The 144,179-nt window shown below is 41.3% G+C and overlaps 3 protein-coding genes across 8 annotated transcripts; 2 read left to right on the forward strand and 1 right to left on the reverse strand.

The window, feature by feature from the left end:
- Positions 1–3,671: 3,671 nt before the first annotated feature.
- On the forward strand, positions 3,672–13,973 carry ENPP5 (ectonucleotide pyrophosphatase/phosphodiesterase family member 5). Of its 2 annotated transcripts, none has more exons than XM_049818515.1 (4): positions 3,672–3,717; positions 6,618–7,478; positions 11,362–11,538; positions 12,935–13,973. In XM_049818515.1, exons 2-4 carry the CDS (start codon positions 6,623–6,625, stop codon positions 13,303–13,305), a joined length of 1,404 nt encoding a protein of 467 aa, XP_049674472.1. In that variant the 5' UTR covers positions 3,672–3,717; positions 6,618–6,622; the 3' UTR covers positions 13,306–13,973. The 2 variants fall into 2 exon arrangements, with proteins under 2 accessions (XP_049674472.1, XP_049674473.1); XM_049818516.1 differs by having other exon boundaries at positions 3,698–3,756.
- Positions 13,974–19,371: 5,398 nt separating this feature from the next.
- ENPP4 (ectonucleotide pyrophosphatase/phosphodiesterase 4) lies at positions 19,372–27,436 on the reverse strand. Of its 4 annotated transcripts, none has more exons than XM_049819117.1 (4): positions 27,296–27,436; positions 24,733–25,597; positions 23,613–23,783; positions 19,372–21,277 (listed from the first exon to the last, which is right to left on the reverse strand). In XM_049819117.1, the coding sequence occupies exons 1-4, from the start codon at positions 27,404–27,406 to the stop codon at positions 20,913–20,915; spliced, it is 1,512 nt and encodes a 503-aa protein (XP_049675074.1). In that variant the 5' UTR covers positions 27,407–27,436; the 3' UTR covers positions 19,372–20,912. The 4 variants fall into 4 exon arrangements, with proteins under 4 accessions (XP_049675074.1, XP_049675075.1, XP_049675076.1 ...); XM_049819118.1 differs by having other exon boundaries at positions 27,178–27,398; XM_049819119.1 differs by having other exon boundaries at positions 27,017–27,398.
- An 11,187-nt stretch (positions 27,437–38,623) lies between these two features.
- Positions 38,624–116,417, forward strand: CLIC5 (chloride intracellular channel 5). Of its 2 annotated transcripts, none has more exons than XM_049819115.1 (6): positions 38,624–39,289; positions 86,162–86,271; positions 86,601–86,726; positions 88,077–88,183; positions 107,804–107,985; positions 110,271–116,417. In XM_049819115.1, exons 1-6 carry the CDS (start codon positions 38,807–38,809, stop codon positions 110,436–110,438), a joined length of 1,176 nt encoding a protein of 391 aa, XP_049675072.1. In that variant the 5' UTR covers positions 38,624–38,806; the 3' UTR covers positions 110,439–116,417. The 2 variants fall into 2 exon arrangements, with proteins under 2 accessions (XP_049675072.1, XP_049675073.1); XM_049819116.1 differs by lacking the exon at positions 38,624–39,289 and adding an exon at positions 59,758–60,078.
- The last annotated feature ends 27,762 nt before the right edge of the window (positions 116,418–144,179 follow it).

Below are 144,179 nucleotides of genomic sequence, written 5' to 3' on the forward strand. Positions count from 1 at the left end.
GACTGATAGTCTGGCTATTGCTGTTCCTTGTGCAGCCTCATTTTTTTCTCCTGAAGAGAGAGAAATGGTGATTTAAGAAGGACGAGTTGGAAAGTGCAGAGCAGACTCCCGTGCTGCAATTGGGTCTGTAGTTAGCAACTCTCTCCCCAGTGATCGGCCCAACTTTTTAAAATGGATTCAGCAGTTCACAGGGGTTGGGTCCTTCAGTATTTTACTGCCCAATGATGGAATGTAGTCAGTTTGGTGGTGTTAGAGATAGACTTATGGGAACACCTTGCTTGAAGACAGTTATCTGTCACGAATCTGGGGAGCTGGAACAAGCTTTCTATGGAAGAGGGGATTCAAGTAGGTTATTGTGGATATCCTGATTAAAGCTACAGTGCTTTCAGATCACATCCTCTAAAGAACCTTTACTAAATGTATTTTTGTTCCTTTTTTGGTGGTAAACATTTTACCACTAAACATTTAGCCACTTAAGACTTTCTCTCACATACTAGGATGAATTTAAGACCTTTGCATTTTCTTGATTCCCGTCTGCCTAAGAAATCTTATTTTATATCTGTTTTACCAAAAGGCAAAACCAGGTATGGATTAAAGTCCCAGACAGACCCTCATTTATACTCATCCTCATGCAATGCTCTTGAATAACTAGTTATGCTAACAAAAAACCAAAACCCAACACTGCTTTTCCTGCTTTAGTGCATCTTCTGGGGGGAATACAGCAGCTTTCAAATATCCTAGCCTCCTCTTAAAAGCAGTTGTTTTTTCTAACGTGAGCTGTGCTCTCTTTTAAAATACACGTAGACTGTGGCATTCAGAGGTAAAATTACAAGGGAAGAAGTGTTTTAAAAGCTCCTTCCCACATGTCGAAGGGTCGAGTGTATTTGCTTTGGCTTGGAGGGGAGGGAAGCTTGCACTGTTAGAGGTTAGAGCAGCAGCAGCACTCCCGACTGAAGGGCACGAACCCCGAATGCCTCCACGGCAGAGATGCTCAGAAAGCATTGAAAAATAGCCTTAATTCGTCTCTCCCCTTTTGTCAATTTGTTCAGTAGCTACACGGAGATTCTGGGGCTACAGCAAGAGTCATCCGTGGATCCTTTCAATATAGGATTGTGTGCCAACGCAGCAGCTACAAAGCCTAGAATTGGAGACATTTGTTAGTGAGGTTCTTGCTGGAGTAAGGCTGGGAAAGCTGTGAAGGGTGAGCAGCCTCAAAGTTAATGAAAAAATGAGGATACTCAGAACCTTAAGACAGACGTTGGGATTTAAACCCATGTAAATGAGAGCTGTATGAAGAAGGGCCCGTTTGCTGCTCCTGAGTCAGGGGCTTCTTCACCTGAGTTAAGAGTACCCAGCGAGAAGGATTAAAGTTCTCTATTATTATACACCAGAAAATCAGCCTTGTTTTAACAAATTCTTGTAATTGATCATTTATCTAGTATGAGAAAGTTGTGTCTACGTTAGTGCCACACAGATGTGTTCTCTTCACTATTTGGTTAATGAAGGTAAATGTTTTGAATCCATTTTAGAGCAGAGTTCTTGTTCAGAAACTTCTGAAAGAAACGCCATCTGTAATGACTGACAGATCCTTAAGTGTCAATTTGGCAAGTTGTCCTACTGTGGGTAGCTGCAGAAATATTTCGTGTATGTCGTTGTAGATTTAAAAACATTACTCATGTTTTCATTCAAGTGTCTGCATTTCTGACACAGATGTGACATATCTGTATATATTATAAATCAATACTATTTTTAACCACGTATTTTGTACAAATATTCACATTAGCTCTGTACTTCAGTGAAAATCTATTATGGTATTAAACATTTTGGTGGAATTAGCAGACTCCTTGTCCATGCTTTGTTTTCATTTTATAACAGTTTTAAGCAGCTGAGCCTTTTCTTACATCCAAGGTAAATACTATCATTTCCAGCTATTTAGAACAGTGCCTTGAATCCGTATACACCTATACCCTCTAGTGACTAATTCCAGCCACTGCAGAAGCATGCAGGTCACTACTGTGGTTTCTGAGACCTCTGGATCTCAGTGATGAGAGGCCAAGATTAAGTTGAACTAACAGTAAATGTACTATTTTTCCTAGCTAATGAGAGTAACTATTAGCGTGAGACAACACTTTGCTGTTGAAGGGCACCCAACTAGAGATTTCTGTGCACACAGGCGCAATTTTATAATGGCTTTTTTCTTTTTACCCCTTTCTCCAAAGCTGCTGTTGTGCGTCACTGTTGGGAAACAGATGACGAACTTAGTGCTACAGGTGTGGTCTAGTTCAGCTTCCTGTGTACCCAATCCACATCCACACAGCTTCTACCAATCACTGCAGCAGTATATATTTCCAGTTTTGTACTAGTCTCAGTCTCACCGCTCTAACAAAACAACAGTAATGGGGGTGGGGGTGATATTAAGAAAACGACTAAAAGAGCCTTGACCCCTACTACAATTCTTAGAGCTGGGGTGAGGAAGGTATCACCCTTGCTTAAAAAATTTAGATACGAGGACCAGACTTTGCTACTGCCCCAGGCTTGAGTGAGTCCCTTACTGCATGAGCCTAATCAGGTCAGTGATCTTGAGCTCATGAAGCCAAGCTGTAACTTCACAGAAAAAGGAGGGGAAGGAGCCAGAATCTTACCCAGATTACAGCCTGTACACAGGTTTTTACGTAACCCTTTTCTACTTACTTACCAATAAGGTACTATGTTGGAGATATGAAGCCTCCACTAGCTTGGCATCAACAAAAAAACAGGCTTATCCTGTATGGATTAGGGGAGAAAAAAAAAAAAAAAAAAAAGGAAAAAAACCACAAATTTTGTTTTCTTTGCATTGCAATGCTTGTTTGCACCAGAAGGATGTGTAAGTTAGCCAGTGCTGGCTATGAAGTGACTAATAAGTAGCATGTTCCTCTGCACCAGTAGAAGTGCAATGCTTTTTCTACACTGCCACAAAGTGGGGTACGGTTTGTGCATGTACACAAGGCATGGGCTTTGGACCTCTGCGTAGCACAGGTCCTTGCCTCGTAAAGGCAGGAACCCAGCTCGGCCTTTGTCCCGTTTCAGCAGTTCAGTTTCTAGCGAGATGAGGAGGGATAAACCAATTTTCCTCTTCATTCCAGGGTATACCTACAGCTCTTGAGCACCACAACACGGGAAAGCACACCTGCCAGGAACAACATGGAGAACGCAGAGCCGCAGAAGACAAGACGAGACAAAAGGAAAAACCGCCTGACTCAAAACCAGTTTAGTCTGGGGTTTGTTTTGAACTGAGGAAGCCCTTGCAGACGGATACCCAGGAAGCGAACTCTGCTCCTTGCCTTCACAGCCAGGTCACAGCACAGCCTGCCCGGCCTGGGCCCTCCTTCTTCTCCCTTTAAAGCAATCCCACGACACCCAGCGGCCCACCTTACAACCTCCCCGGCTCTAGACCCGCCAGGCCCCGCTCTCCCCGAGCCGGGGGCACCCGGGAGGCGTTAAAACCCCCGGGAAAGCGGTAAAAAAAACCCAACAAACAAACCCGACCGCAACGCCCGGCGCCTGAGGCGGCGGCTCCTCCCGGCTCCTCCCCTCCCCTCCCCTCCCCTCCCCTCCGCGCGCCCTGACCGTTATCCGGCGCTGACTGACAGCGCCGCTGGCCACTCCCAGAGAGGAGGGGCGGGGCGGGGCGGGGCGGGCGGCAGTTACGTGCGGGCTCCGCCGCCGCTGCCCGCTGAGGTGAGTGCCGCTCCGCCTGCGCTGCGGAGCCGCCGGCAGGTAACGGCTGGTCGCGGCTCCTCTGAGGGAACGTTCGCTCCCTTCCTCCCTGCGGACGAGCTGGGGGAGGACCCCGCGGCCTCGCTCCTGCGCTCCCCGGGCCGGCGGCGGCTGCCCGGCCTGGAGGGAGGGAGGGAGGGCTCCGGGGGCGAGCGGTTCGTTTAGGCCCGAGCGGGCCTCGGTGAGGGCCGCCGTGGGCGTCGCGGTGGTCTCTCGCCTGAGGGAGCGTGGGTTTCGTGTGTCCCGGTTTGGCTTCGGGTGGCTGGCTTGTCAGGGTGAAGTGAGCCTTCCACGGAGGTGTCCGGCCGCGGTCGGGGGCCGCTGTGTGGGGGAATGCCGGCCTGCCCTTGGCGTTCGTCTGTGTGCTGGGCTCCTCCGGCTGCTGAACAGGTCCCTGGGCACTTTGTCTGTCTGTCTGTGTGGCAGGTCCCTGCCCTGGGCAGCTAGATGCCTTCGTCCCACCAGAGTCCCTTCAGGGCCCCGGAGCCGTGCATTGTGGTGCTGGGTTTCTGGAGAGAGACGGATCAGCCGGGGTGCTCAGGTTGTCTACAGTGAAGACTGGTATAAGAAGGCCTTGAAAAAAAAAAATCCCACACCATTATTTATTAAAAATATGCGATTAAAGGATTGGGTGATGCTGACATCATTAACTGTGTAAAGTTGAGAAGTAAGGACCAAATTTCACTTGAGAGGACTTAAATTCATAATTGTCGCTCTCCAGAAGGGGGAATTTGTGACTCAGCCATGGGCTACACTTAGTTTGGCAGATGGGGTTCAGATGGACACAACAGCATGTTATCCCTTTCTCCCTTCAGATTCAGCTGAAAGAAATCCCACATTGGGTAAAACTGAGTGACTCTGTGGCCTTTGGGTCTGTGGTGTTGGCTGAAAGGGGAGTTATGCCTCCAAGTGTCAGTTTATTCTTAGCAGGACTTTAGGCAAGGATTTTAATTTTGGGAGACACACAAGTTTGGTGTAACATTTGACTACCTGCAAGTCAATGGTGCTTGTGCTGTTTTCCAGTATAAATGAGAGAATTAGCTGGGGAATTAGAATATGAAAATTTCCCGTAGAAGTTATCTTGGGTTCTACCAAAATGACAAATCCTGTTCCTTCATTGCAGTGGTATTCAGGTGCTTGTTATGCTATAACGTTTTATATTAACTAGGATATTTAAAGTATTCCAGATATTCATATGGATTTATTGGTTACATGATCACTGTTTTCCAGCTGAATTTCAGTAGTGACTTGTTCCAGAAGATTGCTGAGAAACGGGAACCTAAAGGGAACTGTGTGGGGTATCGTTTCAGTCCACATGCAGGTTTGGATTGAACAGTATCTGGTCTTGTGGTTAAATGATGCTGTTGAGCAAGAAGTGGGGAGTATTAGCATGAAATTTTAGGTCAGTTACAGATAGGGAAATCCTGTGTGAGGGTTCTTATAGGGATCTTACTTTGAGTTAGATAACTGAATTTTGAACAAGAAAGTGTTTGCGAAGGGCAGAGGTAAACTGAGGCAGGGGAGTACAACCCAATACTGTATGAAATTGTGTCCTTTATGTCATGCTATTAGATAAGGAGTGCCAGTCATAGCTAGGAATAGTCAACATCCTTGAGTCATATAATCAGAATTAGTGCTGAATGTTTATCTAGGGAGCAAATGCTTTAGGGTACGGTGTGTAGTGGTCACCGTCTCATGCAGTTCGTGGATGGGATTTGCATTATAGTTCTTGGGTCTTGCGGACTTCAAGCTGCTTGCACTCTGGTTGTAGCAGTATTTGACTGGAAAGGACAGATGATGCTTGCTTGAAAGATATAGTATTTCCAGTGGCTCGCAACTGTACCAGTGAATCTTTCAACCACCTCTTTCCAATCCATTCAGAGACATAAGTGTTCAGTTAGAACTTAAACTGCACACTGACTTGTATGACTTGTATACATTCTTGTCTGTAAAGCTGTCTGTATGCTAGAAGTGACCTTTGGTAGTGTGTGTCAGAATTAGCTGATCAAGAAGAGCTTAGTTATGTAAGGAAGCTATGATCAGGTTAGAGATGTGACAAAATGTTGGGAAACTGATGTTCCTGCTCTTTGTTTGTCTTAAGTCTTGATCTGACCCCTTTTAGGCAGCAAAACCTTTTCATGGATATACTGCTGTATCTGAAATTCAACTCTTATTTGCTAGTTTCTCCACTAGAAATTGTACTTGGCATGTTTAGTAACACTGTACTGAGTGTTGGGGCTGAGAAGCTGTAATGGTTTCTAGCTGCCCTCCCCCTCCCCAATGGGAGCTGTGCAGGCAGAGTCCTCCAGTTCCAGTGTGTACTTCCTGCTCCCATCTGCTGGTCTGCCATGTGATGCTAGTGTGTCTGTGCCACACTCGCACAGAAGAGAAGTAATGTTCCAGAGATTTTAATGAGGGTTATAAAGCTCTGGTAGAGATGGACCTTGTTATTCTGAAGGTGAGAGCTGCCCCTGTTTACATCTTAACAAGCACCAGCTTTCTCATAGGGCAGTTTCTTACAACACTGAGTACAGAAAATACTCGAAAACTTGTCAAATTGGAAGAGCAGGAGTTCCTGTGTATTGGGAGCTGGAAGAAAAAAAAGGAAGAGGTTGGGCAGTGGTGTCGGTTAAAGAAGTTGCCTTGTGAACTTCAACAAATCGTAGTGTCTCACTTCCCATCTCTGGGATATCAATATAACTGATAGGTAAAAGGTCCCGTTCCTATGTTTGGAGTGCTCAGTGTTAGTAAAGCAAGCTGTATAAATACATAGGGAATATTTTAGCTACTCATTCTTAAAACTGAGTTATGACTTTGACAAACAAGCTAATGCAAACAAATCTTCTGTCTCTGCTCAACAGATACCATGCTGCCTCAGAAGAGGGGACAAATACCTTTCAGAATAGCCATGAACTGTTATTGGAAGATCCTGGCAATTTTCTTACTGTTTCTTCCAAGTGCATTGTCTTTCCAGCCCAGAGCATTGCTAGTATCTTTTGATGGATTTCGATGGGATTACATCTATAAAGTCTCAACTCCCAATTTTCATTATGCCATGGAGAATGGTGTTCATGTCAAACAGGTCACTAATGTGTTTATAACGAAAACATATCCTAATCATTATACAATGGTGACTGGTCTCTATGCAGAAAGCCATGGTATAGTTGCTAATGAGATGTATGATCCTATTCTGAATGAAACTTTTTCTCTGAACAAAATGGATATCCATAACTCCAAGTTCTGGGAAGAAGCCAGCCCAATATGGGTGACGAACCAGAAGGAAGGACATAAAACCGGTGCAGCTATGTGGCCTGGAACAGATGTGAAAATACATGGAGTCTTTCCTACACATTATATGCCTTACAATGAATCTGTTTCCTTTGAAGATAGAGTTGCTAGGCTTATTGACTGGTTTACATCAGAAGAACCCATAAACTTTGGTCTCCTATATTGGGAACAGCCTGATGAGATGGGCCATATTCTGGGCCCAGAAAACCCACTTATGGGTCCGATAATTAGCGATATTGACAAAAAGCTGGGATATCTTATGTCTGAGCTGAAGAAAGCAAAGCTGTGGGATGTGATAAATGTCATAATCACAAGTGATCATGGAATGTCACAGTCCTCCTCGGAAAGGATCATTGAACTTGATCAGTATGTGAATAGAGAGCTCTACGAAGTCATTGACCATTCTCCTGCAGTAGCTATTTTGCCAAAAGAAGGTAGGAGCTATAGCAGTAAAATTCTCTGAAGAAAATACTTGAGTATCAAAACTTTATAGACTTGTTCCTTAACTGAAGTGGTGGTAGCAGCACTGATGCCAGTAGGACATCAGCCTTGAACAAGGACTACTTGCAGGATCACGTCTTTGTTCTTTTTGCTAGCTCTGTCAAAAGCCCGGATTAACTTTCTGAAATGAAAAGTGAGCAAATCTATTATTGCCAACTGTCCTTTAGTCCTTATGAGAAGTAAACTAATCTAATGGCATTATCAAGGATGAATGGCGTTCTAGATGGATAACAACTGAGTGTTAACATATCTTGCCTTCCATCAAGATGCTAAAGCCATAGTGGAAGAATTAGATTTCCAACTCAGTAAACTGAAACCAGATGCAGACCTTTGATAAAAAGAAAGCCTATGTTGGCTATTTGATTAGCTGCCAACTATTGTAGTTCGCTTCAGGTTTTTTTTCCCCCATCATGCTGAACAGCCAGCCAGTTACGTTCATACCATATGTTATGTTCATATCCTATGTGATAATGCTGGGCAAGAATGCTGTTGGAATTGGAATCTGAAGTCTGGTTGCAGTCATTGAAGGGTTGCTTGAGTGTCAGGTGTGTGTTTAGTGTCACTCGTGTACAGGTGCTGCTCTTTATTTTGATGATCAAAAGCTAGAAGTATTTGGTGCAAATGTGTTAACCTGGAAAACAGCAATTTTTTGTGTGGGCAGGGGTGCTATTTGGAAGTTGAGTTTTAAGGTGGCCTTCTGAAAAGGTGTGTTTTTAAGATTTCTGTAATATTTCTTTTGAATATTATCCAATATCACTAATGGATAGCACTCTGATGCCCCAGCAGGTAGGGTATTTTGCAGACGTAAGTGACCTTTAAATATGTAAACAAATGTCTCTTGTCATTTTTAGTTTGAAGAATATTCCAGACTAAAATGTTAGTATTTCCAAACTGAGATCATTTGCTGCCTGAGCACACTCAGGTGCTTGTGGCAGGGCACTGTTTCTCCCTGGTGGTAGAAGAGCTGAGTTCGGGAGCTCCATCCTAATGGAAACAAATACAGTTGTCCAGGATGCTCTCATTACCAAATAAAGGAGTTGTAAAAGTAAACGTTAGTGCTGAAACATCCCTAATAAAGTAAATGAGAACTTGGAGGTGTGTAACCTGATTCTCCTGTCTGCTAAATGCTGAAAAGAAATAGTATCTCTGCAGCAATTAGATAACAGAATAGTAAAAAAGTAATTTCAGTGGATTTCAGGAATAGCTTGGATTTGGTTTTGACAGAGGTTCAGATATTTATTACGCTACCAATAAACAAGAAGCAGTTTTGAGCACAGCTCAAATTCCTTCCTTCCCTGTTACCAGCTGTAATTTTTATTATAAACCAGTGAGCTTCAGTCTCAGTTTAGCTATGAAATAACATACACTTAAGTACATAAGACCGATTCTTCAACAGTTAGTCTATTCATCTTGCTTAAACCAAGGGAATGGTAAAACTTAGTGAGACATTGAGAAAAAATTTCATTGCTTAAATATGCAGCAACTTCTGCTACTTAAACTGTTTGGCTGCATGTTTCATCCCCAAGAGATGGATTAAAGCCATTATTTAACTATGCTTGTGTATTAGTATGTGTGGAACTGATTATATGTTCATGAAGATGGTACCTGTACCACAGCTGGTGATGCTGGCCTTTCTTCCATTCAGTATAAATGTGTTAATTCAAATAATTACTTTAGTGTAAAATCATAGTTTGCTGTATTTGGGGCTTCTCCTCCCTGTTACCCCATATAGAAAAGTGGCATAACAAAATTAATTTTGTTACTAATGTAGTCCTAGAAATGCTAGATTGGACTCCCTTTTCTTGTTTCTGCAACTGTCTCTATCCATATATGGACTTTTGCTGTCTCATTTTGACCTTTATTGTGTTTCTTAAGTTTAGTGAATCTTTTAAGTCTTTTTTTTTTTTCAATGCCAATTTGAGATAAGAAACATTATGCATCATTCTATTTCTATATCGGATCCTAGGAACTGAGGGAAACTGAAGATGGTTTCTTTAAAGACATTGGGCACCTCACAAACATTTTTTTTCCTGAGATGTATTCAAAACTTCACACATGCTCTAAATGGTAGACAGGAGTTTATCTTTCGTTTACTTCAGGCAGTGTCTCGGGTCAAACTAAGCACTTGTTCTTGTGGTCATCAAGGCAATGGTTTTTTAGGACAGAGAGTCAGAGAAGGGCTCACACGCAGGAACGCCTGCTGCAGGACGTACAGCTAGCTGTGAAGGCAGAGCTAGCAAGAAATAAGTCAAAATGACAGGATGTGCTTAAGTCCCACTCATCTACTAAAACCAGAAGTGTTGGCCACAAAGAAAATGTAAACATCTTCCAGCTGTGCTTCAGACCTTGTAGCGCTGAAAGTGGCCTGCAGAGACTAACTGTGAACTCGGCTGTCCAAGTGAATTGCACATGCGTGTAGCACAAAATACTTAAGTCATGGGGCTGAGTTATTTGGTATATAACAGAAGTCTCTTATATACACTGCATAGCCCTCAGTAGGAATCTGTGCTTAAATGGGGGCTGGGGAATGACACTGAAGAAACTTGCTCAGATGTAGGCTCCTGAACTTGCTTTTGTGTTCCTGTCTGGGTGTCCTGGTTCCTCATTTCTGTGTACTGGTGTTCCAGCCTGTCCAACTGCTTTCTGGCTGTTCAGTGATTTTTTTTTTTACTGGAAAGAAAAGCTCGGAAACTGAAAATAAGCAAATAAAGAATTGTGGGTGGAAAATGCCTATTTACTTGGTAGTGATAGTACAGCTCTTAAGGATTTATGCCTGTTATGCAGCAGATGACTAGGGAAGGGAAAGGAGTAGACAGAATACAAAGGAGTAGGTAGTGCTGTTAGCCGTTATTGAATATACAGAGTGGCTGACAGTTCCAAACCAAAAGTGCCATCTTTATATGCCGGTCCAACCTGTCCCTTTGTATGCTTGTCCTGTGTTCCCTACTTAGGACTCTGCAATCTTTGTACAGCTCCTAACGTGTTAGCGGCATCTGGACTGCAACTTGAGGGCTTCCGCTGAAAGATTAATGCAAGCTAGTTTTGCTTTTCCCTAGGTAATTAATTGCTAATACTATGATGTTATGTGGTGCATAGCAACAAACTAGCTACTCTTTCTAAATTGGCTAAACTTGCCATCAAAATGGTAGAAGATCAAAACTGGGAATCAAATGAGGTCACATATGTAGCTGTTTATTGGAGCATCTTGCAGAAGGAGAAATAAACAATTGGGTTCACTCAGAAGTAAGTTTTCAGAGATTCCAAGAAACAAAGTGGCTGCTCTCTTTGGCCTTTTAAGGAAAGCAACTAACAGTTAAACTGCTTAAAATAAATAAAAAGTGTCACTTGTCATCATAGCCAACTGGGAGAGAGACAGAATATGGCCTTAATACGCACATTAACTCATAAACAGGTTTAGGAGCCATCTTCTTGCTTTCAAGCTTTGCATGGAGCTAGGAGGAGCTGGTTTCTTTTCTGTGAGACTGAGCTGAATGCCTTCTAACTCATTCTTGTGAGAAGCTTACATTCTGATAACTATGAAGTGAGGGATTTTTCTAAAATTAGCAAGGCACTTACTGCTTAGGAACAGGCTGTGAAGTCTGATGCCAGGTGTGATCTTACTGTGAATGACACTCTGGATTTCTCACAGGAAATTCTGTGTGCATTGTAATCCACTGTTGTTTCTTACAGCTATAATTAGCTTTTGGGGAAGTGCATTTTGCCCTCTTCTTTCAGTTGTATTTAAACTACTGGTGAGTTCAGTAAACATATTGGTATGTTTAAGTTTTGTCTTTTGTTTCTTTTGTTTGTTTGAAGGCAAACTGGATGAAGTATATGAAGCTTTGGCCAGTGCTCATCCCAACATGACTGTTTATAAAAAGGAGCAGATTCCGGATAGATTACATTACAAACACAACAGTAAAATTCAGCCAATCTTAGCAGTGGCTGATAAAGGATGGGAAATTGTATATAAGAAGTCTGATGGTTTTCAATGTAAGTATTCTGTATTTACAGTGTTTTGCTATATCTTCCTAGTCGGAGATCTTACATGATACTTTCTCTTCCAATCTCAACCAATGTTAGGGTTGGGTTTTTTCCCCTTTTTTTAAGACTGGGAGGGAAAACTCTGAAGCTAAGTGTGTAGAACTTGTAATTTCTTTTTCCTGATGGGATGGGAAGCACCCTACTGTTAGGGGAGGGGGACTGGATTTACAGTTTCTAAAACTTAAACTTACCAAGCTAAGATCACTTACATGTGTTAGTGGTCACATACTTGAGGGAGCCTTGCAAGATCTACCAAACTGACAAGCACTTCCTGAGAGATTTAAAAAAAAAAAAAAAAAAAAAAAAAGTTGTAACTGGACTTGTTGCATACAGGATGAATAGCATTGCTTTATCATGTACTATTTATTTACTGGAGAAGGGTTGGGTTGGAAATAAAAGAATGCTTTCTGGAAAGTCCTCAACTTCTGTGGATGCCTTCACTTACAGTAACCTTGTTTTATTGCTAGAAAGAGTCTTTGAATATTGTGTTACTCTACACCAGTGATTTTTGTTTGTCTTATAGGATAATATGCACTCTAGGTGATTTGGAGGAAAAAAAACCCCACTTTTAAGTTCCTTACCTTGGGGTTTTGAGATTTATTATAGATAGAATGGAAACAGTAAACTGTAACTTTTGGTTAGCTAGGAGAAAAGATATAGGTGTCACATGGTCAGTTCTTAAGTTTCTTAACTGAAGACCTTTTCAACTTTGCTGCTGGTTATGAAGCTGAACAGCATTACCTGCAAGACTTAACAAGTTTCTCAGTTGTTGATAGATGATGGGAGCAGCTTTTTGTGCCTGCATGTTTATTTACTTGTTCAGAGTTTTTAGTGCCCCTGTAAGGAAGACCCACTAGTGAGATCTGTAAACTTCTTTGTCGATGAGTAAATAGTGCACCAAATTGGACAAAGTGTCAAAGCAGTCAGAGCTTAAGTTCTGTCTGGTACTAGGTGTCAAACAGTCTATCTCTACGTGGATTGTTTTTTGGTTTTTTTAAGAGATCTGGTCCAGTTGCAAAGTTGGAGTTTTGACTTGAGGAAAATCAAGGAAACTTCAGTGTAGCATAGCATGCCATTGACAGTGCTGTTACTACCATGTGAGCTTACTACTATTTTTTTTTTAAATAGTGCTCTCCATTCTTTTTTTAAGGCATCTTCTCTTTGTAGTTCTGAGACTTGGTATTTGCTAGGAAACATTTGTGCTGTTGATCAAAATGATTCTTCTAAACCTTTGCAAGAATAAGTGATGGCTGTTCCTTTTCTGTGTTATGCTAATTCTAGGAAAAGGTTCATTGCTTGTTTTGTAACTTCAGAATATTGACCTTTATCTATCTTTTATTTCTAGTTGGTAATCATGGATATGACAACATCTTACCAGAAATGCATCCAATTTTTTTGGCAGTTGGGCCTGCTTTCAGAAAGAATGCCACCAAAGAAGTCATGAATGCTACAGACTTGTACCCCTTGCTGTGCCATCTACTTGGTATTAACCCACTGCCAAACAATGGTTCGTTCAACGCTGTGAAAGATATACTTGCTGAAGAAGCTCCTGTAGCCTTTGGAGCAGACACCTATGCTACTGTTGTAGGAGTCTTTCTGGGCAGCTTTCTTGTTATGGTTTTTATTGCAGTTTTTGTTAAGCATTTTATTCTCACCCAAGCAAATACCATGCAAATGCAACGTACTGAAGCGGCCCAGCCACTGTTGCAAGATTAATAACATTTGGTACTATTTCCTGTTTGATGCTTAAAATAAGGTTATACAAAAAAAATTAATAGAGGTGGATCAGCATAAATATGTGGACTAAAAGGAAATGGATGCTGATCCATTGGTACCATGGTGTATGTACGTACTAGGTATGCGGAGAAAGAGCATGTTTCTGTTTCACCCTACCACTGCTAAATCCTTCAGAGGTTGAAAATATTCTAGGTAAACCCGGAAAGCTGTGTATGTATGTAGATGTGTAGTGACAATAGACCTTGAATACCTCATTCTGAGCTACTTTTAGGGAAATGACGTCAACTGAGGTGCACTTCACAGACTATTATGTGGTGATTTAATTTTCCATCCCCTCTTCTTTTTTTGAGAGGCTTTTTTAAAGTCTCTTACATTCTAACAAGTCACTGAATGTGAATAGACTTCCTTGGGCTTTTTTTTCTTCCTTGCCCAAGGAAACTTTTGCATGGATCACCATTACACATAGCTTGGTGGACTAAATCCTGCAGAAAACAACATTATTATTAAGCTAGGTCATGCAGTGCTAAATGTCTAAATTTAGAGTTAGACATATTTATTTAAAGTACTGTGTTAACTGTAGCCCCAAAATATGAATCTAGGTGGTATTGCCTTTAGCAATCAGCATTAAACTACTTGATTCTTTTTAAGGTGGGGTGGGTTTTTTTTAGGTAAATATAGGTCTTTACAATTTTAGGTATGATTTTTGGTAAATGTAGGTCTTTACTTTTTCTATTGTTTCCTGTACACTGGACTAAATTTTCTAGGAATTCCATGTAGCTGGCAGTTTAAAGACACATATAAGCACAACACCTGTATATGCTAATGGAGTCTTGTATTTCCGAGGTAAGAGGGCTCTTTCAGAATAAGGCAGATGAATCAGTTAAGGAACTTATATGTACAAGCTGGTTTCAAGAGTGCTTGTCACTGGGTGTAACATCTGACCCATTGCTGGAGACTCTTCTCTAGTGTGAGACTTCTCTAGTACGAGTTTGGCTTGCTATCTTATGTTTTATATGGTATGTCTGGGTGGACCTTAGAATTTGGTGAATAGGATTAGGCACACAATTTAAGAACAGCCGTATAAATCCTAAGCCATATATATTCTTAAATCTGAAAAAGCACACTTTAATATGAAAAAAGGTGTAAGAGGGAGTTTGTTCTTCCAGAGGAAAGTCTCTGTCAGGGAAAATTATTAATTCTGAGTCAACAAAACTATATATTACTCTGTTTCTTTTGTGTGGGGCAATCAATCTTCTTGCTATTTGTGGTTTTATTGATAAGCTCACTTAAATAGTAGTTGAGAAGCTCAGGTTTGTATGAAAAACATGGTATGAAGTGAGAAAAGTTGTCTAGTTGTCAGACTTGTTCGAAAGCTGAATTTTTTTTTTCCCCTCCCTGTGTCAGTTAGTATTTCTTTGCACTTTGCTTCTGAGTACAATGCCTGAAGGAGAAAGAACGTTTCAAGATTCACACAGTCAGGTACTTCTCTAAGTGCAATTTATTGCTTTATCCACAACACCCAGCAGAGGGCAAAGATGGGAACATCTTGGCCTTGGATGTGCTCTGTCAAACTAATGGTGTGACTAACAGTCTAATACTGCAATTGGGAGGGTTGCTAGCAGACCTAGCAAGGAGCTGCAACAAGCTGACTAACTGTGAGTACAAGACTCATTTTGCTGAACTTAATTCCAGACTTAATGAATGGTATCTAGGTGAGTTCAGAAGGGAGCTTGCTTCTTGCTGCCTCAGTGATGACTCTCCAGTGCCATGTTCTGAACTGTCTGGTGCTCACTGCGTCAGAAGTAATCTGTTGGATTCCTCTGTGATGGCACGGACACTTGCTTAACATTAAGCTGTTTTGCAGGCAGATGTGGGAGTTTCCAGAGACCACAACTAGGTGCAATGAGTGCTTGAGAGGGAAGGCAATGAAAGACTCCAACTTAAGGTATATGCTGAAAGTCTAGCTGTAGTAGTAGCTTTAGGGAGGCAGGAAACTAGCAGATCTGTTGGAGGACAGCCCCTTAATTTGGGGGATATGTATGAAGTCTTGTGTAACTTAATCTGACTCACCTCTGCAATTCTGCTGTTACTGTTCTGCATATAGCCTTGTTTTCCTACCTTGCCATTTTCTTAAGAAAACACTGAAGGAAAACATCTGGGTTAGGTGTGCCTGATACTGTAAAGCTCATTCTTAGTGGAACTGACGATTAGGTATGTCTTAAGTTTCATTTGCTGATGCCAGCTAAAACTGAATGCTGCAGGGGCTTTTCAAGTTGAAAGATGAAAGCAGTAATGATGTTCACAGTAGTTTCTAGAGAGGATGGGGAAGTCTGAGTAGAAAACCTAAACCTCTAAATTGTTACTAATCACTTCCCTAGCTGCCTTCCAAAAAGTGGATGGCAGATAGCAAATTGATTCATTGAGTCCACCTTTTGCTTATTTGAAACTTAGAAACAATTGTACTACAAGCTTTGTGTGTGTTTTAAAGAAAGATCTACAGGCTTAGTTAAGGGAGTAACACTGAAAATTGGAGATGCTGTAATCCTCTCCTGTAGCTACTTCAGTTGCACACTTTCTCACTTTGGAACCTGCTGCTTTAATAGAATTTTTTCTTATTGCAGTATTTTCATAGCAATGCTTATGGCAGATGTAAAAATAACTGGATTGTAACCTCAGAGGTGTTCATTAAACTCCCACTTTTTTAATTGTGACAGGTGTAGTTCTATCATCAGCCAAACTGACCCTTCATTTTAAGGAGGGGGCAAAGTTGGTCAGTGTTGTTCAGTCATCCTGGGCCTTAGGTTTGCCTGCCCAAACATGCAAGAAGGGAAGAGCAGTAGGCTTTCCCTCACAAAGGGTGTGGGAACAATAATATTCAAAATAGATTGGTAACAGAAACATGAGAATTCTTGATATCGTTGTTCTGTATTGCACTGTAAGGCCCTTCTTTGAGGAGGGTAAAATGAAACTTTATAGAAAACTGAAGGGAATCTTTCAGCATTTGGGTATTTCAGTTTAGGTGTAAACATGTTTCCTTTATTGCTTAGGTCTATTTGCAGGTACCTCTTGAGTAGTTACCTCGTTAGGGTATTTGCCTAGCCAGTGTTAAACACTGTTTTAAGTTGTTGGGTGTATGCTTAATCAAATTGAAAGCACATATAATGTCACTGGAGAAAAATACCAACTTTTTCTCTGATGTGATGTGAGATTTTTTTTAGACTATGTTTTGGTTGGGGAGGAGGTGTGATTCAGTTCCTGTGTATGTGATACTTTTTATGATGTGTATTAGAAAGTGGACTTGAGTACACTGTATACTACTTGTAAGTTAAGCTTGGAAGCTGAGAAGGTTGCATGATTTTGTCTTTCATTATTGACCTATGAAGCATAGTTTGAGATGTCAAACCTTTTCTTTGTTTCTTCCTGTTTGGAAATGCTGAAGTTGAAATACATCTTTGCTGTAGTGCTATCAAGCATTGAGTGCTTGCTTCATTTAAAAACACTTCTGGAAAAAAACTTGACTTGTGGGGGGATGGCTGGGGGAGAATGGCCTTAACTCGTATGTATCCCAACTATGTCTTTTACTCTGCATAGTGTATGCCTTTATTAAAAATAACTGGAAGTGTGATAGAACTTTCTTACATAAAAGGCCTCTTGTTTCCCACCTTGCTACTGTATGTGGAAATAACAGTTTCTTTAATAAAAAATGTCTTCCAGACTTTCTTGGTAAAGAGCTGCAGTAAAGCTGTTAACAATAAATGCGGTCTCAAAAAAAAAAAAAGGTGCAAAAATGCCTATTATCACATGAAGGGTTGTGCAGTGTGACTTTTCAGAAGCGTGGAACAACACGAGCTGTGTGTGGGCAGAATGACAAACGCGCAGTTGTTGAGTCCTGCTGCTTTGTAAAATGCAAATATAACAGGCTTACTTCCAAATCTTCTCTGCTTAAATAATGGCCATGGATGCTGTCTTGACCATGCCTCTGCTGCTGTACATATCTTTCAAGAAATGCCATGTTTGTACTACAGTAAAGGTAATGGAAGCATTTATTAGATGTTAGACTACAAAAACTGTTGGATGCACATGGAAGTGGCAAGTTCAATAGCAGTATCTGCAGCATTGCAAATGGACAGCCTTCCCATAATGAAATCCTAATCTGAATCATATTAACAAATCTCTATTACTGTTCTTTGCAATAAAAGGTGGTACCGTGCATATTTAAAGCAAACATCTGTCCCTGTGGTCTGATCCTTGGAGGTAGATGGTGTTGTTTGTTGGTTTATTTTCACAGGCAGTACATTCTTTTCAATTTATAGGAAGTTAAACTTCCCCCTGAAACATGTGTTTTGGACCTATAGTTAGTTGAAATTGCCTCAATTCTGGAACCATTTCCTGGTGCTAATGGACAAAAAGCATATAAACCCAGAGGGGTGGATGGTTTAAGGCTTCCTTACCCACTGTTGAGAGTTCCTTTTTGGAGGCAGTCAATATAGTGAAACATCAGTCTTTACTACTGGGAAGTAAGTGTTATGAACTTCCCCTATTCCCTTCTAAACTTCAGTGCTAGTTTAAGTGTTAAGAAGTTCTCCTAAACTAACATGCCCTGTATGAACATTGCAGAGTTGTGTATATTTAGCAAGTCATTACATGTTGCCACAAACTGTTGTGGGATGTCTCCTTTATCACAGCTTTGAGGAAGGCGGAAGCTACAGCTTCTTATGTTGTCTTGAATTTGCTATTCAAAAGGAAATCAGCTGCTGACTTTCACAAGCAATAATTCATACAAACTGTAACTAGGTAGTGGAAATATTTCATCATGTTTAAGGCACTGTTTTTTAAAAAAATAATCTTTAAATATATCAACTTTGTCTCTAAGGAGAAAGAGGTGTTTTTCTAGATTTTGTACATGATCTGTATGAAATCCTGGATGTACAAGAGCTACTTTGAAACCCTCCCTGCCAGCAGCATAGAATTGTGCCAGGAAGAATACTCAGCCTCCTATAGACCATACTGCATCTTTAGAATTGAAAATAAGTAGCAATGCAATTGGCACATAGTTTATCCTATTTCTTGATTAATACTTAAACTTTCTCTTTAAACCCTTCTCACAATAGCACTGTTTAGTCTCAATGCTAAAGGGAGGAGTAGAGGGTAATAAGGATCTCTGCTAGATACTACCACTCACTTTCTGGTTTGATAAGAGCTCAGTTGCCTATAGCAATTCTTACCAGGAGCTAACCAGAGCTAGGAGGAGAAATGCATTTAGACCTAGATTTCCCCATCTGTAACAATATTTGTATTTGAGATTAGAGTGCTGCCATTGCACTTCAGTCAACATTTACATTTCTGGTAATTAAAATTTTGGTGGTAACCTTGACACCTGGCCTGTGGTAGTGATGCAGAGAGGAACTGAAAGCACATCAGTCACACATTGTATGACAACTATTTGGGGGAAGGAGGAAGAAAGGAAGAGTAGAGTGGAGCATATACTGTGCTAATCAGCTTTAGCATCTAGGAGAAAAACCTTCACAGGTAGAGGACAGTACAGTTTGGTCTTACCACATCTGCCAGAAAGATAAAGATAACTTAGCTGAGTCAAGCCTTTCCATATATAGATGATGCAAAGCAGCTCCTGGCAAGTCTGCCACCCTCTGAGGATGGCAGCTGTTATAAGCAAAATCAAAAGAACCTAACAGCTCTCTCCAAGCATCCTCCCTTTTACAGCATCTCTAAGCCTGGGTTCTACCCTGCAAAACATTCACTTCATAGTTACTTATTAACCTGACCTCTTACTGTATCTAATTAATTACTTTAAATCTTCCAGCAGGATAAGAAAGTGACTTATGTGTTTGGTCTAGTTATTGCTCTATTATATCAACAGCCTAAAATCCAGTATACTGTCAGTAACGGTACAGATTTTTCAAGGGGCCTGAGCCTCTTTCAAGTTCAGATTAATCCAGAGTAAAGCATTAGTCAATAAGTAGTACTAGTAGTTTAAGGGGGGGGGGGGGAGGGAGGGAGAAAAAACAGAACAGGTTAGTTTTTGTATTGTGTTTTTAATCAGTAAAACAGAATCCTCAAAGAGAAAGATACAAATTAGTAAAGCTTCCACAAATCATTTTTAAAACTCAAATGTATTTTTTTCAGTGGGCAGTTAAAAGTAACCCTTCCCTCTGAAGTCCATACTTCCTTCCAGTTGGATCACTAAAAGGTAGTCCGTGGCTAATACCAAATTGCATGGAATTTGAGCTTGTGAACAAGAAACCATGTTGCATGCTACCAGGTACCTCAGCTCTCTCATTTCTTAAAACCATCAAACTTGTAGGAAATGGACTTGGTAACTATAGTTCTTTTTTTGGGTTAGCATTAACAATTTAACTCACATTCTTTCCTCACTAAAAGGTAAGGTACCACTAAGGCTTTCTAAATCAAATTATTTTTTTCTTATGGCAAGTTACTAGACTTGACCATTAACAAGGAATTGGGAGTTTCAATTAAGAGAACCATTAGCACTGGTCTTCACCAGAACTTTACATCTATAGAACTTAGTACAGGTGACAGATCTTATCTCAAAAAAGAAGTTACTTTTTTCCTCTTAAATTTCCAGGGTTTAAAATAAGAGTTTGGAATCCTTGCTTGATGATTGTATGTCAAACTTTCAGTTGTTGCTTTTTAGCACATGACAGCCTTCAAAAGATAACTATCAGCTGGTACACAGGTCAGAACCACCTACAGCAGAGTTTACACCTGAAAAACTTTTCACAGGGTTTAGAAGCAGTAATTTTACTACTACAGCCCATTAAACTGAGTAATCCAAGGATTCTCAGATTAAATCGGCATCCTTGAGATAAGCAAGTAGTACCATCCGAACTCTCCGAGTGCAGGAACTGTGGAACTAAGACATCCACAGACACACATCTAGAAATGTCAGAGCCATCTGCCCAGTGTTGTAACTGCTGAACCACATACTTATTGCTCAAAATAGAAGTGATATGCACCAATTCTTTCCTCACCAACTTCTGTTTTCCTTCTCACCAGTTTCTTGTCATATTGCTGGCTTAGGGTTGAAAAAGAAGTACTGGATCTTCTCTACACCCTCTATCCCCAAATTTAAGAACAAATCAGAACATACTGTCCAAATACAACTTCCAACTCTTACAAAAAAAAAAAAAAGATCTTCTTTCCAATACAGGTACAAGAACAATAAAAGAAGTCACCATTAATTTAAATTTAATAATACAAAAAAACAATTATAATTTACAAATGTGAAAATTCACTTAATCTATCCTGGCTAGTTCATACTCTGGAATTTAATTTGGAAAATGTTCAAAGGCTTGAGGGAAAAACTAAGCATCCTTATTTTGTTAAGCATCTCCTCCAGCAGAAAGCCACCTGTTCACCCTTTTGTTCTGAAAATATTTTTACAGGACTCCTAGTCAGGTAGCACATACAAACAAGTTAGCAAGATCTGGCTGTACAGTATTTTATACAGATACCATTAAAGTGCATCAAAGAATGCCATCCAGTGCAAGTTCAAACTCTTTTTCCTGAAATCGCTACTTAGCAAGTGAGACCAGGCTCCCTGCATGCTATCCAATTAAAGGATCGTCATCATCGTACTGTAATTGAAGTCGGGAAAATGGCCGTGGGGGAGCTACTCTATTCTTTGAGATTATTATAATGCAGGTGAAAGTAGTCAGTATCATAAAAGCCCCGATAACTATCCCAATAGCTTCTGGAATATTTGTGCACCGCTGGTCAGCAAGCAAGCACTTGGCGTTACTGAAAGTGCCATTGTGGGGCTGTGGTGTCAGTCCCAGGATGTGGCACATCATGGGGTAAATATCAACGTTGTTCATTGTGCTCTGCTTGTAACCCCGATGAAAAGCAGGCCCGCGAGCAGCCAGGAACGGATGCATGCTTGGGAGGGCATTGTCATAGCCATGGTCACCTACTGGAGAAATGCAAAGTAAAGAGTTAACGTCACAGTTTGCATTTGCATATCAAATATTCCCCTCCCCATCTCTCCCCCACCCCCAAAAGGCATATATTTTAACCAGGAACTAATGCAGAACATAAAGCAACTGTTGGATGAAACACTGAAGCAACCCAGTGTTCCCTCCCTCTTCCTCAATCCCCAGAAGTCTTTTCCCATACTGGTCTTCAGCTGTGGTTCCCCCCCGCCATTATCTCTCTTCCTTTTGGTCATCAACATTTTCAGTTTTCCCCTTCCCACTCCTCATGCCAAAGTTGAAAAGGATGTTGCCACTCCACGATGAGTCCGTAGCTGGAATGCAAATTGGTACTTCTCAGATTTTTGGAAAGACATCTCCCCCTTGCAAAGCAGACACTTTAATTACTTCTTAAAAGCCAAGCACTTTCCCCTTGATAGTGTTCGGTTCAAGCATATTAAGTACCCTGAAATCATGCTTATCAGATTAGGTACTTCAGGTGCAGGGACACCCAAATAGTCAACCCCAAAAAAACAGTCAAAGGATAATGATGTCTGTGACAGGCATACAACAAAACGTTTGTGGCTACAAAGCCACCAGTACATGAATGTTTGGTAGGTTTTTAAGACCGACTCACTCCAATTTTTGGTGGAATATAAACAGCTAAAAAGCAGCCATAGTCAAATTTCCTAGTAACATGGCTGAAAAATCTGTCCAAGAGGCCAAAAATTTCTCATAGCACACGCAGCACAGTATTTGAATGACTGCATTTAAGTTTTGAGTTCATTTATTAGTAAGTTTGACAAGTTTCCCTGAGAACTGTCCTCGACTGCTGCTTCCTTGAAGTTTCTGACATGAAACGTCAAGATTTCTGTTGATTACATTACACTCATCACTTCAGTATACTTCCAATATTCCTTTTTAATGTTTTCCACCATTGTGTTTGTTACCACAAAGATACTACCACACTGCATCTTGCTTGTTTGCTTTAATGCAGTCCAATGTTTCCTGATCACATTTTTTTTAACTTCTACTACTTGCTTGTTTTGAACAGAGCTGTTCCATGTCCCCTCTCCAATGAAGTTTCCTATATTTCACCTCTGAAGTAGGAGGGCTGGTGCGTGCTAACATTGCTAGATACAGTACAAGTATTGGTACCCTTGCTAATCATTACACTGCCATTTTGTCCATGAAGACAAGTACAATAAACATTTAAATAGCCTTTCAGGCTAAAACCTCCCCTGCCAGCTTCTGGGAAGCCTTGGCTAGCAAAATTGTTTTGAAAAGTGATTCACTTTGACTGATACAATGCTGTTACTTATAAATATACACTTACTAACTGGTTTTGGGACACGGAATTGGATCTAACCATAAACAAGAAAGAGACTTCTATTAGAAAACACCTCTGCTAAGTGTTGTCAATTTGAAGATGATTGTAGCAAATCTGGAGGAGAATTAAAATATATCTTACATTAAAAGCAGTACTTTTGTACAACTAATGAGAAAATTTGAACTTAGGTGTGCAAAGGGCAGACAGGACAGCCAAACTGGGTGAAAGCGGGAGTTTACGCCACCCAGCATCATGTCTCTGACGGCAGTCATAACAGGGAGTCTGGGAAGTATCCAACAGGGTTAGCCCTGACATACCAACCAGCCTCGAGCTGCTGGCTACTCAGAAACTATCTGGAAGGTGGCACCTTTGTATTTAATCCCTATTAATGAATTTTTCTTCCAAGAATTATATATACAGGTATGTATGTATGCATATACATATCTATAAACACACACATCCACACATATATATACACATACATATGTATGTAATTTGACATTCATAGCATCTAGCAGGAAGAAAGTGCACAGCTTAGCAATGCACTGTGTGAATTAACATCTGTTTTGTTTTTTGTCTTTAAAACATGCTATTTGATGGCCCTAACAGGAAGAACTCTGGCTTCTTTGACCATTATTGTTGTGTTCCTATTATTTTTAGTATTTCCTCCCATTTGTTTTTGTTTCCTCATATATGTACTGTAACATTAAATGTTGTGTCTTGCATTCTTCAATTTGAAGAAGATAACTCTTAAAAGTGTACCACAGGCTATTAAGTTGAACATGACAAAGTGCTTTAGGCAACAGAATATCCCCCATCTCTTCCTCATCTGTTAAAACACTCCAGGCTCAGGCTGAGATGTTACAGAAAATGCTGAGATGTTCCTAAAGATACAGTGCCAAGACTCCACTAGCTAAACTAGGACCATTCTACAGATGGCTGGAATAAAAACAAGACAGTTTACCAACATAACCCACCAAGAGCACAAACGAGGAAAAAACACTTACATTTTGAAAGTGACTCATTTTGTACAATTGTCCAGCCTTCGTCTGCAACCAGAATTATGGGCTGAATTCTCTTATTATGACGATAATGAAATCTGTCTGGAATTTCTTCTTTGAGATATACTTTCATGTGAGGGTCACATTTTTTCAGTAAGTTATACACGTCCCTTTTGTCTGCCAATGAAAAAACTGCATGTGAAACAGCTGGAAATTATGTACCCAATTTACTGCAATTATCTGTCTTTAAACCTAAGATCCATTTTTTTCAAAACAATTATTTTTTTAAAAGGCATATAGAAAAGAATTTTTTCATGTCCCCAATGAAACATTACATGTATTGAGGTGGATTTCACAATTTGCTCTCATTTTAAATCAGCACCTCACAGCTATGGTTTCAGACCTACAGTTCAACTTACCCTCTGGGCTTGCAGGGCAGGAGAGTAAAATGCAAGCACAGAAATCAAGAGAAAGCAATCGCACACCAAAGTAGTCAATATTTTATCCAAAGCAGTAAGTGTTAAATTTTGTTACTGTATAAATCACTGTGTTCATTAGAATTGCTTCAGTCTGGCTACAGTTGTGGAAACTGAGACCAGCAGTGTCATGATTTAAGACATGCCTGTTAGTAACCACTCCAAAATACAAAAACTGAATTCACAGTATGAAAACTGAAGTTTCATTCACAGAAACAGAAGTGGTAAAGCAATCAAAGTTGGGTTTCGATTTTTACTTGGAAGTTTAGACAATGACATTTTTCATTGTGAATAAACATGAGAGTTTATTTCATGCTCACTGTGAATTACAACCGTATAGACTTAGTGAGCAACAAGACAGCGGGCATACTAAGTGCCTATCTACTTTCTCAACAAACTATACCAGGACCATCTTTACCACCATGGCAATTTGACAAGAAACTTTCCTTGGCCCATTGATTACCAAAACAAAGTAATATCTAAATAAACAAACATTCTTTAGCTCATTCATTAAATGATGTCAATGTTCTACAACATGAACTACACAGGTTTTGCAAAAGATGTGAACAGTCTACCATAGTGTGTACTTTTTAGCAGTAAGACAAACAAGATTAATTCTCAGTGTACAACTTAAAACAACCAAAACTTACTCTGCCTTGGCAGCACTGCAGCAACTGGACTCTTGTCTATCAGAGTATAGTTATTGCGACCAATGCAGTTATCCAGGATAATTAGTTTCTTTGCAGAACAGGAGGCCATTCCATGATCACTTGTTATTATGATATTAATAGTGTCCCACAAACCAAAAGCCTTCAATTTATTAGTCAGGAAACCAATATGGTTATCCACTTCTTCTAATACTTTGCGCATGTTCTCAGTGTCATCTGGTCCATACTTGTGCCCACTTGCATCTGGTTCTTCCCAGTATAATGTAGCAAAACTGACTACTGGATTAGAGCTGTTCAGCCATGCAACAATTTTCTCCACTCTCTCTTCAAAAGTTACTGAAAAGTTATACTTCAAAAAGAATTGAGGGGTCGTATCGTTAATTTTTACATCGGTACCAGGCCACATTGCAGCAGCACTTGCTCCATTTCCTTGCTGTTGATTTGTTACCCAAATTGGAACTGCTTCATTCCACCAGAAGGGATCCGAATCATTAAACTGTGAAAACTTTTTCTTGGCATCTGCATCGTACATGTCATTAGCCACGATGCCATGGCTTTCTTCATACAAGCCTGTCACTATGGTGTAATGGTTTGGAAAAGTCTTGGTGATAAAAGCATTTGTAACTTGTTTTACAAGCACACCATCCTCAATGAACTCCTGAAGATGAGGAAGTTTATAGGTTTCCAAGTAATCAGCCCTGAAGCCATCAAAGGACACAAGGAGTAACTTGGATACTGAATCCCCAGTAGAGTGAGCACAACAGGCAACTATTCCAGAAAAAAGCAATGTTAACATCGAGTTCATTGCTGATACTTCAAAGTATTTCCAGCAGGTAATCAGATGCATCTGAAAAATTTAAAAAGATAAGGCATGTAACACAAAATAATTGTACTGGAACCAGTTTAACTAGCTATACATTATGGAAATCTTCCTTATCGAGGTTAACTGCAAAATAACCAGTCTAAACAACCACTGAAGTCAACAGTCTATTTCCCTACTGACTTCAGATGTTTCTCATATATCATACATTAAAACCAACGAGCAATGAGATTTTTTTCCGTTCCAGACTAAACGAAAGGAAGCATTGTTTTCTCTCTTTTAAGCAATTATTCCATCATTCTGCGTGTCTGATTACAATTCTACATTTCAAGACAGACAATCAGTATATTTTCCTCACGTTCAAGCACAGGCACCTGAACAACTCTGGCTCCACATTTAAGAGTCCTCTGCAAGTCTAAATCCTGCGTATACATCATTGTTCAGACCAGAAGTTTGTTTTCTACTATAATTCTGATTTTTCTTTTTCATCCCACCTTTCTTCTTCCACAGTTTCCACCCTCTCGAGTTGCTGGAAGACTTTTGAGCCTTTCAATATTCTTATTTACTCATTGCTTACTCTATACATGGAACTGCCAGGAGTAACTTCTACTTCTGTTTTCCTTCTAAGCTGTTGTACATCTACCATAACAGTATTTAAACCTGTTCTTTACATATCATATTTCTCTCTCTCTCTCTCTTAAAAACCTATAAATATCATTAGTAACCTTGGCCATGAGGCAAGTATTTCTCACCAAGGAATTCATGACTATTACGAATGCAAAGTATGATTTGTAAGCGGTATGATTCTCCCCCCCCCCCCCCCAAACTTATGATGTGTGACAGGAGTACTCTGTCCAGGAAGGTCCAGAATTATTCTATAAGCCTTTAAGAAAGAGGAAGTGAAGCTGCAGGTTCCACAAAAACTTCTGCAATATCGCTACACGGCATATTTACTTCTCAAGAGCCTCACTCCAGCAAATTTCTCCTTTATCTCGCTTGCACAAACGAGGGCGATTGTAGGAGGAACAGCAGGTATTTATTTTCCTAACTGCGGTAGCATCTTCTGGCCTATCTCAACCTTTTCCCCAAAACTCTTTAAAATGGTATTATTTTAAAAGTGCAAACAGCTTTAACGTTAGCTAAAGCTTTAGCAGTGAGAGGAATACAAAGCATGGGAAATCACCACCACCCCCCCAAGCAACAGTTAAAATTTCTTTAGAAGATACAACTGTTAGAAGAAAGCCTCGTCAAAAACAGCATTAAGATATTTCCTGACACAGAGGACTTGTAACACACAGCCCCTATAAAGGGGGGGGGGGGGGGGGGGGGGGAGAGAAATGAGATGAGCAATGGAGGAGGAAATCGCCCGTTTCGTGTCTTCAGGTGCTTAAAAAAGCAGCACCAGAGTTTTCCAGGGCGCGGGGAGACCCAAGACCGCGACCTTACCCCCCGGGTACCGGTGTTTCCCCACGCGGGACGGCAGCGGCTCCACAGACCCGTCACCCCCGCGGCCCCCCCCCGGCTCCCCAACCTCTCCGCCTCCCGCCCGCGTCTCCCAGCCGCTCCGTCCGGTAAAGGAACGCGTTATCCCGGCCCCGAAAGCTTACAGCCAGGCGGTCCCCGGGACGAGGCCGGTCCCGCGGCCCTGTCCCCGGGCAGCCCCAGTCACCACAGCCTCCCCCGCCCTCCGCTTCTTCCCCGCCGCGGTTCCGCCCCCGACCCCACCGTGAGGGCCCGCTCCGTGGCGGCGCTGGAGGTGACCGGCGGGGGGACGGGACGGGACGGGACGAGCAGAGCGCCTGCGCACCCGCCGCCCCGCGCGCCCTCAACTGCCATTAGCGGCTGCCGGAGCGAGCGGTGCCTCGGCCGGGGCGGGCTGCGCTAGCGCGGGGAGCTCGTCAGCGGGGCCGGCCTCCGCCGGGTGCGATTGGTCGGGGGCCCGCTGGCGGGAGCTGCGATTGGTTTCAGCGGAGTGGGCGTCGCGCTGTGAGACATGGCCGGGGGCGGGGGGGGGGGGAACTGAGGTGGGATGTAGGGAGCCGGGGGGGCTGAGGTGAGGGGGGCTGTAGGGAGCTGGGGGGGCTGAGGTGAAGTGAAGGGGAGCTGAGCTGAGGTGAGGGGGGGCTGTAGGGAGCCGGGGGGCTGAGGTGAAGTGAAGGGGAGCTGAGGTGAGGGGGGGCTGTAGGGAGCCGGGGGGCTGAGGTGAGCTGTAGGGAGCCGAGAGGGCTGTGGTGAAGTGAAGGGGAGCTGAGGTGAGGTGAAGTGAAGGGGGGCTGAGGTGAGGGGAGCTGTAGGGAGCCGGGGGGCTGAGGTGAAGTGAAGGGGAGCTGAGCTGAGGTGAGGGGGGGCTGTAGGGAGCCGGGGGGCTGAGGTGAAGTGATGGGGGGCTGAGGTGAGGGGGGGCTGTAGGGAGCCAGGGGGCTGAGGTGAAGTGGAGCTGAGGTGAGGGGAGCGGAGCTGTAGGGAGCCAGGGGGGTGCTGAGGTGAGGTGAAGTGAAGGGGGGCTGAGGTGAGGGGAGCTGTAGGGAGCCGGGGGGCTGAGGTGAAGTGAAGGGGAGCTGAGCTGAGGGGAGGGGAGCGGAGCTGTAGGGAGCCAGGGGGGCTGAGGTGAGGTGAAGGGGGGCTGAGGTGAAGGAAGCTGTAGGGAGCCGGGGGGGCTGAGGAGAGGTGAGTGTGATGGGTTAACCCTGGCTGAACACCAGCTGCCCACCAAAGCCGTTCTATCACTCCCCCATCCTCAGCTGGATAGGGGAGAGAAAATATAACAAAGGCTCGCGGGTCGAGATAAGGACAGGAGAGATCATTCACTATTACCGTCACGGGCAAAACAGACTCAATTTGCAAAACATACTCAATTTATTACAAATCAACCAGAGCAAGGTAATGAGAAGTAAAATGAAATCTCAGAACACCTTCCCACCACCCCTCTCTTCTTCCCGGGCACAACTACCCTCCCGGATTTCACCACCAAGCCCCCCCAGCGGCACAGGGGGACAGGGATGGGGTTTATGGTCATCACACGTTATTTTCTGCCGCTTCACCTCCTCAGGACGAGGGCTGATCACACTCTTCCCCTGCTCCAGCGTGGGGTCCCACCCACGGGAGACAGTCCTCCACCAACTCCTCCAACGTGGGCCATTCCCACGGGCTGCAGTTCTTCACGAACTGCTCCAGCGTGGGTCCATTCCACGGCCTGCAGTCCTTCAGGAGCACACTGCTCCAGCGCGGGTCCCCCACGGGGTCACAAGTCCTGCCAGAAAACCTGCTCCGTGGGCTCCTCTCTCCACAGATCCGCAGGTCCTGCCAGGAGCCTGCTCCAGCGCGGGGTTCCCACGGGGTCACAGCCTCCTTCGGGAACCCACCTGCTCCAGCGTGGGGTCCTCCACGGGCTACAGGTGGAGATCTGCTCCACCGTGGACCTCCCTGGACTGCAGGGGGACAGCCTGCTTCACCAGGGTCTTCACCACAGGCTGCAGGGGAATCTTCGCTCCGGCGCCTGGAGCATCTCCTCCCCCTCCTTCTTCACTGACCTTGGTGTCCGCAGGCTTGTTTCTCTTACATGTTCTCACTCCTCACTACGGCGGCAGTTTCTCCCCGTCCCAACTTTTTTCCTTCTTAAAAATGTTATCACAGAGGCGTTACCACTATCACTGATTGGCTCGGCCTTGGCCGGCGGCGGGTCCGTCTCAGAGCCGGCTAATATGGGCTCGCTCTCTCTCGAACACAGGGGAAGCTTCCAGCAGTTTCTTACAGAAGCCACCCCTGTAACCCCCCCCCGCTACCAAACCTTGCCAAACAAAACCAATACAAGGTGAAAAGGGGCTGAGGGGAGGTGATGGGGGCTGAGGGGAGCTGTAGGGAGCTGGGGGGAGAGGGGGCTGAGAGGAGCAGGGCTGCGGGGAGCTGCGGGAGGCGGCCGTCCCAGGCAGGGAAACGTGGTGGGTTGCAGGGGAGCGCGGGTTCTTACGGGAGGCGTGTTGGCCCCCTCCTCCCTGGGCTGGGATGCGGGTGGGTTGGCCCCCGAGGTGGGACGGTGAGGCCCGCTAGTGAGGGGCACGGGCTGTTTGCTAGGTCTGCTGGGGCCCGCCGTGGCTGCAGAAGGAGGCGGTGGGGTGAGGCGAGGCTGTGCCGGGCTGCGTTGCTGGGGGATGTAGTGCTGTGCCCTGCGTTCCCCGGGGGTGCCTGTAACCTGCCTCCTTTGCAGGTGTCGCGGCAGCCCTGGGCTGTGGTCTTCACAAGGCAGCGGTGGTTGTCAGCGTGACTGCAAATCTCCTGCTCTCCCTGACTCCTGCTCCCTTTTGGCCACACAGCTCTGAAAGTTGACTTCATACTCTTTCCTGCATATGACCTTTTTGCGCTCTCTTGTGACAAGGCCGGTTTACCCTAAAACTTAGAATACATGCAGGAAAATGTGTGTGTTGGTTAACGTAAGTACTCTGGATGCCAGTGCTGCTTTCAGGAAGGCAGTGTGTGGTATGATGGGTTGAGGTCTGTTTTGGGTCCTGCTGTAGGCTTGCTCCATAAGTTAAGGCAAATAGTTTACATTCCCTTGGTTTTCCTTTTTATTATGAAAAAGGATTAGTAATTCTGCAAAACAGGTTAAGTTACTGGTGCTGAATAACAATGAAATCAGCTTTGTGTAAACAGAGTAAATAAGTGTCCTTTAACAGCACAGAGAAGAAATCATCACTCCATTTTAAATTTCAACATAAAAACGGAGAAAAAGCCATGGCTATAGCTTCATGATTGACTTAGGTAGAGGACCTGAATTTTATTCTGTGTGTTCACTCTGAATGCTGCATAGCTTTGAGCTTGTTTCTTTCTAATGGCTTTTACATATGTATGATTGGCAGATTTGGCAGATTATGCTAACTGTGGAGTGGCTCTAAAGATGCGGTACAGTAGGCTGAATAGAGACACACCTCTGATTGACCTTGATGTATGGAATGTAGCAGGTGTGGCAAAGCACAGGATTGTAAAAGAGGAAAAAAAAGAATTCCAGGTGAGCTAGATAAGACTTCCTGCAGTTATTTACATGTTACATGTCAAGTTCAAGTCAAGTTCCTCCCCTGTTTCCTCCCCTGCTTTGTAAATATGCACATGACAGTTGATCATGTGGGGGAAATAAGTGTCCTTTATGAATTACTTTATTGTATTTCCTTCAAAATATTTATTACACAGACTGAATTAGAGGTCAAGGAAACACATAACAGGTGCAAGCTTTTAGCCAATTTCATCAAATTACAATGGAGTTCTTTTTACAAACTTTATGCAGAGATACACGCAAATTTTAAGCATCAAAGCTCTTTAGCTAACCTAGTTTGGCAACATACTTACTCAGCTCTTCAGTCCAAAAAGGTATGAGTAATGTCTTGTTTACCCCTACCGATGTGCTTTGAAACCTATTTGCAATATTCACCTATTCATGAGCCCAGCCTAACATAATGTGTCCAGTTTGACACATCATAAAGGCAGCATACCATGCAAACTCTGGACTTTGAACTGGGCTAGCCATCATGTATAATGTATTTCATACAGCTCATACAGAGTATGCCTACAAGAAATGGGTGAGTTACTTATGTTAAGAGAGGTAAAACTGGGAACTACCAAGATGTTTGCCTTTCCTCACCTTAATCTCTCCCTGTATTGTATTTTACCCCATGTTTGTATAGACTGCAGTTCTAGGCACTAGACCATACTAAAACCTGTCAGAAGCTGTACAGACTTACTGCTGTAGTAGAATTGAGCATTTGCAGCTCGAGAACCATTGCACACGTTTGTTTCTGTCAGTGGAATTTAGTTAATGACAGGAAGTAAAGGGTAGGCAACCTCTAAATATTCTCAGTGTTTGGCTAGGTTTAGTAAAACCCTTAATTTCTAGATGGGAAACTATACCCTCCCATTGGCCGTGTTGTGGAGGGGAAGCAACTCCTCATTTATTCAGATTAAAACTAGATGTTGCACATGAATATTTCAGATACCTGTCTTAAGTACTTTCTTAAGAAAAAGCAGGGTGTTTTAATTACTTAGAGTTAAAATAACTGAATATTGAAAGAGAAACATTTTTCTGTATTTTTCCTTTTTTCCCCCTCAATTTTATCCATGTGACAGATCTTTGTGATCTTTTTTGCTGACTAGTTTTTTAATCCATCATTTACTGTGTTTTGATGCATCTTTATATAGTTGAGATGAAGAAAAATAGGAAGACGTTTCATAAAACCATAAAAGAGCTAGGTGACTAACAGCTGTTAAACTGTATTAGACTTTAAGCTTTTAGTGCCCATTTAATCCGAAGAATAGGTTGTATATGGAGGCTGTACACAAAATGGGGCTCTTAAACATGCTGTTTCTCAAACTGTCTGTGGAACGATGTCCCTAAGGCTACATGACAGGGTGATACAGAGTCGTGTAGTGTCTCTGCCTTCTTTATTTTGGTTACTAGAGCCTCCACTGTGAACAAGCTTGAAGCCAGGTTGCTGGGCTTTCTAAGAGTGCTTAGTTTCAGAGGTAAACAATGATGTTGAAATGATGCCAGATTTTAGAGGCAAACAAAAATGTCTGCCTTGGAGCAGTTGGGTGAATAAAAAGTCAATATTTCTTAGGCTCTCAGGTATTCTAATGGACTTTCCAACCATGGAGTTGGAGAGCAAACCAAACAAGGTTTTTTAAAAGGTACTGGAATGCCACAAATAAAGGGCTTTGAAACATCCAAATCAGGAATAATTGTTTAGGCCCTGCAGCAGGTAAAGCAGGTTTTCAAATGTCTGTTGACAGTGACTAGTCCTGGTATTTTTAACAACTAAACAGTGATGATAATATGAGAGTTGAGTGTCCTGTGCAAAATAATTTTCTGTTGTTTGTCTAGTTTCCAGTGGAGAAGTGTCTGTCTTACGCAGAGTCAAATTTACTGGTGTGTTGGCTTTAAATATGCCTTTTATGAAGTGTCAGTAGAAAAGCAAAATCTGGCTGAAGGTCAATCACCCTTATTACGGTGGGGTCCTGAATTCATGAGCCAGCCCCTCAAGACTGCAGAATCCAAGTCAGTGTTATCTGAGCAACAAACGGATATCTGGAGGCCTGCTTCAAGGATGTGCTGACTCTTGCATGAAACAGTGTGATGATCAAAGTCTTCCACCAAACCACTGCCTTCTGAAATGTTTTTTCTGTGTGTTTGATTTTCCTTAGTACATCTTAAGGAGAATACAGAAACTGCTATAGCTGCACATGTCAACAGTTAATATGAAACAGCTGAAGCATGTGTTTCAGAAGAGGAACTAACTCCATATGTACACATAGAATGCAGATAAAATTGTCAGCATACCTATGCAACTTCTTGTCCTTCATAAGGTAGCACTTCATAGCAGCATGGTTCCAGTGATCATCTTGGGTGTCCAAAGGTGACCATCCAAAGGCTGGAGCAGAACAGGGCCATACTGAACAGTCTTGTTCCTCCTTCTTACCAAATCATACCCATTTTGAAAAACTGTGGTGAGCTGCAGATGCTTGGACCTCTAAGAGTGCCGTTTTTCACAGTCTGTTCCTATTATGCAGGTCTGTGAGTGTTAATGGCTGTAGGAATAACTGGGTAGGGGAACTTTAGACTCTCATTCTTGTGGAGAGCACAGAGCCAAACCAGAAAAGTACCCTACATGGAGACTTCCTAAAAGATCTGAATGCAGGATGAAGGTCTTTTCCTCATGTTGTTTAGTGCAAGATTGGCAGAGAATAAATAAGGCATTACTATTTATGAACTGTGAAGGGATGAGGTGTTGCTAACCATATAAGTAAAAGCTGAGGCTGGAAACAATGCAAGAAAATTTGCTTGCAGTTGATTTCATCCAGGTATTTAATGCAGTCAGGAGTGAATACAAAGTGGTATGGTTTTATTGCAACTCCCTTGTAATGTGCCTGTAAACCATAAACAGTCTTTCTCCTGGAGCCAACAGGGTAGTTTTGGTAGCGTACTTGAACTACATGTTGCAAAGCTTTGGAAATGTTTGAGCTTTACAAAGAAAAAAGTTGGTTTTGTAAAGCCAGCATCCTGAATGGCCAGGCACATTAATGATTTTTGCATAGAGTGCTCATAAGTGCAAACGAATGCGGGATCCTGTGGGATGCTAAGATCCCTTAGTTTCTACTGACATAAAAACCATTCACCATCATTCAGTTTTGGGTTCAGCTGTTTCCAAGAACTCTGAGTGTTTTAACTATTAATTTTTCTTGCTTCTCTTATGGCTGGAAAAAGATACTTTACAGCAAGTAACTGAGGGACCTCAATTTGTTTATGTTATGAAGCAAAGAGCTTGTAAATCTTTCTTAAAGTGTGCAAGTATCTTCATGGAGAACAAATAAAACTGAAGGACTCTTAATTAAAACACTAAAATCATAGCAATAACCAACTGGAAATGACCTCCTGAGAAATTCCAATAGAAACAGGTTGCTATTTCAAAACAGGGCTATTAACTACTGAAGCTACTCATGGCACTGATGGATGAGTTGAAGTTTCCCATACTGTGGAACGTCTAGAAGACATGCAAGTTATTGTCTTTAATAAAGGGGCACTCAGGTAAAAGTCTTGTTGTATTGGGAATCTGAATGAAATAGTGTAATGTGGCTTTTGGCTTTTAATTATTAATCTCTTAGAAGATGTGAGGTATGCTATTTAGGGGTCTGACATTCTTGTTACTATTCCTTCTTTCCACCCTTCTCTTCTGCTCTGGAGGTGATGGATAACTGACTCTAGCAATGCAGGAATTTCTTTACAAGCTGATCTTCTGCTTGACATTTTAAAGTAAGTCAAAGCTGGACATGGTGATTTCTTTTAGGGTTACAGGGTGAACAGATAAAGCTTCAGTAGCAGCTTCAGTGGTCTGATTTTAACGCACTATTCTAAGTGTGTTGCGGCCCTGACTATATTTGCTGTCCTTCAGATAAAATCAAGTTGGTCAGCAAACAACTTAAATACCAATGAATGGCTGTGTGTGTTTGGGCTACTGAACTGAGCGAGCGCTGTGTATCTCTGCAGAGTGAACCAGGCAATTATCTAGGTTCTAGCATGAGTTTTGATGTCCATTTGTAGGCTTCTAAGTGTAGGTGAATTCCAACCTTGCTGTCTAAAAAACCATCTATTTTAGGGAGCTCAGATGACTGAGTTTTGCAGTAGTAAAGACCATCTCCAGAATACACTTAATCTCCTTCTGACATAGTTCTTTCCACCTCTTTTTATTACATACTCTGAGATGTCCATTGCTGTCTATTGGACTGTAGAAGGAAACAGTGATTAGCTTAATCTAGGTGCTGAACAGCAGCGCGCTGAACTTAAGTATAAACAAAGTTTCTAAAAATGAGACCCAAGAGATCTTGCTGGTTGACTGTAATTTGTGTCTTATGTATACTGACTGAAGTTATGGTCATGTTCATTCTGGTACTTCTTGCTTTAAAAAGAACAAGGTTAGAGTAAAAATAGAAATTCAGTCGTGAAGTAAAAAATAAACCTTGAAAATTAGGAGTTTGGTTGCTCATGTTCTATGTCCTTATATGAATTTTGCTGCTTATGGTTTATGTGGTTATTTGCATTTCTGGAAAGCAAGTAACTGGTGTTATCAGATGGCTCGCATGGGTACGGGTGGTACACACAACGGTAAGTGACACAACTTGAATTACATAACTAACAGCCGAAAGTATTGCTATTACTAACTACCACATTAATTCAACACCTTCTAGATTTGGGACCAGAGGAATTTAGGGCATGGATGAAATTGGTGATCTCTCTGTTTTTGTTATCTTCCATTCTTGCGGCTGTGGGGCTGGGACTGCTACTCAGAGGGCTTCACTTTCCTGTGGAGAATGGACCACAAAGTGGTGCCGAGACCTTTTTCTGCTCTCCTGCTTCATACAACCTCTTTCCTCTCACTTCTCTGCAGGTGGAAGTACCATTTCACTGGACACACATGCACATGGCTGCTCTGCCCTGTTCCTTTGCTGGAGCAGAGCATTTTTGGCTGGGGAATAGGGAGGGAGCAGCACCAGACACAGGGGAGCAGGCCAGGTCACTAGTATCTCAGGTCACAATGCGGGTGCCGCAGTTTTGATCTTGTTTGTTATCACATAATTTTTGTGCCACAGTTCAAAAGTTATTTCTGTCTTCCCTGAAGATGAAATGTAAGGGTTGTAAACCAGTGGTGGGTTCATATAATGTGATTCGAAATGCACCTGATTTTCACTTGGATAAATTCTTAAGGGTGGTCAGGTATACTCTGGGCCTTTATCTGTCACAAGAATGAAGTCTGGATTTTGGAGCAGAATGGTACTTTGCTTTTGGAGGGGGGCAGAGGAAAGGAGAACTTGGGTAACTCACACTTCTGACTAATGAAATCCACATCAACTGTATTTATTTATTTGTAAATGATACTCATATGTTATGCTTTTACTCCCTATTTTACCTGTGATATTTATACCCTCCAGCAGGTGCTGCTGCAACTTGCTAATGTCGTCTTTGTGGAGGGGAAAAAAATAAATAAATCGGTCATTTGATTTAATACCGTGCAACTGGACTTTGCTCTTTGTTTTGTGTGCTGAATATGCCTCTGTTCTCTTTTCTTCCTCGAGTTATTTGCCAGTGGAGTGACTAAGGAGGGAATTTTTATGATCCCAGCATATTTGATCCTGCAAGCACTCTTTGTAAAAAGGGGTTGAAGATCAGTGGGAGTTGCTTATCAAGGCCATGCTCAGAGCAAGTTGAACAGACACAAGTAGAAATACATTTGTATTTCTACAAAATGTGAAGAAATGCAAATGTTTTCTTAAAAGTAAAAAAATTCATAAAAAAGATTAAAGTTATAAAAGTTTCTAGTTGGCTCATTGGTTTTCCCAAGTTTCTTGAGCTTTAGTAATTTAAACTCATGGTTTTAAATCTTATCATTAGCCTAATAGCTGGTCTTGAATGCTAGAAGTTTGCAATACAGATTACACAGCACGCGTTTCAGAGCTGTGGCTGAGTTACATGCAGAAAATGTAAAGAGGAGATGTGCTTCGTTCTGTTTGCTGTTGGACCACTTGTGCCAGACAGAAATTTGTGGGTACTAGTAGTTGAAATTAGGCTTTGATATGGGTTACATATCCTTGAAGTCCTTGAGTTGCACCAGGCCAGAAATGCAGTCGTGAGCTAAGAGATCTCATTGATCTCTGATACTTACCTGCATCTTTGTACTGTATTGCTGGTTCCATGTAGGGAATTGAAATTCTGCTGTAGTGTTTTTCCTCACGGTTACAGTGATTAAACTTGGTTGTGACTATGATTTTTGGCACTTTTGGGGTTATCTAGGGGCCTTAGAAGGTGAATCCAATTTTAACAAGCTGAAGTATTGGTTTGCTTTTGATATTTATTAGTAGTCTAAAATGTTCAATGTAAAAATAAGGACAGTAAACTACAATCATAAATCTCAGGCAGGCAACACTTGTTCTGCCACGTGAAACAATATGTGTCCCCCGGTCATTCTGTTTGGAGATGGCTGGAATTACAATCTCTCTCTCTAACATCTCTCTTCTATGTTTCCTTTAGATATCCAGCCTGGCTGTGGCAATTACCTCTCAGGAAGTTCTAAGGATGGATCAGGAGGAAAACACCTTTATTTTTCCTTTTGGCTCAAAACCAAAAGGTTAAATTTAATTCATAGAATCATAGAATGGTTTGGGTTGGAAGGGACCTTAAAGACCATCTAGTTCCAACCTCCCTACTATGGGCAAGGACACCTTCCACTAGACCAGGTTGCTCCAAGCCCCATCCAACCTGGCCTTGGACACTGCCAGGGACGGGGCATCCACAGACTCTCTGGGCAACCTGTTCCTGTGCCTCACCTCCCTCACAGTGAAGAGCTTCTTCCTTACATGTAATCTAAGTCTACCCTCTTTCAGTTTAAAACCATTACGCCTCATCCTATCACTACATGCCCTTGTAAAAAGTCCCTCTCCAGCTTTCTTGTAGGCTGCTGTAGATTTTAAGATTAGATTAGATTCTAAGAATTCTCATAATAATCTACATAATCCAGATGCAGTAAACATACAGATAAAATGTCTTTAGTCAATAAGGTCTGAAGTGCTCATAAAGAATTAAAATTCAGATTTGGATCTTTAATGAGTTTCAGCTCCGTTGATTTCAGATGCTCTGGAGTGTGCATCTGTCTTTAAGAGGGCAGTTCATTTTATGCCAAAACTGGAATTATTAATCCGCTTTAGATTCTGTGGAGTTTTGTGTGTCTCTGCATTCTCTAGAGAAAAGGAGCTATACAGACAAGGTGGCTAACTAGGTTGCTAAAGTCAAGTGGCATTAACCCAACTTTGGCAACCTGGGTCTATGTCTTATGACATGGAGATATATAACCTAAATATGATTATAAGTCATTGATATATTAAGTATATGTAATAATAGTTAATGCTTATTCAGTGCTTTCTTTTCCTAGATTCCAGGGCAGCTCACAAAACTTTTTACAGTTTTGGCCCTACTCTATAGGTGAGAGGATGAAGTTGCTAAATGTGAAGTGAGTTGTTGAAGGTCCTAAAGTGAACCAGTGGCAAAACTGGAAAGAGTTCAAGTTTGATGCCTTTTTCTTGTGGATATACCACTTTATAATTTTTTTTATTTCTAGTTTTTTTAAAAACGATCATTATTTGTTGATGAGGTTGTAAGTAACCACTGAAATGTTGCAGATGATTGCTTGTATTGTTGAGGCAGTTTTGCCTTGCTTTTCCTTGAAGCTAGGCTTTTTTGTGTTGAAAATATGAGTAAATGGGTGAAGTTTGTTTCTGCCTCTTTTCACAAAATGCACATAAGATTTCCAGTAAAACTGTTTTTTACTTCCTGTGAAAGAATACCTTTTTTTTTTTAACCATAGCTTTCTAGTACTGATAGGTGCTTCAGCTGTTTTTCACTATACTTGGCCAGGATATATCTGGAAGAACAACAAGTGATTACAGCTCGTAAGTTATAGTTACCAGCAGTCAGATCGACAAAAGGGTTAAAAGTGAGACAGCCCTACCTTTTACCTCGGTGGAAGCGTAGTTGTTGATTTAAAGCTCTCAGTAAATGATTGTTGGAGATCTGCCATGTGTAGCAGAGCATTCAGAAAGCATACCACAGACTCTGCTTCCTCCTGAAGAGCATTTGTCTGTCAATATCTCACTTCAACTGTAGTCTTCTAAAGGTACCAGAAGGCACGCAAAACTCACCAGCCAGCAGTCATGGAAGATCAGGTCTTTACCAACGTTTATCAAAATGTTAATGACACCAATATCTATGAGATTCCAGACTCTGAGGAAGACAAACAGGGTAATCTTTATGATTGTGAAGATCCAGCATCATCTTCTTCCATCACTACTATCCCAGAGAGCATGGATAGTAGTCAAGAGAGCTCAGAAGATAGCTGTAGTAATTCTGTGGCCTCTCAGCATGAGGCTGATGGGGAGGATGGTTCTTCATCTCACCATGGTGCTGAAGAAGACCACACATACCAGGACGTGGATCTAATGAGCCCAAGTCTGGAAGATAAACACACAGAGGGCATGATGTTTGAGAGCAACGTGCATTTTCCTCTGGATTTCCAGTTGCGTCGGAGCCAGAGCACCTCTTCCAACTCTCCAACTTCCCTCAAGTTCCCCCTTAACAATAACTTCGGAGAAACTGACAACTTTCAGGAAGATGGTGAGATTTTCCTGTTTGTAAAGGTAAGAGCTTGGGTGCTCCTAAGAATACACTACTTTTAAACCCCAAGTCAATGTACATGTCCTCCAGACCAGTAAAATACAGCTACCCACTGCTTTGTTCCCAACTCTGCTGCCTGTGTGCTGCAGGGGGCCGATCCATTCACTTACCTCTTACATCTTAAGGCACAGGAGAAGATTTGTGTTGTGTGGAGATGCCTGGGATTTCTTCACTTCAAGTGGAAGTATGAGTATGGTGAAAGTATTCTGACTGTTGCTGCAATTTATTCTGTGAAATCTCATTGCTGTTACAGCTAGGCTGCTACTACTTGAACTAAATTAGTTCAAGTTTAGTTAAGCTAGTTCAGCTATTCCTGCGTTTCACTATCTATCTAGTAGCTAATAGGTCAGAAGTGATAGTTATTAATGCTATGAAGAAAACTAAATACATAGTTTAAATAATGGCAATAAAATTTCCATAAATGCTCATCCCTGAAAGAGGTCTGTCTTTTATTTCTTTCAATATTTAGATTCATGTCTTTCTGTGATTAGTTAGATTAATGTAGTTCTGTGACAATTTTAACATGTATTTTTCATTAATTTCAAGTTAGGTATAAATTACTGAGGGGGCTTTCACACATCTCTAACCTTGTAAAGTCTTACTTGAATTTCTAAACCATAAACACCCGTGTCCTTAAATAAACACTGTACTTCCCTTCATAAGGGCTCTTGTATTCAACCATTCTCAATATTTATTAGGCCATAACACAGACCTGACAGTTCCTCCTTTCAACTACATGAGAGAGAAATTTTCAAGTTCTTGTATGGCCCTATTGAAGGGAAACACCTTGAGTGTAATACTCTGTTATTTCAACAGAAGTCTTGTGAAGTTTGTCACTTCTCAGCATAAGCAAGATTATCAGGATCTGTTCCTCAGTTCCACATGTGCTATGAAAGCAAGATAAGAGATTTTGTTACCACACGCAGAAGTGTTTTCAGCAATATCTGTGTTTGGTTAATTTAGTTTATTTAAGAAAGAACACACTATAACCTTTGCATTGGTGTGAGATGCTGATTATCTTGTATGAGCTAGGGGAGATCAATGCCTTAGTGGACTCTCCTAATACTTCATTTGGTTCCTGTTACAAATCTTGGATTTCTTGGAAAACTGAGTTAGTTAAAAAGTTATCCTACATTTACTTGTAGGATCAAGGAAATTACTTCCATAAAGTGTCAGCAGAATCTTGAGATCCTTTCCAATGCATTAAGAAAGTTATGATTTAAATATTTTTATTTATTTATTTATTTATTTGTGTCATGTCTTCCTGTAGATGAAAAGTTGTTATTCCCCCTTCATGTCTCCTTTCTCAATGCAAAAACCCTTTGCGATTGCTTTTCTAATTTTTGCATAAAGATAGATAATTTAAGTTATTGATAAATGAAAAAACCCAACAAACAAGAAAAGGCTGTCAGGTTACTTAGTCTTATTCTGCACAAGACAAACTACAAAACTTCAGCCATTTCTTTTGAATTTCAGTTTAACTGCAGCTACTCTTCTAAAAAGGTGTGTCTCCTTTGGGAGAGGGAGTATCTATTAATTGCTGGGTCATGAATTGTTCTGGGTCCATGTGTGCTGCCACAAGGGTTTTTGCTACTGATTCCTGTAGAAGTGGGCTGTGAGAGCCATGTGAGGGGGCACTTGGCCTTTTTGTTATCTCTGTATGGCTCTTTGAAGTGGCAGCTGTCCTGTTTCTCTGACTGCATCATGGGCATTGCTAAAAATACGTTAATTCTATGGACAAAGCAATATCTATGGTGTTGGTTCTAGTTCATATCTCTGCTTGTAGTCCTGCATACGTGTTTTAAAAGTTGCGGCAATTGAGTATATTTTGTTTGTTAGCAACTTCATGGTGTTAGCAACATGAGTGTTGTATTTTGGCTTTAAAATCATCTCTTTCTATTCCTTATTTTTTCACGTTCCTCTCGTTTCAAAATAATGGTGTCCTCTCTTACTGTGCATGAAAAAAGAAAATGCTTGCAGCTGCTCCCATACAAGCAGAGATGATGGGGTTAATTTGAATTTCTGAAAATGGGGAAGAGGGGCATTTTGAAAAGAACTGTCACGGAGAAGGATTGAGGAAGTCCTTTTCCTTGCTTTTGTTGTGCAGAGTAGCCGAGTATCCTATAAAGGGGCCTATCAGGGAGTCTAGAGAGAAGCACAAACTTTGGACTCTATTCACTTGCCAAAACACAAGTGCCTATTGCCTTTGAGATGTCCTTGAGCCCCAAGACATCCCTACCTGGCTGGAAGATGAGACGTGAGGCTTTCAGGTGATCCTTGCTGTGATCCTCCTCCAGCAGGAGCTGGAGGCCCAACGGGCAGGGCACTGCATACTTCTGGGTGGGTGGCTGAACTGAACTCCTACGACAGCATTTTATTCCTTGAGCAATTGATGACATTTCATTTTTGTATTTTTGCTGTTCGTTCTTTCTGGTATCAAGGTAATAAAGCACTAACTCCATGGAGTGCAGATCCAGCTTTGCTATTTTTAATTATCTAGATAGCAAAAGTCAGCCTATAAAGTGGAAGGTCATAGAGTAATCTATAACAAGAATTGTGTAATACCTGAGGGCTATCGCTCCTTGCACATAGGAACCAAATCTCTCAGTTGTGTCAATGGCTATCATTCATAGACAGTTTCCTTCTCATGTGGTCTGTAGTCCACCCGAGGCCAGTGTTACTTTGAAATAGGGTTCATCTGGATTTGCTCTTTTCTGCCAACATCAACAGTGACTTTTTGCTATGGGACAATAGTGGTAATGACAATTCTGCCACTGTTTACTCCTTCCTTTGTTTGTAGCACTAAAATATCTCTGTTGCGTGGCTGGAAACGTGAGTGTCAGACAGAGGTCGCTGCTGACTGAAAACCAGAGAAAGTGGAAAGATTAAATGGTGTCTAATTTACAGTCTAGCTGGCTTAGTTGCAGTGCACTGCCTAGAATCAAAATTTAACGTCATCAGAATATTTTATAAGTGCTGTTGCATTAGGACCATAGTTTCAGTCAGACTGGATAATCTTTTCTGTAGTCTGTTCTGTGTTTAGAGACCACAAACATGTTTAAATCACATTAACTCATCTTTCACTGATTATCAGTACTTGGTAACTATGTCATCGTCAGTAGACTGTTTCAGGATGTGCCCTAAGATGAAAAATTTTGGCTTTCATCAAGGAATTCCCTGTACCTTTAATAGCAGAATCTAGCATGTACCAACATGTAGCATATACCAACATGGATATGTTTGTGTCAATCCAGCATGTCCAGGCTTGTCACAGCCACCTTAATGCCCTTTCAATAACATTGTAATTCTTCAAACAAAAGTCTTTGAAATTTGAACAGAAATATGACTGACATACAGGCTATGTTACTGAGTGCATAGGAGAGCTTGACCTAATTGTAGCTGTTGCTCAGAGGCCCACCTTTTCATTTGTATGCTGCATTTCCCTGCTTAGCAGTGTGTTTGTTCTGAAGGCTGAGTTTCTTTGAAAATTTTGACTTTTTATTTTCCTGAAGCTTGAGTTGTTATTTAAAGAATAGTCCCTCTATTTTCTTTTCAGAAGAAAATTATTGCCCTTCTGGCTTATTGATGACCTGAGACTGGCTACAGATTATACCCTCTCTGTACACATTTGTGCCGTAGGAACACAGTTCCCAAAAGAAGGAAGGTAATTCTTTACCCCAAGCAATAAACACCTTGTGTTATGCAAACAATACAAATTTAATACAGTGGTTTAGCATCATGAACATGCATGTTGGATCACTGCACTGGGGTAACAGAGTTAAGGATGCTGGAAGGCACCTTTGGAGATCATCTAGTCCAACCCCTTACTCAGAGCAGGATCACTTCAAGCAGGTTGCTCAGGGCTGTGTCTGGTCAGGTTTTGAATATTTCCAGAGATGAAGAATCCACAACCTCTCTGTGCAACCACTCCAGTGTCCTACCCTTATGGTAAAAATATGTCTTCCTATATTTAAATGGAATTTCCTGTATCTCAGTTTGTGCCTGTTGCCTCCTGTGCTTTCACTGGATACCAGTGCTTATATTTAAGAATGCATTTTTAAGAAAGATACTGCTTTTAACGTCTCTGTACATCAGAACTTAAACTTTTAGCTGTTTACATTGGGATTATTGCATCTTTTAGTAAAACTTCATTAAGTCAATAGCTGGGAAAGAAAGGATGTTTCTCTTCTGCCTGCAAGATGCTTCCCACTCCCTTGTTTCCAGTTCAGGAAGGTCTGAGGGCTCTAACTTGATGGCAGAACCCTGTGCTAGCTCCCTACTGACTCACGAAGTTGAACTGAACTCTTATAAATGACAGACTGTGTTCTTAACAGGGACAGTAAGATTAATCCCTTGTATCACTGCAAAAATCATGCTCTTTCCTATTGAGTTGGCTTTTCTGTTGTTTTATGGAGCATATTGGTATCTGTTGAGAAAGTTTTGTTCAAAACTGTGTATTAATAATTTAGAACACGAAGTAGCAGGACATAGCTAATTTTTAGCATGTATTATTTGAAAAGAGCAGAACCAAATCATAATGTAACCACATGGATGCCCAGTCTTAAGTTAGTAGTTATGTTGCTGCTTTGCTGAGCAGAACTGAGTATTTTGCAGAAGCAGATGAAAAGTAAAAGAGTACCTAGCATAGATGAACATGTCTAGAGTTCAGTAGGAGGTCCTGCAGAGGGGTTCAAATAAAGGGATGGATATGGACATTAATGACAGTATGAATTTTTCAAATTCTCAGCCATTTATTTCTTACGACACTCATAGTCTACAGAGTAAAACAACCACACTTGCAATTTTGGGGTGGTAGATATTTGCAAGCATAATTTGGTGTCCAAATACCTTTAGCAATGCAAGCCGGGTAGTCTTTTAATTGACTCCAATGTGGCACATAAGGCTTGTTAAACAATATCTTCTCCACTGAGGTTTGCAGGTAGTAAAACGAGTTCTGGCTGAAGCCAGGTGGCAGGTGTAAGTCTCTATATGTACATAAAATTATCGTAATTTGGCTTTTTATGACATTTCAGCTTTTAAAAATATTTTTTTTATAGTAAATCTACTGGAAGTAAGCAAATATTATTTTGGTCTTATGAATAAGCTTGGAAAAAGGTTAAATGATTCATGATCCACCTTTTAAATAGTGTTAACTGAGCAACTTGAGCAAGGACAAGATCCAAGAACTATTTTCAGAGCTCTCCAATCATGGCAGATTTACAGACCAAGATGCAACATGCTGAAGTTAACATGCACTAATGACTAATGGGGAGCCAATATCCTAACATGATACCTTTTTTGATAATTTTAATGGAATTAATGGATGTTTTTCGCTGCAAATAGTCTTACTTAAGATAATTTACAAGTACAATTAAGTATAGAAATACAAGTCTGGAATATCAAGTGATAAGATGCGTCCTCCTGCTCTCAGTCTTATTTAGACTACCCCTAACAGTTGCTGCTTTGAAAACATTCAGTGATACAGGTTCAGCACCTATACCAGTTAGTCTCTGTCAATGCATAATTATTTTCCTGAGACAAATATTTTCCTTTATCAAAATTCTGTTGCTCTGAATTATGCTATTTTTCTTTTTAATAGATAGGTCCTTTATGTGTTAGAGGACAGATACCAAATTTCCTTCAGTCTTTGCTTTCCTAGACTAAACGAATTCACTTCCTTCAGCCTGCTTTCAAGCTCGAGTGATCATTTCTAAACTTTGGTTTGGTGTGTTGTGGGGTTTTTTTGTTTGTTTGTTTTAGGCTTTTTTTGACCTTTCCCAGTTTCTCTCCAGTTAATATGTATATTTCTTAAGCTCTGGTTTTCAGGTACAGGTAGTGGATTTAGCAGTGCCAATAAAAATTACTACAACAGGTCCCTCTAATTCATCATCTGTCCAACTCTCTAGTCGGGACACTTTATCTGCTGTATTTTAGCATATTTGTGTATCCTTTAACATTTTGTTTAGGATTACAAAGTTCATCTTCCAGCCCTGGTATTTTCACAATAATTGCTTCTGTAATGGTCTCAACCATTTATTACTCACCTGTTTGCAAGCGGCTGTAATGCAGTACTGTTGCACAGTTCGCAAAGGCCATTTGACTTCAAGAGCATTAGGTTTCTCCGAGTGATGTGATCAGACTGATCACCTGTTGCTGAAAACAGTATGGGTTTGAAGTTGGAGAATTGCTCTGATATAAGTCCGATGTGGAGCATACTATCACTAATGCTTTTGCTCTACTAACTCAGAAAACAGAGATACACCTGTAGTATCTCCGCACCATACTATGCAGACACAACATGGCTTTACAGCTACCTCCTACACCTCACTATGTATAGGACACTGGTAATCTCTTAAGTGTTAACATATAAACCTAGCAGCTGTGTAACCCTCATTTCTGAGGAGGAAAACTGTGTTGTGGGTCTCTTCATAGCTTGATTTATGCTTATCTGAATTACTCTGTGTGCTTGTGTGAAAAGATTAGCGAATGGCAGTTCTGTTAGCAGATAACATCCAGTTCCTTGACTATCAGTCATGAACAGAACATGTGCTTTAGCAGCAGGGCATAGCAGTTTGCTTAATCTTTTGGATACAAAGAGTAAAAGGTCTTGCTTCTGACCTCTGCTGAGTCTGTGCCTTGCTTATGCACCTTTTCTGCCTCCAGAAAGATCCGTGAATCAATTTTCAGCTGACACTCCTGTGCCACCTTCAGCTTTTGGCTCCAGCAGCGACTGTGGCTGGGTATAGCACAGTAGCGTAGCAACAGCTTCAAAATACGGACCCGTATTGTCTAGGAAATTGTTACTGCACAGTGATTGCAGCTATAGCAAATACAATGTAATTATGTAGGTCATACTGAGGGAAAATTAAGATGGGATTTATTTACTTGTTTCTTTTCCGTACAATTTTCTTTTTGTGACTCCCTCTGTGATGTTCTGAAAATAAGACTGTTATCCCAGCCTGGTTTGTTGTTTTCTTTTGAAACATCTCGGTTCCTTTTGTTACATTTTAGGAATGGAAAATGTTTGGATTTGTGGATTGATTACTCTTTTGCTGTCCCTGACAACTTATCTATGTAGCAGTACTGTCAGCTGTTAAATGGTTTCTGTTCAATATAGAGGGATATGTTTTATTTTTAATTGTTTATTGCAGAAGTACCTAAAGAGCAGCTCTACCGAGACTGATGTTTTACAAACACAAAGTAATAGATAGTCCCTGCAAAGCAACTGGTAATGATATATGTAAATTATTTTGGAGTCTACAAGAAGAAAGCTGCTTTTCTTTTCTGCTCGTTGTTTTCGTCAGATATCAAGGGTTAGATTTGGCTTATTCAACTTAGGTGTGTCTGTAAGCTAAGTTATTAACTACATCTCTGCAGGATATCTAGGCTGCTTTTGCAGCAAAAAAGCTATCTGAAATAGCGCACTGGGATGGTAACTCATGTGGCCAAGCGTAGGCATCAGCTGTATGGTGGGGTTAGTTGATCTGTAGACTCTATTTGTTGAATCAAATAGGGGCCTCATTCAGTTTTCCACCCATAGGCATCCAGTGCTGTTTTAGATGCCTTAAGGTTTCCCTCCTGGCCTCCAGCTGCCTCTGCAGAAGACCATGGGTCTCCCATAGATCCTTTCTCCTATAAATTTACAGATTTCCTCAGCTATCCTAGGGCCTCTCAGATGGTGCTGGATATCTAGGTTTAGGCAAATGAATCAAGCTGTAAACTTTCACTGCATACAATGGCATGGTCACCTGAAGTTAAATAAACTGTATGCCACCAGTGACAGTTTAAATACAAAGCCTGGATTACTAGATTAGACTAGAAGCTAATTCTGATAATGGGTATCTGGAAACAAACTCCAGACAGATTTCCACCCCCACCTCCCCACCCTCCGCAGGCTATTTAATTTTCCTTTTTCTTTCAGTGTCCACACTCAGCAAAAGTTGAAGTGTAACAGTGAACAAACATTGCAATGTTGGACAGTTTGGCTGTTCACTGGACAGTCTAGCTTAATCAGATAAAATCATCTGATACATCTCAGCATCTTTCCAAGAGTGAGAACCAGGACTTACTTTAGCTTCAGTCAATAGCAACCCCCATATATGTTTCTTTCAACTCTATTTGTTTTGTAGTTACCTTTTTTTTTTTTTTTAGACACCATAGTAGAAGAGGAAAGCCAACTGAACTTAAATTCCTAGGTAGCAGTTGAAACATAGCTTAATATTTTAATTGTGAAAAGAAAATCTGCTTTGTTTCTTTGGGTGATAAGACCTTGTACTGTATTGGAGGGAAATTTTCCACTGACCTGCAACTGTATTTCCTGGTCCTTTAGAAGTATTTTCAGTGTTCTCTCACAGACTGTGATTATGGCTGAAAAGGAACACCTGAATTTTTCTGTATCAGTGGCAACTTTTTAAATACTTAAAACTGCTTAATGGTAATGTTACGAACCTGTATGATACTACCTTCTGGGGGGGGGGGGGGGGGGAGAAATGAGGCGGCATGTCACTCTAAAATGAGTCATTGATTTGTTATCTGCAGGTGTGATTTTTATATTTAGACCTCTAGATGATCCTTTTCATATCAATTAATGATACAATTATGGTTGAGTCTTTACTGTTGGTACATCTCTGATAATGTTATAAGGAGTCGGTGACCTTCATGAAGTTATAGCGATACAATTAGGAATAGATGAGAAGTGAATTGGTTAGTGCACAGATCTGGTTTCAGTACAGGCAAGCAGTGTTTGAAACAAAGGTAAAAATCTTTGCATGCTCACCAAGATGTTTTTTGGGGGGATTCCTGGTAACCTGAAAAAAAAATGCATGGGACTGAGGTGACCTTTTGGGACATGAAATAGAGTCCTTTACTGTCACAGACAGCCTCATCATATAATAAATAATTCATAAACTGATCAAGGCCGATCTAAAAACTAAGTGGCCATTATTACTCATTTTGGTAATATCTTTCAGAATGTCACTGCTCTGATGGTTTGACACCTTACTCTAATTTCCAGATGACATTTATTCATGTGCAGCTAATAAATCCTTGTTCTTGTGCCAGCATGGTCCATTAGCGTTCATTCTTTCACTTAGCACTTTTTAAAATCAGTTTAGGCTTAGGCATCCTCAGATGTTTTGAGGCTAAACCAGCCAATCCTTTTTGTCTTTTGTTTCTGCCAGTCGTCATAGTAATCCACTTCTGCACATATCTTCTTTCCACAAAAAAAGGTGCCTTTTTTTTTTTCACAGCTGCATCCTGTCTCAGGTTGCTTCTACTTTTATAGATAGACTAAACAAGCAGCAAAAAAGATTCTTTTAATAACCTCCTGGTTTAAGATACCTATGATTGTTTAAGTAAACACATAATTCTATTTGAGGTGAAATGTCCTGATATAAACATGTTAGAGTCAGTCAGAAAAAGTTTCATTAATTTCTTGTGGCTTTCACAGTTTTTCACTTATCCTGACACCTGTTTGTTTTCCTTCCAGCAACAATAATGTTTATCTGACATCATTGTAAGGTTTCCTAGTCTGCCTGCAGAGCACCAGCAGGGCATAATTCCCACTGTCCCATTGGCATTGAGTGTTCACAGGTACTGGTCGTGACTCTTAAGTTCGTCAGCTTCAGAGGGCTTCTCTCTGGATCCTTAATTGACATTTAGATGGGGTTGTTCACTTGACTATGTTACTGCTTTTTGGGAAATGTTAGCATCTGAAGCTCAACGCTATATGCCCATAGCTTGAGGGCTGGTTGAGAAGCAAATGGAAGAAGTGGAAGCTTTGCATCTGAATATATAAGTAATTAATCCCTCTTCTGACCTCTGCTCACATGTATTTGTACCATTTTTTTAATTTATTTTAAAATGTATTTTATTAAAAATCTGGCCAGCAGAAGTGTTTTATACTTGCCCCACATTTATACTTGCTCTATAAATATGTGCATCCTTATCTGTAACACTGATACTTTTGTGGCCCCTCATTGCAAGAGGGTCACTGTTAGCCAGAAATGGCATGTGACTGGTTAGTGAGATGTCTAAATAATACTGGCAAGTCCTTATTAAACAGGAATACCAGGAGAAATAATTTAAAGTTATAAAGATTTTTTTCTTAATGCCATTAGAAATTCTTTCTAATTTTAATGTCTGTTACCTAGGAACTTTCCAGATAAGTACTGGAGAAAATAATTCAAGAATCCTGAATTTCATAGAGTAGACTTTGTGACCTAAGAGTTGGTTTTTAGCTTTTTGTTGTTGTTGGATTTATTTTTTTTTTTGTATCACACTGTGATTCAGGCATGGAAGGTAACCTTTCTTGTACATATCACGTTTTTTTTCACAGGCCATCAATAAGGCCTATTAAGAATGAAGACTACGCTCATATCCCAGTTGTTTAAAAAAAAAAAAAAGTTGTCCAAGAGCTCAGTGCTGGAGCATGCTGAATGCTCAGATGCTTATCCATAAAAAGTATAAACCACATGCCTGATGTTTCAGCATATAAGAAGTTTAATACGCATTTTTCTCAATCATTTTAAATCAACAAAATTATGTTTCCACTTAAATACTTCAGTGCTTTAGGAAAAGGAAGAATAGAAAGCAGGACTTTTTTAAAAGCTGATGAACCTTTAGAGAAGAATCATAGTGTTTAAGAGGAAGTTCAATGGACAACACTACAATGCCGTCCTTTGCTTTATGAAGATAGAGAGCTTAACTAATTTAAAATGTTATCATATAGAGAAATCAGAGATGAATTTAGATGTAAGGTATGAATCTATAAGAAAGTAATTGCTATATTTTAATTTCATTATCTAATTTTTCAGTCTCATTGTCATTTTGGGGACTAAAGAAAATTCAACTTGTCAGTTCAGATGAATATGATAAAGGTCTATAGGGCAAGTATTTTTAATCAAGTGATTCAATACGGATCATGGTTAAATGCTGTCTGCTCAGTGGCCTCAGTGAGATTTCAGGGATATTTCTAAACAATAGCATGCTCAGGCTGAAAATGTAAACTGTGCTGAAATTAGTAAGAGATTTGCACTGATTCGGTGCAGACAGGATATTACTCAAGATAGTTTGATGCATACTCTGTACATGTGGTTTGAAGGTTGTTTTGATTTGGGGATTCATCTGTGTAACATTTATTAAGCCTGTTTTAATGATTGATTTCTTGAACGCCAGTCTGAACTGCTTACTTTTCTCTTGTTTCGACAGTGGGATAGACGTTGGATATGGAGAAGAAGTAATTCTTACTTTGGCTAGAAATGGCCGTTCAGGAACCTCAGAGACAATTTCTTTGAATTAAACACCCTAGGACCCAGCATAGACTGTCCTAAGGAATTTGTCCAGTCTAAATTTCTAGGAGGTCAGTCTAGGGGTAGATCAACTAATGGGGAACTCTGACCACCTGATAAATCTGACCAGGCACTATCTGAGAAAGAGAAGCTTTCTCAGCTGGGGAACTGATTCAAGTGCTTTAACATGTTCCTGTGAAAAGGAACTGTGGGAGGCTGGGCAGGATACCCCAGGGCATCTAACATGGCCCGAAGGTCTATGTCGGAGCAGTCTAACCCTGCCATCAGTTTCTCAAAGCTTAAAGTTACTGGACAACGGTATCCAGTATCAAAAACTTGTTATATACCATGTGGCATATTTTGAAGAGGCACCTGTCTTTCTTCCCGTTGGTGAGTGCATGGATTTGTAAATAGTCAGCAATAAGTAGTTTCTAGTTACATAGCACATAGTTACAAGGTGACATAAAAAAGAACACCTTTGTAAAAACCACACAGATTGTTTTATATATATATATCTATCATACTGCAGGATTGCATACTTTATTGGCCCTTTTGAGGCACTTCAAATTTACTTACTTTCACCAAATGTAGGCAGGGTGCTTATCTGTTGAATCAGTAACTTCATCGTGATCTTAACTATTCATGTACTTTGGTGTGCTAGTCCCTTGCCGTGCGTTAATGAACCTGTATAACCAACAGCAGAGGTCTGGAGCAGCAAATTCACAGTCATTTGGCTCCTCCCTGTGAGATTGCAGAGAATGAAGTTTGGACGGGAGCAGAGTTTCTTGCAGGCATCGGGCGCCGATTGGTCCTGTACACTGCGGCTGATAACAGCTAAAAATAGCACCGGTATAAAAGCCCAGCGAGCAGCACAGCTGCCCTGGCATTCCCTCCTCGACTGCCAGCGAGGGAGGAGACGGTGTTCTCCAAGTCCCTGCAAATATGTGACCAGAGAACATTCTGCTGCTTAATTCCACTTAACAATTAACTCATCAAGTAAAGACACACACTGGACTGTGTGACTCATGGGGAAGTAACCAAGTTCTACTTTAAAATACAAAAGGGACAGAAACTGAAGGCCAGATTTTTCAAGCAGGTTTTCAAGCAGAGTGTGACAGGTGGGCTGGTGGAATGTCTTTGGAAGCGTGCCTGCAGAATATCTGTATTTTTGTGTACAAGAATGTTGTACTTGTGTATATACTCACACAATCACCTGTATGGGGAGCATACTGCATGACGATGGAATTCTGAACACTTGGAAAAACAAATGTGTTTTTATTTGGCAATGGTTTAACTAAGCTGGCATTGAGGAGTTCAGGAGTCTATTCTTAGGCTTGCTGTTGATTCTGGGGAAGCCAGGTCACTTCCCTGCATTTCTGTTCCCTTTCAAGCTCTGCCTGTCTTCTGTTTTTAAATTATAGACTTTGGGGGAACAGTGACTTCTGTGTTTGACTGCATTGGAAGATAAACCTTTGGATGTCTGGAGTCCTTTGGATGAACAAAGGCAGACACCTATATTGAAGAGCTCCCCTTTTAAGGTCCGGCAAAAGTTACATTGAATTGAAAATAGGGTGTAATCAGGGAAAGCATTAGGAAGCCTTAAAAATAGGTGGCAGTATCAGCCCTATCAATAGTAAACTATTCCCTCATGTATTAATTCCATTTGCTCTGAGTCCTTCTCTTTGATTTTATGAAGCATTTCACTATGGAATTTATATGGCTGGATTTCCTTTCAGTTTAGTTATAGTATTTTAATTTTTTTTCTGGTTTATAATAATATATACTGAAAGGTTTATAATATCCTGCACGACTGACAGACGACCTGTCTAAGTTGCCTCCAGTTTTGATTCAATATACTTAATTTTCTGAAAAGATCACTTGTAACTGCTTAGCCATTTTGCCTTTCATAAGAACATTCAGTTACTTTTAATTTATTTTTTAATTGAGACATCTCTCATGGTGAATAAGGTAATTGCAGAGGATGTTGGTTTGGTAGTTAAGTAGGCTAAAGTTGTCTTTTTTTGGTCAGGAGACCCAGCATGAACAGAGCTGGTAGAAGCTCCCACACAGTGGCTTCCACCTAGTCAAGATGCAGAGCTGAGAGGAGTCAATCCTTATAGCACACCTAACTTCACCCTTCTGAAATCTCTGCCTTTTCCTCTCTGAAAGTCAGTTTTTTGTGTTAACATGCAGCCAAGAGAGGACCTGAGAGTCTCTTATTGGTGCCATCCTCTGCAGGGGGATTTAGACTTTCTCTCAACATCATGAGATACCTTTATATATATTTATGAATTAGCCCGGCATCAACTCTCACTTGCTGCTTGGCTAGGAATGGGTAAAAATTGCTAATAATGAGTAAAGGGCTCCATATCTCATTAGCACTTTTCTAACTGATGTACGTCTCCCAGGAAAACCTCATCCATTTTCTGCAGAGTTGTGTCATAGTTGTCACCAAGGTCAGAGCACTGCAGACAACTCTGAGCTTCAACATTTCAGTGATCTATGAAGTTGCTTCCAGGTATTGCAGCTGGTGACCAAGGGCCCACACCTTCCTTATAAAAGTGATACCTGCTACATGCTCTGTGAAAATCTTGTGATTTTGGGAAAAGATGAAAAATTTTTGGAAAATTTTCCATTTAACAGGAAAAAAACTTAAATCTTTCTAGTTAGACTACCCAGTATTCCCAATTCTTAGACAGACTTAAACGAGACCCCATCACTATTCGGACTGTGCTCAGAGCTGAATTTCACACTAAGGTTCCCTTTCAGTCTTAAGCTAAGCTCCTCTTAAAGAATTGCCACACCGTCTTTCACTTAAGGATGTGGGATGTGGTTTTTAATAACCTGCACATAGTGGTCACCAGCGAAAATCTACTAAATTGAAAGTGTAGTTGCAGCAGAGGGGTTCACATCTGTGCTTAATTAACCACATCACTCGGACTCATTGTGGTTGTCTGCATTAACTCTGCAATGGAAAGCATCCTCAAGCAAAAAAAAACTAAAATGAGATATCACCAAGTCAATGTCAGGTGCTTCAAGATGAACTCCTATGTTGAAGAAGGAAGGGGAAAAAACCAACCCACCATTCATTTAATAACGGTTATGCACTAAGGAAATTGAGCTTGTTCTCTGGCAAACTTTGTGGAAACTTTATCACAGAAGTACCAAAAGGTGAAATGAAAAATGAATGAGGGCAATTTTCTAAGGAGAATGGAAGAGTTCTACAGTTCGCTGTAAGGCTCAAGGTCAGCCAGCTGCATTAACCTAGGCGTACAGCACTGCCACTGATGAGGTGGACCATAATGTATGCCGAGGTTAAACTTTGCTGCCATAAGGAGAGATGTAAAGATGCTGACCCCTGCTATTTCGTACTGAGCAAGCGTGGGTTTATCAGGGAGCCAAAAGCCCTTTTCTGAAGCCAAACAGTACATACACCATAGAGGATCCTGTAATCCGCTGTGCAGATCCTTGCACGTAACCTGCTGTGCAGGTACTTTATGGCTTCATCTGGCACAGCTAAATGTCACTGATGCCAACATTTGAACCCACAGGAGCTAGTCTGAGTCACAAGTAATTTCAAACTGAGTTGTTGAAGGCTTTATCTTTTAGAAATAATGGGCATCAGAATATAGAAAGTAATTTCTGCTTTCAGCCAAATTGTTTGCTAAACAACAGAGTGAAACACAAATGTATCCAATGAAATCAGCAGCAATTGTGCATTCTTTGGGCCTTATTTATGAAGGAGAATTGAAACCTAGCCTGAGATTTGCATGAGTTGTACATACCATTTTGAACACTTTCTGTAAATACTAATTCATAAATTGGGATTGGAGTAGTGTGTTATGTGCTAGTCTTTTGCTTGGGGGGATTTAATCCCAGTTTGCATGTACATGCTTCTAATGCTAATTAATTTAGACTTAATTTATGACAAGGAGCATACCAAGAAATGAACAGAAATAATCTAAGGGACTTGCACTAAGAACACTTGTAAATTATGACAGGGATATGCATTACTTTATCTGTTGCAGACTTGTAAGTAAAATCATGTAATTTTAGTTCTGTGACAGCAGTGAGTCAACAATAATGGGTACATCATACTTACCTAGTGTTGTTTTTCTTCATCACACTTAACAGTATGGAGGATTTACTTTGAAAAGCAAGGGCTGAGGATATCTACATTCCTTCTTTCATCAGCTACTTTATGGATATAGCCCACAGTTTGGGACAATCTGTAATGCTCTCCATTGTATCCCCTACAATACCGCTTTCCAAAGCAGTCTCAGTCCTATTTGGAAGTATCTTTTGTTTTTAATTGAAATAACAGTTTTGAAATGATAGTAAAATAAAGGAATAAACCACTGCCCTCTAGAAGCCTCTCTACTGAATGCTGCATTGGTAGATGATTTTGTACCTTTTAAGTGCCACCTCCTTATGAATGGTTAGCTGTGACTGACACAGTGCGAGTGTTGAGATAATTATCCATAATGAAATCCTTCTTCACACTGAACAGCAGTGGGTTTTTCTTTTGAAGTTGTTAATGCTTATTAATGTTACAGCAAAGTTTGATACTGCGTCCATGTGAAAACATAATTATATATAAAAATCATTTCATGCTTTTGGACTAGAACTTACTTTGCAGAACGCCTGCCTGAGCTGATTCTAGTGATCTACCATTCTGTTAAACAGCTGAGTTTCATCCAGAGACATTTAGAGCTAAAATAATGCATTTTCATAATAAGGCATAGGAGAGCTGCTATAGCTCATGGCTATGATGGATTCGTAACGTCTGGGGGATGGATATAGAGTGGGCTATCTCAGATTTGCCAGTTAAGGGAGTGCAAGGTTTTCTGGCCTAGGTTTTGCCATCCCATCCCATTTCTTGGGACATTCAGGCTGTGTACACCTCTTGTATCACTTGATGGCTTTTGTTCCATGGACCTGAGTGTGGGGCAATTTATAGGAAGGAACAAAATCACAGTTCTCATTCCATCAAACCAACATGTTTTGAAGCACTGTATGTCTCTGGAGTTGAGGGAAAATATCTGCTCACCTAACCTTGGCATGAGGCTGATGAGGAGAGCTTTGTACATCCTTGCATGTCTTCTACATCTGGGGAGGGGAACATGCAGTCCGACCCCAAATATCTGCAACAAATCCCTTTTGATTTTTCTGAAGATTAAACAAGAACTTGATAGTGACGTGTTGTAATTCAAAAGGAAATTAAAGCTATTGGATTGATTCCTTGCACTTGTTAAATAAGTAGCATGTCGAAGCTACTAGCATGCAATAAATGCAGTTGCAAACTACCAGTAATTCAGAACTGCCTCTGGAAGATACATTTTCATAACCCATTCACACATGCTGGTTTACTACATGGTTGCTGCTTAATTGTGCTTTTTTAGGCAACTAGGCAGTTACATAATTCCCAGGTAACATCGTAGCCCCAAATACCGTTTACTTCAGCTGCACCAAGATTTTACTTCCTCTTTTCATCCATGATGGAAGTTTATTCGCAACATGAAAAACGTCACCTGTGTCACACAGAACTTGTAATGCCGCTCTCGCAGGATGGGCTGGGTGGCAGCACCAAGTGAGGTCGAGGGATGGATGCACTCTGTGCCCTGATCCATCTTGGTAACTCCGCGGTCTGCTGGAGAGCCACGATAGAATTACATCCTGGATGCTTGGCCTCTGATTCACCCCCTCGGGACAAATCTTTACTGGAAGTGAAGCTTGGATCAGGCCTGTGAAAGCTGATAGTGCGTCAGGGTTCACCTACAATAGAGGTCTCATGTGGAGATGTGGCGGTTCCTTTTCTGAAGCTGTCCTCTTCTTTTATTAATAGGGTGACGTGCTCATATTCACTTATATATCTCATAAACCTCAAACTATAATGACTTGTCTTATGAAGAGTTCATAATTCAGCGTCTAATGTTCTTGTACGTAACTCAAAGCCTCTGCCATTTCTGACTTGTGAGAAAATGATAGGCCAAACTAAGCAACTCATTCTTTGCAGTAAAATGAGAGTGTACTAATTATTTATCAGTATCTTACCCTTAATTTGGCTGAAGAAAGACCTGATTTAATAACACAAAACAGAGCTGTGTAGATAATAATAACCATTATAGTGAAAAAGGTTCCACCCAGATGTAAGTGATAAGTCAGTTTTATATGACAGCAAAGCAGCAAATGCATGAATAGATTCCTGAAGCAGTACTTACATATATGTATATATTTCCTCCTACTCACTGCCTCCTACAATGTTTATCTTAAATCAAGCTTTCAGAATCTATTTTAAAAAACACAGCATTTATATGAACAAGGACTCTGTTTTGCTTGGTCTCTTCTAGGGCTTCCAGAGGGAGACTTTTGAAAATCAGAGAGTTTTTGAGGTGGGCTGGGTTATTCTCTCTGTGGATACCTAAAAGCACAGCTGGAATATCAGATGTGTGGTTTTCACACTACAGCCTCCGTAACCTCTGAGCATCCCATATCAAGTCCTGGGGCAGGGGATGAGTGCAGGATGGTGCCTCATGGGTGAAAGCGGATGGGGAAGGGACCTTCCAGGGGCACTGCTGCCCAGAAGTGTCTTGAACCAGACGGACTCTGGGCCATTCCTGCAGTAGCTTTTATCTGGGTCAAGATGGAAACAGCTTCAGGGCATCTTAGCTCCCTTTCCCTGTATTGCAGAGTTTCCCTTCTGCTTTGCTGAGCCTCGGCACAATACTCGCCGTCTTGCAAACTAATTATAATACACCACTAAGCCCAGACAGTAATTGGGAAGGAAGGATTTAAGTGTTTTGACATGTTGAGTCTCTACCGAAATTGCTGCATCTAGAGTTTAACTTTCAGAAGCGCAAGGCATGCACAACTTCTGAAGTGAGAGATGACATGTGCATAGAAATCAGGCACTAAAGCCACAGATTTCCTTTACTTAATAATTACAGCGGGATTTGTCTGACCATTATAATGTCTTTATCTGAGCTTGTTAACCCTGGGCTCCCTTTATTACCAGTGGAAAAAAGTAGGCACTTCTAGGACATGTTTTTTCATTCTAAAATAGACATCTAAATAGGTCGCATGCATCACATCTCGTAAGTGCTGGTATCTTGAATGCTGCTTTTATTTCAACATTTTGGTTTAGCATTAGCGGTATTACCTCTATACTGTTCTCATAGCTGGCAGTATTTTCTCTTCCAGAGCTCATATGTATGCTCCTGTGATATAAATTCTTCAAAGCACTTGCGTATATCAAAACTGTTTTCTGTGGGGCTGGAGCTACAGGTAACCTCAGTCAAGATGACCCACTTCCCATTGTTTCCAGGAACCCCCATTAAAGGGAAATTATGTTGTCACATGAGGTGCTAAAGCAAAACCATTTTTCAGCAAAAACAAAAGCTTATAATCATATAGTTGATAATATATTATTTAAGGATGCATTTTAGAGATATGGTGAACTACAGTTATGTTTCTGGCAGACTTTTATAACTGTAATATATAATTACAGTGCAATGATTCTTTTTGCCATATGTAAGCACACTTAGCCCATGTCCTTGGAAGTTTGCCGGTAGGCCTAAGAATAATTATACTATAAATGTTTGGTAATTAATATGCCAAGTCCAAAAATTACACGTAAAAAATTTGAAATCAAAGTAGTAATAACACTTAATTCTCTTATAGTTAACCTTCCAGTTATTTGAATGAGTGCTAATTAGATCTAAAAACCATAAGCACACTTTTACACTAATTATAATGTTGATTATGTTGTAATTACAGTTGCAACAGCATAATGAGATTTAGTTGTTAACCATTTCAGTGCTTCATGGAGTGCACGCGAAACAGCTGTTGTGGGAAATTCCCGTAGAATTGCCCGAAGAGGCAGAGCTGCTGCTACTGCTCTGGATCCATGTCAAATGCCTAGGGGTCACGGGAGAGAATTAAAGATCATCGCGAAAGCACACAGCTAAGAGCACTTTCAGGAAAGGCGAGTGTTTGATCATGTCAAAACCGTACCCAAAAGGCCTCTCTATATCAGAAGGAGAAGGTAAAGCTGCTCATGTCTGGCGGTGCGAGCCACAAACAGCCTGCGAGCCGGAGCTTCGGCGGTCCCGAAACAGGAGCAGCAGACAGGGAGGGCAGAGGTGCAGGAGGGTCTTCCCCAGGGCGGGAGGGCACGAAGTCCCTCGGGGCAATGATGGCAGTGAGGAGGAGGTCCCACCCGACCTCTTTGCCTTTGTCCCCTCTCCCCTGCTGTGCCAGCACTCCTTTCCTCCATGCCTTTTAGCTGTGTCAGGCCTTTCTATCATGTGTCACCTCTCGCTTAGGGTTGCTGTGTGGTGACCTCTGAGTCACGCGAGGAATGCAGGGCGAAGGAAGGGAGTATAGAGGATGACAGTACGTCAACAGCAGGCTGAAGCCCTTGAAAGTTTTCTTCTGAACTCCACCCCAGCGTATCATCACTCTCCCGCCCCCCCCCACAACCAGCACCCCGCTGGACACGCTGAGAAATAGTTATGGGACCCAAACTTTTTATTTTCCCAGGGCCCTGAAGCTCTTCGTTCTCCTGCGTAACCCCATTCCCGTTCCTCTGCTCCCGAACTCTACCAGGAGTGGTGGCACCACAGGTGCTTTTCTCACCTAAGAGTGTTCAGTTTTGGCTTCTGTACCACTTTGTACCACGCACAGGGGTTTTCGCTGAGGCAGGGCTCTGCTTTCTGCATGCTCCTTGCACTGATGCAACAGCCAATGCACAGGGTGAAGAAATTTGGCTTTTTTTTCCCCTTACCATTCCTGGCAATAACAATATTAGGATTTCGAACAGCTAGAAGCAGGAAAAACACCCTTCAGAAAAGAAGGAAAAAACATCACTGTTGCTTCAAGCAATGAAACCAGCCTGCTGCAGACCTTCCCTCTTCCCCTGTCACTGGTGCTCCCAGCCAAAGAACAAGGGAGGGAACAACAGAAATGCTGAAAATGGGGAAGAGCAGAATTATTTGCTCAGAGGCTGATCCTGCTGTAGGTACCAGGACCTTGTCTCCTCCCCTGTGAGTTAACCCCACCCTCTTTTTTTATGCTCTGGGCTATTTTGGGCAGGCAGTGAGAACTGCAGCTCTGACAGATGAGGATACTGTACCAGAGCACAGCAGCACTTGTTGCTCTGAAGAACTACACAGCCGTAACAGGGACTGCTGCTCTGCTGCCTGCTTTTTTTTTTTATGATTATTATTTATTTATTAACCTGCAAACTTGTTTTCTCTGCTGGTTTTGAGCTTTGTCGTTATGAATGATGTTTTAAAAGCTTGGTGAGAGCTGTTCGGAAGGGAAACCTACCCACTGTGCAGTTGTAACCTCCTTTTGCTACTTAATAGTGGGAGATCAGCTGGTAGTCTTGGGGGTGAAAAATGACAGACTCTGTTCCTGCTAATGGGGAAGGAAAGGACCCTGAAATTGAGCTCTTTGTGAAGGTAAGTTGCACTGTGAACTGGACACTGGTGAGACTCTCGGATCAGCTCGGCTTCTATTGAATAATCAAACTTTAATTTTCTGGCGCTGAGCAGAAGCGGTGCTTTGACAGCCTGTTATCTCTTGCACACACATTCACACTGCTTTCTTCTTCGTGACATTAGGATTAGGTAATGTTGTGGAGGGAGAGTCAGGGTTCCTGTGTTTTATTGTTATTTCTCTCCCTGTGAGTTTGTCCTGTTATTCTTAGCCTGCTGCCTGCAATGTACTGTGTCCTAACTTCAGAGTTTAGGCTTTAGAATTCAGGGTTTTCTATAAGAATCCTGACTTGCTTCTCTGTTTTTGGGAAGAGAGCATGAAGAGCTGAGGGGTACCATTATTGGTACCTTGGCAGAGGCTGTCAGGTCTGAAATGCTAGCGGATCATAAAACAAAAAGGACTGAGATAAGCTGGCAGTCTTCTGATTATTTCCTGCAATACTTTTATTTTTCTAAAAAAATGAAAACTAAATCAGTTTTTACTCTCAGTTTCCTCAGCCTGAAGCTCATTCTGATTTTATACAAGTGTAACTGAGAACAGAAACTGATTTAATGAAAATATAGAAAAATAAGTACACCTGTTATATGGTAGGATTTCAAAATGTTTCAAACTGGGTACGTCTCTTGGTCTTGGGCTATGAAAATCTGACCATTAAAATTAGTGGCACACTTCAAACCCATTACACATTGAACCTTACTAACTGCAAACTTCATGCAAACTCTGTCCCAGTGAACAGCTCAGATTTTTTGATGTTCAGAGCATGTTTCAAAGCCTCTATGTACGTTGAGGCTAAAATCCACTATGCCCATATAAAATGCAGGTGTTTGGTCTTGCTGAGCCTAAACCATCACTGTAAATCAGTAGGATTATTATTAATATGTGGGAGTTATATCAGGCCCATTGCAAACAGAGTACTGAATGATTGGGAAAGCAAATTCCAACCCCTCCTTTCTGTCAAGTTGAGGGTATATCACTGCTTTGTACTCCCTAATGGGTACTTTGGGCTGTAGGTTGAAATGTCAGCCACCATCCATGATGTGTATACATGGCTTCTTCACACATCCTCTAAAACCCGTCAATTCATGTGCAGCCTTTCTCATCAAGCCAGCAACAACGTCTTTCTCCCTAGCAAACTGATTTTACAAGAAGTCCTGGTTCATAACTGCCTAGTAGGCCTTAATGTATTAAAAGGGACCTGCGTGTGTCCATACATCCCGATACCTTTCCTCTACAAGTTGTTTCTACCAAAGTGAGTTTAATGGAGATGTTTGTGGGCTAAAAAATAGGTTAATGGGATTTTTGGGCACTCTGTCATCAGAAATGTATTCTGAAATGCAAACCTTTAACTGGTGGTTTGTTTTAGTGCCCACACTATTTTATTGAGGCTGATACTACGGATGTTTGTGATATATGGTCCTTTGACTGCATCAGCTGTTAAAGTGAAGGTCATTGCCCAGATTCATTGTGTGAAGTTCTGGATCTGTAAGTTACTGGAAAAAATTTGCACTGCGTTCAATTCGGCCATGCCATCATTTGAAGATTTATAACTCCAGAAAGAACATTTTTAGTAATGTGACTTCCTGCATAATGCATGTTACAGAATTGCATAGACACTCTCACATAAAACTCATAATTTGCAGAGCTGGAGTAAAAGAATTAATTGGTGTCTGCCTGGAGACTTTCCATTTAGGTTGAAAAATTGCAATTCCTGATATTTTGGAAAGGTGCCATTAATGTAATTAAAAGTCTAAAAAGTTGTCTAGTAAAGCATATAACCAGAGTATTAAATTATACATCTCAGAAGTTGAAAAATAAGTAAGAGAAGAACATCCAAGCAAGGGAGGAACTAAAAGTTGAAAAATAGGAGCATATAAGAGAAATATGAACAGGTGAAAACTTGCCAGAGCGTGAAATTTAAAAGAGTAGCATATTAGTAAGGGGAGAAAAACAGGAAGGCTGATCCAGGAGAAAGTCTGCAAAGGACAAGGCACTTGCTCAGTCTGTTTTAAAACTGGAAAGAAGAACTGAAAGGTGGCAACTTGTGGATGAGTATGTGATGCTGGGACAAGTGGCAAATCTAAATATACTGGCCCACACTTGAGGCAAGTTCCAGTAATGGGAGATGTTGGGGTCAATGAGCATTTCATCCTTTGGTTTTTGTGGCACTAATATTTCCCTTGAAAAAAGTTCTGCCCTGCATCCTCGAATGAACACAGAGCCAGAAAACACACAGAGATCAGTAAGAAAAATGCAGGGCAGTAGACACGGCCTGGAGAAAACTCTATCTTCTACAAGCCCAAATAAACCAGAAAGGGCTGTTTTTCCCCAGCCATAGAGTCTCTAATAAAAGCAGTTCCTGTCTCAGGTTAAAAAAAGAAAGGTGTTACACAATTGCTCTATTTCCCTTTTTATTTAACAACCAGGAGAGCAGGAGCCTTAGAAAGACAAGCAGCGAGGTGACTGTAGACAAAAGAGCCGTGCTGTAACCTAACGCAGGTCAGCTACCATCTCCTGAGCTGTGCAGGTCAAGCGGTTATCACACCTGGTGGCTACCGTCCCCCTCGATTTTACTCTTTTTCTAATGGTGCCCTAACCTGGATCTGTGAGACTTTTTTTTTTTTTTTTTTTTTTTTGGTGAACGAGTGTTTGTTCTTGCAAGGTGCTTGATTGAGAGATCTGGGGCAGGACAGGAGCAGAGTGACGATGAGAACGGGCAGAGCCGAGGAGCGGTGAGGTCCGCCGGGGAGGTGGTGCCGCCTTAATCGGAGCTGCAGTTTGTGTAAGCAGGCCTTTTGTGAACGCTGAAACTCTCCAGCAGCAGTCCCCTCTCTAAACTTGTTTGACAGGGAATTGGAAGAGGCTGCCAGAGAAAAAGGCTTGATACGCGGTAGTGCGAGACACTGGCAGCAGCAGCTCTGGGGAAGTGAGCATCGGGAGGTAGTGCTTGCTTTGTGCTTAACCCGGCTTGTTGTAGCACAGGTTAATTTTAATTCTTTGTGTGCCGGAGGAGCAAAGTGCTTCTGTATAAATGACACCCTGATGGAAGGTATATTTAGCTTTTTCTGGCAGTCTTGCACCTGTGACTAAACTGAATGGTGCTCTTCTTACATACAGACTATTAAAATACACACGGGAGGATCACAAAACCGTTCTGGTTTCTTTCTGTTTGCAGTGGAAACGGGTGTTTGGATGTACATTCCTTGCATTTCAGAATTAGAGTAGTGCCTAATATCCAGAAAGTTAATTTGAAGGGAGATATATTGTAAACATGGAAAACAAAGCATGATACAAATAAGACTTGAGAGTACAGCTGTCTATTTGCATTGGTCAGGATGAGTGCAGTCTAGAAAGCAAACAAACCACAGGAATGGTCCAAAGTACATTTCATTTTAAAAATCTTCCTGCTTTAGAAACACTCTATAGTGAGATATATGTTAATCCATATTTCTGACAATCAAAAGATGGTGGTATCATCGTGGTAGTAGGAGAATGAGTAGTGAGCTGGCAGACAGTCATTTCTGCAAGGAGTCATCGTTGTGGTATTGAGTAATTAACATTCAGGATACGTTCATCAGCTCAGGTGTGCAAGAGCTTTTGCTTAAAAGGCGTAAGGCTTTACTTCACAAAGTGTTCAACTGCAGTCACACTGAACACCCATCTAGAGAAAACATGAAGGTGCTTGCAAGTGCAAAAAGCAAGAGGGATCGCTCAAAGGCCTTGATCTTCCACACTCACTGATTCAGACATCGAACGTATTCCCGTCTGCCAGCTGAAGACTTAAAGGCGTAAAACGCACTGAACGCCCTCAGCCTGTGCCTCCCGTTAGGAGCTGAGTGTTGTGCACGACCAGGCACCGTGATGGTGTGTTTGCCATGTCTCGGGTCTACGGTACCAGCCAAAGAATGGTTCAAGGACTGACAGCACTGAAGTATTTGTAGGGCCCCTTACGGTCATTTCTTGTTCGAGGATTATCACAAAGAGAAGAGCTTAGTCCTGGTATGCTCACAGTCTCCTGGAGCAGCAAACACACGTACAAGGAACCTGCGAGCCTTTTGTCATCTCCGACGGTTTCATTTCGGGGAGTTTTAGCTGTCTGTTAGGAGTGTGTTTGAAAGCGATGGCAACATTTGGCACCGAAATTTCTATCCCTGAATGAATCAGTCAGTCAGAGAGCCTGGGTGCCCAGGACAAAGCAGTCATCCTGCTGATTTAGTGTGCTCTGTCAAAAGCCCAGGAGTCACTGCTCCCGGGAGGGTGTTGCTGCCCCTCTCCTCTCCGTTGGACACAATTATCCCAGAAATCATCCCAGGGAGGTGCAAGATTTTTATGCACTCTGAAGTTTCTTCTTGTGCATTTTCTGATTTTGTGTTTGTTTTTTCTTTTTAAGTTGTCTCTGCTGAAAGGTGATTTCAGACTAAGCCTGGTTTGGATTTTGGTGAACTGCTGCAATGTAGCCTTAAAGGAAGATATAAATGTTACTCCTGGTACAAACAGTCATTCCCCACTATTGAGGCTTTCGTAGTTGTAACATAAGAGTCACTCTGATAAGAAAACTGATTTCAGTTTCAGAATTTCAGGATTATCAAAACCAATAATGGCTTTACAAACTGGGAGAGAAAACTTGACAGGAACATTTTAATCCATTATAAGAATACAGGCTCTGTAATTCATTTGATTTGTAGGCTGCCCTCGAGTAGTGTTTTGATGATGAGTAGAAATCACAATCGGATCTGGAAGGTACAAAGTTCATTTCCATTTCTTGAGAAGTAGGGGTATTTTACTGGGTATTATGAACTCAGCTTTTGGCTTCCATACAAAATCATTCCTATGTTCAGTGAAACTTTCTAGGTAGAGAGGAAATAATAAAGAGAGAAAAACAAAAGGAAGAATAATGATACTGAAACATCTGGTTCAACCTGTCTGGTGCTCCAAGACCGACAATAACATTTTTTTGGATCCTTGGTCATGAGGTTGGCCAAGCCTTTCACATTTTGAGAGAGACGTAGCCACCCTACAAAGCAGAAACATATAGTGCCTGCAGTCTCTGCCAATTTTCAGCTGTCACCCTGGAAGTGCTGTGAGCATTGGGGCTTCTTAGGATCTTGCATTTTTCACCTGTTCAGAGCTGTTGAGCAGATGGTGGGCACCACAGTTCATGTATCTTCCAAATCTCTTTTGGTGAGGCAGTGTATGATCAGCATCCTAAGTCTCCTCTTCTAGTGTACTGGCCCTTGTGTGTTAATATTAAGGTTACCAAATTTACAAGGGTTACCGGTAGTCTGGACACCAGCATATATACCGGGAGGAAGATAGTTTTACTAGGTTTGTTTAAACACTTATAAACGTGTTTCATAAGCTCCATGCAGGGGGACTCCGGTATTTCAGTGTAATTCTGGTTTGGTTCCTATCTTGCTCAGATCTTTTCAAATCAGGACTGACTGGGTTGAAGCCCATAGAGTTTATATATATATATGTATATATATAATGAGCACAAGAAGAGAGCCAGGCCTCCTAAATTTGAATCACAAATTAATACTAACTCCATACAGACCCAGTTAAATCAAGGAAATACTGCCTGGACTGATAGTTACTTATCTGGTCTTTTTATTAAGCATTTTCAATAAAATAATAAAAAGAACAGTCAAGGGGAAAACATCCATCTTGGCAAGATGTAGTTTTGCTTTAATCTTATGTTGTTAAAAGAAAATAATTCAATAAATTAACAAATAGCTGCCTAGCAAATGTTTTAAAATCACAAGCTGCTTGTTTTGCCTTGTGATGAAGAAAACCAATACTTTAAAGAAGCTTTAGCCAGAGTTATACAACCCAGAGTCTGTATGTCTGTGTGTCTGTTTTCTCTCTGAGCATTTGCAGATTTTGTTTTGCGTCAAGACAAGTGCCTCATTGGTGGGAATATGAGAGGTGGACAGTGAATAGTTTAAGCAGGCCAAATTTATAAAAGGACTTGGCAGGGTTGTAATCACTATCCCTGCCACCTTGATCTTAGTCTGGAATGCTTTTAGGATTGCTTGGAAAACTGGATCTCCAATTAAGAAGCGATTTTCAGCTATGTCTCCTTCTGCCTGAGTTCACGTTCTAATCATTAGTTTATGGCTAAAGGTGAATGACAGCCTTATCTGGCATGGTTTGGTTTTTCCCCTCATATAAATGGCTGTGACAACTTGCTTTTTATTGAACTTGATGGCATCAATATATATGTTAATTGTCATCAGAACATCTGATTAAAATGAAACATATTCAAATGCTTTGTTGAATATGCATAACTTTATTTCCTTAAATGCCTTTATAAATTGGATCCATAATTTGAATGGATAAGTCTTCAGAAACATTCAGCATTGGTCATATTGCATGGCCATGAAAGCCAGTCAGGTTTGTACTGCTGAGTTCAGTGGCAGTAGAGTTAGGCTAGCTTAAGTGTATTTGAGATCTTCTGTAAACTCCACCTACTAACTCCTTCCTTTATTCCTGCTTTTCTGAGCCGCAGAGTCAAATCAGGTAAATACAGTGTTTTAATTCTACCATGAAGAACTGGTGATATTCGTAATTATTATTGCTTGTAGTTAGAAATAGCCACTGGTATGCTTTGGATGCTCTACGTTTAGCTGTAGATTGTTCTTTTTCCATCTCCGGCAGCACGTGTCGCGTCAGGCTCACGGGTTGTTGTGTCATGGTTCAGCGATGACAGCGGAGCTCCAGTAAGTGTCCCCAGGAAACTTTTATTGGCAATATATAACTCTGCTGCAGTTATTCAGAACAGCAAATGTCACAGAGATCATTTGACATAACATCCCAAAAATATACAGGGATCCTTTCCAAGACGGCCAGGAGGAAGTAAGTCTGCCTGTGCTCCAGAGTTTAATGTTAGTATCAGTTCATCTGGCTATATCAAATATATTTTGATGGAGGGCTGTGTAAGGATTGTTTAGGATAACATACTGATCATTACAGCAACAATATTACTTAGTTCTTGTATGACACATAATTCTTCAAAATCTGGCAGATACCAGCAAAATAACCCCAGCAATGCTGCAAATAGGTAACATAAACACTAGTATTTCCATTTTGCAGCTAAGAGCTCTGGTAGAAGATTTTTCAAATTACTCTTTTTTAACAGAGTCAGACGGATGTTAAAGGGCTGTGAGTTTGTGTGTTAGTTTTATACATGAATAACAGAAGGTTTCAATGATACTTTTTTTTTTTCCCCCCACAAAGGCTGACTGGAAGTCGTAGGGAGAATCATTTGGAATAAGGAAGGTTTGGTTTTGTGCTGGATTCATACTGGATTCAAATCTATAAATCTTACGTGAACTAGGAAATCGGAGCAGGTATCTAAAGTGCTATAGTAGGTACTTTGAAAATAGCTTGAAGCAGTTGGTTTGACACAGTAAAGTTTAACATGATCAAAGTCCAGAACAGATCCTCATTCCCTGTCCTTCCTTGCTCCTTGCTCTCCCCATTTGTTTGCACTTCTGTATTGCTGACATGCAGTAAAACTCATCTAGATGCGATAACAGTAATATATATGTACATCTGGAGCTATGAGTTAAAAAAATCTTTGATTTTTGTAGGTCTGATGAGTTTAATCAGCATCATGTATTCCTGGCATGATTTTTATATCAGACCTAAGAGTTGGAAATTATTACAGTGGAACAAAAGTAATTCAAAATGTATTCACCTGTGTTTTGAAGATCCAAAGCCATTAATTTTATCTAATAATACCTAAGGGTAGAACTTTCTGTAACTGATTACATTTACAGCACGTCATTGCTGTTTGCTACGCAACTTGATTGCAAGTTCACACATAAATGTAGAACGGGTCCATAGGATGTTTTCTCTGACTCTGTTAAATGATTCTTTGTAAACGAGTATTATTCTGTCCCTCACAATAATAATTCCATAACTTACCTTTTAGAGTGTTTATGATTTTACCCTTCATAAGTATCATTTTTTAAAGGTGGTGTTCACTGGCTGAAGTGGATCTTCCATGATAGAACACAGATTCCTCTTTGATTCAGTGACTCTGGTGCGCTGCAGAAATCACATGGCTACAGTGTCATAAGAGAAGATGTGCTCAGAAAAGAGACTGGGACACGAAGCACCTGAGATACCATTCTGTAACACCATAGCAAAGTTTTGCCATGTTAAAATGGCACCAGTCAAAATGCAAATCAACATTTTTTTTTTACCTTCCATTCTATGAACAAATCATTGTTTCAGCACTGTATCTTAATACAAAGCAACAGCAACAGCTCCCACCAGCTGTAAACTCTGATTTTCATTATTTTTTGTCCAGCTCTAATCAAACTATGAAAAGGTCCTGCCGTGCAAATTTTGCAATGTGTTAAGCTCAGTAAAATTACTAGATTTCTACGCAAATTCTTGGGAGGCTTTTTTTACTTTTTTGCTTTTCTGCCTCCTTCAGCAACCCAAGGCAAATTATTCAGGCTCTCCTTACCTTGATAAAATGCTGATACCACTCCCTTTCCACCACATGTGGACACATCGTGGGAGCAGGGAACATTCTTCACCCTTATCCCAGCACAGCATCCTGAACACCACTTAAAATAGAAGAGAAATACACAATGGGATGAGGTCTCTGATGTAGAACTGTCTCCTGACAAAGTATATCGAAATTCTTGACTTCTTGGACATAAAAGAAATGAAACCAGAGGAAATTGGACATTTGTCTGCTCTCAGGTACAGGCTGTTGGGTGCTTTATTAAGTGTCTGGACATGAGCTGGCTCTAGCCCAGAGTTTGTGCAGCCGTGTTAGCACCGCACTGGGCCCAGCCAGGTCGTGGGGCGGTGGGGAGCTCAGTTTGAGCTGCCTCCCACAGCAGTTGAGCCAAAACTCCTCTCTGCTGGCACCCTGCCCACTCTTTCCTGCCTTCCTTTTTCCTTCTTAGGGTCTTGTATCTTCTGTAGTACCTTCTTTTTCAACTTCACTGTTTTTATTGCTTGCTCTTATATGCATTCAGGCTCATAAATTTGTACCGGTGTCCTAATCTCCATGACTTTTATGTTGGTCTCCAGGGTACCCTGGTTCAACTTCTGCCTAAGAGGTATTGTATATCTGGAGCTTGGGTGCTTCTCCAGTTTTCTTCCCATGCACCTGATTGCCAAAAGACACTGAAATATCTCCTTTATATGTATTTCTGGCAACTCTGCATAAAACTGAGATAAAGCACTAATTGAAATGTATTTCAGGAGGGTTGTGTTGTAATAACTTATTAATGCCTCTGTAGGACAGTAGGAGTCGAACCTATCCCTGCTATAGCTACTTTGGCATAAATGTCATTATATTAAGGATGAAGTTGCTCAGACAGTGATAGTTTGCTCTTCTAAATCATCATTCTTGATAGTCGCTAATTTTGTGTGCAGAGCAGATGACAGAAGCCCATGGCATTCACCTGTGGGTGCCTGATGTAAAACGTAATAACAGTGTTCAAAGCCTAATATTCAAGGCCAAAGCTGATTTTAATTTACTTTAAATTCTATAAAACTTGAATTTGACATATTTAAAACTTGCAAAGATTATATATGGGAATAGTGATTTTTTTTCTCCTCCTTATGTAAGTTGGGCTGTAAAATAGCCATTTCTTGACTATTTTTGTTGCTTCTCTTGCATTTGTTGGTTTCCTCTGGACTAAGAAAAAAATATCATGACTCAGTTTGCCATTTACTAATATTTCAGGTGTTAATACCTGTTCAGGATACTGGGAATGGAGTTTACACACAGAGGAAGTTCACTTGATTTAGGTATGGCTTTAGTTTCCCTTTCTGTTAACCATGAAGATGCCAAAGCAGATATAAAATTTTCTAACTTCTGCTGCTAATAAAGACATAGAAGTATAATGCTTTACTGTTTGGAAAAGGGCTAATCACCTCCAAAGAGTGTGTGCTGCTGCAGGCTAGCAGTGGAGTTCAAAGTATGATGAGCTAATCCATGGAGATGTATGCTCCATCTCAAAAACCATTTGACAGCTAAGGTCAGCAACTGTCTGCAATTTAGAAAAGATATTTTAGCATAGGTTTTAAATGTTCAGCAGTTGTGGGGTTTTTTTGTTGTTTTTTTTTAAACACTTAGTAGTAAAACACAGGGTGATAATAGAAGATCCATAACCTGCCTAGATGCTGACAGCTATTAAGCATACTTAGACCCCAGTTCTGCAAGGGAGAACTGCTCCATGCTTTGGCAGTCGTCTCTGAACATGATTGTCTTTGCAAAACCCAGTCTCTGAGATAAAAAATACAAAGGCCTTTTTAGAGCAATTCTGAAGCACTTTACAGTCATGATCAGCACTTTATAGGTGCAGAAGCGGAGAAGTGGTGGCCCTGTGGAAAGAGGTCCAGCAAGAACACCACTCTGGTCCTGTGCTCCATCCTTTAGGCATAGCTCTTGTGCCTTTTGGTTTTTTGCACAGCACTTAGCACGACTAATTCAGTGTTCATGTGCCCCACCTGCTTCATAATTTGCGGTATTCCAATAATAAATACACAAATTATACTAATAACAACGATGCTTTTAAATTTTTTTTTCCTTTGCTATTATTAGGGAGGGGTCAAGGTTTAGATTATCTTTTGGCTGGCTATTTTAAATGCACACAAAGCTAATGTATGTTATGATATTGAAAGAAATGTAGAGAAGAATAATTTAAGGTTTAAAAAATACTTCAGATTGCCATCCTTAAGGCAGTCTTTCTCATTTAAGTAAAAGACCAAATGTCACTTGACTGCAATATTAAATGCATCTGTAGCGGGCTTTTTAATATAGCGGTAACAAGTATAACAAGACATACTAATAGTTAAGGTCAGATATAGTCAAGTTAGAAATAAGCTTAATAATAACTGTAAAGGTGATTAACCATTGGAATGACCCACCAAAGAAGTCATGCCCTTTCTTCTTCTGGTTCAGATCAGACTAGATATGCTGTAATGAAACATATAGTTTGAGTCAATAAAGCCATAAAATCTACAAACCAGGAAGGCATTGCAATGGAGGGTATCTTGGCAAACAAGAGCAGGGCTTGGTTCAAGTACAGAAGAAATCTTTGCCTTCTGTGTCTCAGATAACACAAACTTGGCCAAAGTCAGTCTGATAGAAACGATATTCAGAGGCTGCTTGCCTGTCTTAAAATACCTCTTTGTCTCCAGGATGTGATTAGTTCAGGTGGTGGTTAAATATGTGATTGCATATCTTTGTCTGGATATGCAAGGGCCAGACTTTGGAAGGGCCTTCAGAGGCTGAGCAGATGCTGGCTTGGCCAGGGCTCTGAACGCGGCGTCAGCGCGGGTCAGAGCCTGAGGCTGATGAAGAAAGAGCTAAGCTGGGAGACAGCAGAGACGCGTTCTCTTTCTGTCTGTCATTGTCTAAGCCACGCCACATCCCTGTGCCTTGGCTTCATTTTCTATGAAACATTTGCACCAACATTCATTTTCATATTTGTGTAGCCCAGTAGCTTCTCCAGCTAAAATTGCTTTCCTCCTTTTTCTTCTTACATAGAGGAACGACTGTAAAAGCTGCTCAAGCATTGTGGTTTAACTCCTTACAAAATACTGACTTAATGCTCAGGTCGGGCAGGTGCTTCTCCGTATCAGTTGCCAGGCTCGTCCACCCCATCACATTTCAACACCCAAATAAACATCCTGAACCTTGCCACCCACTGCAGATAGCTATTGTTTGGGTGCTGGTGCGTGTCTGTACCTGTGTATTGTCCGAAACAAGTGGAATTCAGAGAAACCGCCCCTGATGGATCATCGCTATTGTTGCCGGTGTTTTTCTAGATTGTGATTCGATTTGTGTGGGTCAACAGGCACGCTGCATTACTGCTTTCCTTTTGCTTTTAGCTGCTGAATGGGCAGCTTCAAACAGATACGAATGCATATCATGGGAGGAAATTATTTTCTTTCACTGCCCTGTGTTTTGTGATGAGCCATTGCTGCTGATTCAGTGTGCAACTGGAGACCTGTTTTGTTTGTTTATTTTATTTATAGTATTTTTCAAAAAGCTGTTCCTGGATGAAGAGGGGTAGAATCATGGAACATTCTTGCAGGTTATAGGATCTCTCAGAATGGCAGTTTTAGTTGTTTTTCTGTCCCCAGTTCTTTTAAATGTTCGGGACATACCAAGAAGATCCAGTGCTCTAAACTCCTTCATTATTAAGCCCTTTTTTCAGACATTTGGATCATTTTAATTTACTTTTTTTCTCTGTCTGTTGACTTGCCCATGCAGTTTTTGCCTTGATTTACTGAGTTGCCCTTTCTTGTATTGAGGTGTTCTAACTTTGAATTTTTGGGTTTTCTTTTTAAAGTCAATATATCTGAATCTCCCAGTTAAACTCTAGATCCAGTTCTAGAGCTGGGTCTTGTTTGAGGTTCAAAAATGATCTGTTGCTTCCTCTGCATTAAGCACACACCCTGCTCCAAGATGGAGCTGCAAGGATCTCCTCAGAGTGCATGAATATAATCTTTTGGGGTTTAGTTCATCTCCAAGTGTGCATTTCTCTAAACACCCCATAAGTCTTCCTTCTCACTAATCAGTCTGTAATAAAGGCAGATGAACATACACGCAGGAAGATTTGTTCCAGTCTGGAAGGATGTGACCGGGGGGGGGGAACTTAGAGGAAGCGCAGTCCCATTCCCCTGACAAAGAGACAAACTTTGAAATGTCAATTTTCTTTTCCAGGGGAAGGAAATGCCTCTCTCCCCTGACCTCAGCCACTGCTCCCACCCCCATCTGCACATGTGGCAGGGGCATAATTAGCCCCTGGACATCTCTTCCACTCTGGGCACCAAGGATTATTTTTTCAAGATTTATTTAAATATTTTATTTATTTAAATATTTTATTTATTTAGCATTTATTTATTTAAAGCTATATCCAGGACCTTTGAGAGTGAGTGCAAACAGTAGTAATCATGTTGTGCCATGCTGTCAGAAAGAGGGGTTTTGTGCTGACTGATGTTTAGCTCTGCATTGGAAGTGTGAATTTACAGGATTACTTTGTATTTGTCGTTTTTCAAGAAGCACTTGTGTGCTTGGCATTTCACAATAATAGAAAAAAATCTCCATTTCAGAGAGAATTATAAGTAAACATGACAAAATAGCTAATTCTTCAGAGCTTATTTAGGTACTTCAGTGAATTGGGCCTGGCTGTACACAAATGTATAGAAAATGTTCAGAAATTCTCTAGCCAAATGCTAGTTTCTCAATTACCTCATTAACCTGGACATTCCAATAAGCTTTTCTCGGTGGGTGCTTTGTATATGGAGTTCCAATGGCATTCTGCAGGTTGCGGTTGTCCAGGCTAACAGCTCTCTGACAGCCTGCAAATGGAAATGCTGCCTTCCCTGAGCAGGACCACAGGATAAAACAAAATGCTGCCAGAGAAACTTTGTAAACGAAGCAGGGGGTGAGATGACTCAGCCCTTCTCTAGATCTGATTGTTAGGCTCAATTACCTGTCTAAGATTATAGCACCAGAAAATCGTAAAGTGTGAATTATAATTGATTAACCATGCTGGGAAACAGATTAACCATGCCTCTTAACAGATTGCCCAACAAACTGTAAATATAAAATAAACCTGTAAGTATAAAATATAAAATAGTTTATATAAAATATAAAACTGCAAAGATAAAATATATATAAGTGATGTAGAAGACTAGAAAGTTTGTAGATTGACAGCATGAAGTCTGTGAAATCTGTGTCTAATCCATCTAGAATAAAATCTAGGTCCGAAGCATGAGCATGGCATAGGTTGTACGACGTGCTCCTGTCACAGCACAAAACCCAGCTCTATCAGCCCAAACCTGAGTGTTCAGATTAAACTGTAGTGACCTATTTTAGTGACCGTTAAGTGAACATTCTCCTGTAGAACAGACAGTAGGATCAAGAAGGTTCAGGTGATATTTTGTGTCTATTTGTTAAGCCTGAGGGGGAAAACTGTGAGAAAGTTCTTGTTTCTAAGAGTGTCAAACGGCAATTAGGTCTGCAGTGTTGCAGATAATGAAAGGGTCGTCATGCCAGAGGAAAGCAGAATAAAGATTTGACTTACAGAGTTTGGTTGGAGACTGTCTTCAGAGGAGAAGAAGGTGGCACCCTCTTATGAACTTAATGGGAAATGGGTGAGGGGATTTACAGGGCATGATCCCTGTGTCCCGCTCCATTTCCACCCTACCAAATGGGATTTGTTTAATTTGAATAAGGCAGCTGAGTGACAATGTCAGAGATGTGGAGCGGACAGTCAGGGGAAGGGACAGGAGGTGGGGGCAGATTTCGGTGGTGTTGTCACCGACTTGGTTGGTGAAGCCAGTGAACAGAGTATGTGGCTGAAGCACGAGGGGCATAAAATGAAAGTAAATCAAGAAAGTGATTATTGGGGGGGGGGGGGGAAGTGAGCAAGACACATTTGGGGAGAAAGTTACTGATTTCTTCTGAGACAGGTGTGATAGGAAAGAACAGGCTGGAGAAGAGTTTTGCTGCATGACCATGCTGGGGTCACTGCTGGTCTTCTTGGACGGTGGTCCACTTGGAGCATGAGAGGCCTGGGTGAAAGAGGGAATCAGGATTGATGAGAATATAAAAAAAAAGATGATACTGGGAATGGACAGCATGGTCAAGGATCCCAGAAGCAAGAGGACAGTAAGAGGTGAAGACGTACTAGAGAAATTGCAATCGCATAATTATGTACGATTTTGTGTAAAGGGAAGAAACGTAACTATTATTTTCATAAATAACATTGAATTAAACTTAATTAAGTTTGGGGTTTTTTATGCTGGATAACAGGATAAAATGAAATTAGAGGAAATTCAGTCTGAGCATCAAGTCGAAATGTGTTTTGAGAAAATTGTCAAAACTGTTTTCTATGGGAAGTTTGTAAAGCAGCATCACTGGAGCATTTCAAACTGACCCAAACAGTATAGACACAGAGATTTAAGAGATCATCCTGCACTGAGATGGCAAGTAGACAAGAAATGTGATCCAAACTCCACTCACTGATCCAACTATTTTTTCTATTCACAACATTTATCATACATTATTAGTTTCAGAACTCCATACTGTAAAGTACTAGTAAATTGTACTTCTACTAGTATACACACTTACTGAAAATATCTCAGTAGCTTTTGGAAAGCATCACTGCTTTTTCTTCTTGAGCATTTGATATTGAAAACGCAAATTGTTTTGCTTTTAGGTGAGTCACAAGGAATGTTTCCTTGCTGTTTGTGTACCTCTTAGACTCTTGTTTTTGTTGCGGGTATTTACATTTACAACTCAGAACTTGCTCTCTCTTTCTTGTTTAATGAAATACTCAGCGAAAGTTGCATTCCCTTCCTTTGTAGACGGCTATCAGAAAAGACTACCTTGTAGTGTAACACCCCCTTTAACAGCTAAATTTGACTGTATGTCTGTGTAAATGATGAGATGAACAAATACAGCAGTTTTGGCAGGTAAGAAAATATTAAAAAGTGAAAAAATATCCCCTGAACACTAAACTCTCTAAGTTGTTTATATTGCATTTGTATTCTCATGGCAGTAAGGCCTGGTCCGAATGCTGGTAATATCGTATTGATAAGTAATTCTTTTACTGAAGATATTGTGGGTTGCGTTGGGAAGTCATACCATGATGCAAACATCAAACCAAAGACTAGTTTTAGCCTACAATGTAGTGCTCCTTTGCAATGCAACTTGATCTGCTTTCAGAGAAAGTTGTAAACATTCATCGCATCTCGGGATGAAGCTTCTCTCATAGCCTCTGCAGCACCGTTAACTTTGGAGATACAAAAGGAGATAGAAAGACAAGTTCTGCCCACTGCAGGATAGCTCCTGACAGTTACTGATTGCTCTTTCATCCCATTTAAAGTCACCAATGAACAGTATTTTTATGATGTTAAATAAGATACAGAATGAGACCATGGAGGGCAGATTATGGCCTGTGCTGGGGTCAGCTGATGTGGTGCTAAATGCCCTTCTCAGCAGCACCCCACCATTCAGACCTTTATTTGCAATGCCTGCAAGTGACTCTCTCTTCTAATAGGGAAAATAAAGTCATGGAATTTCAATAAATAATTCAGCCCTGGATCTGATTTCAGGTTCAGCATTAACTTTCAGCACCTGGCTGCTGTTATTATTTGTTAGTCCGATACGCTGCTTAGAGGCATGGAAATTTGGCTGCAATTCATCAACATTTGCAGAATATACTATATGACCAGATTACTGTCCCTGGCTCAGAGATTTTTAAGAGGCATTCAAATTCCAGATGTGCACAGATTTAGTTCTTACGAGAAAAACTGCATGCAGGATTCTGGTACTGTAATGGGAACCTGAGCTCTGCATAGAGCTTGTTTTGGAGAAACGACTCCTTTATTTGCACCTGATCTCTACTAGAAACAGGAATAATTTAACTATAATTTGCATTGCCTGTGACACCTTTTGACAATGATCTATCTCTCATTTTATTTTCGGCAGCTTTCCTGGGGGAATGATTTTTTTACATCTCTAATTAGCTCTCAGGATATAGAATCATCAATATTTGAAACACTTATAATTGGTGCTTTGTGAATAGCAAAACCAGATTAATTTCCAGATTCTTTCTCCAGAGTCCATAAAACCACTTGTGGTTTTAATCACTTATTAGAAAGAAACTAGTGAATCCAAAGTATGACTCTGCTCTCACTGAAGTTGGTGGAATATTTGTCATCAGTGGGAATATTTTGTATGAAAATTGACTGTTAAGGAATTAGATCAAGTGTATTAGAGTATAATCCATTAATAGCTGTGGCACAAAAAGGCCAAAACCAGAATATGACCCTATAGGCATAAGCTTCCAAAATGTAGGAGCTGCATTCTATATATGCAGAGCATTAATAGCTATCCAGTATGAATATGTTGCAGGACAAGTTTATTTGTCTTAAAAAAGGATTTGTGGCTTTCTTGTTCAAAGTCCTTACCTCTTCCTATGAGATGCACCGTTGTATCCAGATAACCAAGCAGTAGCTGATGCTTAAGCATCTCTATTAACTTTTACTAAAATTGTGACGATTTTCTGACTACTGCTGTGGCCTGACTCCCCCAATCCTGTGACTAAGGTTCCTTCCAGCACTTAAACCCACATACAGAAATGCAGCTGATAGATAAGAAAAAAAATCTACATATATAAGTTATGGGGCAAGTTAGCTACCTTTAGCAGAATCCTACAAGTGGTATGTTTGTGGCCGACTTCCACGGGAGTGAGAACTTCACCCTGCAATGCAAACATACACCACTAGAGGGGATTTTACTACCACTCTATGTCTAGCATATGTCTATCCTGAAAACCCTTTCAAAACATATGTTCTAGTTCAACCACAAGACGTTGGCTACAGGCTGAGTGAAATCTATGGTTTGTATTACGCAAAAGGTCAGGAAAGATTATTATAATTGTCCCTTCTGGCCATTAAACCTATGAGTGAAATTCTGGTCCCGTCAAAGTCACGGGCAAAATTGCCATTGACTTCACTGGGGCCAGACTTCATCCTGTGCAGGTCAGAGGAAAGCAAAAGTCTGTGCCACCAAGCATCTAGCACTGACAGGAAGAACAACTTCATTGTCAAGGTCACTAATATCTACTGTTAGAAAGGATTTTTAAAACATCCTATGCACCTTCTCCGCTCTGCAGCAGGATGAAATAAATCGAGACCAGTTTTACCAACATTTTCTTTTGATTTCTTCAAAGCCTCCACTAATGCAGATTAGACAACCTCCTAAGAAAGCCTGCTTTGTGTTTCAATAGTCCTATAATTACACGGGATTTTCTTTCCCCTAAATCTTTATTGTTGCAAATTAAGCAAAATACTTAATCTTATCCTCTGTGGGCATGAACAACAATGGGTCATCATCCTCTTTGTAAAACAGTCTTATACATGCTTGAGGACTGTTCTGTGGTGTAGAACATCGCATATGTGTCACATTATCTTGTTGCTGTTGCTTGTAGATGCATACGCTGATGATTCATATTGTTTGTGATTTACGTAAAACCTCCTTCACTTCATCCTCGAAGACTCACCAGCTATTCCCCATCCTGCATTTGTACATTAGATTTTGTTCTTCTTACATCTTATACCTTAAGGTTTACTTTCCTAAATTTCATTTAAGTGATTTCAGACACTTTGTTCCAACTTCTTAGCATCACTTTGGAGACTACTCCTCTCCTGGGAAACACCAATAACTTCTCCGTGCTTACTGCTGTCAGGAAATTTTGTAAGGTTCTCTCTATTCCTTCTTCCATGTTGCTAATGGAAACATTAAATATGATTCATCTTGTCGTAGACCTTTATGGTACCTCTGTTATAGGTTTCTAGACTAACAGAAAATTTGATTATTACTACTCTATAAGTATTTTTTCAACCACTCATACAAGCACTTTGCTGAGATTTCATACAGGTCCTATTTCCCTACTTTGTTTATGAAAACACAGTCTGGTGCTTATGTCAGAAATGTTACAGAATTCAGCTTCTAGATACCTGCTGCTTCCTTCCTACCTGCTGTGTGGTACCCTGTCAGAGAACAAAATTTGCTTGGTTTAATGTCATTTTTTCCTGATAAGTCCATATTGTCTTTCCTATCAACTTTAGATTTCCACACGCACTTGTGAGCTTACTGTTTAATGGTTTGTTCCAGTATCTTGCTATATTTTAAGCTTATATATCTGTCATTTCTTGAGTTCTTTTCTTGTTCCTATGGCATCTCAGTCGCAATTAATTATTGACGAGTCCCCCAAAAGCAAAGCTTTAAAAAGCTATTCTCTGTGGTTACATCCAGTGGGTAATGTGGGTACACAGAATCCTGTGCCATGATACTGGTGAGTGATGGGAGCACAGTTGCTTTATTAGGTTGGAAAAGGCTCAGGAAGAAGTGTAAGTGTTGATTGCTATTTGTCTGTCAAGCCAAGAAAGAAATATATATTTCCAGTCCACGATGTCCAAAAGCACAAGAACTTTGTGCATAATGTGCTAATGAGAGCTGTGATGAGAATGATAATTTGGGGTTTTGAAGAATTTCAAGATTTTGCTCTAAATTGCTCTAAGTCTAAAAAACTTTTCCGGCATTATTGAACAGAACCTGTGGGTTTTCTGCGAGGAGGGAAACTGAAATAGTGTCAGTAATTTTGAAAGGAAATTTTGGCTGGTGGGTGCGTGGCTGGGCAGCCAGGAGCCCTGTGAGTCCAGTCTGAGCTGCACGCTGCGACCCCGTGCTCTTGTGGCTTTACATGGTCCCAGCACCCTGCCCATCCTCTGGCTGGACTGCGGGGGGTAGCCAAAGACCAGGACTCCAGGCGTAGTAGGGGATCTGCAAATATAAATGAGAACAAAATCATTTCTTGGTCTAGGGTGTTGGACCAGTCTGTGCTTTTCTACTCTGTTGATATTTGTCAAGTTATATACCTTTAGTTCTTTAAAGAAAGCAGAAGAGGTGATGGAACACCATGAATCGTTTTCACGTGATAAGACTATTTACCTGCTTCTAGTCTGTAGTTTTCTAAATCCAAACTGCGCGTGACTTATTGGAGTTCTCAGGCATCGCAAGGTACATTTCAAAGCAAAACGTATTTCATGCAGAACATATGCAGTGGCCAGTGGCTTTAACAAAGCCCTTGAGGAAAACGGAGACTTACTTGTGCGGGTTGATCACTGTGCATACGGCTGTTCTGCTACCAGGACGTCAGCTGATGTGGCAGAGGAATCTGCTCTGCACCAGGCACATGGACCAGCTTGAGTCAACCGATCTTTAACTGTGAACGTTCTAAGCCATCATGAAAGGATCCCTAGGAAGAAGCTGACCTATATGACTGATGCCTTCCTGCCCGTGCTGCCATTCATGTGAATGTAAAAAGTTGTAAAATAATGATTTACCAAACCTAAAGAACATATTTGTCATGTCTTAACTACTGATACCCACGCGATCTCCAACCCGCAATTCCATCTCCTGAAAATCCTGAATGTCTCAAGAGTACAAATGCATCTCTCCCAAAACTGCAGAGATCTGAGAAGTGCAACAGCAGTTCCTTGGAGATCCTCAACTCTACTGACGTGCTGCTCAGCCAGTTTGAACCAAGTGTAACAAGCCAGCTCCCTTCAAATTGGCCAGCAGTGCAGACCAAGTTAAGCTTATGTGCATCTATAATATATGTCTGTATGTATGCCAAACTTGGACAACATTTTGGCTGGCTTTTGGGGAGCTGGCTAACAAATTTCACCACTTCCTTTTTTTTTTTGGTGTTTGTTACTACCCTGACAGTCTTTCTAGCAAATGCTCTATTTTTATTTGACATATATGCACATGGTCCATTTCCATGTGCGTGTGCTTAGGGATATATTTCTGCTCTATCTTGCCCTCCCTTGGAAGGCTGCTGCTCAGAGTTTCTCCTAGCAAAATGAAATCTAGGAAAAAGTCCAATGAAGTTAAAATGCTGCACAGCAAATTCATTATTGTTGTTGTAGGCCCCCATTCAGGAAAGTACTTAAGTATGTGCTTAAGTCCCATTGAAATCATCAGGACTTAAGAACATGCTTAAAGTCAAGCATATACTTCCTCTGAATTGGGATGTATTTCAGCACATGCTTAAATGCTTTCCTGAACCGGAGCCACAGTCAACAAGAATGCCCTGTGATACACAGGACTTGTGCTACAAGATTTACTTCTTAGTTGAGACCAACCAGTGCTGCTCTATGAATATACACTTCTTAGCTTGCGTCTCTGTTGGTGGCACTCCAAATACCTTACTGGCTTTTACATTTGGACGAGAAGTTGTGAAAGAAAAGAGACGAGAAACTGGAAAAAAATGATCCTTACTAAAGCAATACCTTGGCATGTCTGATCTCATGTTGCAGCCAATGATTTTTCCCTACAATGGAGATTTGTGCTATTGTGTGTGTGGTATAATTACTAAGACAGATTTTTTTTTTTTTTTTAATGGCACAATAAATAGGATATTTCCTGGCCTGCTCTGCATTTCGAATAGGATTTTCACTTCCCCTTTGGGTTCTGAGCGTAAGAAGAGTAAGTGTCAAAAGGCAGGCGCTTTCCCAATTTTAAAACGGAGGGTGTAACCATGTGTAATGTGAGTCTAGATTTTGATTGTAGGGATGATGAAATCAAATCCCTCCTTAATCCTTACTGGGAAACATTGAGGTGAATTAGCCTGCCTGCTTTTGCTAACTTGTTAAAATCCTTTTGAAAAAGAAATGTGTTTTAGTGTCATCAAAAATATCTCCCTACTTTACCCCAGAGTCTAAGAGAGCACTGGTCCACTGTGCAGAGTGGCCTCAATGCAATGAAAAATGAAAGAAGAAAGAAAATAGGTAAAACCAAATACATTATTTTACTGGAAAAAACACAGTGCTTTCCGATATGCAACTCTTTCCAGCACTGCCATTTTTAAGCTAGATGCTTAGTCATTATTAATGACAGTATATTTCATTAAAGCTGCTATATTTGGGAATAACTGGAAATGAAACTTGCTTTTTTTTCCCCACTTAAGGTTAGTTAAAATAATATATAGTTGTCTGTGTGCATTGCAGTCACTATGCATGTACCAGTTAGAGTATTTTTGGAACAAGTGAGGAAGTTAATTTCAGTTATTTCATTTATAGCAAAGTATTAGCTTGAACTTGAGAAGAGCTCTCTGTTCACGTCATTCAGCTGTGCTGTTCAGTTGTTGCAGGCTCTCGATACTACCGCTACTTTACAAAAATACTTGGCACAAGCTCATAAAATCACTGAGACTTTTTTTCTCCCCTCCCTCCCCCCAAACCTCCTTAATTTTATTCCTCGGTAATGTGTCTGTACATCCCCCACTTGTGCACATATATATCTTTAAGTTTTAATTAATTTAGTAAAAATAGCTGAAGTATTTAAGGAGGAGCACCTTATAAATAATAAAGAACATCTTGTTCATTCTTGCCATTACTTGGATAGAGGCAAGCAGCTGGTATGACGGTGAGATTTTCCTGATGTGATTATACTGAGTTCCAGGGCAGGACCTTTCATCAGTTGGTGTGAAGTACCTAAACAGAGGGAGATTAAGTAGAAAAGCCTATTTTTTTTAGTAGGTAAACTAATAAAAGTAAGCTTGTGTGAAGCAATGGGAGCAGCAAGTGATGTTTCCAAGATGGACCAAAATAATTCTGTAGAAATTCTGCCTCCATAAATTCCAGGCTTTTCTGTTGCTGGGGTCTGCATTCATTCCACCTAAATTCAGTCACTTGTTGGATTCAAAGTGAAAGGTGGCCAGATTAATCTTTTGGATGTGCATCTTGGCCTTGCCCGCACAGGAGACCTTCCCTTAAGCATCTCAATTAAATTTCAGTGGGATGAGCATTGGCCAAAGAGTATCACCCAGCAAATCCTCGAATCTGTTTTACTCTTCCACAGTCACTCTGGGAATTTGCCTTTTCAGGTGAGGTTCTTCTCCATAGGGGGAGGGAAGGTCTGAAACCCTTTCACAGCTTTGGGACTTACAGCGGACTTTAGAAACTCTATTTCCTTGATCCTAGTGCCCACAAAGCCTCAAGTCTATCCCTAGTTGCAATGATTAAATCAGAAATACCTGGTGTTACTGGCAGGGAGAGTGCATATATCATCAACTTGCTCTTTTTTGTATAACTGCTTGATCACTTTGCTGTGCTTCAGGGAGGCTATGTGAGAAAGCTTTTGTGCTCATTTGTGAATAACAGCAGGGATAAATGGTGTTTCTCTAGCTTGTCAATTATTTGTTCTTTTCTTTCCATCCACTGTTTGAGTTCTTGATCTTGATGAAGGTATTATTTAATTCCTGCATTTCTGAGCTCTTAACCTTGAACAGATATATAATAGGCTTGTATTTAGACACTACTGGGGTGCTTTAAGCAAGCTGTTTCTCTTTGAAACTAAGAGTGACTAAGCCTGGGAAGTTCTCTATTCTTCTTCATCTCCTCCTGGTAGTTAATAGACTTCACAAGGGATCTCAAGACGCTCTGATAAGCCTTTGAAGTTATTACCTACTAAGGTTTTGCTCTTTCTGAGTGCTGAACATTGAATTACTGACTGCTGTTAGAAGCAATGAGAAAAGATTCACAAAACCGACAGAGCCTTGCCTATAATTTCTGCAGAAAAAGAGCTGAATTTAATGGATAAATTGTGTTGCTGGGGAGATTTTGTTTCTGTTCCCTCCTCTGTCACCAATTTGCCTTGTGATTTGTGGTAGCGTTTTCAGTTATGGCCAGTCACATGAGATCAAAACCCATGAGTCAGACTCCACCCAAATCATGAGCCTGGCTTCCAGATCCAGGAGCTTTGAACAGAGATCATACCGTACTTTTTCTTTAGTTTATCTTTTGTTTCTGGAATTTCCTCTGTCTATTCCCAATGTGTCTCTAGCAATTAATGTTTCCCACTCTTTTGAAAGTGTTGGGAAGATATTTTGACCATTTGGGGCTGCTGGAGGCCTCGTTTGACCTACACAATTTTATTTTTGATCTCCAAGTGAATCTCGTTTATTCCAGACTTCACATCTTTCTCCTGTCCCCAGTGACTTCTGTCTTGCTTAGCCTCATACAACTCATCACTTCTGTTTCTTCCTTACCATTCAGCTGCTCTGTCCCCGCTTTAGTCCTCTCTGGTCTTGAGAGAACTTTTCACCATTGCCTTGCAGGACAGAGAACCTGTAAAAAGATGCAGATCTGGGTAACTCTTAAGCTTTGTATGAGAATATAGAATTGAGGAGAGCAGGGAAATGGTCTCCCTGACTTTTTCTCCTGAAAAAGATGAAATTGTTACTTGCAGCGCAAGAAGTGGGTGCTGAGGACAGGCGGGAGATTGCCTCCATGCAGGATGGAGATCTGTAGGAGGGCTGGAGCTTTGCATGTTATCGTGAGGCAAGACCCCTTTGCTCGCAAGGTGTTTGCAGGACTTGGCAAGCCAGGGGTTTACACTCACTTTGAAGGGAGTCAGGTGAAGAGTGAATCAGACTCAATGAATTTATAAGCCAAAGTAAATGCAGAGAAGGTAGGATGAGAATCAGCCCTTCTGTCTGCACTCTTTTGCCCTCTAATTCAGTCAATCTGTTTTTCTTCAAATTTTAGGTTTGTAATATATTGTGTGTAGACTCAGTTAGCCAACTCCATTATGAAGGATATGATTATGACTGAGATGGTGAAAAGCCAAGGGGAAATTTGGTGTCGTATCTCTGTTTTCTTCTATAGCACTTGACTCTTTTCAGGAAGGGTAAGAAGTTAAACGTTCTTGGCAATGGTTTAACAAGCCAAAGCCAAATCAACGAATGTCACTTTGCAGTAATTATTGCATTTAATACAGTGGTGCCTGGTATTCCCATGGCAACATTGTTGTTGTTTTGCCATGAAATTTGTGGAACAGAGCTAACTATTTAAGAAATAAAACTTTTCAGAACTAGGCTACTCACACCTCAGGCAGATGGGAAAATGCATTTTCTCTTGCTCATCCTCATGCCATACCACTCTTTCACCCACATTGTTTGCTGATTCTTGCATACGCCATGTGCCAGGCATATTGCTGATCCGTAACTTCAGACAAACTGTACCCCCATATCCAAATACCTCTGAAGTCTGAGTGTTTGAAACAAAATCTGGACCCATAGAAAAACTCTTTACATAGCCCTAAACTTTACGACGGGTATCTCCAAGCCTTGAATCCACACTCCCTCCATGTTTTGGTGGATAGGAATTGTGGAATTTGTTCATAAACCCAGAATCATCAAAAGCTGCATTCAATACATGAGAAAGATTCACGACGCTTACCAGAAAATCTCTCAGCTAAACATCTCACATGCAAGGCCTGAGTTTGTAGCAACTGGACATGTCTCAAAATGTTTCTAGTTGTGCTGTGAATGCTTCATGGAACTGCGATGATTAGAAGTGATTCCTTCGTTAAGACAGATAAATGCTACCTCACATCTTGAATATTAATAAGATCAAGTTTATGAGAGAAAACAGAGTAATGTAATATTTTCTCCAAATGAAAAGGTCATGTATTTGCTTAGCTCTTTCATCAGCCATTTTCGGTCACACACTGTGTGCTTAAAATACAGTTATGCAACCCATGTGGGTCAACAGCGGAAGGTTGGTTGCTTCACCAGGATTATAAGAATCTTTTAAACACAATGGTACCACAAATTAAAATGGAAATCTATCAAAACCATTATCGTCCTGAAAGCTTTGGCCACAAGCATAATTATTGCAGAAGGATGTTGTCCTTGGACACAGCTTTGGCTCAGTTCAGCTAGTGTTATTTGTATCCCTCCATGGCTCAAAGTCAGAATTTGCATGGCTAAGGACCATAAATTTTTAGAGGAAAAAATAGGCTGTTTCCTCAATGCTAACACTAGCAGTTTTTTATTGTTTTGTAGTGGTTTGTAGGCAACTCATTAGGTACTAGAGATAGGAACAGACTGAATGCAGTGGCTGAAACCTGCGTTGAACCTTGGAAGGATTCAGATGGAGATTTCTGTCTGGATCTGGTCATTTGTGTCAGAGGCTGTTGCTTTAGTGGATGTGAACATGAATGAGTGAATGCCTGGAGTGCTTGGGTTTAAATCTAGATCTGAAATCCATATTTTGGATAGTAAAACAGTGAAGCAGATCTTGAGCTGATATAAGCTGCACTCCACAGACTTAAATAGAGCAGAAAACCTGTCCTGAGTTTTCTAGCATGTCCATGAAGCAAGCAGTCCTGTAGGGATGAAAATAATTGAAAGAATATACAATCCCCTGGATGTTGCCTGCCATCAGCAAGGGACACACCTCCTTTACCCAGAGCTGCCCTCAGGAGAGGCACCAGTTTGCTTTCTCAGGCTCCTGATGAAGGCTGAATCCTGGAGTAACTCCATTCTTGTGTTGATGATAAACTATATTAAATGACCGGCACTGCTGGTTATTTTTAAACTGGTTATTTTTCTTTCAACATCCAATTTTCCATCTTGAGGGAGGTAAGTGACTAACAAGTCTGAAATCTATTTTTCCTCTCTTTCCATCCCTCAGGCTGGTATAGATGGAGAAAGCATTGGGAACTGCCCATTCTCCCAGCGTCTCTTCATGATCCTGTGGCTCAAAGGAGTTGTGTTCAACGTCACCACTGTTGACCTGAAAAGGTAAAAATTGTTCCGTTTAATTGAAAATAGTTATATGATCCAGTGTTTGCCCTACTGAAAGGCCCAACCAAGTTCAATCAGATTTGTATCTAGCCTAGAAAGTCTGTGGTGCACAACAAAATAGTTGGGATTCAGGTTTGGTTTTCTTTTTTTTTCACTTGTGGAATGTTTTTATATTAAACAGGGTACTTGGGGTAGTTTCAAAGTCTTCTAACCACAAACTACAGAAAAAAAAAGAAGGGCAAACTGATTTTGTAGGAACTATAAATATCTGTGAAACTACCTGACCATAAAGATTAGCAATTTCATTACTTTTTCTCTCTCTGCAGAAAGCCAGCTGACCTACACAATCTGGCTCCTGGGACCCACCCACCTTTCTTGACTTTTAATGGAGAAGTCAAGACAGATGTTAACAAGATTGAGGAATTCTTGGAAGAGACTCTTGCACCTCCAAAGTAAGAACTTGGGATTTTTTCAGTCAATATTCCATTTCCTAGGAATGAAAGATGTCCTAAGAGAAGTTCCTAAAAAGCATTCCCTCCTACAATCTTTACTTACAGGAGTAATATTTATTTATGAAACTTGCTGGCTTCAGTGAGATGACTTCCATGTGTGAAGGTTACTTGTATGACTAATAACTGCAGAATGTTTTCTCTGTACACATTTCAGGATGCCCTTGTATGCAGAATTAAGGAGACCAATTCTAGAAAAATTTTGTAGGGGTCTGGTGTCCACATTTTACAAAGCTAAAAATAACTTGGAATAGATGCCGAGAATTGCCACACAAAATATCTGTGCCAGGAAAAGCATTTTACAGCGAAAAACTGGAGGTTTCTGAGCTGTGTGGTGTATTAGAAAGGTTGGAAGGGGAACTGATTACAGAGTATGAGAGGCTCTGGAGGCAGAAAAGTGCTCATTATTCTAGTCAAGAAATGACAAGAGCCCATGACTGGAAGTTATAACCAAACTAATTCAGATCAGAAATAAGGCACAGATTTTTTGAGTATGAATGATTAACCATTGGAACAAGCTACCAAGGAAAGGTTTAGATTTACCAGATATGCCTTAGTTAGTCAAACATTTTGGACTTAATACAAGGATAATGGGGGAAAAAAAAATTGTTGGCTTGTGATTTGGACCTTAAAATCTATGAATCAATGAAAATTGGCGTGGTTCCTTATGGAGTGTTTTACCTCCAAGTGAATCAGCAGCTATAGGCCAGTCCTGAGGCAAGAGATCAGATATTTAAATTTTCTATACTCTGGTCCAAGACCACTGAAGTCAGTAGGAGTCGTTAGTTTGTGTTGGTCTTTCAAATCGATATATTCTTTTACACCAGATGTCTATAAAAAACAATTCAGAGACTGAAAACTTTATGTTCCTTCACCTGGGTAATACGAACATGCCTTGCTATTACATCCTGGAGTACATTTTCAGTGTAGGGAATTAGACACGACTGCCATTCATAATAGAGCGAGCTGGCTGCCAAACTCCCCTGCACCTTTCTGGAAAGCTATGCTTCCTTCTGATTTAAGGCCACTGTATCTTGGATCATGGTAACATAAAGCACCAGTGCATTACCTCTGTCATGAATCCATCCCTGTGTAAGTATCCAAACGCCTGCCGTGACGGACACAGCTATTATTAAGAAGGACTTGCCAAGCTGTTGTTTTGAGATAAATGACAGCGTTAATTGCAGTTCCTTGTACAGGGCTTTTTTCTTTGTTCTTGTAAATTGTATTTGTAATCATCACTATGTTGCTGGTAACAAGATGTTACTCTCCACACTGCTTCTCCCTTTTCAGGTACCCCAAGCTGGCTGCTAAGCACCGGGAATCAAACACTGCTGGAATTGATATCTTTTCCAAATTTTCCGCATACATCAAAAATACCAAGCAGCAGGACAATGCTGGTGAGTAGGATCGTTACCAAATGTGCTAGGGAGTTTGTGTGCTTAGAAGTGGAATAATTTTGCTATTCTCCCATCATTTTATTTTAAACTCTGTTCATATGACATCAGGTACTGTTGCTGATCAGTTTGAGATGGTTGGTTCAGTGGACTCAGTTCACATGTCTACAGTTGAATTAACTACAACTATACTAGTATACTAGTAAAACAGGCCACAGAGTGTTTAGTAGCCCCTTTACCAACTGTCAGGACATGGCTCCTGTCCGTACAGCCCAGCTTCCTCTCCAGAACAGGATCCCATACTGCTTACTAGAAGTGGCTGGTGGCCCGTGCTACCTTCTCTGCTCTGCCCAGGCACTGCTTAGAGGACTGTGTGTTGACTGGACCCAAAACCATGTTGTACTAAAAATGTAGCAGTGGATGACTGGGTGAGAGCAACTTATGCCCTGACCCTTCGTAATTTGTTAGATGTGGTCATCAGACTCTTGGCCCGCTTATCTCATGATTATGTTATGCTGTTATAGCGAATTTGCTCATATAAACTGAGTTATATCAAGACATTAAACATAAAGTAATTAAATGAAAGAAGTGACTTTAAGAAATGTAATTGCAGTCTGTAAGCTCCAGCCTTTCCCTCACATGCTTGTGTGTCAAAAGAAATACCCACCCCCCAAAGTTGGATGCCATGCATATTTACATGCATCCTACACTGTCTTCGTAATGAAATTGCTTTTCTTCTTCACATTCCTTTCTCCTCAGAGAGGCAAGACTTCAGCTAGTCTAAGCTCCTGTTGCTCCATGAAAGCTACTGGATTTACACTGCCATATCCCTTGAGATGATTTAGTAGAATATTTGCAGTCACTCACTGGTGTACATCTTGCCTTATATTACGAGTTTCACAGACAGAGACCTAAGGCACGTTAAACACCATGTGCTCCTATTATATCATTCAGAGAGAAATTAGATTTTTTCAGGTTCCAGCTCTGCCACAGATTTCATCTGTGTGATTATATTTCATTGCCTGGGGCTGACCCATGAGATGAAAATGGGTAAATGATGATTTATGTCAGATAACAATCTGCTCCTTAATATTTTTGTGTTGTTAACAGAAGGAAATAATTACAGTGCTTCACTTCTCAGAGATGCTAAAAAGTTATTTTTTTTGTCCAATGCTAATGGGATGCTCAGCTAACCTCTGTAGGAAGTTGTAAAAGGAAGATAAATTAAGAGTTACACTAAATAGATGTTACGGTGAAAATAAAATATCTTGGCCATTTACAAGGAATTTTTATGGTCTGTTCCGCAACTGTAAATCTTAAATTCAGCTGTGCTGCCCCTCGCATTCTAAAACAGCCACGGGTATCTGTCCACATCCCAGCGTGTTGCTTCTCAGTGACTCTGCAATATGCAAATCCCTGGACTCATAAGGGCTGGCAGCTCCAGCCAGTAATAAATGGCTGTCCTAGAGGCATCTGCATCTGGCCATAACCAGAGCTGGAATTCAAGGTCGGATATCCGCCACTGTGAGATAAGGAATCTAACCCTCATGATCGGGCCTCCACGTTTTTACTAGCTTCAGTGTGATTAATGGAAGTTTTCCTTAGTTCTGCATAACAAGGTCTTGGTTTAGGTACTCTTGAAAATAAAAGGAAAATGCTTCCCAATGGCAATTAAGCGCACCGAGGTTATAGAGGAAGGATACGTTAACCTGCAGGAGAGCAATAATATTTGTTCCCTGCAAACATCCTCACTCCATTTTGTTAGCTGGTTCATGCTCTTGTGATATCCAGACACACTGCAATCTCTGAACATACTGATACTCAACTCTCCTCTTTGAAGAAAAGTTTCTGGCTTAATCTTCTACAGCTGGAGTGCTGCAGTGCAAGGAGAATAAAGCCGAGATGAGCAGAGTATAAGTAGTACCTATATGTTCTTTCTAACAATGGAGTAAAGTACCTGAGGACCTCAGAGTTCTTGGGACTATCAGTGCGGACTTATGCAGCGCGGGAAGTAGACCTCAATTTCAGCAGAGTAGTTGACTTTCAGCTTTCAAGGGCTAAGCATGAACAGCTTTTCCCTTATCCCAGGGACATTTTACACACTTCTCTATCCAGCTCATCTGAACCTGCAGCAGTTATTCTGAAGGCTGATTTGGATGGCAGATAATCAGTTAGTTAAAAAGTAGTTGTGTTAGATTTCTTGAGCAGTGAAAAGACTATGTGCATAAAGGACAGCACCACTGTATGCGTATTTCCTAATGAACCTATTTCTTTTTGTTTAGTATTTTTTTAAATTGCAACACCAATCAAAAAGGGATCTGGGGCTCTAGCCCTGATCTGGTACGTGTCATTTGCAGCAGGTTCTGATGCACTGGTTTTCCTGTGTAACAGCAGCAGTAGTTGTGTATAGTTCTGTAATAATAAAAAGCATTTTATAAACTTAAAATTTATATACTTAGGAGAATGTCCCTTTCCCTGTCTCCATATGAGCATATGAGAACACAGATTTCTGCTTGTGGTTATCTTAAATGGTTCCTATACATCCCAGCTCTCAGGTAAAGGTAATACATGTCTCATAGTCATCCTCTATACCTGCTCCTAGCTCCAGCTGACTCAAGTGCTTGGGTTAATCTGGAAAGCCACACCAGTGACCAGGACATCAGTTGCACATGATCAAAATACACAAATAGAAAAAAACTTGTTAATAAACCCAAAATAGAACGGAGAACCCAGACTGTTACATAAAAAATAATTGTAATTTATTTTAGTTGGGAATAGGGGAGTGCTGAATACCAAGTAAGCTAAAGCACCAAACATCACGTTGTTTAAATTATGTTCTCTTAACTTGGGAGTCAGGGAGGCGAATTCATTAGTGCGTGGGATATCAGACTGGGAATTTGTAGCATCAGCCTATCTCTAGCTGTGAGAAGTGTGGGTTAGGTGTGATTATATATGATTATTCTTCGTAGCATAGTGGTTTAGCAGAGATCATGCGGTCTACGTAACATGAGCTCTCACTACAGCCTGTGGCTATTACATTTTTGCAGAAAAGTGCCATGAAGTGGTTGGAGTAATTAATGAGATTTATGCAGTATGAGGATACTGGATGTGAGAATTAACGAGAACCTAATGCACACCAAAGATAAGCCAGAGCTGGTGTTCCTCCCAGAAGGGTTTACAGCCAGGGTCATGCAACAATTTCAGACTTCCAAGTGGTGCCATCACTTGGCTATGTCATTGCAATGTTTCCTATCATGAGAGAGGTGGTGAGATGGCACTGACAACAGAGTCTGTAGCCTTTAAGTAGCTGAAGGATTTTTTTTTTTTTTTTCCCCCAATAGTGGAAAAGTTACTGAAGAAAATGAGATTTGTAATTTCTTGGTTTAGTATGCGTCTGAATTTTGCATGTAAATGAATAGACACGATGATACATATGTCTGTTTGTTTCTAAGATTGTGATACCCTCTGCTGGCAAATATGTGAATATATAAAGCAAGCAGCTTTACAATCGGGGCTGAAACACCCCCATAACAAAACAGGTTTCCTTCTATCAAGACAGTTTCCTCTTGCAAATGCAACATCGTCAAAAGCGAAGTGTTTCATAGTAACCTATCGATTTTGACAAAGTTTTCATGGAAAAAATCATGTTTTTTCTGGATGAGTTAAAATTACTTTGAAGTAAAATGCTTTAACGTTACAGAGAAAAATAGTACTTTTTTTCTGGATTCATGCAGTACTTCATTAGCCACACACCGTTATGTTTCATGCCTGGCACAGAAACAGGTGATAACCTTCTCCTGTAAGTCTGTATGGCAATATGTTATTGATCATGATTCATTTACTTACCAAAGGTATTTGGCAGCTAGGCTGCCCTGATTTAATAGTTCCCTGAATTTCTGATTCTTTTTTTCTGTCTTTGTTTTCCTAACTTTTCTGTCTTATAATATAAAAACGTTGAAAGGTTTGGAATGGGCTGGCGAGGGCTGTAAGCCCAGAAGCAAACATGCTCATGCCATATCAAAGTCCCACCACTTTTAAGCGTCTTGAAAGGGAAGGAATTGATTCCAGATTCTCAGGATGTGGCAAGCTGTGTTTAAAGAAAGTGTGTGCATTTATTATTTCAAGTCAGTTCAATTACAACGGGCTTGATTCCTTCCACCCCCCGTGTCACTCGATAATTTTATAACAGGCCTCTCTGAAGGAGTCGTCATCTCATCGTGGGATTAGATCCGCGCCTCCCTTCGGTAGCACAACTGGGTTCTTCGGTTCTCCGGCCATTGCCGCCGGGCTTCACCGCTTGCTCTTGAAATGGCAAGTGCTTGTTCACACAAGAAGAGGAGTCTTTGGGAGAGTTTAGTGGCAGTAGTCTTAAAAATTATTCCCTGGATGCTCTAGCTCAAGTTTTCATGGCCAATTTGAGAGGTTTTGGTTGCTTAGTGATTGTTTAATAGCTAGAAGGAGATCTTGTCTGAGCACAGGAAAGTAAACCGAGATCTTGTGAGTTTACTTTGGTTCCTTTGGTTGATGCTGAGCAAGTCACTCAAGCTCTGTACAGTAGCCAGGGTAGCAACAATTTATGTATTCATTGCAGGAGGATGAAATTTAATTAATTGGAATGCTGTGTACATATTCGGTATCCTGCTTGTTATTTTTTCTTGCGAGACTGTATACTGCAAACCAAGGGGACAACTTATAGTAACCACCCATTAACTGTCCCGCCTAAAATTGTAAGTTCTTTGGCTCATAGAATGAGCCCTTTGATTTCATTTATGAGTTTAAAAAGTTGTTCTTGAATTGAGTTCTTAGGGGGGCACCAGCTCCAGTGTGGGTGGGCGCATTCATTAGTGGTACGGAAGGATATTTCACTGTACGGCTCTTCAGAAGGCACTGAGCCGGGAGACCACCAACATGATTTCATGCAGAGGAATTTCCAGCCGTCTGACCAGAGGACTCCGCTTGTCTGGTTTGGATTTACATCAAGAGGCCAAAAATAAAAGCGCATTTAAATCATTAACTTACATGTGATTAAATGCCATTCACCTCTTTCAGTAGCTACATCACACTTTGTGGTTAAGTGTGTGAGGTGGGAAATGTCTCTCTTCGTGCGCTGCGTACGTATGTATACAGTAGATATGCACACACACACACACAGAGGGCTGGAATTAAAACAGGCATACATCAGTTTTATGCTGTGGAGTTGCTCCTGCTAAGAAGAGAGTCAGACCCACGGTATAGGTATGTGCACAGGCTGAATGGTGTGCTCTGATCCTTTCTAGAAACCATCGCGTGCCTCCTTAAACAAGCAGAAAATCAGTTCACGCCAGAAACCTACCTGGAATATTTACAGTAATAACAGCTCTGTGCTGCAGACCCTTTGTGGCACCTGAGCTGATGGACGTAGCTGGGGCAGGAGCTTCTTGATGTTGTGGGCCAGCCCGTGTCGTCCTGACCAGCGTGGTCTGGTCTGGTCTCCAGCAGCAGGTCGGTGTAGGAGAGCAAAACATGCGTTCCCAAAGCATCTCGGTGCTTGGTGGGGAAGGGCTCGGGGCCACTTCTCTTCCAGTCTGGCTTCTCACATCCAAAGGGGTCAGATTATAAGTGTAAACGTGATACAGCTTGTCCTGAGTCTTTGATCCTTCTGGCCTATTTTGTGCCTAAAGGCTTCACCCTGTGCTCAGCAAAGTTCCTGGCAAAGCTCCTCTTGACTTTAACAGAGCAAGTTTTAAAAGCTGTTTGAATGTCCTTGTGTCGATGGGGAGTTTCCTCTGACAGGGATCTTGGAGCAGGCTCTAATCCAGGACCGCCATTAGTGCTTTATGCTTTTTGCACAGGTTTTCAAGGTGCCATATAAATATATAGGTATAAATATACGTATGTATGTGTGTGTGATGTCTGTGTATCAACTTGCAACTAAAATTTTTCCTTCTTCAGTAGCAGAATTTCCCTTTTCCACTACAAAAACCCACACCTGTCCAAGGCCCAGCACGAGTCACAACTTGTCCTATGCTATGACGATACTAAATTTTCTCTGCCATGCAACCAGGAAGGACTAGAAATAGCTTTTAAAATAGTTTTAGAGAAAAGGACTTGCTTTGTGATGGAACATATCAGGATGACAGTTCTTTAACTTTGGCATTTTGAAGCACAAAAAACTTATTTCAGAACATTTTAAACAAGTTTTTATGGCTCCCTCTGAGCTGAATACTGTTGGGCTTGCAGTAGCTAAAGTGCCTGGCAGCTTTACAAAACCAGGCCTAATATAAAAAATACCTAGTCTTTAAAACATATGTAAAATAGCTTTTCTGCAACATTTGTGGCACATAAAGTACCAAATACATGTTGGTGAGTGTGATATAAAGCTTTTATTGCCATTCATTTGGGATGACCCATATAACTCACTCATGATATGTTAATAAAACTGTTCTCCACTCTGTCTCTTTATAAAAACACACATATAAAGACCACTAAAACAGTGGTGATAGCTGTGTGCTAACTTGCTAAGTAGTGCCGCAAGTTGCGTTTATCATCCGTCCTAAATTGCTTTATCTGCTTTCTGCCCGGTAATCAAAGACTGATTCTAAAATGCTCAGAAACAGCAGTGTGCAAAATAAGTTTGCTTGAGAAATAACTTTTCGAAAGTTCTCCTCAAAATCATGCTGGCTGGAGGCCCGGAGCCATCAATATTCTGTCTGGTACCAGTGACAGCTTTAAGGACCTATATCTTTTGACCTGCCAAAACTAAGAACTGAAATTTTATGCCATTGGAAGGAAGAGCTTTCCAGTTCTCTAAAATTATGACAAACCATCATCTTAATCTCAGAAATATGTACCTTACTAGGGAATGTTTCTGAACCTTCCCATCATTTAGGTTTCTTTCCTTCTTCTAAGACCTTGCTAATTAAGGTATGAAGATTTCCTGATGGAAATGTGAAAAATACTATTGGAAAACAATACAAAACTAAAACTCTGTGTAAGTCCGGAGGTGATCAGACTGCAAGCCCTCCAAGGCAGGGACTTGGTATGACTGATTAGCAGTGTTAGATGCAGCCATTCCAGGAACAGTAAATATTTACAATTAATGCATTAGCAGACATAATTTTCTGACACAACTGTGCTGAAGTAGCTTTGAAGCCATAGCATATCATAGAGAGGGAGAGAAAAAATGAAAGAATATATATATATTTATATAAGTTTAAGACACAGAACATGCAAAACCCTGAAAAACAGTTGACCATATATACTGAAGTCAACGAGGTTAATGATATGCTCAAATTAAGGCATGTTCTCAAGCCTTTGCTGAATCAGGGCTTATATGCACAGGCCAGGCCTAGACTAAAATACTTGCAATGGGAACTAGTTGGCAGATGCTCTTCTTTAAGAGGGAATTATTTCCCCTGTGTGTTTGAATATTCCTCCAAGTGCTGCTGGCTTTACTGGGATGCTTTGTTCTGTTTCCCAGCCGAGCTTCCATGCTCGCACACAGGAGCAGTAGCACAGCTGGAAGTGGATTAGAGCAATCTGGCGGCAGCAGTCCTGGGAGGAATTAAGCGCCTCGCTGCTGGAATGGGAGGCCTAAATTACATTATTATTTAGAATTGAGTTTTAACTTCATTGCTCTATGGTTTCGCACTGGTGGGTAACTCCCCTCATTGCAATATACTTGGTGCATCTGAAGTATGTTCCCCACAGCAAGGACTTAGATGAAGTTATGGCCTTAGTAAAGTGTCCAAATCTTAAATAAGCAAATGTACAGATTTAAGCACCCAACTGGTCTTATTGTCCTGAGAGGATTGTTCACAGGCTTATATTTAGGAATTCTAGAGCAAGCTATCACATGACAGAGAGCCCAGTGCCTGGCTCCTGGAAGTCAGTTTGCAAAACTGTTGATGACTTCAAAGGGAGAAGGATTGGCCCAGAATCTGTTTTTCCCAAAACAGATTTTTTGTTTTATGCATGCAAATGTTCTTCATCAAATAACAGGGAAGAGAAGAATGAGACATAAATGAAAATCAATGTTGCTAATTTTCTTTATTAGATCAGATCCTAAATAGTTGACATTTAGCTTGAAAACAGTGCTGGGAATAAGGTGACTAAGTGGGAATTGGAGACGTGATTCTTGTCCAAATATCTTGATTCTTATGATTGCAGAAAAAAATATCCGAATTTCATGGAGCTTGACGCTAGAAGGATTATTTACTATGATCTCCTGCAAATCACATCCCAGTCAGTTTTGCCCACTGAGCAAACTTGTTAGTATTTCAGCCTTTAGCATAGAAGTTGTTTTCCATTAGAGCAGAGAATAGGAGAAACTGAAGTGCCTTTGGTGCACAATGCCCCTCTAAGGGGGAATTTACGGGATGAGAGATGCCCAGCTGGTGGCAATAGCTGGTCCATATTCTGCACCGCAGGGGAAGGTGAATCCCCAGTGTTTCAGCCAGTCAAAGCTGTAAAACAAATATTTCCTGGACCTTAACCTGGAATCTGGATGTATCTGAACACGTGAGGAAGGCATCTACTCAGCAAGACTTTCTGCGTGGCTCCAAGGCATTGGTCCAACCATCCCGTCTCTAGCATGGATAATCCCCACAACACATCTGATTCATTTCATATTGGGAGAAAAGATACTGTGATCTTTGCAAGCATCTTAAGTCTCGAAGCATGAGATTTAATTACAGTCATTGTCTTAATGTTGTGTAGCAAATTCTCTGTGACACTGATGGTGGTACAGTCAGCCAACCACGGTCCTTGTTCCAAGACCTAAAAGATGGTATTAGGGATTTTAAACTACCATGACCTTCCCATGTGACTCCATTGCAGTTTCTCCTATTTCTGCCAGAACTGGATTAAAGTCTGCCTTTTCTTAGTCTCATTAGAAACACCCCAATGAGTATGTCTACCTTCCCTCTCTCCTTGTTGGTTCCTTGAACAGTTCATTGCTTTGGCAACTTGGAAACCGAATTTGTCCAACCTACAACCATTAGACCTTTCCACACCTTTGTCAGCAAGGCTGAAGAGCTCCCTCACACTTCCCAGGTGTTCGTCCACGGGTGAGCATCTGTGCACGTTGGCCTCTCAGCCTTCTCTCCGATTAGCTGAACAAACAGACTCTTCAAACCTTGCAGTTTGAGGCTTGTTTTCCAGTCCTTGAGCGCTGTATTATTGTTCTCCTTTGACCTCTTGCTGGAATTTACAAGGCCTTTTTTAACTGGGGACACCAGAACTGGGAAAAATGTTCTTAATACTTGTTGCAACAGTACAGTTGCAACAGAGGGAATATGACCTCCCTACTAGTACTTGAAAATTTTTCATACATCCAGACATAATTGTAACTCTTATTGCTTTTGCTCCTTTCAGAGAGGTTAAGCTGAGGCATAATCACTATGATCCCTAAGTCATTTCATGGAGCTTGAAACAAAAAATCTCAAAAGCAGAGAAACAATGGAAAAGAATTAAGATGCGAGTCATTTGTAAATCTCATCGTCTCATGGGTTTTTTTTATCTAAGCAACAATTTTTGAACACAAAGGGCAGAAAATACTGGAAACATTAAAATAAAACTATTTGAGACTGAGATTTGCTAAGTGAACTGAGGAATTTGGGAACTCAATAAGCTTTAAAACTTCATCCTCAGGTTCTGCTAGCTAGGCACTGCTGCATTTCCCTCTTGTGTCTTCACCACTGCTGAAGTTAAATAACATAGTTGAAATCAGTGGAGTGCAACTGGGATTACCCTGGTGTAAACAAAACCAGACTTTATTCCTCTGCATGCCTGGGATTGAACGAAATTGACATTAAAGATGCAAGTGCCTTCAACAGCCTGTAGATGAACAATCTTCTTTCTTTGCTTAAATATTAGAACACAAGGGGTCCCCACAGCACTGTCGCTAAAGCCCAGTTGCAGTCTCTACCAGAAGCTAACTTTACTCTTATTTTAATGCACAAACATGTAGTTAGTTTTTCTTTGTTACTCCCAGAATCATCTTTTTTGCTCTTTGATAGTAAAACAAAACTTTACACTCTGAGTAAACACACAGCATCTTAAAAATCAAGATACCAGAGTGATAATCTCGTACTATAAATATGTGGGTTTATAATCTGCAGGGCTTGATTTCCACACCCCCCCCCCCTACCCCCCCCCCCCCCCCCCCCCCAGGTTTCTGATGCAAATCAGCTGCTGCTTGTCTGCAGTTGGTTTAGGGACACCTGCACAAGACTAGCATTGCAGAGGTCAGGATTAGGCCCTTGGGGACGTGCTCTAGAAATGATGCTTGTCACTTATGTGCTGCTACAGAGTTACAATGATTTGTGAAATGCAAGTTAGGTACTGTTCTTCCTGGGGCACTTGTAGGCCAGTAGTTTTACATTCACTTGCTTCCTGCCCTCAGGGTCGCTTGGACTCCTAAGAGACTTGGAAATGAACCCTTCTTTTGGTGTCATTTGAACACCTGGGTTTTCTTCTTAAAAACCAGCATTTGAAGGTGCTCCAGTTGCATTCTTCATGGTAACATTACAAGTATTACACTTATTTCTTGCCTCCACTGTAAAACTAAATAAGGAAAGGAAGAAACCTGAGTTTTCAGTCTAAAACTAGAAACAAGTCAAAACAAACTTTCTAGATACTTGAAAAATATGTGTTTAATTTTCTTATTAAAGACATTATTAATCCACCTGTTTCTCTAGGTTTAATCTGGGAGTAGGACAGATGGTATCACAAAAATAGGAAGATGCCTCTTCTTTTTGTTATATTTAGTGTTTATCTCCTCTAACCTGAAACATAAGTCTACAGCTGATGTATTACTGCTTTTACCAATGTAAAGTTTGTGGCTGAAGAGTACTATTATCCTTATTTTGTATATAGAAAGTTGGAAGGCAGATAATTTAAACCGTTTATATAAGATCATGTAGAAAAGCTTGAGAAGAGACTCGGGTCTCTTAAATCCAGGTAACCTCTTAACCCTTGGATCATTGTGCTGTGTTTTAGGAAAGAGTACCTGGGGAATCAAGGTCTCAGTCTCTCTGAGACATACCTTCTGTGGAGTTTTTGAGACAGGTCTGTCAAAATATCCCAAACTTTTGGGACGAAGCTCTAATTGATCAATCCACATGATCAAGGGTGTGTAGAATGGGAGGGGAAGGGCTTCTTTTGTGATCAGTGGAGAAGGACATAAATCCATTTCCAAAGGGCAGTTTGATTTATCTGAAAAGATGGATCTAAAGCTGGGGGGAACTTCCTTTAGAGGTGCCTGTCTTTCACTGCTATCTGTAAAGGAGACTTGGACAGGTAGGTTGGACTAATTACCTAACACTTAGATAGCTGAAGTTAGGCAAGCTGAATCCTATCCATAAGTGAAGCAATAGATTTTTGATGTGTCTGGGTTCCTAAGGTTGCTTTGGGTAACTAACAGCTGTATTTCAACTCCATGTTCCTCTGAGTCCTGGATGAAGTGCTCTTGGGGTTTAGCACCTCTCCTACTGGACATAGACAGAACATATGCACTAACATATATGGAAAATATGTACCTATTTATACCTGGTTTAGACCATCTCTGAAAGGCAGCTTGTGACCAAAGTCATGTGGCTGTTTGCATGTGTGCACCTGCGTTCGTGTGACTTATCCCACTCCTGGTGTATGCTCACTGACACGAACACTGACGAGGAATAAAAATCCCTTTTCAAGTCCCAGCTCTGACTGATCTGGAGGATGAATATTAACACCTGTCCCCTAAAAGAAGCCCCTAAACAGGAAAGTAGAGTTGAGAAATAAGAGACACTGATCTATTTCTCTTCTACATACGCAACCAGGCATTTGCTGATTCATTAAGTGAGTAGAAACAGATGACAACTTTTCAGCATGGTTGTATGGGCATTTACTTTTATTGTGGGAACATGCACAAGTCTCTGTTCCAGTGAGTATTGAATTATTTATCTAGAGTGCAACATCTTTAATAGGAGAGGTGACTCACCCCAGAAACTCCCTTTGGCCCAGAGTTAGGCATCTAAGTGCCTTGGATTCATGGGAGCCTACAACCTCCATCCTTCTCCTCTGCATTTCCAATGGCTCTCAGTGACTGCCCACTCATTTGCCTCTCAATATAGATGCTGCACAGAGCTGGGGATTTTGCAAGTCAGAAACATGCCTGGAAAGGATGTTGCAATGCTCAAATTTTCAATGTACTTGTCCTGTGGGGAGTAAGACCTAATATTTAAGTAACTTTAAAAAAAATGGGAGGTACTATCCTACATCTCTTAGGTGAACTGTGAAATTATATTCAAAGGGTAGGATTCCTCTCTAACTTCACCTCCCTGAAAGTTAGGTGTCTAGCCTGAGCTAGTCCTTTAGGCTTCGTCTGTAATTCAGGCAGCAAGAAGGGCGTGTGTGGAGTGAGTCACACCAGTTTAAATCAGGTGTCTCAGGCAGCTGGAAAGAATTGCCCTCTGGAGATGCTTAGCCGAGAGGGAACCTACATAACCAGCTTAGACAAGATACCTGACTCTTAAATGGCTAAACAGAAGAAATCAAGGCAGAATCAAATCTTGAGGGTTATATTGAAATCGAAGGGGGGAAGATAAACTGTTCAACGTGTAATACAGTGGCATGCATATTGCAGTCACAGCTCCTCCATGTGAAAAGGATTAATCTATACAGATTAAAGTTACAATACTCTGTTGAGCCTGCCTGTAAAAAATGAGCAGGATGGAGAAAAAAGAGAGTGAAAATATGAATCCTTGGTCTTTAATCAGACTGTCAAACTAGTAGAATGATATTATTTTCTTACCTTAAATTGCAGTTTCTTAGCTGGTTTCCCTCTCCGACCAGAAAACAGTATTGGGTCTCTTATAATATCAAACTCTGTGAATCTGGAAGTGATCAGGAAAGGTGGTTTGTTTTTTTAAAGGAAAAATAAATTTCAGATTGTTTGTGTGAGACTCTGAATATTTATGTACTGTTCCCCCTTTTCCCTCATTGCATATTTCACCAAGTTCATTTGCGTGTGTTACAGGATAAATCTTACTGGAGGGCAGTGGAAGAAAGCAGTAAAAAGGAAAAGCATCAATCAGTGATCCAGGGTAGCAGCAGGAATCGTTGTTCATTTTTGTACATGGAATATTGTTTGTTGAACTTGCCTAGGCTTGACAATTAAGAAACTTGCAGTTCTGCTGAGGTCAGTCTCAGGTGGTTGCAGATGATGGCTACAAAAGCCATTATGTTACTGGGCTTCGATGACTTTGAAGCCTTGTTGTCCCTGTGCTTTCAGTGGTATTCACTTATGAAGAGGGCCACATGTATTTTACTTTGCCTTGGAGAAAATATTTTGTGACAAAATATTTATTTGACAAAAAATGCCATGGGTGGTGTGAGTAACCTGAATTATTGGCAAATGTGGGTTGAATTTGGTGAATAATGACTTGTTTTGAAAAGTAAAAGTATTTTCTCTTAAACTTTTTGAAACAAAAGGTTATTCTCTTTTTAATTTGAAAATGACGTGTTAATTTTCAAGATTACCAACATTTTAAAGTGATGTGAAAATCACTGAATGTCTAGGCATGACTTACTTAACCAACCATCCCAAAACATGGTTTTCTTTTTGTTTTCATGTTTGTTTGGAAATCTTACGTTATTTTGCTTTAAGTTTGTTTAAAAAATTTAACTAGTTTTGCTTTCTTTTAACGTAAATCAAATAGTTTTTACGTTCAATTTTGCCAAAGAATGAATTGTTCTTACTGCTCTTATTGTGTGCTCTATGCTTTGCACTTCTTCCCGTAATAACTATCAAGTAAAATGTAAAATCCTCATCCTGCAAACGGTTCCACTCAGACACATAAAATAGGAGTCATCTCACCTAATTTTAGCTATTTTAAATTTAGGTATCCAGTCTGCCTATTCTCAAAAAAAGAGAGAGAGGCTCCTCTGGTGGTAATTCAGCTTTTCCTAGGCTACTATTTTAGGATGGACTGATTTGCCTTCCAGTAGCTCCCTCAGGCCACAGAGATTGGCGTTTATGTGCTTTGTCTGCTTTGCTATTTCTCCTTGTCCCAGCATTAAACAAGGAAGGAAATATTTGGAGTTCAAGGAAGGGGAAGAAGAGTCCTTGTCTGACCTCTGCAAATGCTGTGGGTGTGGGCAGCCTGAACCAGCTTTACTTTTTCCAAACCGTTTTTCTTTTACTACTTTCTAGTTACTTTCCATTTTGCTTCAGCCTTATTTGACCCATAGAAAATAGAGATGGAAACGACCAGTGATGCTGGAAGTTTTATGGCCGGTATTATTTAGGAGGTCAGATTAACTGATTATAATAGTCCCTTTTGGCTTTAGAAGCTGCTGGAGAAATCCTAACCCCACTGAAGTCAACAGCAAAACTTCCATGGGCTTCGGTATGGCCAAAATTTCACCCCGAGTACCTAGTAATGAATCTTTGTCATCTGGCCCTCCCTCCCCTTGACTTGCAGGATTGCTCCATGCATTACATTTTCCAGTGTTTTCTTCAGTTGTGGTGTAAGTACTTCAAGACACAAGGATTTCTCTTTGTCCCCTGGAAATAGTTGCACAGGCTAATAGTTTAAGGAAGTTTTTGCTTGAAGAGTTGAGTAACAGAGCCAAAGTCTGTTCTCAGTTGAACTGGAGTAAATATGGAATAGCTTGTCGACAATGCGGAGTTACTCCTCTTTTATGTCAGTGCAACTGAGAGCACTATTTTGCCAATTATTAACTTTTGTTACATTATTGGTATTTCTGTGCACGTCAGGATTTGTTAATCTCGTTGTTCAACATCAAGTAACCTTTCGCTGAAAACAGAGCGTCATTGTGAATTAGGTATCATCAGCTAAATTGAACCTCACCCTGTGCATTTGACAGATGGTAATACATTCATTAAGTGTTCTGTGGTTGCTTTGAGGTTGGAAAGTGCTATTTTTCTGGCTTCTAACTCAGGATTCTTCAGTAAAGTTGTATAAAAGCATAGTTTTGAAGGGGAAAGGAAAATCACAAAGTGCTCGTGAGGTTTTTTTATTAATATTGTTGTTTACTATTGGTAGGATGACACGGCAGGACTGTGATTGCTATAAGTTGTCTTTGGATGCCTAAGTAGCCCAGAGCAGAGTAGCGAAGAGTGAGAGAGATGGTTCCACCATGGATTTAGTATACACACAGGTAGAACTTCTTGGAATTTGAAATTATATTAAATATATCACCGTGGAGGCAATATGATGCTGACACCTTTGTGCTTGGTGATTTCATTGTCCAGAAAGATGGTTTCCAGGAGTTCAGACGTTGCAGCTGTTGCACAGGTAACTTGATGACAGCGCTCCTCTCACAGAGCTGGTCATGTTTGGGATCAAGTTCATACTGAAAGTCTGCAGGGTGGGGAAGGAATTAGAGGTAGAAATGTCAAAAGCAGTGCAGAGCCACATTCTCAGGCATAGTTCCACTTGGTGTTGTAATATTGAATCCTCCACCCTGACATTACCAAGACAATGCAAGGCTGAGATTAGACACTTCAGGAAAAGTTCTCCACACAGCTGATTTAGGGGTCACCTAAAGCAAGTGTAGAAGAGAAGACTCCACTGACTACAGAGGAAGCTTAGTGTGTTTAATTCAAACCTACTCATTTAATTTATTCACTGCAGGGAAGATTAACCCCACCCATAGACTTGCAGTGGAGCCTCAGCTGTTATCAACAAACCTATTTAGTTATTTAATGATGTTTCCAAGAGGATAAGTTGCCAAGGGAATTAGCTGTTTAGCCACTTCTGAAATTTATTGTGGATAGTGTGTTCTCAAATGGGGAATTAGTCACTTTTTAATTAGTCACACCTTTTTAAATGTCTTCATTCAGTCTAGTACTGTGACTGGTATTCACAAGGCCCCTGCCCTGGTGAGTGCCTGCTGTCCCCTATGTTCTCAGTGGAGACAATGTATAGCCATCCAGATTTTCACAAAATAGCCATAGTATGGGAAGTTTAGAATTAAATCTTTCTTCTGCTGAGTTTGCTCAGTAATATGAACCCAGGCAGCTCTTCCCTCAGCAAGAGCCCCCAAACCTTCAGAGCTGTAGGATATTCTGAGCAGGTTATTTCTTTGTCTCTGTTCATGTTTTTTCACCTTTCACATAAGGGTTAAATATCGGCCAGATAAGAGAGAAAATGAGAGAGTTAGTTTTTCTGACTTTCACCTGTGGTGTCAGCCTTCAGTCATGATCCACTGAATGTTGAGTCATTTAGGGAAAGTGAAACAGTTCAACAGGAGAGCTGTACAAATTACCTGATACTTCACTGGTGGGGTCTCATCTGCCAGATCTGAGCTGACATCGCATTAAAACAGCATTTGAAACTCAGTCTTCCACTTTCTAGGAAAATGCTCTCCCCATACCACTGGTAAAATCACAGCACTTCTCCCAGAATTTTTTGTAAGAAAGAAAAAAACCTACCTCTCTCTTCTAGGGGGTCACTGGTGAATTCAAACATAAGGTGGGTTCTCCCACCCATGCCAGCATTAGGCGCTTGGCTTTCTCTGAGATGTGGCGCTTAGAAGCCTCTTGCTTCAATATTTTTTAGATTCTTTTACGCATCCTCCTACGTTGAGTGGGGATTTCCCTGAGCACCTTCTCAGGGAACATAAGACTTCAAATCATATAGATAAATCTGAATGTGTCAGGGCATGTAGAAAGCAGGATTTCCAACATGGATATTTGCATCTGGATTTCAAAAAATGCCTTGGAAAACCATCAACAGGCTTTTAAAATCTGATCCTGTGCACCTAAACTCCATTTGAAATGGCGATTTTAGGTTCTTAATTCTCTTAGCTTTTCAAAATTCTGTCACTACGTAGTTGGAAGAAAGGCAGTTCTCCCTTGTTCAGTACTCTTCTGTTTTCAGGGCTGTTCTGAGAGATTTACTAGGATCAGAAGAGTTTTGATTAATTAAATGAGGTCATTGGTGTCACAAATAGTGGTCTTGACTATCAGTATATGAGATGGTCCTGACCATGTGGTGATTTCACTGTGAGATATCAGGATCCCATGGGTTCCAGCAGAGCTTGTGAATTAGGTCAGAGATGTGTTGAACCCTGAACATACGCTTATTTCTGGCCTAAAGCTGCCGTATGCAAGCGCCAAGTATGAATTCAGATAGATGTTTTTCCCACTGTCACAAACAGGCTTCACTCCAGGCATTGTTTTTCAGACAGCCATGACGCACTTTGATATATCAGTAAGAGCAAAAAAAACCCCAATCCTAATAAGTTCCAGAAAAGTTACATAAACACATCTCACCTGCTGCTCCTGTCTTCATACACACACCTAACTGACCCCACAGGTCAGCACGAAGCATCTCATGTAGTACTGATACTGGAAATATTGTGGAATATGTGGAGTCATCTGGAAACAGATGACTCCGAGAACCAATGATCTTACTGGGTGAAGGGGAAACTGGAAAATGCTCAGCGTTAAACCAGTTCTCTAAAATCTGGATGAGCAAAATTGAATTAAATCACAGTAATTCGATTCCATTGTCTCTAAATGAATTCATTGTAAGAGGACATAGTCTGAGGCTGACCAAGGGAAGGAGAACTATCTATTCAACAGGTGTTATGGGTCAAACCAAAAAGAGATTGCTAAATCTTCTGAGTGTTGCCACATGGGGGTATATTAAACGCTATGCAGTTATTACCCTTCAGTAGAAGTTGCGCAGCGGAGCACAGCTGCAGACGATTAAAGACACCACTGCCAGCATCTGACAGCAGAAAGTCAGTGTCAAAATTCAATTTGAATTGATTAAATAAGGGATGGCAACACTTTTGTTTTATGGATGGCAGCACTTCAGTCGCTTTAGATGCTCTGCTTTCAGAAATAAAATTCTTTCCCTCCCTGCTATGTTTGTTGGGGTGTTTTCAGTTGGATCGCAGTCATTTCTCCAGTCAATCAATTAAGCCAGGATTTGCCACTGTGTCTAAGAGTCAGCCACAAAAGAGCTGGTCTGGTTCCCTGGTGCTTGGCCAAGAGGCATCAGTGGGAGCAAGACATCAGGCAGCTTAATCTGACTTCCACCACTGGCACAAGGTTTAATGGATGTTAGGGCAGCAGAGAAATCATGTTCTGTGGTGTTCAGCTCCTGCTCTCTCAACGGCCCCATGCGCACCGCCTTTCTCTCTGTGCCAAAAACACGGGGGCAGCTGACAGCAGAGCCAGCGGAGCTACCTGTGCCAGCAAGCTGCTCTACGCAGGGCAGTCGCTGCCGCCTTTTGAAGCTTGCGTCATGCTCCATAAATATATTTATCTCCATAGGCTTGTAGTGCTACACCGCCTGAGTATCTTGACGCATTGAGTAGTCTCCCATAAGTTAAATGGCAGTAAGTTACGCAGAGATATGAGGTTTTACAGGATTAGGCCTTAAATGCTGACTCCAGGCCAGATCTGCAGCAGGTATAAATCACTGCAGGTAATTTTCACCAGCTGAAATTCTGGCCCTAAGCCCATGAGTCATGTTGTTATTTTTTCACATTGTAAATTCTTGCTGTTTCTTATTTATATTGCTTTAGCACTTTGGGGCACTGGTCAGGGGCCAGAACCCCATCGTGCTTGTCGCCCTTTGAACAGAGATGCAAAAGACCCTTCTTGCCCCAGAGCGTTTGCTGTTTAAATAACATGCAAACCTGTATACAGCCATTCAGCTTTCTGCAGGTGCATTATTACAATCAACTTTTTCTATTAGCCTTCCAGTAAAGCATAAGAACAAAAATTCTGTGCCTAGGTTGATATTTTTAAGTAAAAATTTGCACTCTGCTGTATATTGTGTCTAAGAGGCATTTCAAGGCTGGAATTTGTTGGAGCCAGCAGCAGTGTGGGACATGATCTTTAGTAACTGAAGTGAGACGTCCAAAGTCTCCTCTCCATTGTGACACTCTGTTTGAGACATGTCAAAAAGAGGATCTGCACCTAAGTTGAACCTGAAGTGAGGGGAACCTTAACAGTGGCTGAATATCTCAACACTTTTGTGTAGCATTGTAATTAATTATTGTTATATTACCTTCATTTCTGTTGGAGTGTATCTTCCAGCTCCGTAGAGCTCTGGTTAGCATCTTTGGAATTATTGCTATTGCCTTTAATTACTCTGGAAGGGGTTTAAAAGAAGTAAAAGTACAACTTCTTAGAGCTGAAGTAATGCTAGAAAATTCTGCCTCATTACAGTCCTACCTGGCTGCTTAGAAAAATAAAGTAGCATCGTACAGGGCTCCAGTTTATTGTGTGACGGCCTCAAGAGACCAGAAGAGTATTGTAGGTTGTATGTGGTTTATTAGTGTATCATACTGACAAGCTGTTCTTTTGTTTCATGATGTCTTTTGCTGTTTTTTTTTTTTTTTTTTTTGTGCCGGTCAGGAGAAGATATGGCATAACAGCGTCCTGTGTCCCCTTTTTCTGTTGCAGGATGAGATTTACCCTCAGGCAGCTGGGGTACTGGTAACCTGTGCTGGGCTACCTCATCACCAGACTGTGTAGGCAGTGGAGCACAAATTAGCAACAAAGAAATGGTTCTTGCCTTTTTTTCTAGATACAACCGTAGCCATCAACAATGAGTGTTTCTAAATAATTTTTATCTGCCCTAATCACTTATTCATTGCTTTTTGGCAAAGCCCTTGAAAGAGGCTTGGTGAAGGCTCTGAAGAAGCTGGATGACTATCTGAGAACCCCTCTGCCAGAGGAGATTGATGCAGACAGCACTGAAGAGGAGAAAATGTCTAAACGCAAGTTTCTGGATGGAGATGACCTGACTCTTGCTGACTGCAACCTTCTGCCCAAACTCCATGTTGTCAAGGTAAAAGATGTCATGCAATGGTCAAAGAAGCTGTATCTAACAATGAAGTGCCCTGCTCTGACAGCCGTGAGCTAAAGCCAACACGTGTTTCAGCAGAAGCATCTAAAGTCCTAGAAGAACAGAGTTTTAAACACACTGTTGGTCCTCAGTATTTCCTATAGGTTAACTTAGAGCAACTTTATATTTAGTACCTGGGGAAATTGTCCCATCACTAATTAGTGGCAAAGACAATGTTAAGATCTAGGTATCCCATCTCTTTATTTTTACCCTGCTGGAAGTAACAGCATATTTCATATTAATTAGTTTCCATTATTCTTAAGAGAGATGTCAAAACTTTAGTCAGTTCCCACCCATTTGTAACTTAAGAGCAGCAGTCCCTCTTTGGGGGAATATTTGTTCCATCTGGTATTTCACACAGAAAAGTTAACAAATCAAAGTCACCGCTGAGGTCCAGGATTTAAGGTGTACAATGGTTGCTGGTATAGTGCAAGTGGTGTACATCATCTTGACTTCTAAATGTTGCATTTATTTAATTTATCAGATCACATGTTTCTTTAGAATAAAGCAAGTACCTGGCAGACCTTGGCAAGCAAGAAAGCTAGGAATTAAAGCCAAGTCATGCATCTAATTTGGCTCCATGAGCCAAAACATAAACTAAGCCTGCGAGCTGACTGCACACATAAAAAAAAAAAAAAAAAAAAAAAAAAAAGTAAAAAAAAGTGCATAAGTCACCAAGTAAGAAATGTGATAATATCCTCACAAGTTTAGCTCTTTCTTTGGCTCATCTTCACTGTTGACATTGGAGTCAGACGATGCAAAATGAATGTGTGGACTCTTACTGGTTCCTGTCTCCTTAGGATGAAATGAAAGATGTCAAAAGAGAATTAAAATCTTTCTCAGACAAGCATAGCCATAGGATATTGCCTGGAAACCATTTTACAGATGGAAGAAAAGGGTAAATTATTAGGACTTTTTCATTTGATGGAAGATGTGCGCTGGAAATTGTGAAAATCTTGACTTAAGTTGCCCAGCAGGTTTTATCTTCCCCATGTGTGTGTGAAGCATCATTGAAGGCAAGAATGCTTAATTAAATGCAGTTTAGGACAGGATTTGGACTTGCAAATACTGAGTGGATCCTGGTAAGAAAAACAAATCACAGTCATTTCTGAGAACATGACTGTCCTAAGAAATTTGAGATAGAAAACAGCTCTACCATGTGCTTTAAAAATAAAGGGGAACTCTGTGGCACATATGTATGTAATTTATGCCCAGGAACAATTTTATACTGTCAGAAAAATTAGAGATTGGAAGCACTCATTAAATCAGCTAATCCATCCCTTCCTATCAGCCAGTTCATTCTGTCACCACAGGATTATTCTATATGGTATATTCTTACAGGAAAACTGAAATTTCCCAATCCAGCAAGCTACTTAACAAACTAGCCTTAAGCACAGATTAGTCCCACTGACTTCAATGGGACTATACTGGTCCTTCAAATTAAGTATGCACTTAACTATTTTCCTGAATAAGGGCCTGAGTGTTTTTAGAAATCGAAATTTTCCCTTGATAGACAATTTCCTAGTCTAAAAAGTCTTGCAATAACCATTTTCTCTCCCAGTTTATCCTAATACTCCTGTTTCTAATGTCTGCAGACATTAGGAACATCTTGGTTTCTCCGTCTGGGTACCCATACCACCCTGAATTCTTCCTCTGCATGAACACAGATATGGCCTTCCAACAGCTGTAGGTGGTTACATCCTCTGACACCATTGGCTAGGCAAAATATATTACATATATTAAAAGTAGAAATACAGTATATATAAAATATGATATAATGTTAAATATAAATATAATAGTATGAAAATATGTTATATATAATTTTTACTAATGCCTTTCCCTTAAATCTGTCTTCCTTTTTCTGATTCAGCTAAGCAGCTCTTTCTGAAGTGCCTTCTTATCTTTAAATGACATACCTAAGACTGGTAAAAAGCACCAAAAAACTATATGGTAAAATTAATGAAATTCAGTGACGATAAGAGTAATTTGGTGACAGTAGCCAGGCCATTGATTTGGAGTGTCCTTGGGCCAAGTAACATCCTTGCAAGATAGGGGACAACCAACAGTCACTTTTCAGGCTTTTCTATTATAAGCCTCTGAATCTTTAAGCATTCCTTACTTTGCTATTAATTATGTGACAAGAAAGAGTAAGAAGCTCTCTGAAAAGGAATCTGGAGATATATCACCATCAAGATGCTTTTTTTCCCCCTTTTTTATCTTTGGTTTAGATTGTTGCAAAGAAATACCGCAACTTTGAATTCCCGACAGAGATGACGGGGCTGTGGCGGTACCTGAAGAACGCATATGCCAGGGACGAATTCACCAACACCTGTGCGGCAGACAAAGAAATTGAGCAAGCCTACGCAGACGTGGCCAAGCGGCTCAGCAAGTCTTAACTGACCTCAGCAGTGGCTCAGTATCCCCTTTTACAGACTCTTCTCCTTGTTGCCTTAAGATATACTTTCTCATTATGTTATCGGGTTGGCATCCCTATGACTTCACCTGTTCAAGTGTATTGGTCAGGGACAAATCTGCTTCTCCCTGGAGAAAAGAGAAGGCAGCTCTAGTGTGGGGGGTGGAGACCCTTTGAAATCTGAACCTAAGATCTGGCTCAACTAGTATTATTCGCAATCAGTATTGGAAATGAGTCCACTTTATTATTTTCTTGTTTCATGTTGGGGGCATATCACCACCTGTATTCTTTGGAGTTTTAGAAGTAGGGCATTAGCTGAAATTTCAAGTGAGAGAGTTAGGAACACATAGCACTGGTTCTTCTGTAGGTTATTTCAAGGACGCTTTTTCTCCCAGTGCTATTGAGATCCTTGAGGCAGGAGCAAAATATGAGAGAGAGAGGGGGATAAAAAAGCAGTTTGACCCTAAAGGAGAAATGCTCTTAGCAGTTATATTTTAAAAAACTCTCTGAATGCATATTCTGTCCTAGCAGGCCCAAGAGTTTATAGGGTATTTATTTTTAACTTGGCGCAAGAGGGGGAAGCCTGAGCGAATATGTCAGACTTGCAGATGCAACTTTGCATAAAATTTGCATGATGCTGTTGGATCCGAATGTTTAAAGCGAAAGAGTGTGAAAGAGCAATTGAGCAGGCAGCCCTTGGAAGAGCGAGGCTCGTGCCAAAATGCCCAGTGGATCTGCTCGTTGGTAGAGACACACAGACACAGCAATAACGGGGGCAGCATATTGACTCCAGCGACTACAGAGGGAATTGGCACAGCTAACCAAACCACGTAGGATATTGTCATCTTGTCTGTATGGTTGCCAGTTCCTTTATAATTGCTATCTTGGGAAACTTGGATAGGCAGGAGAAAGCTGTCGCTGCACACGAATTCCAGGCAGGGGAAGTGCTTTCTTCATGTTGGGCTCCAGATGGGTCACTTTCAAGCACTCGTCATCTCACCCCAGGAGAAGTTTCCTCTGAGAGCCTCAAAGAGGACAGGCTAAACCAGAGAAAGGCACATTTCCAGCCAGAAATTCAGCAAGAATGCTAGCAGAAATCCGTGCAGGACGCCTTAGTCCCGCTCATCCTGGGTTTACTGATCCAGGTTACACGATTCTGAATTAGGATTGTTTTCTAAAACTGATTATTTTGTTCTATCTGTAGCTCTGCCTGACACAATCTGCTTTATACTCGTGATTATTTGCACATTAGTTACTTCAGCAAATTCAGAATGGCAGCTCTTTTGCATGAAACTCACGTGCCCTGATATGTACAGCAGTGCACATGCCTCTTGATATTCAGTTTGGGGGGATTTATCATTGTTTTCCAAGATAAAATAAAGCTCAGCTGTAACCCGATGTGGCTCCCCTTCTGATCAGAGCTGCTAGAGCTGCACTGATTTGAGGGGGATCCCAAGCTGGTGAGCTGTGACCGAGGGAAACCTCGCAGCAGGCTTGTTTGCAGCCAGAGAGCTGGAGAACTGGATCCAGCATCGAAAGCCAGCCTCTGCCGTGTGATGCTGATGACAATCTGAAGCCATCCTGTTGCTTTGGTGGGATTATTCCACTTTTCACACTAACCCAGCTGGGAGCAGAATGTTGCTCGTTGACTGTGAAGATAGTTTGTGGTTGACTATTGTTTCACACGCAATGGTCAATTTGTTCTGAACTTTCAAAACCTTGGAAGAAAATCCAGGAACTCCCAAGTCTTCTCCTAGAATGGGCTAGACTGGAGCGCGGAGGCTCACACTCTTTAAAATATTGCTGAGAAATCAACTGGCTCAGAGAACACTAATAGCAGCCAGAAAAATCGAATGAAATTAGAAGTGTCTGCACAAGCACATGTGGCTTGTTAAAAACATTTCTTCATGAGATTGGAATTATTTGTGATTTTTTTTTTTTTTTTTTTTTTGTAAATTAAGGCATTTATTTATTTATTTTAATTGACTCAGTCCTTTCTGTCTGTCTTTCTGATTTTGTTTTGACTCAGCATGCTGGTCAAGATGGCTCTGTCTGTTTAGAAAAGTGTTATTATTAGTAAAGCTGTGCAAATTATATTCTAGTGAAAAGTCTTCTATCTGAATGGTCACTAGAATTTTTTTCCTCTCAGTATGATTTGGCTTGGAGCATGCTGATCAACAGCAACTATATTTTTCTCAATTGTCTTTTTCCAGGTTTGTACTTCAGTTAGTGGCTTTGCTTAACCACAGTTGCAGTGAATCTTTGAATAAAGATGCAGAGGCAGATGCAGATTCTTTCTCTGTGCTTATTACATTTAACTCCTTAGAGAAGTTTGTTCAAACATGCAGCAGATCTCAGGCAGGGTAACTGAACCAGTTCAGGGTCTGTCCTGATTTCCGTCTCTGAATCTTCACCAATTTGCTGAATCCCGTGGTTCTGAAATGTTCTAATATGTCTTTCTTTAGTTTTGCTAGAAGAGGGCCAAATCAAAATCAGTTCATCTCAGCGACCTCAACTTGCATCTGTTTTTAAAAAATTATGTTTAAAAATGGTTGGGCTTATACCAAAAAGAAAATGAGTTGTTAGTGCAATGAGCTTTTTCTAAGATGATTTGCATGTTCTTAAAATCTTTTTAGGATTTCATTATAAAATGTGAAAATCCCCAAGCTACCTACCTTTTAATTAATAATAATAATAAAAAAAAATCCTTAAATATCTTCATTTTTCTAACACCATCCCTCCAAAATCTAGATAAAATATGTTGATGGATATGAGAAAGAATAAGAGGGAATTGAAACAGTTTTCAGCTACCGTGCCTGGTCTGTCTGAATCCAAGTCTCACTCTGCATCCTAACTTTGCATTTTACTCATAACTCTGTTATAGGCTGATCCAAGATTATGGACAGGTTCAGGCATTCCCTGACCTTTGTTTGGGTTTGAAATCCAAGCTCATGTTTTCAGATCTGTAGCTTTCACTCACCTTTGTGCTTTTTGGCTTTAGCCATAGTCAGAAGCAGGAAATACTGGAAATCCTACATAGAAAAGTGTTTTGCTAAGATTTTGAGCTCAGTTCTCAAGACTCAGGATCCATCACCAGTGAGATTTTAAAGGGCTCCAGACTCCTTTAGGCAGGGTATTTTTGGTGACCTTCCATTGTATTTAGAATTATAAGTAATAAATATTAATCATACAGGATTGTGTATCTACATTGGGAAGGCAGCATTTCTGAAAAGAATCTAAGTGACAAGACAGACATTGCAGATTTACAATAACTTTGTTCATAAATTTTTTGCAAGATGTAAAGAACGACATAGTGCAGAGGGGGAAGAAGCCAACAATGTGGATTTAATCATCTACATTTCAGAAATGCAGACCAAATGTCTGTAAAGATGTCCATTTCATACAAACATTTCTTAGATATTTATTTCAAAGCTCCCTGTTCAGTCAATCCAACACTCCATTCATATTGGAACTAATATTGATTTTTCTTCTATTAGCAGTGGTATGGGAGTGCTAGAGGATCTCATATATTAGTTACTCTTATTCTCCGTTAGACTCTTTGAATTGCCAAGAGGTCATCTTACTGTACAGGTAGGACTAAAGAAGTATACGTTTCAAGACTATTTATATGAGGGCTTCTGACAAACATTTTTTCCAATAGAAAGAATCATATAATGATATTGCTTTATCAGGTCCAGCGTGTAATACAGAGCTACAGGTTTACTCCTTTGTTTGCATCAGCTGAAAAGCCACTGCCAGGGAGGAATGGCAGTCTACATTACCAAGAAACTAGACAACTTTGTTTCCTACAAGAAAGTTCAGCTGAATTTCACATGGCATTTATTTTGAATATGTATCTATTTTATTTTAACCCCTAGCCACCTTTCCTCCTCTCTCTTCCCTGCTCAAATGAACTCCAAGTTAGCCGTAACCATTCTGCCATTTCCTCAGTGCTAAGTAGCAGTTTGCTCATGGACGGGCACATCCCACACACGGGGAAGCGTGTTTTACCATAACCCATCCATCTTGTGGGATGAAGCAAAGAGAGCCCCCCCCCCTTTCTGCATCGACCGAGTTTGGCTAATTAGCTGAGTTTAAAGTATTGCAAAAACTTAGGCAGTGGAAATCCCACTCATGTAAAGCTCCAGAAGCACATGGAAATATTCACTTTTTAAAATGAATTGGTGTTTTAAAGAAAAAAATAACTCCAAAGTCTTGTGTCCTCCTTCATGTGTGTTCTTTTAAGCATCAGGAAGTTTGCATTTGTTTATTATTCTGCTAGATATATTCATTATTCTTGAATTGCTTTCGATATTAAGAAATATTTTTGAGCCTTTCTGCTGAATCTTTCATCTCTTCATTAATTTTGATGTCTGCAACGACCTAGTAATTCCAGAGGAGGCAGGAAAGCTGTGAAGCTTATACTTGTTGAGAAGTTGAAGGAGGTAATGATTTTTTCTGGAGAAAACAGTATTAAAAGCATTTTTAAAAAATGTGTCTTTTCATCTGGGCTACTTTAACGTTAAGAGTGATAGACTGTTTAGTCTGGACTGTGATGTTCAGCACAGACCTGAGCAAGCCACCGTGTTTAAGGTGGCTTTGCCTAGGGATTTCCCCAGGATACAGAGAGATGTTCTCTCTGGGTCACAGAAACTTCCTATTTCCTCGGTCAGGAGGGATCTGCTGGTTTGTATTGGCGCTGAACTATGATAGCCACTAACTCGGTGCTAAGCAGTGAAAAGAGGGGTCCTGTTCCCTTCTCTTCCCTTCTAGCTCATGTGCGGGGAGAGCAGAAAGCATTAATCTCTTATTTCCTTGCCTCACATCCCAAGCAACACTCCAGCCCTAGGAAAGCACGGAAACCTCGTCCAACGCTGGTTTTCAAAGCTTGATCGGTCCATGTTTTACCATGCGACATAAAGGTCTGAAGAGCCCCGTGTAACCCACCACGCAGCGTTACAGGACTCGGCAGCGTCTCAGAGACTGCAGCCCCCACGTTATTCCCCTGTTGCCCCAAATCATTCCCCTTTCGCCATTTATTGGAGAGATGCTAAAGCTGAAAATGCTCCAGAGGATGCACTTGAATGTGGTGTATTTTGAGCTGTGCCCGTCAGCTAACCAGCTCCCAACGATGGACATTGTCGCAGCTCGGCAGGTCGTGCCTCTGCTGCCAGACGGACGGACGACCCATCGCCCGGTGGGGTACCCGCGCTCGGGTGGGCAACGCTGAAGCCGCTCACCCACCCAGCGACGGTGCAGCCGTGATGAAAGGTTTCGGTGCCACCTTTTCCCCAGCCCGGCTCTCTAGCTGATGTGTGTTAGCGGCTCAGCTGGGGCCATGATCCAGCACTAATGAGCATTTCTAGCTTGCAGCATGTGAATAGAGACTACTCATGTGTTTAATGTTAAACATGTGCCTGCCTGCTTGCCTGGATAGGGGCCTAAAAGTCATGACAGAAAAGCCTGTATTAATGAAGAGCATTATTATTCTTTCCTTTGAAAGCCGGTGGCAGAATTCCCAGTGGGGGAATTCCCAATAGGAATTCCCAGTAGAGCCCAAGGCTACATAAGCACGAAGATGTTTCAAGCGTGAAGATGTCCTCAGAGAACAGAAAACTCTCAAGCAGAAAAGGAAGCCGCAGTGATATGTAGAGTCTTCCTACAGAAGCAGGACAGGGGACCCAGCTCTGTCCCAGTGGTAACTGGAGGGGCACCCCCAGTGCTGTCAGGCTCCATGCTGGTTTGTCATGGGGAGGTTCGGGGTGAACTGGGACCAGGCCACGCTGACAGCGTAATGGCGAGGCGTGTTCTGCTGTAAATCCAACCGCGCTCCCCATGGTGGTACCCCGCAGTATAACGAAGCCTCCATTGCGTCTGCCTCGCTCTTATTATGAAGTGGCTTGTCTAAAGAAAACTAAGAAGGGTGGGGGAATTTTTTTTTTTTATATATATACATGGAGTAAAAACAATCCAAATATGCTTTAATGGTTCTCAACATGATACTGTCAATTCTCACCACAGGGCGGAATTTGTTAGTGGAAATTAAATTAAATTAAATTAAAACAGAAAAGCTTAGCTATTGCTAATGGGTACTACTGGGAGCCCTAAAAACAGTTTGCAGTGTAGAACCATAACAGGAGTGAACATCCTTTAATTCCCAGAATCACTTGGGTTTCACAGGGTCATTTCAGCCTATTCTGCTGCACTGCTGAGAAGTTGCTCTTTCCCTGTCTCCCTAGGTCTATAAACTCTGAAGAATTTGGGAAATGGCTACGGGCACCACATTAATCTTTCTCTTTTTCACTTTTTTTTCCTCCTTCATTAAATTAACTACTTTAGTTTGGAAGTAAGCAATAAGTAAATAGAATTTGCAAATAGCAGATTTCTCTACTTTTTCATTAAGGAAGTTTTTAAGAGCTTTCAGGAAATGAGAGGTTATCCCCGGCTTTGGGAATAAACTGTGGTATAAAATATATATAGAAGTGTGATTCTGATTAAATAATTTAAGCAGGAAGATTACAGTTTGTTTTAAGGAGCATGATTAGGACTAAACGAACAGAATGCTCCAGGAATTGCAATAGGGATTTAAGATTCTGTTCCAGTCTCCGTTGTTTTTTTAATTTATTTATTACTGATCGCACAACACAGAAACTATATATATATATTCACTTTATTTAACTGCATTATTTCATTCAATAATGCTGTAAAGTGTGTTGGGATGGAAGGTGGCGTAAAGAGGAAAACTTATACTCTTGAAACAGCACTGTTATTTCTGTGTCTTTGATTTTGTTCCCACTGGAATAAACAAGAGCAGCACCATTTAGTTGTGTAGAAGCAGGATCTCAACTCCACAGCTCCAGATAGTTTGGCAGTCTCTGTGGAGGACAGGGTAATTTGCTCTTTAGCAATCTGAGTCTTGCAGTGGGCACAGCGCATTTCGGAAGGCGTCCAGGACCGTCCTTGGGTGAACGGGTAGCGTTGCTTGCAAAGGACCACAGTGAATCCCCTGCTGTTATAAAATGAAATTAAGCCATCATGAGATGTGGACTGGCTAACCCTGAACCAGACACGTTTGCCTGCAGCGCAGCCGCTAAATTGGTCTGACATCAGGAACCGCAGCGTAAGAGCTTGGCCTCAGAAGTGAGTCAAAGCTGCATCTTTGTCACCAGTCATTTTCTATTTATAACGACACAGATCTATTTTATAATCACGGGGAGGCACAACAGGAGTGGGCTTTGTTCTGCCTAAATCTCATTTCTCGTGCGGGTGCGTTTAAACACAGCCTTTGGCCCCTTGCCGCACACCACACACACCCAAGGCGGGCAATTCTGGCACAACAATGCACACCCTGTCGTGCTTGAATGCTCAAAGACTCCTGCACTGAAGCAATAAACTCCTGCTAAATGGCTTAAAAATGTTCTCTTAAGTGTGCTGGGCTGCCACGCTGCCTCACTTCTCATTCCCAATGCCATTTTGTGTCCAAGCCTTGGGTTTCAAATAAACCGGGAGTATATTGCATCGTTTAGTGCTGGAAATTACCGGGCATTATTAACCATAAGAAATTGGGGTGAAAACCCCCAAACCCCAACCCAACCCTCTTTCCTAGTGCAAAACCGGCTGCTTGTGCATGTGACTGCATTTTCAGAGGCTATGAATAAATTCCCAGTAGCTGCTCGGTTTGGTTTCTGGAGAACGGGTCCTCATCTGCGCAAATCCTCGGAGCTATGATGGTACCCCCTCGCTTTGTTTTTTTTTTCTTTGTTTTTAAAAAATTGAAGGCTTTTGCTCTCTTTTGCCTAGAAATTTATCGTCTAGCAATCAATAGATTTATTTTTGTAGTCTGTTTTCAGTTCTAGTCTGAAGATCAAAACCAAGCTGCCTAGTGAGATTTAGGAGGGAACAAATGCTTTTTTTTCCCCTCAGACCCCACTCATTTTCAAATCCTGACTCATTTTGGGCACAATCCTTGTTACTTTGAGGAGGGTCTGAGGATGAAAGAGAGGAAGGGGAGCCCACTGTACATGCCACTGTCCTTCCACTGAGAGGGGATAGCAAGAACCAGTCTGGAAGTCCTAAAAGGTATATGGACAAGTTTCCCACCTTCAGAGTGAAAGCAACCTGCACAGAGACCTGAATAGCCCTAAGCTGACCCACAGTTGCTTAAAAATTGCAATGACATTAAAAAGCAAAATTTGGGATGTGCACAGTGACATGTCGATCAGGCACGGTACCACTTTGGGGCATTATACAGGAAAAAAAAATCTCATTTGAAAGGACACTCAGATTTTTAGCTACTGGCCCAGACCCAAGGTCAGGACTAGATTTTTTTTTCACCCAAAATGTCATTAATCTCAGAAATATCTAATGGCTGTTAGGATTATCACCGCCTGAACTTCTGGGGTAAAAAGCAAAATCAGGAACTCTTAAGGAGAAAGCAGGAATGACCTTTAAACTCGGACCTGGTAAGCTTCAAAGAAAAGACATTTATTTGTAAACAACTATTTTACAGCAGTTGACAGTGAAAAGTAGCTGTGCATCTAGGGGTCTCCACCAGATAAGAAAGAAAGAAAGACAGGATAAATTGCTTCACATACTTGTGATTTTCAGTTGAGGGACATCCTCTATTAATGGGTAATTTTAGATTAGACCGTAGTGTTTTGGGGTAGGAACTATATATTTCTTCTCTGTATGTGCAGCTCCTAACACAACAGGAGCCCGATTAGAGCCTTTGTGTGCTACTCTAACCCTCGTAATACATAATAATAGGAATAATATAATTAAAATGTCATTGCAGTTCACCTTTAATATTATGATTGTGCAGCTGTACTCTGTCAACTGTGAATAAAATTAATGTCCTTTTTGTATAATAGCTATGTCCTTTATGTACAATAGTATATTTTATTATTGAAGAAACAGTTAAATTTAATTTTTAGAAGCAAAAAAGTATCTGCTCATTGTTTCATTTTAAGCTTTCGGATAAATAAGGAAACTTTTCTTTTGTATCCTTCAAATGAGTATGTGTTAAATGAAGAAATCCACCTTCCTGAATTGGAGCTGTTTATAATCTTATATTCCAAGAGTGATTAACACCTGATAATTTGAATAAAAGTGGTTTATTTTCTCATTGGGTTATTCCTGAACTTTTGTTTAATTTGTTAATTGGTTTTTTTTTTAAACAGGCAACATTCCCTCGGCTGCAAGAAAAAACTGCGCACCCACAGCTTGAATACAGCCATACTCATACTCTAAAAATCGATTTAATAGAAATCAAGGGAAAGTCAGCAAGGACAAGTAAGCTACGTCAGCGCTAGGAGAAGAAACACGGCCAGGGTATAACTCGTGCCCTGTCCCCAGATGTTGGTGCGATGTAGTTAGTGCAGCTGGTGGTACCGGGGAGCACTCTGCGAGGCAGGGTCCAAGTGGTATGAGAGGTGGCAGGGTTATGCTACAGGCCTATAAAATAATGGATGGGGTGAAATGGGGAGTGATTATTCAGTATTTCTCATAGCACAGATTATGTGTTCCTAATGAAATTATCAAGCAGGAAGTTCAAAGCAAACAGAAGGAAGTGCCTTTTTACAGGGTATAATTAAACTTTGGAGCCCTTTACCGGAAGATGCTGTGCAGATCAAAATGAATATGGGATTCAACTATGGGATTCAACTATGGATATGATAACTTCATGAAGAACATACCCGTTAATGTTGTTAAACATGAAAGTTTGGATGCAATTTCCAGGTCAAGAAGTCCTTAAATACCAGGGCTGGGAGAAGTAGGTTTCCATTTGCTTTATTTCTTTTATTGCTTCTGCTGCAAGCGGTTAGACACAGCTGAGGTAGGGCTGGGTGGCTTGGCTCCAGGATGGCCTTTCCGCTATGACACACAAATGTGAAGTATTGTAAATTTTATTCCAGCACAAACTTTTAGTCTAGTTTCCCCAAAGCGAACCACTTCCAGAGAAGCATTAGAGACAAGAGGCTCGGAGTCTCTCTCACAGCAAATGACAGGGAATCACCTCCATCTGAAGTAACAAGAGTTCATCATCCACCAGCTGCAACTGGAGAGGAACGAGTAGGATTTCTCCCAGTTTACATGTCAATATTTTTTCTGGTCACCAAGGGCTGTACCCTTTGGGCGACATCTCTCTAGTACCACATCTCTCTTGATGGGATGTGCGATATAAAAATGAGAATTTGTTTCAAATACTTCAAACCCAAGCTGGTAAGTGTCAGTCTAATGTTTCTGCTTTAACTAGTGCTAGAATAACTATTCAGTTGTCCAAAACTGTAGAAGTCCAGGGCCTCGGCTGATTGCTTTTGGACTCGGCTCTCAATGTGCAAGCACCCAGCTGCACCTTCCTAGCAGACGTAGTCTTTCCCTTTCTCTCTGATCGTGGCAGCATGGAGGAAAACCAGAGCATCTGCAAAAGTGACCATCTGGCATATCAAAGAATGAATAAATAAGGTAATGCAATCCTTTTTTTGCCTAATTTGTAACCAGTCCTGAATGGAAGTACAGCTTTGCTGTTCGGTCACTCAACTGCGTGAGGGTTGACCACGGCCAGCACTGCTATGGGTGGTTGGTAACACCGCCACGCATTTTCTTGTAGAAACCCACACCTCGCACAGCTCCATCGTGTCGCTGCGTTGCCAGAACCACACGCATGACACTGCACCATCCTGATGAGCATCTCTGGGAGTGGCCAGTACTGAATGCTTCAAAACGGGTGCCAGGAGCCCCAGACCTTGGGGTTTAACATACTGGCCACACACACAAAATGTTCCACAGTGGAGCTGGTTTTTTTAGTGTTTATTTCATTAAAAATAGTTACCTATAGCTCTGGCTTCTCTCATTGTACAAACAAACCTGTCACTGGTCTCAGGCTCTCTGGACAGTGGTCTAGGTGATATTTTACGGTAGTGAGTGAATCAGATCCATTAGGCACTGTGTAAAAAAAAAGCGGTTTCTGTGTGTGAGTGATTGTGATTGCAGACCTGAATGATGAAAAATGGGGTGAGTAACAACCTGTATCACTCATCATTTTTTCTGTCTTTATTTTATCATTCCTTATACATCTGCTGTGAACAAGCCCAAGCTTTCCCCTTTCCACAGCTGTGTCTCTATGCTGCTGGTCATTTTTTTGGTCATTTGGTCTCTGAAGGATCGCTTCTACCCAGCTAATCGCTGTATCTGACGGGGATTTGTACTGCTGTCTCTCCCTGCTTGCCATCTGAAAAATAGAGTCCTTAGCTGCTGGCACCTCTTCTTTCAGGGATGGGGGGGCAAGCTTTGTCAAGGAGGGTTTAGTTTGGTTTTTCTTTTTTATCTCAATACCTGCTGTAACACTCTACACATCCTGCTAGACACGCTGCAATCAGTCCAGTCTGCGCCAGGCAAGAGTTTAGACATTTCAGGTGTCATCCATCCTTCATATCTCGTGCATGCCTTTCCTTTCGTGAGCCCAGCAGATGCCTTTAATTGCCAGCCACTGCTCTTGGCTTTCCAAGAAGTAGCAGAGGAACTATGGAGTCCCTCTGGCGAAGGATGAAACAAAGGGGCCCAGCAGTGTTATGACATTTTCTTGCACTGAATTGGCTTTGGGAAGAATGGGCTCTTTCCTCCCGTTAGATAAGCACAGAAATCTTAAGCAGATGCTTGCAAAACATCAAACAAATATATACTTAAAAAAATTAAATATAGGCTATACCCACATGCCCCATAATCTGGCCAATATTCAGCCACCGCTAACAGTATCTAGCCTTTCCCTGGTGAGGTCTGAAGGAAAAGGAAAAACCCGCAGTCTAGTCACTCCGCAGCAGGATTGCAACTGGCTCCTCCAGCACCGTCATCCCAGGGCTGAATGTGGCAATGCCGAGAGCTCGTGGCCAGTGTCTCATCGTCCTTGTTGTTCAGCAACTTGAGGGAAACGCAGCCCTTCTCTCTCGTGTTGTGTGTACACTCCAGGGGCTTTAATCCATTTAAGTTTCTCCTTAAATCAGCATTGCGGAATGTGAAGGGGAATTTCATGCCATAGGGAAGAAGGTGCAGCAGTCTGGAAAGCCTAAATTGCCAAAACCAAAAAGAAAGGGTGTTTTCTTTAGCGTTTAAGTAACCCTTACGCTCTGAGTTTCTAGGGCAGAGATAATAGGGGGGATTTCTTCTAGTTCCCTTGCATTGAAAGCCATAGATTTTGGGAAAAGCTGGATGGAATTATATTCATTGAGAAGTGCAAGAAAGAATTTATTGCAAGAAGTCCCCCTTTCCTCAACCCTTTGTTAAAACAACATTAAAGAATATTATGCGTGCCAAGGGAAGGACTTTTAAGAACCTGCTGGAGTTCAGGTCACCCATGTAATTCTCATTCACCTCCTTGTGCAGACGGGTTGTGGTACCAGCTTTCATCGGCTCATGTACCACATCCTGCGCAGGTCCTGCCCAGTTCAGCACCCTGAACGGGTGATGCAATTTGTTTTCTCGGCGACGCATGGTGCTGAGCCTTCTTTATTGCTTATGACCCAGTCTGTTAGGGAGCTCCTTAAGATAGTCGTGGTATCATGTACTTTCTACAGCAGTGTCATTTGTAATTGCTTCACAGACATTCATTAAATCACTTCATGTATCCCTAAGGGGGACAGGATGACGTTTCACAGCGTGGGAATCAAGACTGAGAGCGTCAGATAGGAGTTTTCTCTTCACTTTGGATGCTCAGTTTCACCTATTTAAGCCGTGATTTTCCACAGTATGTTGCACAGCACAGCAATTTCAGGGTACTGCTGTACCAATAAATTCAATGTGCTGGGACCACTCCCAATCTCCAGGATAAACTGGCACAAAATGGCTCCTGTCCATACTGGCTTTACCCTCCTAAACTGGATGGCTGCCTGCAAACTGCTTATTAGAAACAGGCCTTGGACAAATGAACTTCCAAACGGTGCTGGGGACAGATTTAGTTTGGGAGGGTGCTAGGTGGCCTGAGCCAGGAGGGGTCTCACAGTCCAGACATACATACATACATACATACATAGACACTAAGTAGTAAAGGCAGGTATCTGGGTTATGTTCCCACTGCTTTCAAGTGCAGCTGGGAGCACTCAGAGCTCCTGCACCTCAACTGTTGCCACCTCAGATCCTAGTGCCACCATAAGAAGTAGCAAATTTGGCTCAGATGAGCAGTATTTGGTTTTTCCAAAGTTCAGAGTGTTTGACTTTGCAAGTAGAGTAAAGTTGTAGTGTAGTTTTCCTTTCTATAATGTGTGTGTGTGTGCATATTTATGCATACACACATACATAAATCTGTTTTTACGTGTGTGTGTATATACACGTGTGGTGGCATCCTTCCCCCCGAGCAGCATTTTAATTCTGGTATCTGTAATGACCACAGAAAACTGGTGCAGTTGGTATTTGAGCCGCCACAGGGGACCAGCTGGCTTTTGCACCATGTCTCCGCTGAAGCCCAAGTCCTAGGGAGGTTATGTATCACACCGCAGCGAGAATCGTGCTGCCATGCCAGTTTGGCTGGGAAAATTCACTACCCCTTGCCACGGGGCACAATTCCCCAGGGAGAGCCCTGTGGCTGTCAGAGCCAGTTGGATGCCTTGCTCTGCATCCAGCTGGAGCAGCACTCATATTTATGGTGTATGGGCTAAAATCTTTATTCATAAAGCAGCAGCTTTAGCTTTTCATTGTCAACGTGGATGTTGAACTAATCAGAAAGGGGAGCAGGGGAAGGGTGGGGACCGGAAAAGAGGAGTTTGTGGGAACATAACAATGTTAAAGAAAAAACTCTGCTTGCTGTCAGTTAATTCTCTCCATTAGTTACCTCTACCATTATGGATTCATTTTAAGATCCAGACTTCAATATACATAACTTTAAATCACTAACATCCTTCATGGCTCTGTGATTTGCTGGTTCCATATGTAGCCTCTTGGCCCATTGCGTTGGCACAGGTTCAATTCTTGTTCTTCCTTTGGGTTACGATTTCCTTGCTTTGATGGGGGGGGGGGGGCGTGGGGGGGGTGGAATTGGGAGGGGGAGAAGAGGGAAAGAACAAGAAAGTGATGGTGAGGTAGAAGGCAAATGATGGGGGAGAGGGAAAGAATGGGAGGAAAACAGAGGAGCAAAAGGAAAAGTAGAAATAATACAAATGGAGAGAAACAGCTTTAAACAGGAAGAAGTAAAGAAACAGTGTGGAAAAAACAGAAAGAGGAAAATGATGAGAAACGTTGTCACGAGCAGCCATCCATCCCCATCTCGCTGCTTGCGGCAGCGCTGAGGTACTGAGGAGCAGGAGGAGAGGGCTGATACAGCCTTTCCCCAGTGCCTGAAATGGCAGTGCCATGCTGGTGCTCATCCCCTCGCAAACAGGCTCAGTCCCCGCCTGAACTTTATAATTAAGCTCACTGAGAGTTTGCTTGGGGTCTGGGCTGACAGCTGTATTGAATTTTGGTTTATTGTGTGATTTATCAGGGCCGTCGATGGGCGTTTGGATGATTTAGTGCTGCAAAAATACCTTGGAATGCAACGCACAGCAATATCTGCATTATTAATAACAATAATAATAAAGATAAATGTCCCTCCCCAGAGCATTCGATGGCTGTGCCACTCAATTTAACATTTTAACAGTGGCATGTGGCCTCTCCATGGCACCTGGTAACGTCTGATGGATTTGAGCAGGCAAAGAAAAGGTTATTTGTCAAACGCTCAGCCTCAAGTGTACGGTATTTTGAAAGCTCCAGGTCAGAGCAGCCTGAGCCGCATTCCTGTCCCTGACATCCAGCGAGACTGAACTTTGTCATGTTATTAAGCTGTCAGCAGCGCTGGGGCGATATTTAGATTTCTGGTGGGAACTCCTTGCACATGCTTGGGGTGCTCTAGTGGGATTATATCAACACCATTGTAAAACACACACAAATGAGCTGTGCTGTAATTACCACATGAAGACCTCGCTTGGCTGGGTTAATCAGCAGAGAATGGAAATACCAGATAAACACAAATGGGCCACCAGGATGTTTATTCCAGTGGCAACAATACCATTGTTTCCTACAAGACCAGCCTGATTCTGGGGCTCCTCTGGCAGCCAAACCACCGGCTGCTGAGCATCTGTGCCCTGCACGGCAGAGCAACATGGGGCTCTGCTTCCCCCCCTGCTCCAGGCTCCTACAGGCATGAGCAGCAGGACCAGGGCTGGGAAGATGCAGAGGGACCAAGGGATTTAGGTGACATGATATTTGCTGATGTAAAAAAAAAAAAAAAAAAAAAGGAAAATGTTTACTCTACATCCTTGCACCAGTTGCACGCAAAGATGTGCTTTGCATGAGACTCGTGTGCCCACCAGGTAGGACAGAGGCTGCTTTCTGTGCACCCCTCCCCACGATGCTCTCTGAAATGGAAGGGGCAATTACGGCTTTATCAGTTCCAGCTGCCTGTCGGAAAGGGAACGCTTGGGAAAAGCAGCTGTCTGGGGAGTTTTGTTCTGTTGGTTGCCATTCAGCAAATCCCATTTTATCATGCTTTTACCGTTTGCTTTTCAGGGAGAGACACAACCTGATGTAAATTGACTGCACCTCCCAGTAGCCACAAACCACGGTGGCCAAGTGGGACCATGGTGGCACCAACCACTCCGGGCAGTGCAGAGGGCTGAGATCCTCCTTCGCAAATCCTCCTTTCTCTGCCCAGTACATCAGACTTGTTTTATCTACATAGCATCTGGCTGCTGTAACTAACGCCACGGATGGTGGTTTGCTAAGAAAACTACTGGGTTGCTGGAAAATGTCCTTGTCCCAGGTGTTTGCTACAACCTCCCCAACTCTCTCCATAGGCAAGGGGTTGCCTAAGCACTCCCCAAGTCAGCGACGGTGTTTATCTGGAGTAGTTTGAGTGAGCAGTGAGGATGGTTATGCACGAGCCTGCCTGGCTCTGTCAGGAGGTGATGGCAGAGCACTTGGTTAATACCTTCCTCTGGAAAAACTAGAGGGAAACATAAGGGATGGTGACAAATAGTGAATGGGTTACACCAGCATTGGTTGGCACAGCAAGCTTTGAAAGAGGTTTTCCACGCAGCCTGACGTCCTATTATAGTAATGTAGCAATAGAATAATGAAAAGATATGACACTCTATGTCAATTATTTAGTAAGTTCTTGAAGTGACAGTGCTACTCCCGCAAATTTGCAGCCCAAGTGGGATAAAGATGTCTTACTGGAGCCTCGATCTGCAGAGAGAGGATTGTCCAGAGATGTTCACTCACCGCCCAAATGGCCAGGGTAATAGTTCAACCCTCATCTCCTGGACATTAGTGTATGAAGCTCAGGATCATCAGTGCCTTCCCATTCCCAGCACAAATAGAGGGGCTTGCAGGAGGGTTTTCTCCTCCATGGAAAGGAAGGGGAGAGGAAAAGGGTGGTGGTGTGTTGCAGGAGAAAGCTAGAGACAGTGGATTAGGGAGAGAAAGCCAGAGCCAAGAAGGAATGGTGTTTCCTTAGGGCCTTTTGCCATCTGCTGGTTCCACACAAAAGTATATCCAGACCATGCTCTGAAAAGCTCCTCTCTGCATCCCCAAGTGTCCCTGTCTTCACTTATTTCTGGACCATGTGGGATGCCAGACATGGAATAACCATGACAAACTCATTGCTGTTTCTTCCTCTGTGCCACATCTACCTGTGCCGTGCTCCATGTTAGCTCTTGACCTCCTATCTCATGTAGAGGCTTGAGGTCCACCATGCTCAACATTGGGGCTAAACAATGCAATTGATAAATAATACTGACCAATAAACCCTTATCTCCTCAGTGCCACCACCACTATAGCAGCTAAAAGAATGGACATCACAGATCTGCTCCTCTCCTGCCTTTATCCACTCCGTAGTGAGGCCACTGAAATCCTGATGTCTCCCAGGAGTACCCTGAGAGCTACAAGGGTGGCTCATCACCTGTAGTGAACCGGCCAGGCACCTCTTGCTGCACTGGTGCCTCGGGGTCCCAAGGGCACCGCTCGTTCTTATCATCAGCTTTGGAAAATTTGCACGCACAGATCATAGATCATCTGCACGTGACTCCTCGGTTAGGGACTTTTCTGAGCAAAGTCTATCCCAGATGAAAAACATTTTTCAGCCAAAAGGAAATTCTCATTCAAAAATGTAATCTTGTCAAAATTTTCTATATAAAATTGCTGGTTTGGACACACACTCAAATCCTCACCAAAACAATCTTCATTTACTAACCAGTACACCAAAGTAAAGTATCTCAAGTCAGTATTTGGATATGACATTACATTTTTAAGTAAGATGGCAGCTCCAAAGGAATTGTTCCTTCGGGTGCACCAAAACAGGCTATTTTTGGCCCACAGTCATTGTCTCCTTGTGTTCTCCCTGCTTGCTTTACTCATTTGCTGCCCTCTGACACGTGGGCTGGGTGAACATCTTCATTTGTGTGTACCGTGGCACATAACACAGGGGACCCACAATTTACTACCGATGAAACATGAGTAAAGAGGAGGAATAAATGGTCTCTGCCTCAGTCTCAGAGGGGTGGGCGCAGAAGCCCCCGGCTTCTTTTTGCAGGTGCTCAAAGCTGGCCAGATGCAGCTTGGATTGAATCTTTTGTTTCTTTGACTCCCACTTGAAAAAAATGCATGGTCGCATACTTATCCTTAAATCCAGGGTTGAAGTCAAGGGGATTATATGGTCTGTTGATCTAGGATAGAGTTTAGCGTGTGCTTGAAGACATGCTCATTTGGTTTACTGAATGGGAGCATTTCCACTGAGTTTTAAAAGAGAGTGATTGATTTAAAAAAAAAAAAGACAAGATAAGGGAGAAGGTCAATGTCACTGGATAGGGGTGACACAGCAAGAGAAGCACCTTCAGATAGCTCCGTCCCCTGAACAGCACTGATCAGCACCTTTAAAAGTCAGTTCTTTAAAGTGTCCACAGCCAGGCACTAAAAACTAGTGGAAAATAAATCATTAGGGATATCTGAAACGTAAAGATATGTAGAAAATAGAATTTGGAATAACGAGGAGTTATGCACTGATGAATTGTTCACTATGCAGCCCGTGTTTTCCTTGTTGTTTTATGAAATGTCTTAAGCAGGAAAATAAGAAAATAAACACCTTTGCTCCCAGTATGCTTGAGCATTGCATGTTTCATATTCTGCAGTACCAAGATTTCTTGCCTTGGTATTTGCTTTCTCTTTGCCATCAGTCAAGATCTTCTGCAGCTTCCGAAGAAAAGGCATCATATATTATTTTCCTCATAGCTGCAAAACCAAAATATTTAAGAGAAAATGTAGGGCTCACTTGAAAAAGAGGGTTAAAAGTGTTCCCCCGCAAAATGGAAAGTACTGTGACATTTGAAAGGTTATTATTCCTGGGACTCAAGATTTTAACCAGTGATCTGCATCTGTAGCCTTTCCCAAAACACTCTATCATCAAATGATTCAATGTCATCATCAAAGAATTTTTGGCTACTGACTTTCCTTTAATAATAGTTGAGAAGTTTAATGAAAGGAAAGATCTGCATAGGTTTCTTCCTAAATTGGATGAAATCCTGCCTTTTTCTTCTTTTTTTTTTTTTTTTTCTTCCTTTTTTTTTTTGGTAATATTTCTGCTCAGAGAAAATTATAGCCTCTGGTGCCAGTGATGTGCTCTGTATGTTTTGTTTATTACAGCAGTTTTAACTGGAACCATGGGTGAGGGAGTATCATTATAAAATTCTTGATACCCCTGACATATTTGTGCAAACATAGTTGTGGGCACCGAAGGCAGTGGAGGAGATGACATTTTCAAAGCGTTTTCTCCTTATTTTAAGCATCCGCTCAGTCACTCAAATGCGGTACATGCCCACATGCTCTCTAGGCAGAGAGAAACCGAGGTCCTGGTTCAGACCAGACATCTGACCTCGCGTGTCCAACCCTGCCGGAGCTGAAGCCGGTTTTCTGCAGCTGCTTCTCCCGCTGAGCCGTGGCTTGGTGGTGGTACCAGGGTGGTCAACCCCTTCCTGGCGTTTGCCATCACTGCGTCAGGACCATCGTGAGGAGTTGTGTGGCTTCCCACAGGAGGACAGCGTGGAGTTGGACAAACCAGGAGCGACTGCGGTTTGTAGTAAAAACTTGCCAGGCGCGTAGGCTACAGGTGTAGGAACAGGTGGTTGCACCACCTTTGTGAAAAGCAAGTGTTGGGTCCCAGAGAGCTACAAATTCATGCCATGTCTGCCGTACCTGGGAAGATGAGCTCTGGAAATCAGGCCTGCTGGCGCTCTCTTTGCAATTCTCTATATTTCTTTATTTTCTGGTTTTTTAGCACTGAATTGCTTCTGACTCCTTGTAGGACTGCAAGAGGTGACAGGTGTGGAGGAGATAGATAAACAAGAAACTTTGAAATGCAAGGGGCCAGGTCTTTCTGAAAAGCCGGGAGCTGGATTTCTTCCTGTTCAGTCTCTACAGGCTGGGCCGGATTTTCCAGTGAAGACAGCCAGCAGCACTGGCTGTGTCCCAGCCGGACACTGGTACCCCACTCTGCAAAAAGCTTCACCCACAAAGACATTAAACCCTCTTAGAAACCTGGCTGCTGTGAATCACAGGTCTGCTTATTTATATATATTACTCTAAGTCGTGAGGATCAATTAGCTGATGGCGATGTGGAGGGGGAGGGAACTGAGATTGTTATTGAACTCCAGGAACTGCTGTATCGGTAAGGGCTGTGTGTTGCCTCTGCAGACCCAGTGCACCTTGGTGTGACCCTGCTAAGTTGGGGTCTCACACCAGACCCTTGGGGCTTGTCCTCATCTAACGTTGGCTACCTCGGACCAAGGTGTCTCTGCCATCAGTGATGTGAGATGAACGCCTCCACAAAGCTGCTTACCTTGGTGGTTGTAGCCACATCTCTTAGGGTGGGAGGAACCAGCTTCTCTTCCAGAGTGCCATCTCAGACTATGCATTTAGCTTTATGATGGGTCAAGTCGAGTGAGAATAATCTCACGTGGAGATGAATGGGACTATGGGCGGCCTCAGCTGAAGCACCGGGCTTGTACATTTTGCTAGATTGAGCAATCAGCAGTTGCTATAACCAGCCTCCAAGGTTATCTGCAGTTCTATTCACTGAACCAGTTATATTCACTGAAGTTATATTCACTGAACCCCTCTGAAAAGGATAAATTCTGCTCCAGCCCCAGAAAGGCTCCCCTCATTGCAGTGCCATAGGTCAGCGATTAGGAGATATATAACTGAGAACACATTTGTCCCTCTAATGGTAGAGGTAGCTGCCAGCAAAATGTGATGAGTAGGAAGTAAACCAGGCATGAGCCATAGACATCCCCCACTGGAGCCAGGAGAAAAGTTGTTGTTGACATCTCTGCTAATCAGAGCCGAGCGAGACGAGGGCTGTGAAGAGAGAGCCCTGTGTGCTGCAGGGTTGTGTTGGTCTACAACCAAGGAGGGGAATATTCTGTAGCCTACAAGATCCTCGCTGGGCAGCTCAAAGACAAATTTCTCTTTCATCAGCACAACTGGAATTAATCTGGATTTGTTCTAGTACAAAAAAAGAAATAAATTCACTCCGTACTTTCCCCCGCCTCTCCCCTTCCCCCAGCCCCTGAATATGCATTAAAAATGAGTCCCGAGCCCTGTTCTGAAATACCGACAACTTGAGGTCCACATGCTGGGAGTGTCTGGGAAACATTTATATGACAGGGTCATCATCTGAGATACAGAAGACGAGGTGGGGGGAAGGAACAAAACTCTCAAGAAAGGAAGGAAATCAATAAAAGACTGGTTACTCAACCCTGGGATAAATTTAGAATAAATATGTAAGTAAATACCTTGTTGACTCAAGGCATCTTGTTCAGAGGGGCTCTGAAAGCGAAATGTGAATGGACTCAGTGTTTTGGGAGGGCAATAGCAGTTTTGACTACTTCAGTTGATCCATGTCTTTATGTTGCTGCTGCTGCTATTGGTTTTTTGGTTTGTTTTTTTTTTTTTTGGTTTTTTTTTTTTTTGACCAGAGACACTGTGTCTTTCACCTATGCTGATAGATTAAACAGTGCTAAGGAGCATTTTCAGGTGCAGCCCCTTGGTTGTCTCTGCTGTTAAATTGCCTGAATTTTCCCCAGCATGCTTCTGGCCAGATCCCAGCAGGACCCAGTTGCGAGCTGGGAGCTAGCAGAGAACAGGAACCATTCCCAGTAGCAGTTTGGATGCAGCTGCCCACTTTGGGGAGAGTATTTAGCAGTGTGGACATGGACATCCAGCAAAGCGTTGCTCCCACGTTTAATGTACTAGTAGATGCAGTCTGTGTGTTTATGTTAAAATAAAGTAAAATATTTAAATACATATCTATCATAAACAACTAGAGGCAGATTTCTGGAAGGTGTTGGGGTGGAAATCCATTGGACAGCTGAGCACCAGGGTCCTGCAGTCCTGCCCCTCCGCTGGGCTGGCTCTGCTGTGTGTCTGACCCCGATGTGAGTTGAGTCACCTCTGTAAAATGGCAGGAAAGGGTGCACTCCCACGCTTTTTTGTTTGTTTGTTTTTTGTCACTTTAATGAGCTGAATTAGCGCAGAAAAGGGTCAACAAAGAAGGGTCTCACTGGGACTTGAGCTGGGGCCATGAGTATCCCATTGGCGCTGGGGAGATCCTGCACACAGGCTTACGCACCTTCCTCACCTGGGACTCCCCATTCAGCAGGTCCATTTTGCTGTGTATTGCTTTTTCTCTTTCCTTTCACAGCCTATAAAGTATTCCCATCTCCCCTTCCTCTTCTCTGTCATATCTTGGCCTGTGTTTTCGCAGGGAACATGTGTATTTCATGAATGTACAGTCTTGCACGTATGTTGCTCATGCCAAGTATGAGCCCATTCTGTATCAGAAACAGTCTTTTATGGGGCAGGGAGCAGTCAAAAGCTTACTATTAATAGTAACTCCTGGCATTTGGCAGAGAGTGTTTGGAATCTTTGGATGCTGGGAACATATAATTCATTGCAACAGCCTCAGCCCACATGAAGAAAACAATTTTTAGTACAATACAAAAAACCTGTTCTGAGGTTACATCCTATTTATTTTAAGGGATTTTCTGTTCAAAAAGTCCAATTATGGAAAAAGATAGGAAAAATGCCTATTTTCACTAGGCTGGTAGCCATTTCTTATCAAAATGAGGATAGGGAAAGATCAGCGCTTCCCATGAAAAGTGACCAATTAAACAAGAAAATAGTAGAAAGGGAAAAACAAAGCAAAGCAAAACAAGTCAACCCAACATACAGGCATTATTCAATACAAAAAAATAGGAATGAACAAACCCAGGAAAATTCCTACAAAACTTAAAAAGGCTGGAAAAAGATGGTTAAAAATCAAAGGAAAAAGAAGAAAATAGTTTTCTTTAATTCCCTTTTGAGTAACCCCCCAGTCAATGACTTTGCAGCGGTTTACTCTTTTGGGGCATTCTTGAAAATTAAAATTAGACTTACATGCACATTTACTAATATCGTGTATCACTTCTGGCTTAGAATTTCCTAAATAAACAAGACTGATTAGTTTTACTGTACTACCTTGTATCAATAGTACTTCATGATATATTAATGCTCTTTTAAGGGTAAGAGAATGGAAGCACAGAGAGACATTAATAAGAAAAATAATAGAATACAGAATATCTAGAGTATATCATCTCCAGCTTCTTCACTAATGAGTAACCCATGGGGCAATACCACCTACTTAAATTTAGATTGTGTTTAAAGATACATCTTGTAAATGGAAGTAGATCAAAAGTCACTGGTCTCCTGTTGCGCACTGGTGTTAAGGGTTTGACTGCTGGCAGAAGCTGAACAAGTTTACTTAAACTAGTACAACTGTGCACAGTGGGAACAGCAAAGCAGTTAATTTGTTTCCATAATCCATGCGTTGTTGTCACTTACGGATTCAGTTGAAAAAGAAGTATTTTTCTTTGTCCAAGATTTAATGGAAAATCAATAGTCATCCAGAAACTTTTAAAAAATTTGAAATGTGGACAAAGTCAAAGGTGTCAGCCAGTCCAAATGTGGAGAAAAAGCTTAGGGGGACTTGGTGGTTTAGGAAGCCCCAAATGTAATTCAGTCTTTCACTGTCACTTGGTAGATCTTACTCTACCCAGGTTGATAGTTCCTGCCATGCCAGGCATGTTTGCCTTGTTTTTACGAAATAAATGCTTTTACTGAACTTAGTGCCTTTACACCATGGACCCTCCAAAGGAAGGTTGTACATCTTGATTTTTATCTGTGTGTTTTGAGGGAAACCAGAACCGTGAAATGATGTTCATGCTGGGAACAAATGCCCCGGCCCCATATGCTACTGCATCTTCCTGCTGCTGCTCCTGCGTGTGGCCACTTACTTTGGCAGGTACGGTAATGCTCCTTAGACTGGTTTGGGTAAAATAAGCCCTCTTTTTGAATTGCCCTTTAAAAACCCCTTCTTGTTATAAAATTTCAAGGGCTTTCCAGTTTCCTCTGTGTGTTGTATCTATAAAAGTTTCTCTTCAGGGTACATCTATGCTGGGAGAAATTCTTTCAAGGATTGCTTTCTTCTTGTAGAAAGGCAACATTTCATTGGGAAGGTCTGAGTTAAAAGGTACATTTTTTTCACCCTCCTGGTATCAGGGAGTTGATTTGAATAAACATGTGCTGCCTTGAAAGCCAAACCACGTAAAAAAGGAGGCAGCACGAGGAGGCAGGAGTTCAGCAAACAGCGCTGGTGGAATTGGCAGTGAAGGGTCCAGGCGCGATCGTTCCCAGCTGCCCACCCTGCCTCTCTGTTGGGGGTCACCACCCTGCTCTTCTGCTCACAGTCTGGTGTCTTCATGCAAACACCAGCAGCATCAGTTCGTACACAGGGATGTGATAGAGCTGAGGAGGCAAAAAGTTCATTGGACACTGGCTGTTCGGCGGAGGCTGAGGTGGAGGTGACACAGACCACGGGAGGTGGCATTCCCACTGGCACGTCTCTTGAAGCCCCAGTTTTCCAGCTCTTTCTACCTCCCTTGCCCACTTGCACCAGTGAGAAGAGTCAAAACATGCCCGAATCATTCATCCGGCTCAGGAGGACATAGCCACACTACATGCAAATGTGCTGATTGCCTCTTGGCCATTAAATGGAGTGTTAAAGTTCTCTACATACATGCCGTAACAATTTGGCTCAGGTCCTTGATGGATCAGGTGCAGCAGAGAAGCATACGGTCCCTCCCCACCCACTTTACTGGCAGCTCCATATTCACATCCCCGAAAGAAATGGGGAACTAAAACTTTTGGGAGGCGCGTTGCCTCCAGAGAGAAGGCGCGATGCTCCAGCAATGCCTAGCGCCTGTGGTTCTGGCACCAGTGGAGCTGACTGCCGCACTTTCACCGGCGGATCACTCAAGGCAATGGAGAATTCAATTCAGGGAGAAATCAGGGAAATTGCTTTTTTTAATAACAGGGCAGGAGTTTTCACCCACCTCTTTCACCCTAGTCTGAATGCTACAGAGAGTAGTTATCTGTATGAATTGGCTTCCTCAGCCAGTCTGAGTCATTTTTCTGAGTCTTAAGTTTTAAGGGATTTTTTTGCGGCTACACATTGACTCTGGTTTTGTCCCTGGCATCCCTACAGGAAATTCAGCTCCACAGTTTTGGTGTCAGACTCAGCAGAACAGCCCTAGACTGAGTGGGAAGAGTTAGACCCTCTGGGAGAACAGAGACAGCGTGAAGAGGCAGGGTAAGGAGAGGTTGCCCTTGTTATTCTAGTTTTGTGGATAACCAGAAGGTTACAGCCTTCAGCACTTCTGCCAGTCAGAGCTATTTTTAATTAAAAATAAAGCCAGGAAGTTTTTAATATGGACAAACCAATAACGGGTTGTGTCACTGGCAAGTTCTAAAAATTATACTGCTGAGTCTTTATTAAAAGACAAAACCATTTTGCCTACTTTCTTTTTCTTTTCTTGTCTTTTTTTTTTTTTTTCGGTAGCTTTTAAATTTATATATTTTTTTTTTTTATGTTCAGCCATGTGCCCAAATATTAGAAAGTACTTTTCTTGCAAAAGACATTACCTATAAACTTGTGCAGAAGCTGACAACCCAGTCTGGAACACTAGTACAATACAGACTTCCATGTATGAACTGAGAAGGGTATTGTCAGCGGTATGTTCTACACTACGTGACATTGCCCTGTTATGATAGTGTATTTATATCTTCCTCTGCCCTCCAAAAGCCCCACAAAATGTTAGAATATATGTCGTAGCCCATCAGTGATCAAATATGATTTAGCTGGAAGATGTGTAAGCAATCAGCTCAATAGAAAGCAAAAATGCATGCGATGAAAGAAATTATGTATTTGGCTGGAAGGAGGTTACTAGATCAGTTTTTTTCAAGAATTATGCTTGTCATTAACCATTTCTTACGAATAAGCATATTTAATATGGTCATTAGTCACTTCAGCACAAAAGGCTGTTGAGATTTGCTGATGACACAAAGAGAAGGACTGGGGTATCGTGCAGGGAGAACTGATGTCCTGAGGGTGAGAAAAGCAGAAACAGGATGATATTGAGCAAAATACAAGAATTTCACTTTAGAATTATTAATGGGAATTTTTGCTGGAATATCAGAGCCATCAGCTGGAAGAAACTGAGATGGGAAAGGCACCAGTTTATTAGCTGATAACACATTTGGAGCCACCAATGTAATGGAACCAGAATAACACAAAAGTCTTCCCAGAGCGGAAGATGTTCCCAGCAAGGAAGATGTTTTAATACTGTTGTAAAAGATCTGCAATATTGCCTACTTTCTGGGTACCCGTTGTCGTGTGGACAAACCTGAGCAAATCAACCCTGTGAGAGCAGACTAAGGGGTACCACTAAATGGGCTAGGTTGGGGTGCAGAAACAGCCTCACCACGTTTGCAGAGGACTTTCTTCAAGCCAAATTAGCTTTCACCTGGCATGCGACTGGATCTGAAGAACCTCCTGCAGAGCTGTGAAAACAAATCTCCTTGTAGGCTCCTCTCCATTAACACCTTTTGCTGGAAGCGCAGCAGCACCTTCCCAGTGCTGCTACCCTACAGTTGTCCACTTCGATGTGCCAGCAACCTCTTCTGAAGCATCTGATACCAGTCATGCTCAGAGACGTGACCATGGTAAGATAAGCAGCTCTTTCCAGTTTGGCAGCCTGGCAATTTTTGTTTCCCTGGGAACTGGCAACTGCCCACATCCAGTGAGCCACTGTGTAGGAATCCATAATTAATGTCACATTTGCTCTACCATCAGTCTAGACACATTTGTCTAAACTATTGTTTTTAAAAAAGAAATAAAAATATAAAAAAAGTCAATCCCCGACAGACAGAGAGTAGAGAGTAAATAAAGCCTGGCAGGCTCTTTTGCCTTTGATCACTTTTGCAACATTCCTAGTTGTCTTTTGAAAGGGTCTGGCACAGATTTGCAAAAAGTGATTTTTCTTTACCCTCTTTGGCTTTAGAGTTGCCCTGCATTAGTTGGCATCACACAACAGAATTGCTGTTAGAGTTAAATAAAATAGCCACCGTGTTTAGGGTTTAGCAGAGCTGTATATTACTTGAGCACCTTTTGCTGTTGTGTTATTCTGATGTAATTTTCTTTGACCTGCAAATGTCCAGAAGGGTTCAGAAACAGCTTCACTTATCTCTGAAGTTTAGTAATTTCTGAAGTGTCGTACTGAAGGAATAACATTACAGAAGCTTTTGGATCAGAATTATATAATTAAATATCCAGATGAAAGCACAGGGAAAATTTCAGTTGGTAGGATCCTGATTTGATATCTTGCTTTATAGCAAGTTAGGATTTGTTCTTTAAAAATGCCAGTAAACATGACTGTATAATTTCTCAATACATGGTGCTATTTTCTAACAAAAAAGAGAATTTACTCTTCTTTCTCTTTCCTTCTTTCTTTCTTTCCTTCTTCCCTTCTCCCCTTCTTTCCTTCTTTTTCTTTCTTCCTCTCTTTCTCTCTCTCCCCTCCCTTTCTCCTTTCTCTCTTTCTCTCTTTCTCTCATCTCATTGAATTTCAGCCATCTAAAGCTGTGTGGGTAGCTTAAATCACTTATCTAGAGTTCCTTAGAAGTTGATGGAGGATGACATCCCACCCATAATTTTACAGTTGTCTCTTAAGATGGAATAAGGAACACTGTGAAGGTTGTCACTCCTCTCCATCATTTATACAGGGAACCTAGGCAAGTAACTTAGATGTCACCTTAATTCATAACTTCAGGTGTTTATAGATGTAGATATCTACCTATGAACTAGTTGTCTTGACTCCCATTATAGTTAAAATCTTACTGGTACTGTTAGTGGAACCTTGGGCAAAGATCATCTGACCAGATGTAGGTGTCTACAGCAAGATGAACCTCAGTCTAAATGTCACTGACTGTTGGGATTAAACCTCCACTGACTAAAACAGGGGTGGGGATGCCCAGCACACACGTAAATGTGTTCTGAAAGTCCACCCTTCAGGTGTAACATAAATAAACCATTTGGGTGAGGACTCCTGACTGTAATACTGATCTGTAAGCTACCAACTCACTCTGGAGAAATGACCGACTCTCACTGCTGTAACTGTCAGCCAAACTTTATATAATCTGTAGAAGTCGCCTGCAGTGAATTTTTCCTTGAGGTGGATGAGTTAGAATGACCTCAAATACATTCTTTAGAGATCGTATCTACATATTTATAACATTTCAAAGTTCTTATCAACAGGATATCACCACAAAAGCCTTTTAACTGGAGACAGAGAAGAGCTGGCTTTTGGGTTTAATGCATCCAAGCACTTATGCCACCCTCATTCACAGAGTTTCTAATCATTTAACAAAGGATGCAAACAATGAACTAGGATAGTCTGTGTACTTATTTTCTCCAGTTTTTACTTTCTCAGATAAGAACTATAGCTCTAGAAAGTCTCCACACAGCTCTCCTATGTTCTTGTAAATACATGGTAAAATTATTGGATTCAAGGAGAAAAATAGACCAACTTCAAGTGTCTTGCACAAACCTGTCTTGAAGAGACAATAATGCAAAACATGTAAAATTAGGGGGAAATATCTATCATAAGCAAAGCTTGTGCACAGTTTGCATGGCCAATTATTATTTTTTTTTTTATTTTGTTGTGTGGTGACAGCCTTTCTATATTTCTGTCTGAGTGAATGGGATTTTAGAAAATAAGTGATTGCAAGAGAAATTTTAATGAATGGAGAGGTGAAGGAAGAAAAGTCAGAAGAGTGAGTGAATGGCAAGAAGCACAGTGGGCAGAGATAAAATTTTCCTGATGCAAGTAGCCTAGACTACACCTAAAAATGAGGCTCAGTTGGAATAATTTAAGTTTTTCCTATTAAGGAGGCATTTTGAAGGGGGGGGGGGAAACACCCTCAATGTGGGTGCAGTATAATGTAAGTTTTGCAAGCAAGTGTTTGGCATCGGTTTCATGCCATGTGTCCAAGAACAAAGCTCAGGGAGCGTGCTGAAAGGCCAGGGTGTATCTTCTAAAGATCAGTACAACACAAGCCTACAAAGCTACACAACTTTCATCCAGGAATTTAAACATTTCCCCACTATTCTACCTCATGGACACACGTGTGTGCTGGACTCCCGCTCCCTTTCCCTGAGTGAACGTTAGCAGCAAACAATGACCTGCAAGTTGGTTGAGGAATGAGACACACAATTAGCAGTAAAATAAAAAACAGCTGGTGCAACTGAATAGCTGTTATTCCGAGCACATGAACCTGAAAAGATACTGTTTATTTTATAAGACAAACAAAATTTCCCTTCTGTTTGATCTAGGAGAGCATCTAGTATTGGGAGCTGTCCATTTTCATTTAGTCTTTCTGGTTCCAGGGCCAACTGTGCAGAGTTATAAACAAAGAGCAAAAAGTATCACTTTCCTTGTTAATTTGACAGTAAACAGTACTAATTTGACTGTGCAGCTGCTTATTGATACCACCTCCTCAACAACTTAATATAGAAAACAGTAGCCAGTGTGCTGGGTCTGCACTGTTTATAAAATTCAAGGAGCCAGAGTGGCCACAATCTCTTGTTGTAAAGCAGACATCAGGAGGTGCTGTGATTTGTGCCTTTTCCCTTGCACCAAAGCAAGCTATGGAAACGCATTACTGAGATCAAGATGGGGTTTTTTTGCTTCATGGGTGTCTTCAAGATGGTGTTTCCAGAACTAGTGCCTATTAGTCTCTCTCTGATTTCTGTGAGGGCAATGAAAGCTTTACCATCTACTTCTGTAGTGTCTGCTCAACTAGTTTGCAATATCTTGACATTGAAAATAGGTCTTATGTGTTTAATTATAAGACATTCTTAGTACTAAAATAGGTGAAATGCTGTATTATATAAAATAGTGACTGGCAATAATTTGTGCTGAAAAAAATGAAGCTGAGTCTGAAGTTGCTCCAATGTTGTTGTGAGATAAAAATGGAGGAGAGGGATCATGCAGAGGCATATCGATTCGCTTATATAAACATGTACACCTGGGCTGACAGGAGCCAGACTACAGTCTTCACCATCAGCTCCTAGGATGAATGTCCTTAGGCCATCCATCATTAAGGGACCATGAAGGCAATCCCTTCGATCAGTTGTTTTCTTGCTAAATACCTTCTGTTTAACAACCTCCTTTTGGTAGGGTTTTGCTCTTGTGCTGAGATGCTGAATCTTCTGCTCCATACAATATTTCCAGGTTTCTCATCTGAAATCTAATAAAATGGTGGCATTAGGCTTGCAATTAGCAAATACTTTCTCTTAGTTTTTCAACATTTCTCCAAGGCTTTATTACTTTATGCTACACCTGCTGAGTCCAAAGGGTTGTCTGAAAGCTGCTGAGAGATGGATTTGGGAGCCAGCACTATGCTAGCTACTACTGCTCTATGATACTTTATCTGCATTACAGTACCACTTCCCCGAGCCCATCAATTTATCAACAACTCTACATGCTCTTATGTGCTAGTAAAAGCTGAGTGCTCTTTGCAGCCTCTCTTCTGTGTTTTTTAAGGGTAAAAATAAAAGAATCACAGAAACATTTGTAGTTCCACAGAGGACAAATAGTGGTGAATGATTGTACTGCCTCACCTTGGACCAGACTGGTGAGGGACATTGGTCATTACTCCCAGTTGTGCTTGCAGTCTGTGGACTTGATTGGAAGACAGGGATCACGTAGGAGAACAAGTAGTTACTCCCATGAAATTTCAAGAGGTCAAGATCTGCAGGTTTCATTCAAATGAGAGGGTTAGTGAATGAAGCTGAGATGTCCTAAAGCAGCAGTTGGCCTCTAATTCTGCGCCTCACTTTCTGGCTTTGAAGATATGAGTGGATCAAACCAGACTCGGAGGGCAGTCTTGGATATAACGCTCTGCCTCATCAATATGTCATCAATAGCAATGGTTCTGGTGCCCATAGTTCACTCCAGCCATCTCTCTTTCCTAGTAAAGTAAGGAAGACGTTCATGTGTATAAACCCACAAAAACTTTTCTTTTAGTATGTAGGTGGGCATTTGCCATTGGTTTATTGGCAACCTTTCCAAAGCAGAAATACTCCAACGGGCTGACTAGGTTGTTACGGTGTCTTCTTGATAAGGGGTGTTTTGGTCCTTGAAGACTGTGGAGAGAGGACAGGGGGATCCCAGTGGATTGTGCCAGGGCTGGACCGTCATGACAGACCGGTGAGGCAGAAGAAGTGTGTCTTGGAGAAAGTAGGGAAGCTGCAAACGGCCATTTGTGTTCTGGGAGAAGATCCAGGCTGCTGGCTCTGCCTGGGATGTATGGGTAGGTTGAGGCTGACTTTTCTGTTGGCACCGTATTAACCACAGGGCCAAGCTGCCACCAAAGGGCGTGCTGGGAAGGTTGCTGGTCTTGCAGCAAGGCATGTTGGGAGGATGGGGCTGGCACCAAGGATGCTTTTCCCTCACAGTGGTGGAGGCTGCAGAGGCTCTTCCCAGCCAAGGATAACTTCCACCTTTTTTGGTTTGTGCTTGTGGCTTTGGCCTGAGGCTACCAGATGCTGGCAAAGATCTTCAGCTTTCCCAGGGCAGTAAGGGTGAAATTCTACAGAGATGCCATCTTGCTGGTTTTATTTTCTTAAGAATAATGTAGACATGGCCTTTTTGTGTGTGGCCATAGCCCTGTGACACACTGCCAGGATGCAGAAAAGTTGATGTCCCCATCCGGAGAATACTCAGCCTACACAGAAGATATGCAAAAGTAGAAACGTGGGCTGTCATATTTGAGAAGTGAGTATAATAAAAACAAAGTTAAGACATTCCTTGCCCGATTTGCATGATTTCTAATAAGAGCTTTTTGCTTTTGCCTTTTCTTTTCTCTTACCTATTTTGTAAATGCTTCCTTGGAGTGATGACTGATGCTTTATCAGCCTTTTGGACAAAGGATTGTTTTAAAGATTGTAATGAATGCTTGGAAGGATTCATACCACTTGATTATGCCAAGTTTTGATTGGATCACTCTCACTTGGCAGAGATGGTGATATCAACTTTGAAATATTTTTTAATTCACTATTGCCCAATTTTCAAAGTCAACAGTTTGATAATTAAAAATATATGTATGGTTTCCATTGGCCTGAAAGGGAATTCAAGTGTACACATAATTCTCTTACGTGCATTGATGATTTAAGGTGTAGCGGAGAAAGCGAGCTGAAAACTTCTTGCCACCAAATACACAAAATTCAGAAAAACAGTATGGGTGTACCAGCAGAAATACTATGACTCCATTTGCCTTAAGATTTTTCAAAGAAATTGAAAGAAAAAAGTATTTAATGTCCATATTCCCCCCCCCCCCCCCCCCCCCAATATGAATAAAAAGCCAAGTATTTGAAATAACATCCTGACACCCTTCTTGATTCCCACTGCATGCAAAATCAAGAGCTGCACAAATCTGATCTCTGGTGCTCCTGGTCGCCTCATGACAGGTAACTGTGGAGCTGTTCCTGAGTTCTGTTGGGTCAGGATATTAAAATGTCACCCCTTGTGATACAGCTGAAGACCACTGCCAGTTCTCAGGATGGTGGTATGTTTGCAAACAAGTAGGGATGTACCTCGTATTATACACACCCTGGATATAGTTGCAATAATGCTTTAAAATCTACAAGTGCTGCTGAGAATTATTCTTCCAAGTGAGGCTGAAAGATATCGTCTCTTCACTGAGCTCAGCCAAGCTCATCTTCACTGGAAAATGTACTTCCCTCCTCTACTAGGGTTTGTATTTGGGTGGTGCCAATAGTAGCTGTGCCTCGGGACAGATCCTGTGTCCAACTGGATCCTGAAGTGGCATCACTGAGTTAATTTTGTGGTTTTGTGTTTTGCCTACATGATACCACAGCTTCAACAAGGGAGCTTATATCTGAAAGGCAGAAAGTTGTTTACAGCCAAAAGCTTACTCCATATTGCTTACTCACTCTTTCATACCACTTCTTTGCATATCATTTTGTATCTGCTGGGCAGAGGTAAGGGGCAGTAGTAGGAAAGCCAACGAGTGTTTGTAGCAGTGGTCTGGTTGTGCAGCTAACTAAATCACTCATGGAGCCCAATTAATAATAGCAAGCCTGAAAGAGTGGTCCAATTAATAATAGCAAGCCTGAAAGAGTGGTCTAGCACTTCTCTTAAGTAGTTGCAGAGCAGCCCTTGCACATGCCTTTCCACTCATTTTTCTTCTGTGTACGTTGGCCTGTCTGTTGGCTCCAGATATGAAGACCAGTGCCTGGACTTGGTGAACGTGGCTTGGGGTTGGCTCTCTCTCCAAGCTTTTATAGGAGCCAAGGCCTTTTGAGCATTTACATGATCAAGGTCTTAAAGATCTTTGCAAATGATAAATTACATAGTTTTCAATACTTCTCTTTTGTTGTCTTGGCCTCAGAACACAGTTTGCAGGTTTCTTGAGTTCCTGTAGATGGCAACTGCAGGAGAGTTGTCCCTTTCTCTAAATTAACATCTAGACTGTGAGATTGAAGCTCAGGGAGCCAGGAACAGGAAGGGTCCTCCCAGTTGAAACTAATTGGATCCATGCTCCGATATCCGTGCCTGCTTCCAGAAGGGTATAATGATTCCAGCCAGACTGTTTTCTCAGTGTCAGTCTGAATTTAACTTCATGCTACTTCGCTTTATTTTAATTTGACATTATTTTCATGTTTATTTTACCTAATAAGTGAATCATTTAACTATAAAAGACTCATTTTGGAGGGTTAAGGGTGGAATCTGGAATGGGTGAAGCTTGGAATAACCACTGACCTGCTCGATTATGCTGGAGTAGGGCATGAGCAATGGTGTCACATCAGAGAGGCAAGCCAGACACGTAGGGGTGAACAGGCCTGCCATTCTCCCTTCCTCATCATTGGAAATGGCAGTAGACTTGTTTGAAGGACAGATGCGGTTGAGTTTGTGATAAAGACGTCCTAAAAGTCTCCACCAATCAGAATGCATTGATGTTATTGTTGAATTTCACTTTGAAGAATGGATTTTAAGAGAAAACTAATGGCATTAATACCACGAAAACACCATTTCACTCAATCCGCAATATCATGATATAAATGTATTATGAGACTTTGAAGGTGGCTACTGATTAAGTAAACCTCACCTGAGGGGTACACAGTCTGTGATTCAAAAAGCGCACTGTGAAATGGGGACAAACTGTTTCTGAAAACTGGGCCCTTTCATCATTTCTCAGACTATGTTCCAAAATAAGTTGCTAGTTGAATTTGAGATTCTTTAACAGTGAATTG

Source organism: Accipiter gentilis, chromosome 16 (assembly GCF_929443795.1).
Source record: "Accipiter gentilis chromosome 16, bAccGen1.1, whole genome shotgun sequence".
NCBI lineage: Eukaryota > Metazoa > Chordata > Aves > Accipitriformes > Accipitridae > Astur > Astur gentilis.

Coding starts and splice junctions, on each gene's coding strand:
- ENPP5 (XM_049818515.1), top strand. CDS start 6,623: ATGCTGCCTCAGAAGAGGGGACAAATACCTTTCAGAATAGCCATGAAC. Junction 7,479..11,361: donor AGCTATTTTGCCAAAAGAAG/GTAGGAGCTATA, acceptor GTTTGTTTGAAG/GCAAACTGGATGAAGTATAT. Junction 11,539..12,934: donor GAAGTCTGATGGTTTTCAAT/GTAAGTATTCTG, acceptor TTTTATTTCTAG/TTGGTAATCATGGATATGAC.
- ENPP4 (XM_049819117.1), bottom strand. CDS start 27,406: ATGGCAGTTGAGGGCGCGCGGGGCGGCGGGTGCGCAGGCGCTCTGCTC. Junction 25,598..27,295: donor CCACGGAGCGGGCCCTCACG/GTGGGGTCGGGG, acceptor TAAATTTTTCAG/ATGCATCTGATTACCTGCTG. Junction 21,278..23,612: donor AAATGAGTCACTTTCAAAAT/GTAAGTGTTTTT, acceptor GCATTTCTCCAG/TAGGTGACCATGGCTATGAC.
- CLIC5 (XM_049819115.1), top strand. CDS start 38,807: ATGGAAGATCAGGTCTTTACCAACGTTTATCAAAATGTTAATGACACC. Junction 86,727..88,076: donor GAGACTCTTGCACCTCCAAA/GTAAGAACTTGG, acceptor CTCCCTTTTCAG/GTACCCCAAGCTGGCTGCTA. Junction 88,184..107,803: donor CAAGCAGCAGGACAATGCTG/GTGAGTAGGATC, acceptor TTTTTGGCAAAG/CCCTTGAAAGAGGCTTGGTG.